The following is a 143,491-nucleotide window of genomic DNA, read 5'->3' as shown; positions in this document are numbered from 1 at the left end:
CTCCCCAGCAAGGGACACACACTGAACACCCCCAGAAAATCCTCCACCTGCAGCAAAATCAATGCAGTGGGCTATACCCTCTATCTAAGTGACTTGAGCAGGGTTTGGGAATTGGTTTGAAGGCTTCATGATTTCTTAATGTTAACACACACCTTGCATGTACTGCTGCCAGAAGGCTTTAAGTATACAAATTCCCCCAGAAAAACGATTCAACTTACTGCATAGATTAAACTAAATTGAAATGCTATATTACAGAGCAATGATTGAAGAAAAACAAAAAATCCAATAAATAACATTACTTTTTTCACTGGACCACAGTATATCCTATTGGCAGAAAATAGAAAGTACAATTGAAGTTAACTGACTTTAAGCCAAATATAAACCTGGATAAAATACAGACAAATGAATTGTCCAGACCAATGGAAACTACAGTGATTTCCGCCATGAGTATTGCAGGTTTGCAGGTTGGTCGGTATCGAAAAGGGCTGTTGAAAAAGTCAGGGGCCTTTTGCATCGCTGCTCCTGGAAACTTGATTTTCTGCACGTAGAGGACCTTTACAGTAAAGTAAAGAAACATCTTCCACAATAAAAAACCCACTGCCTGCAAAACTGGACGGGACTCTCTTCACATGTTTGGTAAAATCAATATTTTGACAGAGAAACAAACTAAGCAACAACATGGCTTTCATGTGAAAGCATTCTTTACTCCCTGAAAAAGTTTAGAGTTTCTGGAATAAGGAGATTACTGTCAGCCTGCCCCAGAAAGTTAAATCAAACAGCTCTTTTAGGGATCCGATTGTGGAGTCTAGTCTTGCTTATGTTCAAGTTCAAAGGAAAGATAAAACCAAAACACATCTTTAAACAGAGAGTGCCTCGCATTAACGTGCCGTGAGAAAACGACAAGCCGTTCAAAACAATGACTTACTGTTTTACAAAAATTACTTACTGGTCAGCTACTCTATCTCCACATCAACCCAACAACAGCTGCCGATACTGCCTTTCATTTCATCTTATCCGCCTCTCAATCAGAAAAAATCTCAAAGAGCAGAAGAATCTAAACAACGACAACCAAAACAACCGCACACTTGTAGAAGAGAGGAATTGACAGGAGTTGATTGACAGGACATAATTTGAACAATCAACAGAGATGATTGATAAGCAATCATGAGGGTGGGAATACAGCTGTTTCAGTGCCGTGCCGCCTGCTGTGGCTCACACTGTCCTGTGTGCCTGGGCACTCCTAATCTGAAGCAGGAAATGTCACTTTCTGCTGCATGAATAGGCCTTATACTTAATAATTTATAGGCGCTATGGGCTCAGCTAAGGCCCTACTTCTGGCCTGTCAGTTCACACACACATCCAATTGCTGTTTGTCATGGACAGTTGTAAAGTCATACTGATAGTAATGGTGGTAATGGCAAACATCTCCACCACATTTACAGCACTTATGGAGAGCTCAGTCTGTGCACCAGGACAGGGCCTCCGAGTTGTCTCAGCATCTCAGCTCGGTACCAAACACATGCACTCCACATTTCCCTTGGCTGCGCCTGAGGGAGCTCTTAATAGGACAGGGAGCCCTTATTCTCTACTGGAACAGCCTTGCTTCCAAACCAATTCTCACACACCCATTTATTTTTCTTCCTCAAACCGCCTTTCATTTACTGCTCACATTCCTAGCAGTCCCTGGAAGATGATTTCACTAAGATAAATAAGACATTTTGTTCTTTCATTCTCTTTTTTTTTTGGGGGGGGGGGATCAGTGGTACAGCTTTTGCTTTTTTTTAATGCAAGGTTTTGATAAAGAGTTGCCATAATCATGTTTACGAGCTACAACTTATGTTGGACAGTTACCAGACAAAGTGTTTTGGGAATATATACAATTGACCACAGGGAATATGGGTCTCTGGAATAACTTTGTTGGTGCCCATTTTACTGATTTTGAAATTACACGGCTTCTTGGAAGGCTTATTCAGTTTCAGATCCAAATGTATATGCTGTGTGTCAGATGGGAAATTCCTATGGGGCTAAAACAATCAAATGCATTTATTTAAACACTAAAAGTTATTAGTATGTGTTAGTCAGGAATCAGATAACATTTTCCCACTCCATAGATTACAGTCAGTGATCTATGGCATCGTTATTGTTTCTGTAAATTTGTAGCATCCTTTAGCAATCATAACACACATGCTTGTTTATGCTTAATTGGATATTGCATTTGAAGGAGACCTCCAAGAACAGAGGATGTTTGGCCCCCAGAGGTGTGAAGCTCTTGGGAAGTTCTCACGTCTTTGTGTTTGTTGAGGTTTCAGTTGGATTACTTTTCAGCCGTCTCTTTCCCACTCCCGTACCAAGCAGAGAGCTGCAGCTTTTCGGCTTTGCTCAGATCAAGCTCTCAAGTTCGCTATACCCGCTTGCAAGGAGAAGCACTTAAGTCGTATTGCTGGCTGCTGAACACCAGAGCAAGATGAGAAACACCTGCTGGTACCCATACAAAAATGCAAGATGGTACTCACATGTGTTTCAATTATGAGAGTAGGAGTAACATGGTACATTTTCAAAAGGGGAATTGTACAGGTTGCTTTTTGATCTTGTTACATTGCATAATAACAATGGCAGAAGTAGAAATACTCTCACAAAAATAACTTTCCTTTTTCTTTAAGTATATCCAAATAAATATTCATTGTTAAGCATGTATGTAAAGCAGTAAACGAATCCATGAGAAAACTCAGGCGCCAATTATAATTTTTTTCCATACTGGAATATCATTTCTGGGTTCTGGGTGTGACTCACATTTCGTTCCATGTCAACTCCAAACCGATGTACACCAGTTTATTCACAAAGGGGCTTTGCTGGTGTGTAACTGGATTGGGCAACACTGGAAAACCCTTTCAAATGATTGTTTGCTCTCATAGTGGACGTGTTACCCAAGGAGAACTTTTATTTTCTCCCAATTTCATGTGATGCCAAAAAACCAAGACTTTGTGACTCACTTTCCCTCATGCACATCTATTGTGTAAACCAATGTTTGCAGTTGAAATTACAGAGCATTACATTTGGAATAAGAAGTTAATGTGTTGACAGGCTCCTTTACACAAACACATGCCAAACGTGCTCTGGACCAACGCCCTCCCATATTAGTATGTACCCTGGGTTCAGGCAGTGTTTCTAAACATACTGTAGCTGATTATACTCATAAACAACATGGTTAAGTCACTATATGCAGAGAGTTGCCTGCTATAAAAACAAGACATGGTTCTCATATTTTACGTAAGAAAAATAGGCCTCAGAACTGAGTCAGGCTTGGGGAAAAATGCTAAAGATACGAAGACTGAAATCTGTGCATATATTTTATATTGATGCCATAAAATAATCTCTTGGGGATGTTTCCATTACAGAAGACAAAAAGTAACCAAATCAACCAGAGAAAAAGACAAAAGCAGACAAAAAAAACAAAAGTAAGAAAACACAAATTCTTAAATGTCTCATCCTTTGCAAAAGTTCTGAAAAATTCTTGCCTGAAGGCATACCATTTCAATTCTGTGACATATTTCAGTAGCCTTGTTCCCTACATGGAATTTGTTTCCAGCCTCCTCTTTTTGGAGCTTGGTTGAACTGCTACTGCTTTCAACACATAGCATACTTTGACCACATGACACCACAAGGCACGCTTTACAGCAATGAAGATGACCTGGTGTCAGGGAGTCACTTAGTTTACTATCATTACAGAACATGAAGGCAGATGTTTTTAATAGGATCCAGATGAGCCCCGTGCCTTGTGATAGCCTGCGTGGGTGTGTGTTGATGCGTTTCTCAGAAAGCCAAAGAATCTGCCTTAAATCCATTAGTCTGTTTATAGGAACACATTGAGAATGAGATCCTTGGTGACTCATTTTTGTTAGGGGCTGCTGACTTGGCCAGGTCACAGAATGACTTTCAATTCATTGACAAACTTTCCTATCCCAGATTTATATGAATAAACAAAGAAAGGGTAATTGTATGTATTTGGTTTAATACAGATAAGCACTAAGTGATCAACGTACACCGATGCAGCCATCTTCTATTACTAGAGATTATATTTATATTTATCTTGACAAAAGCCATTTTGCATTTCCAGGTTTATACCATTAATATGCAAATGACCATCCTGAGGAAAAGTCTTCTCCAACTGGTAAAAATCTTCCTAAAAAATCATAGTATAATCTTCCATCCAACAAAGAAGAGGTCTGTCCAAAAACAGCTCTTGTAGGACTTAGTGGAAAATATTGCTTATGTCAAAACTTGAACATTATTCCTTAAATTGAAAGGCAAAGACCAACATTTCAGTGATTTGCTACTTCTGTATCAGCGTAGTGGGACTATATCATTGAATGCAGATCTCAGCTGCTAGTGCAAACCCCCCTCAACCAGTAATGTATTCCCAAATTAAGCCACACAGCTCCAGTGCATGAAAACCTTATCCAGCATGTTCATGACCAATCCTCACTGCTATCGTTAGCTGTACATATTTATCTGTCACGAGCCTTTCATCCCAATCCAACAGCCCAATAAAGAAATAATCGTAAACATGAATGTGTCACACTTGTTTGCAGTGACATGATTGGAACTGCTCCTCCCGTCTGTGTCCTCCAAAAAAACTTCCAGAACCCACTCCGCTTCATCCGCTGCCAATGGCACTGCGTGTGCGGTTGGTCTATCTTATGCTGCAGATTTTTTCTAGCCAAAGCAGTAATAGATAGCATCTGCAGGACTCAATTCCATCTCACTGTTTGTTGTTTATTATTGAAACATGCTGGGAAGACGTTTCAATGAGTGCAACCCAAAAACAAAAAAGGTAAGAAATTACGGCTTTAAACCGTTGTTCACCTGTGCCGTGAACTCTTCTCCGAACTGAGCGACATCTGTAAAATATCTTAATTCTTTGTGATATTCTCTGAGGTCGAGAGATAGTTGAGAAAAGCTTTATTAACATGCTTCACAACCAAGTCTATATCAGATGACGTCTCTAAATTAGCTTCAATAGGATCAGGCATCAACTGAACATCAACAGGCATTCCCACTTTAGGTGTCACATAAAGCAAAAAAAGGGTCTGGAATAACAAGCTATTGCTAATATAATATAATATGAGAGAAAGTTAAGGTTCTCATGGCTGAATTATCCAGGTTATCTACATTGTCTCCCTCTCACAACAAGAAATTTGATTAAATGGACTATTTAGTCAATTACATCTGCCCAGAGAGCAACTAAATGGGAAACAGCCTGAATGACCAATTTCCTGCATTGTTTCTTAACCCCCTCCAGTGTGTAGTTTTGGAGAGGTTTGGCATGCCGGATTGTTTTATTGGTCTCCACTCTGGATGTCGGTCTGTTAGGGAACGGGTACTGGCTGTGCTGGAGTTCTTCTGTAGCAGTTACAGGATGGCCTGCTTACTATCCTGCCACACTGAGAGACAGATCTAAGCCCAACAGCCCCCAGGCCCCCACACAATGTAACACATTTTAGACCTCCCTCATTACAATAAGAGAAGCTTTCTAACTTTCTTGGGATCAAATACCCTTGGCCAGCCTTTATGAGAGACATTAAAAATATAATTAAAATATATTTGAATTTTTGGAAGGAGCAAAGAGGAGAATCTTGTCAAGCCAGTCTCTCTTTTTGTTTCCCAATAAGAACATACCTGCAAATTATGCAAATCTCCAAGTTCCCAATTAAACAGACCCACAAACACATTCCACACTCCACTGAGCCAGCAACTCCTATCTACTGTCCCAAAATTACCAGCCATTAATGACATTAAGGCTTCAGGGACATACAGTGGGGGAAAAAAGTATTTGATCCCCTGCTGATTTTGTATGTTTGCCCACTGACAAAGAAATGATCTGTCTATAATTTTAATGGTAGGTGTATTTTAGCAGTGCGAGACAGAATTACAAAAAAATCCAGAAAAACGCATTTCCAAAAAGTTATAAATTGATTTGCATGTTAATGAGGGAAATAAGTATTTGACCCCTTCGACTTAGTACTTGGTGGCAATACCCTTGTTGGCAATCACAGAAGTCAGACGTTTCTTGTAGTTGGCCAACAGGTTTGCACACATCTCAGGAGGGATTTTGTCCCACTCCTCTTTGCAGATCCTCTCCAAGTCATTAAGGTTTCGAGGCCGACGTTTGGCAACTCGAACCTTCAGCTCCCTCCACAGATTTTCTATGGGATTAAGGTCTGGAGACTGGCTAGGCCATTCCAGGACCTTAATGTGCTTCTTCTTGAGCCACTCCTTTGTTGCCTTGGCTGTGTGTTTTGGGTCATTGTCATGCTGGAATACCCATCCACAACCCATTTTCAATGCACTGGCTGAGGGAAGGAGGTTCTCGCCCAAGATTTGACGGTACATGGCCCTGTCCATCGTCCCTTTGATGCGGTGCAGTTGTCCTGTCCCCTTAGCAGAAAAACACCCCCAAAGCATAATGTTTCCACCTCCATGTTTGACGGTGGGGATGGTGTTCTTGGGGTCATTCCTCCTCCTCCAAACACGGCGAGTTGAGTTGATGCCAAAGAGCTTGATTTTGGTCTCATCTGACCACAACACTTTCACCCAGTTCTCCTCTGAACCATTCAGATGTTGGCAAACTTCAGACGGGCCCGTACATGTGCTTTCTTGAGCAGGGGGGCCTTGTGGGCGCTGCAGGATTTCAGTCCTTCATGGCATAGTGTGTTACCAATTGTTTTCTTGGTGACTATGGTCCCAGCTGCCTTGAGATCATTAACAAGATCCTCCCGTGTAGTTCTGGGCTGATTCCTCACAGTTCTCATGATCATTGAAACTCCACGAGGTGAGATCTTGCATGGAGCCCCAGACTGAGGGAGACTGACAGTTATTTTGTGTTTCTTCCATTTGCGAATAATCGCACCAACTGTTGTCACCTTCTCACCAAGCTGCTTGGCGATGGTCTTGTAGCCCATTCCAGCCTTGTGTAGGTCTACAATGTTGTCCCTGACATCCTTGGACAGCTCTTTGGTCTTGGCCATGGTGGAGAGTTTGGAATCTGATTGATTGATTGCTTCTGTGGACAGGTGTCTTTTATACAGGTCACGAGCTGAGATTAGGAGCACTCCCTTTAAGAGAGTGCTCCTAATCTCAGCTCGTTACCTGTATAAAAGACACCTGGGAGCCAGAAATCTTGCTGATTGATAGGGGATCAAATACTTATTTCCCTCATTAACATGCAAATCAATTTATAACTTTTTTGAAATGCGTTTTTCTGGATTTTTTTGCTGTTATTCTGTCTCTCACTGTTAAAATACTCCTACCATTAAAATTATAGACTGATCATTTCTTTGTCAGTGGGCAAACATACAAAATCAGCAGGGGATCAAATACTTTTTTCCCTCACTGTAACTACTGCAAACTGAAACATTTAATCCGAGCTCCCCTCCCCAGTTTGTTGGTTAGCATCCATGCCGATGAGGCTTGTGTGAACCTGTGCTGCAGTTATCTGCCGATTTCTAACATTTCTGGTTTTTAAGTGTAAATACATTAATCCTCAAGGCACTGTTTGCAAATAGTGGAATTTTTTAGTGCATGCCAAATAGAGGCCCACCTCGGAGCTGAAATGTTGTAACATACACATTCGATCACACCAAACAGATCACATGCACACCTTTGTTTTGATAAAACTGTGTAGTTTATGAATATAAGTATCTCACTGGAGTAAACATGTAATTGAAAATATGTATCGCTGTCTTTTCGACTGCTACATTTTATGTAAAGTGCAAACTAGCAAAATGCCTGGCTCTTCCAATGCTGCTTTCTTCATAGTATTTTATTACAATGGATATCAGGAAGAAAACTAAAAGACCACAGAACCAACATAATAATAATACATAATAAAGTTGATTTTAGGCATCATGCCACTGGAAAAATAGCATTGATTGATATGACTGTACAAAACTACTGTCTGCTTGGCCAGTCATATCATAGTCATAGTAAATAAAGCACTTTTTCTACAATCATTTTAGCACACCCTGAAATCAGGCTGCAGTTATTTGCTAGATGTGAACAATTAACAAGAGGACATTCCCTTTAAACTCTCTAAATGCACTCTTTGCCTCGTGAACAGAAATGCATGCAACATCAGGAAAACAATGATCAGACGATACATTAAGTTGGTGTTCAACTAATCAAAGTGGCGATTGATTCGATTCACAGTTCGGAATGTTTATTATCTTCATATGGAAGGGACTTGAACTTCATCTGAACTTGGTGTGAAAAGTGGAAGTGACTTGCAAAACTGGATTTTAAGGATGCATAAAACTGAATCAGATGCCCACACACCAGAGGATGCTTGTATATCAGTTTGGTTCAAATCATTGGCACAGCATATGAAAGAGCATTGCATTGAATCGACACTTCTAACCTGGCTAGCATGACCCCCCATTATTCACAGCCCTGACATGTTTCAACTTTCTTAAACATGTTAGATAAACAGGATGTTACTCAGATAATGCCTCCCAGGTAAAAAATTTAAAGGCAGGTCGGTGAGCCTTGAGTCGAGATTATGTTTTCAACTATGTTTTCAAAGCCCAGTGTTTTCAATATCAAAACTCTGCACCATCTGCCACTCTTCTTAAAGACATCTATACGTGCTCTAGTGAATGCATTCTGTCAGGAGTTCAAGCTACGCTACAAACTGCTTCCCAAATGGCATTAGTGGAAACTCCTCCATTAAATCAGTATAGAGAGACTTGTATTATGTAAACTATATTGCCTGATTGAAAGCTTGGACACCCCCACCCCCCGACACAACCACGTGTCTGGGTAAGCCTGTGATGACTAATACACCCACTCAGGCACCTTTCTCTACTGTGCAGTGTAGCTGTGAAAAGATCAAAGCGGTTTTGATGGGAAACCACTTCGACATCCTCTGGTATCGAGTTTGTTCCCCGTTCTCCATCAATCTCTTTCGCGCTCCACTGTTTATTTTCCCTCTTTATTTGATCTGCGTATGAGGTAAGAATTCCATCGCACTTAATATTAGATGTGTGACAGGATTTCAGAAGCCATTATAAGAACACTGGAGGGATATCTTCCATGTGGGTAGCTGAGACTTGTCACAGAACACAACGTCATCACGATTGTCCACACAAATCAATTCAAACAGAATAAGGAAACAGAAAACGCAGTGATTCAAAGTTTAGTGGAAAATGTTACCTTGAAGTACATGCTAGCCTGAGATCTCAACTGTAATATTATAAGAGTAAATGTGTTATTTTTCTCCTTCTATTAGGACAGTTCTAAAATTAAAACATAGAAATACATACATATGGTTTTACATCTATTATATACATACGGCTTAAATAAATATAATCACAAATCTATACACATGTATCACGTTTATTGCAAATTTCCTCATGTGGATTTACCTTGTCTGGGTTGTGATGTTGCCATCTAGTGTTTAAAAGCCATAGCTACAGGGAGTGTTATCCAGATACATTTATCAGTTATTCAGGCTAAGTGAATATATAATCTGCATTTCTTCACATTGAATGTCTAAGTAGCTTCTCTTATTATGATGCTGCTTTGGGATTTTATCTTTTGTTTGGTTTTGCTTCTGTATGCAAAGCCACTATGTCTGTGAAAATGTAATTTCTTGGGTCTGATTGAAATCAGCTTTGCACACTGAAAATAGCCTATTAGCACAGCAGTGTGCCCTGACAAGCCCCTCTACACACTGTCTGGTGAAGTTTTATTGAGGAGCTTTTTGATTAAAAAAAAAATGTATTCAGCACTGGTAAATAAGAACCTGAGCAGAAAACTAAAGAAAGTGTGTGAGTATATTGTGTGTAACTTGCATTTTTAAGTATGGGAACATTTGGATATACCAACCCAAAATGGACTGGTTGACTTTGATAGCTCTCGCCTTTTGGGAGTGGAGTTTCTTTCTGTGTCTTTCCTTTACACTACATCACAAGACCTTTTCTCCATTTGTCATCTGGACTTCGACTGCAATCTCAAACTCAGCAAGTTGCCAAGTTGTTGGCAAATGGGATGTAACCTGGCAAGACTACACTTCTGTACACCCAAAACTGGAGATCAACAAATCACAAGGAGAATATACAATGGCAATCGCTGACATCTGGAGCTTGCTTTTCCGCTCCTAGGGTAATATGTGCATGCTTGTTATATGTTGGTTAAATATCTTGTTATTGCTTAAATGTAATTTGCCGAGGTCATGCCTAGTTAAATTGAAAACAGCTGAGATTGAATGGAGATTGGGGGTGGAAAGGTGTCCCTTTTTTGCCCCATAGAAATGGGAGTGGCAGGTTAAGCAGGTTTTTAAAAATGTAACACCAGAATATAGTAATTTTCCCAAATAACACAAGCAGAAGGGTAAAAACTCAACCAGCTAGTTGCTAGTTGCAAATCAAAAATGAATAAATACATGTTATACACCGATCAGCCATAACATTATGACCACCTGCCTAATATTGTGTAGGTCCCCCTTTTGCCACCAAAACAGCCCTGACTCGTCGAGGCATGGACTCCACTAGACCTCTGAAGGTGTACTGTGGTATCTGGCACCAAGACGATAGCAGCAGATCCTTTAAGTCCTGTAAGTTGTGAGGTGGGGCCTCCATGGATCGGACTTGTTTGTCCTGCACATCCCACAGATGCTTGATTGGATTGAGATCTGGGGAATTTGGAGGCCAAGTCAACACCTTGAACTCGTGATCATCAGACCAGGCCACCTTCCTCCATTGCTCCGTGGTCCAGTTCTGATGCTCACATGCCCATTGTAGGTGCTTTCGGCAGTGGATAGGGCTCATCTGTTGGATCAGACCACACGGGCCAGCCTTCGCTCCCCATGTACATCAATGAGCCTTGGCCACCCATGACCCTGTTGCCGGTTCACCACTTTTCCTTCCTTGGACCACTTTTGATAGGTATTGACCACTGCAGACCGGGAACACCCCACAAGAGCTGCAGGAGATGCTCTGACCCAGTCGTCTAGCCATCACAATTTGGCCCTTGTCAAAGTTGCTCAGATCCTTACACTTGCCCATTTTTTTCTGCTTTTAACACATCAACTTTGAAGACAAAATGTTCACTTGCTGCCTAATATATCCCACCCACTGACAGGTGCCATGATAACGAGATTATCAATGTTATTCACTTCACCTGTCAGTGTTCATAATGTCATGGCTGATCGGTGTACATTGGCATATCCTTCCATAGGTGATCCACATGAAATGAGAAATTCCTTCAACCCACTCATGCTTCAGTTCCCTGGAGAGAAAGAAGTTCAGTTAGCGTTAGTGGGGATTTGGTCAGTAAGAGACAAATTAAGAGCTCTCTGTGGGTCAATGGTCAGGAGGGCACATGTTATTCGGAAGGAATGAAAGCTTCAGTCAGGACTCTTGAACTCTCTTGCACAATGGAGCTGGTAAACTCAATTTTCTTTGTTTAACGGTTGTCTAGTGATGCATTACAAAAAGTAGTGTTGTGGTCTGTGCTCACACAATCACACAGAAGACTTCACTTGTACCATGGAAGGCATGGAACTCATTAAAGTCTGTCGACAATGAGAGAGACTCGTAAAAGACTCGTGGTGCCAAAACGAAAAATCTGCTCATTCTAATTCAATTTTTTTCCCCCACTTTTTTTCAAAAAGGTTTGAAAGCTCATGTATTTAGTCTCGTGGTTTAAAGGCCTGCAAGAAAAAAGAAAAAAAAGAAACCCTGCTTTGTGAAATCTTATTAACTTCTCGCTGTGCGGTCTTTATTAGGAATACTAGGGGGGCTATTTCAAATGAAAACTGAATTGGTTATTTCTGTAACAGACACCTGCAGATGATTGTTTGTACCATTTGGAAAAGATAAAACACAGGACATGACTGACATTTACTGCCACATTTGCCCCCCGTTAATTTAAGAGTGAAGTGAGAGATGAAAGAAGATGATGATAAAGACAACAACAAGGACAAACAGAAATGGCAACAACACAAAAATATCTAGACATTAAAACGCTTCTGTTGTGGTGGCAGGTGGAAGCAGGCACGTTTTCAAAGAAAGTAGCACAGCAGCATTACTCAGAAAAAAAAAAAAAAAACATGAACATGTGACGAAGGATTTTTGCTTCCACGGGTCTCTTCCACAACTTTCCAGCCTTTTACACTTCTTGTAACATTTATGTATTGGGTTACAAGAAGCAGATTGAAAAAACTGCAGAGAGTGGCAGAGACGAGTGAAAGCCACCACAGTGGAAAACTCGCAGCCACCAGCGTCGCAGGAGGCCGTGCCCACAACCAGACAGACGACGACTGCCCGGACGCTTGGCCTAAACACTACAATCCGCAAGAGTAGACCCACATATGTGATAATTGCATGCTATATGCTGTGGCAATATTGCATACAGCGGAGTGTTTATGATGTTGGATCCACCAAATAAAGACCCTGGCTGGCCTCCATGCTTACTAAAGCTTTAAGTGACACTTCTAAGGAGCTAGCCAGACAATGAGAATGATAAATGTAGCAGAATGAAACCTCTAGACAGGAAAGAGCAGACTGACAGCCACACCAGCAAGACTGAAAAACAAATGTATTTTATTCCAGAGTAAAAGCCACTTGTTGACATAAAAAGTCAACAGATAAAAAATGTATATGAAAACCACTTAATAAAATTAAGCCTGTTTGTATTTCATTTAGGTTTCTCTAAAAAAAGCTTCTAAAAGTAACACTTGGGAATATAATATTTGGAAGACAATATTCTGATTCCAGAAAAACGATGTGATTGTGAGTTGGGAGGATCTGCAATTAAAAAAGAAAAAATGTGTAATAGATTTATTTTGTCATAAATGACAGCCAAATCAACCAATTAGAGCAATTAGTAAATGCATTGTTTTACACACCTAAAGTGAAAGGACTGCAGGCAACTCAGGTGTACATCAGTATTTTTATAGTATACTAGACAAATATAATTGACGTACTGTACTTATAATTTTAATATGACAAATGAAAAGATTTTCCATACAAAAATCTATTAAAAGCCCTGTTTTGTACACACACTTGAGCAGAACATTGTAGAGCATAAGATTTCCCATTGCTTCTTTAAGTGAAGCATGCATGTCAATACCTGTAGTTCTTTAAGAGCTCCCATTTTACACACAGGCACCAAACAAACACTTATGCGCTGCAGATTTCGGCTATTTTTTTCTGCTAAGGAAATCAGGTAATTGTATTGCATAAAAAAAGACTCCTGCTTTTCATTACAGTAATTACTCCAATTAGGAATATACACACTAAACAATTTGTACAAGTTACTACATAAAACAAGACCCTGTTCTGAAATAAATCCTCAGCAGGGCATGCATTTGTAAAATGAGGATGCATTACTGAAATTATTGTGTCTTGTATACTGGGATCAGATAACTCTGCAGGTCTGCTGAAAAGCCATGTGCTGAATCAGAGACGATCATGTTTGGAGGTTAGGTAGGGAGAAAGCACTTTATTTCAGTGCTTATCTCTTAGTAAATGGGTGCATTTTCTAGTCCTTCAATTAAATTGCCCAAATGTAACTCCTGTACAGGGCAGCATGTAGACTTGCAATCTCATGCCTATGAAGACCAGATTTGGTTCAAATTTAGTTTAATTCTATAATAATACTGACCTCATGAAAAAAGAGTCTTTTAGAATTTAATGGATTGAACTCATATACTCTTTTTTTTCCTCCTCCTTTCGACAGAGTAGACCTGCAGTTTGGCGACAGCGAATGGAAAGACCAAGGGGTTCAGTATTCATTATTTCATCTTTTAAAGAATGCAAAGCGACTGATCTCAACTCCTTTTTATAGGAGAGGGCTGTTAATATACTATACCGCATCATAGCTGCGCAGAAACAACAGCTGCGCAGCAATCATTGTGCTCCTTTATTGTTGTAAAGTAAAAAAAAAGTATTTATATAGCCCAAGAGGCCACCAAAAGTCTAGAACACTTTGTGAGCTGTGTTTAAAAGTATGCCCAATATGAAAGAGGGGACTTTGTGAGTCACTTAATTACCCTAATTTGTCCCATATCTCTCAGGACACACTTCAGCACCTGATACAACATCCTGACAAAGTGTAATAGATCCCAGCAGCCCCTGCCCAAGTCATGACATCACGAATGCCAACTATCGATACGGTATAACAATATAGATAAAGTGTTTCAAAGCATTAAGATTATTGTCAAGTACGTTTAGTCAAAATATAACATCCTGAGCACGGTGCAATACTACCACTAACTACAATGTAGCCTTGAAATAGCACAAATGATCAAAATAGATACAACTCACAAGATACATCCTTACAAGATTTTGTTGACTAATTCGGCAAACTGTTGCAAAAAAAGGGATAGAATTCCCAGTAAACCTAGATTTATACTGTGTAATTTATATTACTTTTGAATTCCACTAAAATCCAGATTGGAAATTAACTTATAACTTTCTTTTCACTATATTGATAGGGCAAATTATACATGAATCTGTGCAGTACAGTTATCAAATGTCAAAAAATAAAAATTATAATTCAGTATTCAATAGAGATTTTATTGTATACTGTGCCGCCATCTCCGCCCAAGACTAAGGTGGACTGCAAACAAAAATGGTTTCGTAATCTGTACGTCTCAAAGCGAAGTCTGTATAGGAAACCGCTGGAGTCCCCAAAATGCTGGGCATCCCTCACGCACAGGGATTTGGTTTCGGGAATTCACTTGGCATTTCTCTTCCCCGAGCCAAAGGCTTATTTATTTATTTTTTTAATTTGATTTTAGACTTAAAATGTTCAGCTAGAAGATCAGATATCAAAATGTAAAAACATTATTGTTTATTACCAGACAGCTGTTCTTACTTAACAGTTTTCCTGGTAAGAGAAACATCGCAGAAGAAAAATAATAATAATATGAAAAAAAAAGTTAAAATTACCCGACTTGAAGCAACTAACTGCTTAAGCGAGATAAATAAGATTTTGAGCTGCAATTATATGCTGTAGTTTTTGATTTAGTAACATTTATGGCTGCCTTATTTAATAAACTTTGAATAGTTTGCTCAGATTTTCCCTTTGGAACAGGAAACTAAGATTGAACTCTAAAATGATTGTGACAATGATGAAAAAAATAAATTAAGATTATTTTGAAAAACAATTTACCACGGTCAGATATATTTCACATGTGTAATAAATAATATATTTGTTTAAATGATTGGGAGGGAAAATGTTGACAATTTCAAAATTTGGTAACTGGTATTGAGCAAGTTATCCTGATTTTAGAGAAAGATGGGAGAAAATTTTTAAGAAAAATATTTATTTCATTGTAATCAATGAAAATTAAATGAAAATCAAGTAGCTCAGAAATGGTTTCAATTTATGAATGAAATACAATGTAAAAAAACTAAATTTGTTTCCATAGAACATGCCAGTTCTTTTTATTGGTATGGTTTGCAAATGTTATGTTTAACATCGATCCCTTGTATATATAAGACCAGAGTTTAGGAAGGAACAAAGTATATATAAAAAGATAATGTGGAGTATTTGCTATTAACAAGCAGAACTTTCACTAGTATAATACAATACAGCACAGTTATACAGGGCGAGGACAGATAATCAGACTGCAAACACCTTTGTTCTTCAAATCCAGTACAGCTAAATTGCTGTATCTTGTACAATATTTGTAAAAAATAGCAGGAGGAGAAATTTGTTTGTTTGGTCCCAGGACTCTTTGGAAGTTGCCCATCAAAAGTCACCAGCATTCCTTCCACAGTCAACTGGGCATCTGCCAAGCAAATAATTTCAAGTCAAGACCACCAGAAACGTGCTCCACTTCATGTCTATATTTGTTTTGACTGCGACTTTAATACGCAAACAAATGTGAAAAACACCACACAATTACTAAATCAAATAAACATGAAAACAGACAGACAAAAAACACTGCAGAATGAATGTTCTCATTATTGTAGGTAAACAACAACAAAAAGAAACAAAAGAATGACATATGTTTAGACTAAATAGCTTGGCCTGGTGCTAAATTATTTAAATAGGGCTTATCGTCAAGGTCAGTTTAACATAATACTCATACTAACGAGAAAATAATTCAGACTCAGATCCAGCACTGAAAGTCTCTCATACAGTGAGGGAAAAAAGTATTTGATCCCCTGCTGATTTTGTACGTTTGCCCACTGACAAAGAAATGATCAGTCTATAATTTTAATGGTAGGTGTATTTTAACAGTGAGAGACAGAATAACAGCAAAAAAATCCAGAAAAACGCATTTCAAAAAAGTTATAAATTGATTTGCATGTTAATGAGGGAAATAAGTATTTGATCCCCTATCAATCAGCAAGATTTCTGGCTCCCAGGTGTCTTTTATACAACTAACGAGCTGAGATTAGGAGCACTCTCTTAAAGGGACTGCTCCTAATCTCAGCTCGTGACCTGTATAAAAGACACCTGTCCACAGAAGCAATCAATCAATCAGATTCCAAACTCTCCACCATGGCCAAGACCAAAGAGCTGTCCAAGGATGTCAGGGACAAGATTGTAGACCTACACAAGGCTGGAATGGGCTACAAGACCATCGCCAAGCAGCTTGGTGAGAAGGTGACAACAGTTGGTGCGATTATTCGCAAATGGAAGAAACACAAAATAACTGTCAGTCTCCCTCGGTCTGGGGCTCCATGCAAGATCTCACCTCGTGGAGTTTCAATGATCATGAGAACAGTGAGGAATCAGCCCAGAACTACACGGGAGGATCTTGTTAATGATCTCAAGGCAGCTGGGACCATAGTCACCAAGAAAACAATTGGTAACACACTACGCCGTGAAGGACTGAAATCCTGCAGCGCCCGCAAGGTTCCCCTGCTCAAGAAAGCACATGTACAGGCCCGTCTGAAGTTTGCCAACATCTGAATGATTCAGAGGAGAACTGGGTGAAAGTGTTGTGGTCAGATGAGACCAAAATCGAGCTCTTTGGCATCAACTCAAGTCGCCGTGTTTGGAGGAGGAGGAATGACCCCAAGAACACCATCCCCACCGTCAAACATGGAGGTGGAAACATTATGCTTTGGGGGTGTTTTTCTGCTAAGGGGACAGGACAACTGCACCGCATCAAAGGGACGATGGACGGGGCCATGTACCGTCAAATCTTGGGTGAGAACCTCCTTCCCTCAGCCAGGGCATTGAAAATGGGTCGTAGATGGGTATTCCAGCATGACAATGACCCAAAACACACAGCCAAGGCAACAAAGGAGTGGCTCAAGAAGAAGCACATTAAGGTCCTGGAGTGGCCTAGCCAGTCTCCAGACCTTAATCCCATAGAAAATCTGTGGAGGGAGCTGAAGGTTCAAGTTGTCAAACGTCAGCCTCGAAACCTTAATGACTTGGAGAGGATCTGCAAAGAGGAGTGGGACAAAATCCCTCCTGAGATGTGTGCAAACCTGGTGGTCAACTACAAGAAACATCTGACCTCTTTGATTGCCAGCAAGGGTTTTGCCACCAAGTACTAAGTCGAAGGGGTCAAATACTTATTTCCCTCATTAACATGCAAATCAATTTATAACTTTTTGGAAATGCATTTTTCTGGATTTTTTTGTTGTTATTCTGTCTCTCACTGTTAAAATACACCTACCATTAAAATTATATACTGATCATTTCTTTGTCAGTGGGCAAACGTACAAAATCAGCAGGGGATCAAATACTTTTTTCCCCCACTGTATGGGCAACTCTAGCTGTGCATGTCGACTATGGAAAAGATTAATCCACGTGGAACTGCTTGGACTGCCATTCGTCTCATTCCCTCCACTTCAGATGTGTCTGAAGAACAGCCAGGCTTTATTATTTAAAATTGAAAGAAAAGAAAATAAAAAATCCTACAGAAATTTACAGTTACGCAGACAAGAAAAATGTGGCGTATTTATGTCTGGGGAGAAACGAGGGGGCGAATGTTTACACTGAACCCAACACTGTTCTGTGTCAACACATTGACAGTAGACACATCTTCTAAATACAGCAAACGGCCACTTGAAATAACTGAAGTCAGAAGTTAAACGATGCACTTCTCACTTGCTGATGCCGAGACACATGGGCGAGAGTGTAGGACCTCAAGTATCCTGGAGCCCTGCCAGGACGGAGAAGATGGTACAGCTTTTCAGAGCTCTGCTGCACAGTGGCCTACTACTCTTATGACACTTTAACTTTCTCTAGTTACCATGGAAATGGTTGCACTTTAGCATGGATTTACTGAGCTTTTACCACACTTCTGCAGTGCTTACCTAAAGGCCTAGCATGCCTTCACTGTGCTTTCTTACAACGAACCGTGTATAAATAAATTAATAAGATAAATGTTTATTTCACGTTATTCCCATAGGCCAGTGCAGTATGCAGAGATGCTATGTTGCTGTGGGGAAGTACACTAAAACCATAGTACAACCACAGAAAAAGTGGAAGAATCCTATGGTAAATTTACCAAGGTAAACTTGTATAAGGGTAGGGAACAATGGAAATCCATGCAGCTTAATTGAAAGCAGCAGGTGGACTTCCAATGTGGTGTTGCTGTTTACGCATCTGCCTATCTTTTTTAGTGGATGAGCTGTAGCTGCAGAAACAGTTTAAAAAGCCATCTCGAGGGTAACTCATGGTTCAATTAAAATCAGTAGACGAGAAGTCAGAGGCTGTGGCTGCGGCTGCATCTGCACTGAAACAATGAAAGGCAGATGCACAAACAGCAACACAACAAGTCACCAAACAAGACGTCTACCTGCTGCTTTCAATTAGTAAGGCACTAAATTGAAACGCAGCTGTGCAATCACAAAAGGAAGATTGACATTCACTTGATCCAAACATGGGTGCAAGGTCATGATTAATTTATGAAGGCTGGATTTTTTCATACAGCAATGAATCCTGACACTTATTTATTATACAAAGGGACCAGTACTTTAAGCTAGAACCTTATGCTTTACGATTTGCATGTACAACTCTGAAAGGTTTTGGATGCACTCTCAGCCTGTTGTTTTCACTGATTTACAACAAGACACACCTTAAAATGTTTAGTTTTGCATGCTGCATGTTTTCTGTCAGAACCAAAGCCAAAAGGCAAGGACAGACAGGTCATCTGGAAATATGCGGTCTTGACTGCATCTCAAAATAAGTTAAATGACATGATGACTTGTGTCCTTTCTCACAAGTTCAGGTTATGTTAAGGTTAAGGTGATTCAGGAAAGGTCTTTGACAGTCTTTCACATGCCTAAACAGTGACATGCCAACTGCATCATAAATGTAGTCATTAAAACAGCATTGAATGACATTCACCTCTGTTTCGCTGCCAGCACTTGATTGACAATTCAGGAATTGCAAATACCGTGATTCCATTCTACTGGAAATTACACAGATAAAGTTACCAAAAATGGGTGAATCCAGATTACTCTCATTGTTGTGAAAGAAACTCAGTCTTCAATCAGGCTGGAACGTTCCTTGCAATGCCTTTATTACACACAGCGTGGAGAGGAACAGTGAATCAAGAAGATTCCAGAGTTGCTCTGACTCCATACTAAAAGTCAGAGCCTTTTATACAAACACAAGTCAAAGATCTGGTTATAATTAACAAGTAATTACTATGTTATCTTAAAAGCTAGCTAAGCAGAAGATATATCATTATAGGTAACAGTTCACAGGTCAATACATGGATTAGGGAGCAGACACTTAAATCACACTGTTTGGCATTGTCTCCAACATGCTCATCGTAAATATAAACAGAGGTCAAACGAACTTCTGGCCTGATCCTTGGCTTTAACTTATCTTTCTTAAGTATACACATAGTAAGCCTTGTGAGAAAGGAATTTCTAGCTTTACTTCCACACTGTCAATTTCACACTTTCATTTATTTTACGGAACAAAAAAAGAGAAATAGACTTTCAGAAAGCAATCGTAATTGTAATGCCACAGACAACCATTCAGACCTTCCTATGGTATGGTAAGAGCTAAGAAATAAGCACCCCAACACACACACACACACACACATACACACGCACGTCCATAGTTGTGCACGAATGCAATTTCTGTACAAACATACTAACACAACATGGGACACTACAGTGTGAGGCGAAGAGAACACTGAGTCATTCTGTCCTACAAAATATGCTTTCAATTTACCGACATAGGGATTAGGTTAGAGTTTGAGTTAAAGACATTATAGTTTCATAGCATGTCCTTGATTCAACATTTGGTAGTGTTTAGTAGCAGCATTCTGTGTGACGGACGCTATTGCTATACACATGTAACTGAAGCAACATTAATGTAGAACGTCACTGGGAGATGGTTTGAGTTTCTTTGTTAAACCGCTAATTACTGGTACAACAATCCACATGAAAAAGCTCTTGCATCGTGTTTCCGGCTAACATGGTACCAGTGGTTAATGTAAGTGAGAAAAACGTATGGGTGTAATTGAATCGTGAATCAACAACAGGTCCATACAGGCGACGGCATTTGACTTTAGTTGTGGGTTCAAAAATATTGAGAGGTGTCTTTGGTCTGTTTTGAATCAGATTCTAGTTTAATGAAAGTCACTTTTGGCTGCCACAATGCCAGAAGAGAGCTGCATTTAATCAGAAAATAGTTGGCTGATATTGGATTTCTTTCAGCTAGATCAGCACTGGGATTTCAAATTCTGTTTTTCAGTTTCCCCAAGGTGTTCTGCACAAAATGTTTAATGTATTTTTTTAAACTGGGGAAATATCAAGAATTTGGCCACATTTCAGTGTGTGGCCACTCCATATTTCTCCATGTGTACTTTGTTTGATGTAGTCACAAGTCTTGAAGGACAACTGAAGAAAGATCTAACCTGCTTCCTATCAGTTGAGATCACGTCTTTCATCCAAGATTCCGGGAAGCAAGCGTGACTGAAAGAAATCGCTCTGTTTTATGCCACACTTAAAGTTACTGCAGAATCTTATATATCAGAACAGTGCAAAAAATATGTCTGTTACCTTCTTTGTTTATTAAGATAAACAATTTGAAATCAGATCACTGGTCTGTCCCCAGCCATCTGAGCTCAGTGAGAGGGGTCAGCAGTAGCCCGTGACCTGCAATGAACCGGACCCACCTCACACCACTTCCGATTTAACCCAGCCATGTTCCTTAAGTGTACAGCTGAGAACACATCTTTTCTCTGCTGGAACTTGTCTATTTGTAATATAAAAAAGAAAATGTTTTGAGCTTTGCAGCCAGGTCCCATAAAATCCCCCAAACTTCTGAATGAACTGTTAATCTCTGGTGAGCTGCACTTGAAACAACAGGAACCTTATATTATTCTCCTGTGGGTCATTCCTGGTTTTATTTCATGACAACCTTGTGCAACATCAACAAGCCCTTCAGCGTCACTTTATCAGGAGTGTGTGTGCGTGTCCCTGCCCGAGGACTGTCCCCACACTGACCCCACAACACAACACCCCCAATGAAACCTACACAGATTATTTTGTTTTCATGTCACACTGTACATTTAAATAATTCGTCCTCTCTGATCATTTTTGGTACATCTTGGTTTTCTACATATAGTGTCTAATAAAAAATAGAAATCTCCTAAATAATACCACAAAGCATTCCACAGAATATAAAACTGGCTCCAATAGTCATTTCTACTCTGGATTAGATCATTACAATTTAGAAAATCCGATCCTAGTAATAGTTCTGGATCTTGTACAACATGCTACATCAAAGCAAAGTTTTTTTCCCCTATCCATGTGTTGTATTTTATTCATTCAATCTGCATGACGTTTAGAGGGCTATATTTGCAGTGACCTTGTGTTAAAAAATACTAGATTCAAGAAGAACTGTAGTTACTAAAAGAAAAAAGAAAAGAAAAAACATGTAGCCTATCCTTTATCCTTTGCCAATACCAGTACAATACCAAACTCATTTAAAACGTATAATAATAATAATCATAAATTAAGATTAAGTAAAGATAATAATATATGGCCTTATTTCAATGACTATTTTTAACTTTTAGTACTTATTTTGATCACAGCCAGTGACTATATAGATAGTTTAGTGATACTGCCTTTTTTCTACAGCAACACATCTCTTGCATTTATAAAACAAACTGATTCAACTAAACAAATCACTCCCTTGTGTAATAAAGTTCACCATCTACTTCTATGCTGTCAATTGTTGTATATGATAGTTTAACTTTTGGGGATTTAGTGCTCCAATCATTCACCAAATAAACCAGTACAGGAGCAAAGCAGCAGATGTCCTGAACTAACATCTGTTTTTAGTAAACGTAGTAAAGTGTAATAAACAAAGCTAAGTACATACAAAGCGTTTTTATCTGTCGTAGGACTGATTGCCTGATGATGCAAAAATATAAATCTCCAAGATTTCTCTCTTGACTTCAGACAGTACAATATCAACCAGAAATTCCATACTTTAAATAAATACTAATTTTTAATATTGAATATCTGTTAAGAATATATATTTAAACACTGCCTGGTCCTGCAATTCAAAAATCAGAATTCAATATACTCCTTTTTCCACATACAACCAGACCAAAGAGCCAACATGTCTGCCTTGCTCAAACTCAGCTCTGAAAACCTTAAAACTTATTTCCAGATCATCAATACTTGTCATTCACCATTTTCTTGCAGAGGGCCTGTCTGTGTTTCTGTGAATTGATGAGGGACATTATGACCAAAGGCCAAGTCCAAGTGCTTAAGGTTATCTGTTAACAAGTAGCCAATAACCAATATCAAGATTTTGTCTTGATATCTATAATTGGTTAATATGGTTTCATGCACTGATGTATTTGGGCTTCCTGCCTAAACCAAGGCTTTGCTTAATTTCACAAACGATGTGCACAAACAAAGCCACAACACCACCCTGTCAGTCTCTGCATCGTTTCCAGAATGCCGGAAAAGAACACGCCTCTCTGAGAATTGAACTTTTACATATCGTTTCATCAACTGCTTATTGTTGACAAAAGGTAAGATTGAAATAATTAGGTTGTGTAGCAAAAAGACCTTGGAGATCTCAGCATGGGGACTGCATTCCAACACCGTCCATCAAAGGGATATTTCCCCGCTGTAAGAGCCGAGCCAGATCTGACTGCTGGCTGCAGTTTGCATTTACTCAGCTCGCAAATAATCACTTGACACCAAATCGGTTCAATATGACCGAACTCATAAAAATCACATACATATTTTTTATTAGTCTGCTAGTACGATCCTAGTGTTTCGAAACCTGTTCCGCATTGTTGCCTTTCTTTAATACAGGTCAGGCAGCTGTGTTGCTGGGGAAAGACAAAGGGACTGCTCCTGGCCTTTACTTTTTCATCACAGCTTGGACAATAAGCACACTCTTAAAGAACCATGCCCAATTTCTCTTAACAGGTCACTTTTACATACACCTAGAAACAGCCAGCTCATTACTGAGTTACAATACATATATTTATTTATTTTAGGGTATGACAAATTGTTTGCCTAATGAAAGGACATCCCAAAACCAAAGCCACTGACTTCCTCCACTTCAGAACAGCTCTCCGGATGAGTGGGGAAAACCTGCTTCTTGTCTGAGAGGCGGAGGGCTGACTGTCCAGCTCACTGAGATCACCAAGCTCAGCTCACCCAAAACCTAGGAACCTTTCACTGGCTGCAGATACACAGCAGGAACTAAAATCAGTGAGTTCATGTCTCAATGTCATCAACTAAAACCCAAGCAAAGTTTCCCCAGTTACAGCCAAGGTAACCTGGCTTCACGACTCCCCTCTATCAGCATTCAGCAATGTACAATGCTGTTTGTAGAATATGGCATAGCCTCTTTTTACGAAGGAACTCCTTTCAGAATTAATGTACATACTATTTACAAAGTCAATTTTATCTTCACTGATTTCTACAGAGGTGAGTTTTGTGTCGTTCTCATACTTGGAGTATAAACATAACCAGTTGAACAGTGGTGGTGTTACAGGGGGCAAGCTACTTTATCCTGCAGGGAGTCTGGGATTTCTCAACATGTTTTTTTCCTCTTTCTTTTTTCCAGTGGCTCGGAGTACTTTTCATTCACTTCTGGTTGGTGGCTGCTCAGATAACTACTTCCTGAAAAAACAGTACTTCTTATTGTTATCATAGACATTTTTTACTAATTAAAAAGTTCAAAGCCAGTTATAATAAATGGCCAGTTGTTTCTCAGGAAAAAAAATGGCAGACATCTGAAAGACAAAGTGCCAATAGTTCTTTACTAGACAAGCAAGTTAAATTATATTAAAGCTGTATTTAATTATGTTCTATTCTCAGGAAGGCTGTGCATGTTATTGGATGGAGACCAAGTGGGCTACACTGAACATATTACATGCGGACTTAAAGAAAATGTACTGACATTTTGGGTACATTATCCATTAATACTTCACAGCCGACTCGCATCTGTTCAACTGCCTTGCACGCTCGGTAAAGCCAAAAGGATTTAAGAACAATATAACAGGCACAGACAGCTAAGTTGACAAACAGTTACTTAGTACTTAGCTATTTGACTTCAACAATTGGGTTATGTGTTCGTTTTGTATTTGTGTTGCTGCAGAGGAATTACGTATTTGATTATAAGATGAGAAAAGCAATCTTTTTTCGTGTTAGATTCATTTAGACAGAAAAACACAGACTTGTTGGTAAAGCAGTCCAGTGACCATCACATTACTGACCAGTCACAGGCTTGCAAATTGCATGGCCTCTTCTTACAGGGATAGACTGTTGCTCTCTGGCAATCTGGACACCATTCAGCCTTCTGCCCCATCATGTAATTTTAATGTGTTTCTTTTATTAGCATCATTAACCTCTCCTGCCCAATGGGAGCTGCCCCCTGCCCTCCTTTTATATCTGCCTGGATTGAATAAACCCCAGAGGAAGCGCTAATCCCTGTTGATTCTTAGCATTCCCAAGGTTAAGATGATAAAAATTAATACGTGGTCTCTCAGGCACTGCCAAGAATGGAAAATAAACACATTTTCCCGTTCTGAAATCAGCCCAGACTTCATTTGTTTTTTGGTATCAGTTTTTTAAATTAATTTAGGAAAGAGAAAAATGTAACTATTAAAATGGAAGGAAGAAATTCCGCTTGATTCAGTTGAATTGTTTTTCTTAGAAGTTTTCATTTCAGGAGCGTCGCATTTGGGCAGTGACGTCTTTTATAATGCTACCCTATCCTTCTACAAGTCTCAATATGGATTTATTTTTCCATTTAATGTACACTATCTAGATTTCCCACTTTGGCATCTCTGCCTAATTGATCTCATTAGTTTTGGCACCATATATGCACATGTGAGAGCGTCTGGATTTAGCGTGGTTCTCATGCTAATCCCCTTTAATGAGTTGTGGAAAGCACGTTATGGGGAATTGTCGGAATAATTAAAAACAAATTCTGGAATCCATACATTTCACAAAGTATTTGCAAAGATTTAAAAGCTTGTGAATTCTCAGTGTGTTTTCAGAAAACACATCTTAACTGTCACCAGATCATTACAAATCCTGCATCATGGCATGACAATCCCTTCACTTGATCTTGTTTTAAAGTGATGATTTTTCTCATCCTTTCTAACCATGGGAGAAATACATCCAAGCCTTTCATTATGTTTAATGAAAACATAATCTTGTTAATGATAGAGATTAAACAAAGATTCAAACCAAATTTTAAGTTTTAGAAGATTACATTTTAAATTTGTGGAAACATATATTTTATAGAGAAAATCCAGTTACACATCCGAACAGGATGTGTGCAAACAACAAACTATAATAAATTCACAAACCCAGAAATAATATTAAAATGTAATCTTTGACAGATTTTTCTAACTCTATATGTGAATAATATTAAATTCAATCACTCCGTGTCACAGTGGCTTTGACAACTCTGTGCTCACACTCTAATACTATAAATAAACGGGGGCAATATTTAGGCCTAAAGATCAACTAGGTAATACGAAGAGGCACAGGTTGGGCTTTCACTTTCAACCACACAACTAAATAAAGAGGCTCTGCACTGAGACTGGAAGGTATTCTGCAGGTGGTTGCAGTTACGATGCCTAGTTACTGTAAACAGGGCGAGGAAGAGGAGACCTCTGCTGATTGAACCAGACGCCCCCTCTCACTTCATGCACCGCTCTTCCAGTAAACCGCAGCTCAGGTGGGTGGCACCGGTCTCAGCGGGAGTGTAAACTGAGCCCGAGACCCAGTGTGCCGGGGTGTACTATCAAATTAGTTAATTTCCTGTGTTTAATGTTCAAACTGCTGAACAATATGCTCCTGCCAGCGATTCTGTCATAGTTCCCGTCCTGGGAATGCTGGTGCAATAATCCGGGAAAATCTACCGAGAGCCCCTGTTTAGCCGAGGCCACACCACGGTTCCTGAGTTTGTGGGACCTTCATGAGCTAAGTTCCAAGTGCCAAGCGAGAAACATGGCCATGTGGGATCTCCTAAAACACCTCAGGTCTGAGCTTTGGCTCCACAAGCGAGGAATGAGTTTTAAGGTCCAAAGCAAGCTAAGAATTCTTTTTTTTTTTAATTAACATTATTAGACACAAGAGGGTGTCTTATCATTCTCACAACCACTTTTTTGTTTTTGAAATGCCTAATGAATAATTGCAATCAAATACAAATGTGTAATCTATTGTTGGCAATACTAAGCATTAGTTCAGTACTTTTTCTTTAAGATTATAAACAAACTCTTTAGACTTACACTTGGGACATGCTTTGAGTGTTGAAAAGGACATCAGACATGAGAAGGGCAGGTGTGCGCAGCAGGAGGAACACACACACACACACACACACACACACACACACACACACACACTATGCAGAGGCGCTGAGCAGCAGCAGAGAGCGAGCGCCAGGCAGTGAAATCCCTCTCACCAATAATGAGGATTAAGATGTCACCGACACCAATCGATCATTTCAGCGCATCAGTCACTTGCTCTGCATGTTGAAACGCACTTGCAGGTGTGACCAATTACCTCCATTTATTTTAACCAAGCTGCCTCACGTTGCTTACCTAATCAATCAAACCCATTACAAAGCGTGCTCAGCGATTCCAGTCTGACTCGGGAATTAGCCCCTTTATTTACCCTGCCAAGCTAGGCCAAGGTTGAAAGCTTATTCTCAGCCTGTGTAAACCCCATCATCCCGATCGCTGTGTCCTAATACACATTAGATCACACAGAGCTCCTCGCACCCATTTCCTTCGATGAAGCCCCTCCATCCATCATCTGGGAGCAGACTGCTAATCAGGAGAAGAAACCAGGTTTGACATCACCAAGCTTGCAGACTTGGCCAGAAAAGGGAAGGCGAGGGGATTATGAAATCACCCTTGATTATTTGCGTTCGAGCATTAATAATAAAAACACTCGAAAATAATTTATTTTTGTTCTGACGCACTTGCACGAAGACCAGACACAAACCGCCACCTCCCACATATCTAGCAGCAAGAACAACAGTTTGAAAACAGCCAAGGGTGGGGATTCCTGTTTGATCGATTTTCAGGCACAGGTGTTGCAAATATATAACACTGAAAAGCTGGTCTGTAAATGCAGCCAAGAAGTAATAACGCAAAAGCCTCCTGTGGTGTTTGGGATATTTTACTCCTATCTGTTCTCAGACTTTAGCGTTGGACGCCAAGCGAAAATTCACAAGGCCTTTGTGTGTAAAATAATAAGCAAAACCCTTTTAATTGGTTGTTGGACAACTCAATTTATTTTCCGCCAACACCATAAACATTTAGCTCCTTTTTTCCCTTCTCAAATGTGAACCTTTGGGGTTGCAGCGATGCATAAAACAAAGCATAACTCTTAAAACAAAGGATGCGCAGAGGTTTTCTTCATCACGAGCTGCACCCTTGAAACCAATAAGAATAAAGCTGGTGGAAGTCTTCAGACACAAATGCACCCAAAATCGCATGTTAAAAATCTGCAAAACAAATTGTGGACGTAGAGACTGCCCACATCCCTCCTTGACATCAGAAGGAACAGGATCTTGGAGTTATGAGGTCACCCAATCACAGGAAGGAATTAGGCATTGACGGTGTTTATTTCCTCTTGTCACTTCCAAAAATAAACCAAAACAATTGACCCGTATGGTTATTTGGACTGAGTCACTATCATGAAAGTGGAGGGGGTGAAAAAAGATATGCACACTTATTAGCAAACAGTTTCTGGGTGTTTATGTGGATTTGAGATAAAGGGTAAATTGAGACTCACTGTCTCTTCCTGTGTGATGGAGGTCCTGTCTCTCAGTTGCTTGGTGCCATCGGGGCGAATCGAGTTTCACACACTCCGTATCGGGGAAATCAGGGAGGGTTCTGAGGTTGGTAAAGACCTTGGCCTTCGGGTCTGAGGCTGTTCAATTCGAAGGCAAGACAAAGGAAGCTGTGGGTTATGTGTTGAACTCTGCGCAGGACAATTTGTTATCATTTCTTAGGGTTTGTTAAGCTTTAAAGGTCAAGCATGAACACTGAATCATAAGTTCCTTTCTCCAATGCATGATTTATAAGCCCAGTTTTTTTGGAGAGTGGCAAAAATATCAAACTGCATAAGGCAACACACGTGCATTTGAAAATAGTGGCCTTGCATTGTCATTTTGAAAGAAACAAGTGTTTGAAGGAAGCATTCAAAATAAAATAAAAAGCAGGCCTTTATACTGGAATTTGAAGTGCATAAGGGTGTAACCAATACACCATTGAATATTAAATCTAAAACTGGCACGTTCTAGAGGCTATGTTGCTGATTGTGGGTGTATTTACATTTCTGTTTAAGCATTTGTTTATGGCTTTCTTCTGGATGCTTTGATTCATTTTGTTATTCTTCTGCCTAATGTTCATCAAGAACAATTCAGCCAGACAAAGAAGCAGATGTCGTGCTTTTTGATTTGAACCAAATGGCAAAATAAAGACCCCCAGAGACACTTCCTTCTGGTGAGAATGAACACAGAGATAAATGTGTGACATGCTAGATCCAGGTGGCTTCTTCAACTTTGCCGTCAGCTGGTTGTGTATAAAAATCTGAAATGACAGCTGTTGAAAGCTTTGTGACCAACCCACAGCATTTTTTACTTTATTTTATTAACTATTTTTGATTTACAACATTGTAAAAGTAAACCATGTTAGCCTTTAAAAACGATTTTAATATTATCATTACATATTTGGCATATATAATGATATGTGCTCAATAATGCACTGGATTTAGTGAGCTACATTCCCACAAACAATATCAACAAAAAAACATGAATGCAAATGTAATAGTTTTCTAGTGGCGTTTCATGGGATATCCTACACGGTTTCAAATAGAAAAAAACTAATATAAACTTAAAAAGAAAAAAACGTTATATTACAAGAGTCTGTTCTAGACGTTGTGGACTTCTTAAGCCCTTTAATATGTGTGACTCAGAAAAACAACTCCGTCAGAAGAAATTATAAGATTGCGTCATGCTTTCGTTAAACGAAGGCTACGTTTTAAATTGAAGAAGTGTGTTCATTGGGGCCTCAATTTGCACAAAATGACCTATTAATACAAACAGAAAAGAATGAATACAAATATCTCATTGCCTTTTCTACCCCAGGGTAACTTGCTGAAAGTTAATTATTAAAACGAGCAACAACTAAAAAACCACACACCACAAACGACATCTTACCACAGCATACCACGACGTCAAGAGGTTAGGAACACGTCGATACATGCCGTTACAAAAATAAAAATATATAGCCTATATATTTAAATAGAATAATGATTACAAAAATGTTTGCAAACATGCCTTTCTTTTAAAGTAAATTATATCGAGCGTCTGCAACAAACTTACGAAGTTTCACATTCGTGCCCTCAGAGGTCGCGTTCTTGTTGCGCAGATGTCCGCAGTTCTGCGCAGATCTGCAGAACCCCGCCGATCCCATTGGTGGAGCCGCGCAGCCCCGGGCAGAACTGTGGAAATCTGGGCTACAGTTGTTTCCGAAGTGGTGGGCAGAGAAGAGACGCGCTGATTGGCTGCGCGGCCCCACGGGGTCAGTGTTGTCAAAGCAACGAAAGTGCACAAGCTCTGGGGCTCAGCAGGTGCAGCTCACCTATAACACTGAACACAGCACTGAACACAGCAGCACGAAACGGTAAGAGTTTAATGAAACACTAGTTTACTTATATATACATACACTCTTTACATGCATAATACAATAATTCCCACGATTAAACTAGTTAAACTTGTTTCAGTGTCCGAAAATGCTTGTAACTAGTACTGTATGTGTGCATTGAATTAGAAATATATAGGCGCCTGCATATGCAATGGTGTACAACTCTAAGACTATTTAAACCATGCAAGGCTTTCATCTGTAGTAATAATGGTTTAATTTCTGGTTTAGATCCACCCCTTGTTATTGTTACCCGCCTTAAAATGATTTATATTGTATGTCGTCTTTGATTGTTAAATAATCAATCCCTTAAACGCTGATTATGAAGATGCTTCATGCAGTTTTCTACAGGACCAATGCTAGCCTGTTAAAAGATTGTGGTTGCTTTACAGATGAAATCAGTAAATTGTGTTTTGTGTTTTAGAAACAAGAGTCGTTTTTATGTTTGGAGTCAACTTAGTTGCTATGTACAAACGGCATCACCTCTATTTAGGCAGCTGCTTGTGCAAACAGTGCTGCTTTCTTTATTGCAGCTATTGAGATTATAGATCTTTATTGATTCATTAAATTAAAAAAGGAAATACAACTCCTTCTACATATTTAAAACAATGAAATAGAATGGAAATAAATCAGGAATTCATATCTAACCTTTGACCTCAAATATCATTAATAAGACTGACAACTCTTATTACAATAACCATTATATTATGAAGACATAGTTGATTATGGCTTTATTTACCATGACGTCACCAAGAGATCTGTTCAGTGTGATTATTGTGCAGTTGTCACTTGGCCAAAGGCAACTGTAGACTCTGTTCTCCTGAGCCGTGCCACATGTTTCAAATAAAACGACGGTGAAATCGAACGTCTGTGTGACCTAGGACATCATGAATGGATGTTTTGTGTGTTGACTGATTAATAAATCAGACTATTCCTTGCTCCGTGGATTCCCCTCTCTCAGGTAGGAATGGCAGGCACAGTTCGACATGACACAGAGATGATCCAGAAAGCCAAGCAGCAGCTGACCACGTGCACAGACCCCATCGAGAAGCTCCGGCTGCAGTGTCTGACCAGGGGCTCTGCTGGGATCAAGAGCTTGGCCAGGCAAGTCAAGCTGTGCCATGAAGTCATAGCTTAAAAAAACAACCACAGCGCGAGGTGGTGGGTGTGGGTGGGGGCGGGGACAGGGCTGCTACCCGTGGAGATAGAATCAAAATGTTGACCTACAAGTTCCCAACCTCCACACGTCTGATAGAGGCTGTGGCATTGCGTTCACTTCTGTCAAGTGTCACATTCGGGATTTGTGATTGGCGGGCGGGTCAAATGTGTCATTCCACAGAAACAAAGTTCAGAGTTGAGTGCCCATGGTGGGGGGAGCGCTGAGGTAGACCGTGAGGAGAAACCCAGGGTTTGCTGTGTCTTAGAGATGTCAATGCACTTTGCCTCCAGCATCAACATCCCTGGGCAGGCTGGGATCTGAAAAGACTTTGTGGGTGATCTGAGGGTTAAAAAGCAGATGTGGTGTCGTTACCAAGGTCAATAATGGACTATAAAATGCTCCACCCCTTCTTTTTTTTATTATTGGCCTCGTTGCAGGACTTTCCGCATCATGGATGATGACAACAGCGGGACACTGGACGTGAAGGAGTTTCTGAAAGGGCTGGGGGACTACGGGGTGGTGGTGGACAAGAACGAGGCCTTACAGATCTTCAGACTTCTGGATAAGGACGGCGGGGGCACCATCGACTTTGACGAGTTTCTACAGGCGCTGAGGGTGAGGGAGGGAGGGAGGGGATGTTTAGGGACAGTTTCCAGTCATCACCAAGGGAAGGAACTCATTTTATTTGTATTTATTCGTATTCACCATCTCAGGATACATGGGTGAGAATATGATCACGACAACTGATACCTTGACAATTCTGCTGCAGTAAACATAATTAGACATTAAAGGTTCGAGCCCCAAAATTCATATAATTGTACGGTAATAACTTACAATTGTCAAAGTAATTGCACCTGGATAACCTTGAAGCACCCCAGAGATTGATAAGTACATAATAACTTGCTGTGGTTATGTTATAACGTCGAATAACCGATTAGGTTCCGCAAATTGCTTCCAGAGATTCTCACATACTAAGCTATTGTTCTGAAAGAAGTTTGATTGCGGTAATATGGGACGACCAGTGCAACTTTAAATGATTATAGGTTGGAAGCAGGACTATGGGTCTCCAGGACCTGGCTTTTAAGTTTCTTAGGGTAGATTTTCATACTACCTGAGCTCTCAACTACCTTATTCCACTAATAATTGACATAAGTGGACCAATTTAACGTTTCATCCAATTTGGAATGTAGTGGCAATTTACAGAGACCTATTTAACCTCCGCTATTGGATTTATGCATCCCTAAATTAGGAGCTGGATAACCTCATGATCCACAAGCTCATTTGTTTGGCGTTTCCAAAGTTCCTGATTGTAACGTGTGTAAAACAACTCCCACAGCCTCCTATGTCCAACGTAAGGAAGCAGGTGATTACCGACGCATTTCGGAAACTGGACAAAACCGGAGACGGGGTTGTGACCATAGAAGACCTCCAGAACGTGTACAATGCCAAACACCATCCCAAGTACAAGAATGGGGAGTGGACCGAAGAGCAAGTATTCCGATCGTTCCTCGACAGATTTGATTCCCCATATGAAAAAGACGGCAAGGTATGAAACAGTGGGTGGGGATGGGTCGGCTCTTTCATGTCAGTTCTTCAGGAATGTCATTTTCCACAAAATGTTATTTAATTCCCCTAGCTATGCCAGTTCCCAGATGTCAGTCTCACACGCTGACAGATGTGTGAGAAGATGAGTCCTCAGGTGTTTTCTACAGGTCTAAACACATTTGTTTGGGTCTTGCCGTGGTGTTGTGCAGGAAATGTCAGCTCGGCCGTCAGGCGGTTCAAAGACGAAGCCGTGTGTGATTCTGCAAGGGGTGTTAACTTTTTTTGGTGTCAGTAGTTCCTGCTGATAAGAGATCGACCCTCTTCGTCCACTGGGTGCTGGTGCTCAGTTTCTGGCCTAGGACTGACAACTAAGGAGACTCCCCAGAAAACCTTGTCTTTCTCCTTTCTCCTTTCATTCAATTTCCCGTTTGTTTCCCATCCTAGCGTCTGCAATGCTGTGCTCAGATCGCCGTTTATAATATTTTCCAGAAATGAATTGCTGCAAGATTAGCCGTCTGGCAGAGCCTCCTCAATTCCACACCACCCTTCCCCACTTTTCTCTGAGAAGCCCTTCCATGAACCCGTTGTGCTCCTCTGCTGTCCCAGTTTGCCCTGGTGTGCCTTGATGATCACTCATACTATGCAGCCATTGACCAAAATTTTACCCTCTTCCTGCAATTCCAAAATCAGATAAATGTAATTGGAAGTGTTTATAATGGGAATGGGAAACTGGTTTGCCTTTAGTTTTTCATGGATACCTGAATTGCACGAGTGTGTAATTTCCCCTCCATTTTCCTTTCACCTATTGATATTTTCTTTCCCATTTTTAGCTTCAGGTGTTTGCTCACCCTGTTATCTCGGGATGTGACTTCTTTATTTGAGCCGGTCTCCCCCTGCAGGTCACCATGGAGGAGTTTGTGAATTACTACAGCGGAGTGAGCGCCTCCATCGACAGTGACAGCTACTTTGTAGAGATGATGAAAAATGCCTGGAAGCTGTAGGCCGCTCCCTCTGAACCGGAACGGTAATTACAGCTTTGGATTATAGATTATACATCTTTGTAGGAGTGGTGGTGTGGGGGGTGCTTTGTATTGAATGTCTGAGTTTTTCATTCATTAGTCCAAATGCTAACCACCCCCCTCAAAGTATAAAATCTAATTTCACCACCATACAAGCCGAGCAACTTCTGCACCTAGAGCTTGCAGGCAACTGCTCTCCGTGCGTGTGGCTTTGCTTTGCATGTATGTGCTTGCGACTTGCCAAAAAACGATCTGAACTAGTTGTCCCACTTTAGAATAATTTGCATGGTGGTGACCCATGAGTCATGACTGTACTGCTACACTAACACGCGCCCCCGGTGTTGTGTGAGAACATGACAACGAGGCTTCTGTGATCGTCTGTATCGGCAGCCACACAGCAATTGCAAAAAAACAGACTTAGATTTGATTAAAATGGTATCCAGCCTTAACAAACAGGAAATCAACAGAAGAGACACGTTTGTGCTGAATGGGTTCTTGGAGTGCCAGGAGTGGCAGACGCCCAACACTGCCACCTTCCTTTCAGAACCTCTCTGTGCAGGACATCAGTCTTCCCACTTCAGTTACTGCCGGGACACACAGTGGGACGGTACTCTTTACACAGTGTTGTCTTGTGTGTTTTCCAGGTGTCAAAGGCGGAGTTCTTAAACTACTATGCCGGAGTCAGTGCTTCCATCGACAGTGATGCCTATTTTATGTTGTGTATGAAGTACAGCTGGGGACTATGACTTTTTTTGGGGGGGAGGGTTAAACACAAAGGATAATCAGTGTGCACTTGATCATGTAGCTGTGTTCATCTTAGCGTTGCAATGAAGTGCCTAAGGTTATTTGTAATATGCACCTTTTTTAGTTTTGGTAATAAAATATAACTATGCCAGATATCAGTGTATTCATCACAGTTTGACTGCATTATGGGAACTGAGCCTATAAGTGAAGCCTGTTGAGAGAAACTACAATGTGCGGTGTTCGATCGCTGAATTTTTCTTGTGTACGTAGGTTTTCTGTAAAATAAATCTTCTCTTTACTGCTAATTTCTAAAATTATTAGAAACCCTTTAATTAGAACATTTCTAACATATAATGTTGTCATGGAAATTCCTAACAACTTTTTGTTTGTCCTATTCAAGAAACCTCAAAATTGTTCAGTGGAGCCACCTACTGAACCAGAAAAATACTACCTTTCCTTTTTAACTCTTAGCTTTACAACCCATTTCTTAACTTCTCTTTACAATTGATGTTTTTTCTAGGCAGGGAAACAAAAAAGGCAGGTTTAGATTTTCAATTCCACTCAATTTATTTTTTAAATCCCAAATTATTTGAAATCCAATCAAGAGCTAAATCAGCAGGAACATGTATTTTGCAGAGTACAAATTGTGACATTTGAAAATATCCCTTTAATGTATATGTTCTATTTAATTTAAATGTTGTATTGCATCTTCATGTCCAAACCATTATTAATTTGAATCTAATTCTGTGTATTTTGAGTACCAGGTAACTCCCTTAATATTACATTGATTTCTGTTATGCCAAAAAATGTAATGCAATTTCCTGAAGCACAGACACACACAAGCAGTAACTGACACTAACATCACTGGATATTGGTTTATTAAAAAAAAAAAAAAAAATACCAGTTCTGCTTTCTGTTAAAAGTTTTAATGTAATTCTCAAATACATTTGATATGACAATTTTACATAAACCTTTTCAAAACACGAGTGAGACTTTTTTCAGTATGATTTTTTTTCCTTTTTTCTTTTTTTTTTTTTTTTTACTAAAGCTCAAAGCAGAAGGTAACGTGTTTTAGTTGTTTTCTGGGCTTTGACCTGGCATGAGAGAGGGCTCAAAAATGAATAATAAAAATGGCAAATTATGGAATTTCCCCTTAACAAAAAAGCACCCCAACGCTATTTGTCCTTTAATGAATCCATGAACGTTTTATATAATACACATTGTTCAAAATTGTTTTGTTGAATATTATAGGGAATATAACACTGCAAAGTTGGCTAGCTCCGCTTTTGCACAGGGTTCAATGAAATGCTACAATTGTTTAAATGTAAAGAACATGCTCAATTCCTGCCTACAAACTGACAACAACTTCTCCATCTTGGTCCCTCACAAGCACAACCACCACCACTGCCTCCTTAGTGGGTTACCCAAGAGACAAACTCCATTCAAACATTTTCTGGTTGGTTTTCCTTTTTTCCATCCTTTAAGAAAGAGAACAAACATCCAATGAACTCGTAATTCAACTTAAAATATACATCTTCACTGTTACAACAAAAACTCAAATGCTGTGCTTGTACATTTCTATTCTCCCTATTTCCCCACAGTCCGACTCCATTTATACGAGTTCTATAAAGTAAGGCCGATTTCAAAAACAATCCTTCCTGGAAACATTTTGATTTGTACCCCAGCGATCTGTTTATTCATAAGTGCCACGGCAATGATTGAGCTGCTGCAGTCTCAAAAATGAAAGAGCTCAACTGTCAGCTGCCTGGCCTACTGACTGAACAATCAAATCAAGAGAACTTGCAAAGAATGAAGAAAAGATTCCAGAATTTTATGTGTTATGGTAGTTAATAGGCATTTATAAATTGGAAAGAAAACAGTACATTGTGAGAGTAAATTAAGCCAGAAAAGGAATAGATTTTAAACAGATGATCAGTCAGAGGCATAAAGGAGAATCCAGATCAGTTGGTGAAAAAAAATGATTAAATCATCCATGTTGATTTTTGTAGCCTCCATTCCAAACTTTTCGCGTCCAGTTTACATCGTTATTGTCGGTATTCAAGCACAATTTCCACGTAGTCCTCTTAAATACGACTCGGTAATCCTCACTGAGTTTCGGAAATATTCCCCCTAAATACATAACTATGAACACCACCACCCAAAAACAAAAAGGAAACTAGCACCAGGTTGTGCAAAATTGTGATTGGATCACACAGAGGGGAGGGAAAACAAAAATTGGAGATTGCAGGCCAGTATCAGAAACTGGTGAGGTCAAGCAGTGACCAGTGCCCCCCCACCCAAAAAAAACAGAACTAACAGTTGTTTCTACTCACAGTATTGGTAATGGTCCTACAATAGTGGTTTGATCGTGGTCAACACTTAGTTTGGTTTCACATTTTGGTTTCAAATTCGTATTTTAGGAGGAAATCTGGGGGGGTGGGGGGTTGAAAGTGCTGAAGGACCCAGCCCAGATCAAGACGAGAAATGCCGTACATTCATTTGTGAGCCCCCAGCACCAGCTGCATTGTCCTATGCGTCTCGCTACCTAGCAGTATGGAAAAATAAACCACTAACACTCCCAGCAACAACTCTCTACGGACTGCAGTGATCGTACAAAATAAAGGGAAGAGAGTATCCTCAGGCTAGAAGGCTACTTGTTCAAGAATATACATATTAAGAGGGCTTTTTACATTTGTTTCACCACAGTTCTACTTGTTTTTCCTCCCTATTGTTTTTCTTTTTTAGTTAAAAATACATCCGTCCACATCCAAGGGTTGCTGCAGTTCAAGAGGAGCACACTTCAGTATACAACAGTATATAGTTTACAGATCCAACTGGATAAAAGAAAAGGGGCAGCTACACTTAACGGTTAATAAAGCCTTTTATTTATTATTAAAGTTTCAAATCTGCACTCCCAGCTGTGGGGAGAAATACACAAACCTGTGTCAGCCAATCAGGACAGCTGCTCTTCCCATCCTATCTGCACAGTGCATTCTGGGAAATAGACTAATTATATGTGAAGAAAGTTCCCAGACACTTTTATTCCAAGCTTCTGTCTGGCATTAACGGTCTCGTATCCATTGAAATGATTGATCAGTTTGGTTGCTTGCTTTCCTGGCTACACAAGAAAATCCTGCTAGGCAGTAAAGAAAATAAAGTGAATTTGTATTTGACAGAAAGCCATGACCTCTGTAGTGGCCTAAACCTACAGTTCAGGGAAGAGGGAATCGAGCTGACATGCTGTGAATGTCCACACTTCCGTTGATGTAGTAAAACCTCAGGAGTTAATTAACACCTCACTCTAATCACATCATCACAGTTTGTTAAAATCAATCCATCAGACAGTGTTAAATGGTACATGGGGGTCCAAAGGCTACAGATTAAATAAACAGGTGGTGGATCTTACACACATAGCCCCGCCATTCAGAGAAATAACACAATTCAAGGTTACAAAAGTCTTTAATTATTGAATTATCAATTAGCCTGTAGGCCAGATTAGAGTGTGCAGTGAACTAAATGTATTAAAAACGATATACTGTGGGAAATAAACGAACTGATCTTGACTAACCTGAAGTGCTGAAGGTTAATAACGCGCTTGAACTCACTAATTCAGTGCAATTGCAGAACAATGGCAAAGGCTTTATTTACTATTTTGTTTAACAGAATATGCATCAAAACATAGGAACTTCTCTGGTTTTAAAAATCTATACATCTGTTTATCCAACTATAGGAATCTTTTCAATAAAACTAAACAGCGGTTAATCCCGTGAAGGTACAGTCACAAAATGGAGTCAAAATCTCAACTTAAGTGGGGGAAAATAGACGCTTTGGACCTGGAGAATCAATACAGGTTCTGTTTTGTGCTGCTTATTAGTGTCATGGCTGTATATCCTTTGCCTATTCAAATATATTCCAACTCAAAAAAGGCAGTGCATGATTTGAAGGGATCGGATATAATCACCAGGTCAACGTTTCATAGCAGTGCAGCAGAGATCTCCAGCGCGGTTCATAATAAATAGTCCCCTAACGTTTCTAATCAAGCGATGGGAAGAACAGCACAGGTCCACGGTCTTGACCAAATGTCCACAACGGATCATTTCATAAAGTCTGGCTGCCCCCAGCTTTTATCACTTTTTTTTTTTTTTTTAAGGGTTTTTTGGAAAGAACGAAATCTGGCTTACAATGAAAGAGTATAAAAAAACAGAACAAAACAAAACCCTCTTTCCAACTCGGAGCGCACCAGAGTTCATTCATGATACCAATGGGAAGGAGAAAAAAAAAGTTAATATCATATAATTAATAAAAAAATAAGTTTCAGCGCAATACAACCCAATCCCCAACCCTCCCCACCCCTCCAAAAAAAAAGACTGGAAATAAAACCATTGGTTGTAGAATGTCTATTAGTTTCTAGAGTTCACTTCTTACAAAAAAATAAAATTAAAATAAAAGCTCAGCTAAAGGACACAACATACCTGAGCTTTTGGTTTGTGGAGATTTCCATATACAGGTATATTTTATTTTTCATTATTTTCGAACCCTCTGTGCATAGACCCACCAGAGCAGGGCACACTTTCATTTTGGATGAACACGGTACAGATAAAAGGGCACGGGGTTACTTACAAACATGTTGGACTAAGAATCGGAATAAGTGTGCGCGAGTGACTGTAGGAACATCCCCCCCAAAAAGAACATCTTCTTTTCACTGAGAAACAAAGGTAAACAAGGAAAATAAAAAGTTAAAATGGATGCCAGTTGTGTGTACACGCTATCTGGAGACAAACGTAAAGCCCTGCTGGAAATCGGAGTCCCAGAGGCATGTTAGGTTCTGAAGCAAATAGAAGGTCCCATCGTTAAACTGTAGAGTCTTAAAATGTGCCACGTCTACTGGAGGTGAGAAAAACTCTCGTCTCTGTCGCACCCTCGCGCTCATCAATATGATGAGCATCCAAGTCCCAAACCAAAGGTGAAGAGTCTTCGCAGTCGAAAAAAAAAAAATACAAAACGGAAAAGAGAAAAAAAAAAAAGTCGCTACTCCAGATTGATTTTGAATGCGGAGAATTGAGCTGCACAGACTTGAGTGAGAGACATCTGCGCGGGGTCCTTCCTGCAGCTAGACCTCGAATTACCCAAAATAAAAATGCTGGTCTGGGGTGTCCACAGAGGTGCCTGCATAACGCCAAGAGGAGCATCCTTGCAAGCAGACCAGGACAGGAGGCGCTATGTGCTCCCTGCCGTCTGGGGCTCCCCGGCATCCATGGTACCTGGGGCAAGAGAAACAGGGCAAGGAGGTCAGGTACGGGACACGGGTCTGCGTTTTAAATGTTAACCCTTTGCAGTCCAATTATTTTGCAGCTGTCAGGCTGCTCAGGTCCAATTTAATTTTGTGAAGACAATAACAATTCAGACCAAGTTGAAAGAACTTCACTTTTTGCAAAAAACTATGCACAATGTGGAATTATTCCAAAGGACACCCTCAAATTTGAAAGTAGTGCAAACATTTTGAAAAAAAGCCTGTTATTAGTAATTTTTGTACTATTATTCCAGGTGCAAATGAATTAAAAAAAGTGCAAAATGGCAATAAATTAACTTTAGAACTCTGTAGAAAAGCTACAAAACTTTTTACAGCACTACACTTACCTCTAAGAAAGGTAACCATAAAAAAAAAAAAAAATTACATCAATATTTACAACTATTTACATTTGGCGAGGTTTGAAAACGAGATATGTAAGATGCACAAAAATATGAAATTAACAACCACCTAAAATCTATATATAACTATGTAATTGTGTTGCAATGCTCAATGGTCTGTGTTTTGCCATGTATGATGCATCTTGAAGCGTTCACCTGGGTGTAAGACAGGCTCCGCTGCAGGTTTTGCATAAGTATATAGTCTCATTTCTGCCCCCATCTAAACTATTTACTTCACTGTCTGCTTATTCTAACATCTGTAACAGTTGTGCAGATGTGCACGTTGTTTTCTGACTGCGTGATGCTGATGCAGCCGTGTTTAGCCTGCAGTGAGAGCCGCATCTCTCTCTCACTTCCCGACTCCAGACTCTCGCAGGGGGGCTTAGCCCATAAGTTTCAAGTGTTTTCCAACTTATCGCAATGTTTCAAAGGCTGCTGAAGCCTGTGCTCAGCTTTTTCCAGAATAGAATCGGCTTTACCCATGTAAAATACGCGACTATGTCAGACATCAGACCGCAAAGGGTTAAACATTTTCAGATTTCTATGACACACAGATTAAATGTGCCAGTGTAGGTTGGCCACTAGAGGTCGCTGCCTGCCACTGGAGCCTGTAGCGGGGCAGCAGTAGATTACCACTGGCCGGAGTGTTGCCGCCGGTGGGGGTGAGGACGTCGTCCTCGTCGCTGTCCTCCTCGTTGGACTGGGCCACCTCGGGCTCGGGCAGCGTGGGCTTGGTCTCCGTCTCCTGCTCGGCTCGGCTCCTCAGGGCCAGGATGCGGTGATGCAGTGCAGCGTACAGCTGGCCGGTGTCCTTCGAGCTTGCCTGGGGGCCACACACACAAACACACACACACACACACACACACACACACGTTTATCCCAATCCAAATGCATCTGGGTGCTTTTTTCAATCCCGGGATTAAAAGAGCTCCCCAGCTAACACACATACATTATTTCATTGCTGGGTCAATTTAAATTGTAGTAGTAATTATAATACAACCAATAGCAACAATGAAAACAACTAATAAACTCATTGGGATCCCCGGATTGGATTCCCTAGGTGAAACGTGTCAGCTGGGTTCAACGCAGACGTACCGATATGAGAAAGACCTTGACGCCCTGGTCTTCAGTGTCCATGGCGGTGATGCGGATGCTCTTCTCACTGGCTTTATCGATCTGCATCTGGGCCCACAGCTTGGTGTTCAAGATCAGCCTCAGGCTTCCCTGGGTTCGCATCACTGCAGCAGAGCAGCAGAGTTAGGAAACCACTGATAGGCCTACAAACCCTTCTTGAAGCCACGGTGATGCCTAAGGTACTATCCGAGTCTAAGAACATCTTCAGTACAGCTGTCAATGCCAAAACGACCACATAATAATCATACCAGGTACATACAGTTGAGAATAAACACTTCTCAGATCCTCCCCATTCAGGTTGAACACCTCCCCCCCCGCCCCCCCCACCATAATTAAAATCCATTGCTTATTTCAGCAGAAACAGTCAAATCACTCCCCCATCTGGACATCTGAGTCACAAACCAGAAATATTTACCCAATCGCGATTGTAAAGTCCCATCCTCCGTGGATGCCATGTCATTTAATCTCAGGAGTCCTCTGCCTCTTTCTACCCAGGACTGGGAGGTCTTGTCAAAAACAAATAGTTTGCATTGAATCTAAAACGGAGGGAAAGAAAAGTTGAGAAGAACTCAATCTGATTCTATTTTGTGTAGTATGGCAGCATGTATGTAGCACTGTAACAACACACAGTAGATCTATTTACAAAGATTTTAAACTCCCTAGAAGTGCTGAGCTGGTCAATTTGACCGATTTGGTTATTAAAATTTGAATTACTCTGTGTTCCTAAATACACTACGCATACCTGTTTGTGACTGTTCCTAAATATATATATTAAACATGCCTACAGTGTTTTAGCTGCATACACACAAGAATAAATAAGTTATAAACACATTTACATAGAACAGCCAAAATCAGGTTATTTTGACCAGTCATTTAAATACATAATAAATCAAATAACGCATAATCCTGCCTTCCCTTTACAATACAGTCAGTCTAGTGCTCCAATGGGCGATTTATACCCATCTACAGTCTTTCTTGTGTTTGAAAAACACACGCGTTGTACAGCATTACAGATGTTTCTTACAACTGTAGTCAGATTGAGTGGATACAGTGATTATCCACAAATAAATATGGATTGGAAACAGAGATTGAAGAGAGCTTATTTTGGACATGCCATGTATATGAACATGACTGATTCAGGGGCATCAGTGATACTAGGAATGACACCAGGTCCAAATGGCACCAAGTGCTTTTACTCTACTGATCAATACGCGATTGCTACTGCACATAGTACAGAGCAATGAATCATGGACATTATCAGTGGAGGAGCACTTATTGCAATGCTATAGATTTTTGGAGCAAAAGTGTTCACCTGGAGAGGCTGTCAAAATGCAGTGTGAGGGACGAGCTCATGCAGGGAAAGTGCAGAAACGTGTTCTGTGTGGACTGTACGAGCTGTCTGGTATGCAGGCTAAACATACAGTAAATAGTTTATTGAAATACAAAGCAACAGTGAATACACTCACTATGTTGAAGACAACGTTTACACGGTGTTGAAAGTTTACTTTAGTGTACAATTATGTTTTGATAAATGCAAGTTATTTTTGAACTATAAAATATTGCTTTTGAGCTTTATTGCAATATTTACGTTTACACTTGTTTCATTGCCTTATTGTATGCCTGTTTTTTTAGCTTTTTGCTTATTGTAGGCTATATAGTTATTTGTTTTAACTGCAGTGTGGGCGTTTAGAAAAAAATAAAAAGGGCTTTGATGTTATTTATAGCAATATTATTAATGTTTTATGATCATATTTCAATTTAAATACTCCATTTGTGCTATGTAAATGTTGGATTTGATGTTAATGAATAAAACTTCTGACTTTTATACGATGGTTTGCCTTTGATTATCATATCACAACTGTTAAAGAGCTATCGCTTACAATGACCGGCTTTGGCGCTTGTAGGTATTTTGAAATATCAGCGCTTCTAGTGTTAACACATCTTTACTGTTTTTGCTGACAAAGCAGGACAAGGATTTTTTTTTCCTGAGTAGTCAGGTTTCATTTTTTTTTTATTTAACATTTGTATTAAGGTTATCATACAGAGAAAATAGTTTTCTCTAATTTGCTGACATTGTATGAGATTTCAACATCCAATGGCTCTTATTTATATCATGTTAATAATCATCAGTAACCGATCAAACAATCTGATCTTGAAATAAATCCATAATAAAAGGGGGAATTCCTGCAGCAGACGAGGCTTAGAGGAGAGACGTTTCCTCACCTGTAGTACATTGCTCTCCGACTCCTCCCCAGTTATGACCTCAACTTTCTCTAACAAACACTTCTTGGCCGTGGCTTTGGTGTAAGCCGCCGCGGACTCCTCTAAAGACTCGGCCACATTGTTAGCTGCAACGACATGCACCAAACCAGTCAGCATTGCTGGGTCAGCACTGGATTCTCCTGGGGATGGAAAAGGGAGGTCAGAGATCAGGAATTCAACTTCTAATACACACACAACACACACATCTAGGTGATACAAAAGCAGATGTTTGGGCGCCCACTTCTACACAGATCATTATTTTATTAGGATTGTGTTACTTCTTTGCGACAGTGTTTGGGCCATATGGGTCAAGGTCCTGAACTCCTCCCTGTGCCCCAGTGACTCTATACAACAGTTTGAGAGCCGGGAAGCCGGGCACACCTACCCTTCTCGGGCGTGGCTTCCTGTGAGGAAGGCTCAGAGGCCGGCGCCACCGGGCTCTCCTTGCTGCTCTCCGCAGCCGTTTCACTGCACTTTGGGGGACTCTGTGAGAGATGAGAAACACTTATAACTATTGACGGACAGCAAACTCATACGAGTTTTCTCCACAAACAAAGGGCAAAGAGTGAAGACAGAATGCACTTGTTCTAGCGTTCACTTCAATTAACGTAGCCATAACAAATATCCATTTCAACCAACACTCACCAGAACCCTCTCATACATATTCTGCCCAAAAACAAACTTTGCTCCTGTGTCTGCATTGTTTACAGCCCCCTGTGCACTGAAAGAGGAAACAAACAAAAACAAAAAAACAAGGCATGAAGGACAGGGGTGAGTTTTAAGAAGCATCCCCTCTCCACTCCCCTATCTGATTGCAGAAGAATCGAGGAGGAAAAAACGATTTTCTCTGCGATACCTGGGGGTGCTGATGTACTGTAAAAAGTAATTTGTTCCTCCAGGTTGTGCGTCTGTTGGCAGAGAACTTCCCTCCTTAATATCCGAGGGTTCGCTGCCTTCTTCCACCTGGAGAGAAGAATAGATTCAGAACGGATACTCTTTACATGAGTAATAAACCGATTTTGGCAAAAGCCCTGACAGCTCCCTTCCCTCTTCCTTCCTCAAGTACAACGGTTACTTCAATACACATAAACACACAATTTTATTACAATGTCTGATGTATTTGCTGGAAAGTATCACTTGGTTTCTTAGGGACTGGATTTAAAGCCTAGTTCAGTATGCAAGTCAATATTTATAAGCTCTTCAGCTTGGTTGAAGGCAGAAAGGAGACGTTGACCCATTCACACTGCCTTTGCAAGTGAGACTTACTCGTGTAATTTAGATTTTTAATGAAAAGCACAGGGATTATAAAATCATGGTTTTGGAGAGAAAAAAAAAAAAGTTTAAATTAAAAAAAGCAGAACTGCAATGGCTGGAACACAGGCCCTAACTTTGGAATGAGGAATTTTGGAAACTGATAAAATGCAGGGAGGGAAAGCCAAGACTCCAGTCTATTTAAACAAGTCTTTCATCTCTAGTGAAAATGAATTCCATGCAGAGCAGGCATAGGCAAACAGCAGCCCATCAGATCTCTTCATGTGCGGGGATTTGGCTAAATCAGCCTGTTAATGTTTTTATTTTTCAACCATTCATTTATAATGGAAGTAGAACCAAAACTTGGATTGCAAGGTTCAGTATTTGACCCTGCCTTACAGGCGAGCAGAGAATGCATGGTGGAAACGTATTTTGGATGTTTCCAGGTTCCCTCCTGTGCACACACATTTGATATCGAAAGTCAGATTGCTGGTACCTTCACTCTGTCCTTCACATTCTGCCCAAAGACGAACGACGCCTCTGCAGGAGTGTCTTTCTTCTCGGTCTTCTCTTTAGGGCTGTCGACTCCCCCCTCCTGTTTCTCATTCTCCTGGGAGAGAAAGTGGTTACAGCACCCCAGATATTACAGCCTGGTTGTAACAACTCAAGGTTTTGAAAGACGCTATATTGTCCTCTATGCTTTGTGACACGCAATTGTTTTTAGCCTCTACTAGGGAGAGGCACCCTCTCTCGCGTTTCAATACATTATGTGCTGCTGACTAGACATCACCCATTTCTCTTCAATGACAAGGAAAGCCTTCATGACACAAATCTTAATATAGAGATCCAGGGATTTGGACACCAACAATGCTTTCAGAAGTCTTATACAATTCACCCCACATGGTGTTCTACAACTGTTTATTACAGTCTGGAATGACATCGATTTCAAAAGTTTCTAGTAAAGAGCACTGTGTCCTACAGGGTCCCTGTCCTACGACTATGATGACGGTGTTTATTCCCGGTGCTCACCGTTGCCCCGGCTGCCTCCTCTGTAGCACTCTCGTAATTTTCTGTGTTATTCTGGGTGGCAGACTGTCCCTCTGGGTTCGAGTCTGAGGGCCGATTAACACCGTTTGTCCCGCTGCTGGAAACTGAAAGATCAAAACGAGAGAAATTTGAAAAAGTGATCTGTATTCCTTCGACGCAAATCCTTTACAACACACTTTTAATGAAAACAGAAACCGTGGCTATGCAAGACGGTCATCCTAAACCTGTGAATATCCGGGGAAGGAAAACAACAGCTATGACGGTGTCCAGCTGCACAGGAATAATGAATAAATCCAAAACGCACAGAAAGTTAGCGGTCGTCAAACACTAGACCTACAAAATTCACATTCCAACTTCCCATACGCAGTGTACGTCTGAAACTGCTCTATTGCAATTCCCACTGAAACAGCAAGGCCAGTATTTAGCACAGCCGTTAGAAATCCAAGAACGGTTGTTTGAACTAATTACTTTAAGGGAGGACATGTGGCCAGAAAGAGAATTATGGAATTTAGCAGACAATCATCTAAGTCTTCTACAAAAAAACATGTTGTAGACCCCCACTTCAATTCCCCCCTGTGAATAGAACAACAACAACAACTCCTTGTTAAGCACCACCAGTGCCTGGACCGGTTGACAGTGTCAATGATGCCTCATGTTTTGTCATCTCTGCCCAAATACAAACACCGGGTGGGGATGAACTGAAAGTCGGAGCAGGAGGTCAGGAGAGCGGGGGGGTTGGGGTGTGAAGTTTTAAACTTCAGCAGAGGGACCTGCAGGCCGCGAAGGATGTGCTCTTGCTTTTCCAACTAGCAACTGGCAGAGTTCTTGTTTTTTTCTTCACATTTAGTTTTTTTAGATCCTCCCTGTTTATTAAATTAGTGGTAACCAACTCAATAAACAGTGAAGCAGTGTTACTTACTAGACTGCGAGAAAGCCTTGGGCTGAGGGGCCTGGAGGACCGCAGGGCGAAGCACACTGCGCTGCTGTTCCTTAGGCTTCTGGCTTGGGACACCTGGAAGATAACCTGCTAATAGCTTGGATCTGAAACAACGAGTCTAACCAATGCCATTTGCAATGCTAAAAGAACGAAGGGCTTCATCTCTCAAACTACAGCACAGGAGTTACAGAGAAGAGGCCTTTCTTTTTGAGATACCAGGTGCCCATTAAGAAAGATAACTACCCTATAACATGAGCAGACCGTGCTGACATTTTGTGAATAGTCCATGCTCTATGATAGCAAACTGTCATTTAAAAAAATATATTTTTATGGAACAATTCCGTCTCTGAAAAGGAGCACAAGCTTTAGATATCGTTTTACAATGAGATTGAGGTTTGCACCACCTGCACACAGTGCTACACCACCACTCGGCATTATGTACTGCAAGCATAAAAACACAGAGCAGCACATGATTTTAAACGTTATTAATAATGCATTCAATACCTAAAATGTGTCTGGATTACTGTTTACAACTTACAGCTGTGCACAAGTAAATACCCACCTGCACTAGGCGCCTGTCCATGGATCAGGGTTGGTGGTTTCATACGGAATCCAACAGTCTTCTCCTCTGTAAACAGTCAAAGTAGTACAAGTTATTTTCCTCTCTTCTCCTTGGTCATAAACCTACAACATGTGCCCTGGACACTCTCCCCACATGCCTCCTCCAAGCAACTGCTCCTGATCTACTCCCCTTCATCTCCTCCCTCCTCAACTCCTCACTCCTCTCTGGCTGTTTCCCCTCTGCATTTAAACAAGCTGCTGTCATCCCACTCCTCAAGAAACCTACCCTTGACCCCACCTCTCCTCAGAACTACCGCCCTGTCTCCCTACTCCCCGTCCACTCAAAGACCCTCGAGCATGCGGTCCACCACCAGCTCTCTGCATTTCTTTCCCACCACTCTCTCCAGGATCCTCTGCAATCTAGCTTCCGCACAGCTCACACCGAGACTGCTCTCCTGGCAAGGCTCCGTCCCAGGTCCCCTCCTGTGTTCTCTCTCTCTCTCCACATCCCATGGTTTCTCCTACCACTTCTACACAGATGATGCCCAGATCTTCCTGTCCTTTCCCTCTTCTGACCCTCTCATCCCCTCTCACATCTCTTCCTGTTTGTCTGCTATCTCCGCCGATATTCTCTCTGCCTCCACTGGCTCCAAATACTGGCACGCATTCAGTTCAAGACATTGAACCTCACCTACCGCTGTCTCGACCACACTGCACCAAGCAACCTTCAGACCCTGGTCTCCCCATACATCCCCTCCAGACCACCGCGCTCTTCCGGTGCCAAAAGACTAACTCTACCTCCTCTGCACTCTCTTTCCTCCAGAGCCACTCCTTCTCATCCCTGGCCCCTAAGTGGTGGAACGGCCTTCCCACTGAAGTCAAGAAAGCAGAGTCCTTGACCTCCTTCTGGCGCTTACTCAAACACATCTTTTCAGACAGTACTTGTAATTTAGTCATTTACTCTCCTGTAAAATAGCACTTTTCATACTACTTGCCTTGCATTTCTAGTACTTGTATTGTTTATTTTGATCTCCCCTATGCTCCCTTCCCCTGGCCCTTGACTGTGACCTAACATCTTGTCTGCACTTACCAGCTTTTACACCCCAGGATGTAAGACCTCATATACTGTGTAATTTGGAATTTGTAAAATGTATTATGCTTTGAATTGCACTGTATTATGTGAATTGGAATTTGTAATATGCCTTGTACTGAACTGTATTTTTGCACTTTGTATTGCGCTTATATTTTGTAAGTCGCCCTGGAAAAGGGAGTCTGCTAATAAGTAAATAATAAAAGTTCACGATGTGTTTAAAGCTCCATTTATTTTATTTTAGTTTGATTTAAAAAAAAAACTTTAGTCCACTCTAAATTTTAAAGAAAAAAAGACAGAACACAGGCTTCTCAAGTTACAATAAACCAGGAGACAAAATCTGCAAGGAGTAGGACAGACCACAACAGAAACTAGCTTGATTAACCTCATTAGATGAATGGTCTGAAAAGCTCAGGCGTAAGACAACTTAAGTGCCAGATTCAAGCCTGAAGGCGTCCCAAACCTCAAATGACCGAATCACTCCAATCTGAAATGGCCCATTTCCCCTTCGCTTGCAGATCTTCAGCCTAGTTTTCCTTTCCGAAAGTGGCAATCGACATTGACTTTAGCTCTGCGTGAATGGATTGTCAAGTCTAACTAACCTGTGCCATGGAAAAGTCTGGCTAATGATGAAAAACTACGAGACTGTGCTCAGCAAGACAAAAAAAAAAAAAAAAAAGTGCATTGCAATACAGCACTACAGAAGTGAAGTGGATATCTTTAAAAAGCAACAATATAACTGTAATCACACAACCTCATAACATCGTGGTCTATCGTTAATCTTTTTGGGTACTCTGATTTAAAATAACAGACCCACACAGAGAAACGGAGTGTACTCACCGGGTTCGGAGTCTGAATTTCCAGTTGGGGACTGACAGAAGCTGGGGGGCATAAACACATTGTTCTTGGAGACTGCAGAAGAAAAAAAAAAAATTCTGGAATGAACCACAAACAAGATTGGCCCAGGGAACTGGAGAGGTGATTCAGCGAGGGCAGGGAAGAAAACATGCTTTGTGATTTTTAACACAACCTCAGCAGCCTTATCGAAATAAAGCCGAACTACAGCATAATCAGAGCTGTTTCCACTGTACTAAACAGTGTAACAGGCCAGTAGTAGTTTTGATTCTTCTTTCTCCAACTTCTGTTCAATGGCCTACTTTTACTATCATTTTCCATAACAGGGGCATTTTAATAGACTGTTTTCCCATTATTGCAGCCGTGATATGGAAATGATTTGCCATTTTAAGCACTGAGATCACACTAGGGAGTAGACCAGCTATCTGACAAGTCCATTCTTGCCAAATTATTAGTCCTAAATATTCAAACCTCAAGTTTTCACTTTGTATTCAGTGTGCACAGTTAACAAGGCAGAATTTTAATGGGAAAATTCTATGCACAGAATGCTAATAAACTGTGCAGGCTGTGTGTCTGGTGCAGACCCAAAAAAAGGATTCTGCTATAATGAATCTACCTACAAAACAATGGCCTCCTTTACTAGAAAATGAGGGAGTTTGAGAGAAAGACAAGAGAAAGGGAGGAAAAAAAGCATACCAGAATGTGAAGGTGGAAACTGTGTTGTAGATGAGCTTCTGTCACGTTTTGTTGGGGGAATATAGGTATCCTCTTTGTCTGAATCTGAAACATTTAAGCACAATTTGCATTATGAATACTGTCAATACCACAATGTAAGAAATACAACTAGAATCATTCTCCTACACATCAAATTACCTTCTCCATCTTCTGCACTGGATCCATCCGCTGACCTCTGGAAGAAAGTCAGTCAACAAAACAGGTTATTTTACTGACACACATATTTCTGAAGCATGTAACACCAGTTTTCCAATACCAGCAACCTCACTTTGATCTTTTTCCACATTTATTCACTTTGAAGAAATGGGTTCACTTACCTTCTGGGCTTTATCTTTCTGGAACACAAAAACAGGTGGAGCCAAGGCAGGTTTGTCTACAAGATAAAGTTTACAGTTAATTGCAGGTTCTAATTCAGCTTCAAAAGAAGAGAAAAATACAAGGTAGCTTTAACACAGTTCTAAAATGCAACGTTTGGCCCAATCAAAACCAGATTGGACTGAAGCCAGAGGAAGATTTTGCACTCGAAAAACAGTCCCCCTTAGTTATTTATTTTACAAAAAATAGCTTGATGTGTTATTTGTCCTGGGCTAGGTTTTAAAATCCTGAATCTATACCCTTATGTACAGAAGACTGCTGATGAAACTTAATGGCACAAAAATAAGAAGTGGTTCTACTGCTGTTAATCAGTGCATTTCATTTGATAACATTAAAAAAAAAAAAAAAGTGTTTTTTAACCCACAATAACACAAAAATACAACAGGTGAAATTGCATACCCAGAGACAGAGTAAATATTGCTTTAAAACAAACACTGTGAAATCCATAAATCTAGCTCGAGGCTATTATTGGCTACAAGTCATGAGACTAAATACAATCTCTGTGCAACAAATAGGCTGCTGCAAATCATATTTTTGCTCTACTTAAAGACTACCCATCAAAGCTGCACAGGGGTGGCTTAAGGACAGAAAGACCCTTTAACAGATGGCCACGGAGAAGATCTAAACTTCCAACAGAAACACAGCTGCTATAATATCCACTCACACCTATTTATAGTCAAAGTCTTGAGCATTCTCAACTTACTTACACAAGACTTATTTCTTACTGTCCACCTGCTGAGTTTATGTTCCAGTGACTAAAATTCTGATCTTGGATCTCATTAATGCCTGCCAGAGACCCAGGAGCCTAAAAAACTAAATCGTATATTTCTCAAATGTGCACTCCGAAATCCGTTTGCAACTTAAGAAAGATTCCAGATGTCAGCATCTTTAATTAGTTGTTTTACACTTGTGTTAAAGCCATCATGGGTACCTGACCATGAAAAAAGAAGGATCTCTTTCTGCCCATAAATGCATGTACCATTTCTAGCAGACACTAAACACACACTTTCCTTGAATCCATAGTGAGTTTGGTGAAAGAGGAAAATAAAACTAGAACCAAATAAGAGTTCCCCAGGAGCCCCAGTGTAACAAACCTGGTGTGAGATTAAGGGCAAGTGTCAAGATAGCGGTCGCACATTGTATTTTAAGGACAACAATACAGCCAGCTGTTTTTCATACATTATGTGAAAGCTGACATCCTACAACTGTTGAAATGAGTCACGAGACCTTCTCACAGAGAAGCCCTCCGCCCAAGTGTGAATTGCACAATAACTGCCCGAGGTGCTGGCACAGGGACATCGCTGGCACAGATTTACAGTTAACACACACTGCTACAAAACAAGGGAACGGATTGATGTGAATTTCGTAATAAAGGGCTGGGCGATATATCGAGTTTTTGCGATATATTCAAATATAGTATTTTGGGCGAAATACAAAACACTTGTATCGTGAACAATCGAGTGTTTGGAGTGTGGCAGGAGTAAGTGTCAATGTTTTTATTAAAGAAAGACTTGTTTAATTATAATGTCTTCTGTCTTATTTTGTAGCTTGTTTGGAGAAAAACAAGAAATATCCAGATATATATCGTGCATTGCCCAAACGTTCTAATTTTTAGGTCATATCGCCCAGCCCTACATAGAAATACAAATTAACTTCTTTTTTTAAAACAGGGTTGGAGTCAATTCCACTTTTTCAATTCCAATTCTTTCTGCCATTGACATAAAGGGGTCTACTTGAATTGGAACTGAATTAAAAAAGGAATTGGAATGGAACAATCTGACATGTTTTTGGCATGATAACTACATTTCTTAAGACCACTTTTGCATCTATAACCACAGACCAGCAGCTTCTCAGGTAAAACATTTTTTTTTTGGTTTTCTTATTATGAATGCTTAGCATCCCCTGCAGTGGTACAGCCAAATGCCACAATCCAGACACACTTAATACAAATCCTGTTTCTTGTACAAATGAATTATGGATGCCAATCAAAACGGAGATGAATCTCTCTTTCAAAAAAACAATTTTCTAATAAAACCTTCAAAACAATTACACTACTTTAAAATATTATTATTATTAACAAAGTACAAATCAAGTCCAATTCATATGAATAATGCATCAAGTAGGCTTAGGTTTAAAGATGTAGCACAAACCTGAAAACCTAAAATGCATTTACAGGCTGACACAGAAAGAGGGCACTAGGTCTGTAATGCAAACCTCCGACTGTTGATAAACAATCGGCCAAGATCCCGTGTATTTTTAGAAGCCCTGCAAAAACAGAAACACACACAGACTTACAAATGTAGTCTATTTCTGTGCACTGCTTCAGGGAAACTGGCATGTCATTTATTTAACACTTGCATATAAATATAATACACATAATATTATCCATCCGAGTCATTGTAGTAGCCACTGTGCCAAGTTGTGCTGTGTTTGCATTGGCTCTCATCTTTCAGCCTATACATGGCTGAGAACTAACTTTTTTACTACTATACCTGAACACATGAAGAACAAAAACAGATACTGATAAACAGGTTTCCATACTTCACAGTACAAGCAAAGGCAAGCAATGCCCCATGCTGTCAAAAAGGGAAAGATAATCCTGCAATTTAAAATGTTGTTTTAAGTGTTTGGGGTCGAGGGAGTCTGGTTCTTAAAATAAAAAATCAATCTAATTCTGTTTATATTTCAAAAAGGATTGAGATACTGATGCTTGCATTCATTAAATCAATAAATTATACAAATAAACAAATCTCTCAATTATGTTATAATATGCAAAATTGGGGAGATTTAGAGAAAGCGTAAACAAACCATCTAGTACGCACTGTAAACTGAAATGTTACCAGGCACCGACCAAATTCAAGAATGCATGAATGACTTTGAATCATGCAGCATGACTAAAAGCATCTCCAAGACTCTTGATATTGTGCCACACACTTAACCTTTACATGTATCTGTCATTCAATCTCTGTTAATGCCTCTATACCCCACTCACCCTTCTGAGCCCTAGCTCTGGCTTCTATCACATACAAATGGAAAAGTTTAAACATGTACCTGCTGAAACATTAAGACAGGAGTTAATCTTCCTACTACGTAAAACGAAAAGCGGTTTGGAGAGAGTAACACTGTCATTTCAGGTTGAAATCGATGGAAAATACTTGTGCTAAAAGTATATTTTAATCTCTACATTCTCCCAATTATAACAGCTAAAGGACTGCACCTTAATTCACCAGCTGTGATCCACAGACATAAAACAGCGGAGGTGCAATGATCAAAATGGCACGGAGAGCAGAAATAATTAGTATCAGTGATCCGACGCAGGAGCAGCGTCTTCGGTTTGAAATGCTCCAGTAACCCCAGGCACTGGTGATATTATGTGCCGAAGCGCCTTTAATCACATTAGCTTCTATTCTCACATTGTCTAAGCTTCTTACAAAGTCTAGGAAATACACCCACATGCGATGTACAGTACACAGCATGTCCATATTGTAAATACGGAGCACAACTAATATATCACAGCTGCTGCCAACATCGTGTGCAGTGTGTCCTGTCAGGTTAAACAGCTCCATTAAAAAAATCCATCAGGACATGAGGATGCCATAATCAGCCAGGAACAGCATCCCTTTGCATCCCAAATCACCCTATCTCTGAACTTCTGTAGCTGTTCTGAGAGACTTTCACTTCTAGCAGGAGACTCCTCCTCATGTGATTAAATTGGGCAATGCATGTTAATTACACCTTTTTTAGTGCCCCACAAAATAAAGATATGGACTTTAGTAGAGTTAATATGCATGTTTCTTTTTTTTTCACTTCTCAAATCCCAAATACTTAATTATTTCCTGGTGCCTTGTGTGGCGATTTCCTTTGGATTTAAAAAACACTTCATGCTGAACTTTCCTGTGAAATTTCAAAGAGATATGCGGTTTGATACACATTAGTGCCTTGTTGGATACATGGAAAATTATCAATGTTTTCAAGAATCTCTGTAAATTACAGATCACAATAGATTAAAACCTAAGGCATGCATCCTAGAAATACTCAGATCTGAAAATCTGTTTGGAAAGATTGCTCTACTGCCATCTAGCTCCCAAAGCATGACACAACAGTCATCATACAACTATATAAACACCTACTAAATAAAAACAAGACAAAAAAGACATTTTTATGGGGACACATACTAATTTGGATTCTAAGAAACTATTTATGCAAGGGACAGACAAGGCAAATTCATAGAAATCAATTTATTTTCAAACTATTGTGCTATTGGGATAAGTAATACAGTCTATTACAATTAAGTCTGCCAGATTTTTTGCAATGCTTACAGATAGATCTGAAAAGCAATGTAAATCATATAACATTTATATGCATGGGGTACTAAAACATGCATTCAGAATGGGTTTGTTAAACATCTTGAAAACAAAGCATTGATGTTTTAAAACATCAGAAATTATTTTATATAACATAGCAACAGCTACCACCTGCACAAAACTGCTGTTGATTCCAGACCTTATCTTGAAACTCAACCTTTAAAAAAAAAAAAAAAAAAAAAAAAGGATTGGTGTATCAGGAAATAAACTTATGAATGACTTAAGACAACACATGAAAAATTAACAATCCAGGCTTTCACAGTCTATTGTTTGGGGGGGGTTATGATGCAAGACGTTTGTCTTGCCAGTACCACTAAAGGCCTGGCTGCAAAAGGTAGAAGCTAAATAAAGCTCCCTCAAAGGGTTATTATTAAACAATTAGGTTAGAACCCAAGGGACAGTTTATTCTAGTTTTGAAGACTGCATTCCCGCTGAGGTTATTACGATAGTTATAGTTAGGATCAGATCAAAACCATGTGCTGGACGACAAGTTGCTGTTGACATCCCACAAAAGCATCCGAGTCATGCGTCCAAAACTGTACTCCACCAGACTGGAATGTTCCCTCGGTGCCATCAACTGAAGTGTGTACTCGCCACATGCTAAACGTGAATTCAGTCTGCAGAACCTTGCCCATGTAGTAGCCTGTGTGTGTCCATTAATTAATATAAAATGGCTTTAAAAACTTTAAAAGGAAAGAAATAGTCTCAGCTTGAGCAGCGAAGAATGACGACCGTGTGGTTGAGAAGCATGTCAATGTGAAGTAGTTTCAATAAGGATTCGCAAGTGAGAGGCTACAGTCAGATGCCATCCAACATCTCCTGAAGATTAATCTTTTCAGACTGCACCTGCAGACTCTTAACTCAGTCTACTCCACGTAAACTTGCATTACCAGAACGATGCTATGGATACAGTCAACTACGGAAGATCATACTACATGCAACTTTTAATTTATAGTTCATTTATAGTTTAACATTATGGCTCACATTGTGATAGCTTTAAATTAAAGCTATCTGAACAGGCTATCACAATGTGAGCCTTTTCCACATTGCTCTACCTTTAGGTGTATTTGTTTTTTCAGCTCCTTGCTTAATGCAAATCCCAGTGGTCAATGGTAGCAACCAATTCAATGATGATTATTCATTCTGAGCAGCTGCTTGGTCTTTCATTCAGCCTAGTATTATTTTCAAGAATCCTGTGAATTCCCCTTCTTCCTCAAGGAAACAAAATCCTATTCAAACAGTAACCATTTCATCTTATAAGACTGCTTGGCACTACATCCAAACTGTATTATATGTACTGTGCATTTAAAAAAAAATACAGGAGAAATACATTCCATTTTAGAATGCATGTTAAGGACACTGACATTTAAAGTGGCTTGAAATTGGACTCCCACCCCTTCTGATAATCTGAAATGCATTTATTTTACATTATAACAAGAGACAAGGGGACAGAGCATCGATTGCATTTGCATGGCTCGCATTAACAACTTTTACATGCTTGCAGTGGGCGGTTCGTAAAGTTAGTAACTATGGAGATCTTGCAGCATACAAGTGTTAATTGCTCCAGCCACCTCTTTGTTCAGGCACTGGGTCCACACCTGTCACCTCAGCTCACAGGGGGAAGCCGAAATACAGGGGGCAAGCGATCCGCCCCTCAGCTACGTCGGTCTATTTTAAACAGTGCGCCCAAAGATCAAAGGACTACAGAAAAGCCCGGCACTATCGCGCCGGTAGACTGACGAGATCCCCGGTCTGGGGGAGAGTATGGCAGGACAATGCGATCGCGTCTCGGCGTGGAAATGTGTGCGGGAGGCCGATCTTTCTGGCTCAAGATGGGCAATAAAGATGTGCCCCGGTTGTGCAGCGTGGGGTGCCGGGGACGCACTTGTCAGACACTATGACACATCGCCCCGTATTGTAAATCAGAGCTGGTCTGCACTGGGCGGTTTACGCACCCCGCTGCCTGAGGCCGGTATACAATTAAATTAAGCCCACCCTTACCGGTATATATAGATTATAGGTGGGATAACGCAACGGTTTGGTGCAGTATTGTAATGTGCGAGACCCCCAGCTGTGCCACTCGCACTCAGACTTGGCCTGTCCTACCCCTCCTCCCTCCCGTGCTAGAGATGATAAAGGCCGGGAACCCTAGGTACGCTGTCCTGCTTTTCTCTCCTTACTGCCCGCCCCGACTCCCAACGAGCCTGGGACTCTCACCCTAGCTGCCCGGTCCTCCATTCTCCTGCTCCCTGTCACTCGCGGCTTTCTTTTCACATTTTTCATACCCATTCATTGGCTTTGTTTTCCTCTCCCCCTCCGCAGCTCCTTACCTTCGTTTGCCAGGTCCGCCATTTTACTTCGTCACTCAAACCCACAACCCCCCGCGCCAGACATGCGCGTTATTTCTAGGGCAAGGAGGGGGGCCAGTCTGGCCGCAGGGGGCGCATGCGTAGTTACATTAGGTTTTAAATGTGTTAAAAAAAACAACGGTGTTTTCTGGACAGTATTTTAGTGTCGTAAATGAACAGTAGTTTTCCAAGGAAGTGGCTTTAAAAAGAAGAACTGTGAAAATCAGAGTTAATTTCTGTTTTGTTTCCATTAGATCTATAATACCCAATGCTGCTTGAGGAAGTAACAGAAATAACATAACTCGCCCTGTTTTAGTCACTTGACCTCTCTACTAGTGACAAAAAACAGTTTACCTAATTTCTATAACTTTAGTGAGGAAACATTAACTATAAACGTTTTCTGCTATTATTACTTACTAGTATTTGATATGTATTTGCTGTATGTTGTTTACTAAGTGAATCAACAGAAATGTAAATAATAAAAAAAAAATGAAATTAGCAGTACAGAACATGTATTTTTCAATTTTTCAACTGAGCTGGGGTGTACATTTGGACAGGGCATTAAAACACCAGTTGAATATTAAGGTACTGTGGCCATTTTTAAAATATTATAAACTTTTTAAGAATCTTACCATACAGATTACTATTCAAATATTAAACTTTTTTGGATTGGTTACGTTATTTTTGAAAATAGTTCATACTTCCTGAAAATGTCCCTTTATGCTGAAATCTCAAATTCTGTAGACAGTAGTGCAGCTACAGTTGGGTTTGAGTTTAAAATATTTGTAAAACTTTTTCTCTCAATGGCCTCTCCTTACTTCCAATGTCTTTTCCAACTTCTTGCAGAAAATATCTTTACCTGAAGTTCCTATTGTACCACAAGGTGGGGGTATTATACAATTCATCATATATCTCAAAAGTATATGTTGCTGTTTACAGTTCTCAGCAGTAGGTTTTATTCAAATTAGTGTGTTAAAATAATCAGACAAAACTAACATTTTAACTTAAACTTGAATGCTAAAGTTCCTCGAGAAACTTTGTCTTCATATGACAGTAGTTTTGAGTACAGTAAGCAGTGTGTTTCAGTGTACATGTAGTACTGTAGTAAGGATAAGATACTACAGTATACAACAGTGTACTATGGTATATCACAAGTTTCTATATACTATAGTATACAAGTTGTATATAGTATACAATTGTAATATGCTATAAAATAGTGTACTATAATTGTTGTACTGTAGTAAGCACATCACAAGGTATTAAAGTATACTATAGTATACTAGTATGTACTAGTATGTAGAACTGTACTATACATTACAAGGTACTACAGTATACAACAGTGTACTATATTATATCACATGTTACTACAGTATACTATAGTGTAAAAGTGTATTATGGTATAATACAGTAGACTGTAGTATTTGTTGTACTACTGTAGTAAGTACTATAGTACATCACAAGGTACTACAGTTTACTATAGAAAATGTTATATTATAGGGAATTAACTACGGTATGTAGGAGTGAATAATATGGAATAATAATACAAATAATCGGTACTAAAGCCCCATATATACAAATTTATTCTTGTAATATTATTTGTAGTAGAAGAAGTTGAATAAGTATTAGTATATAATACAGTATTAAACAAATGTATTATACTATAATTATTATTAGTAGTAGAAGAGCAATAATAATTAGTATATACCTAACATTTTAACATATTACAATCAAAAAGTATTTCAATTGTAGGTAGCACCTAATAGAAATGCACTCATCAACCACAAGGTGGCGGGTTTTACAAAAGTGTATTGATTTCAAAGGTTAACAAAATTCACCTCAACTGTTATACTAACTATTATTAATATATACATTCATATATAAATAACTATTGTCAGCATCTGGTTTAAAATGACTGCATTCTCCCTTTCTTTTTTGTTGTTTGTTTAACAGAAGTTTAATTTCAGACAGAATTGTGTACTAATATTGAGTAATACACTGATAGGAATACTAACACGTAAAAATATTATATATCTTAGTTCACCCAGAGGGACATACTTTTTCACTCTGAAAGTGAGGGATAGCTGCCCAATCTTTCACCTGTCCCCTTCCCTCAGCCTTAACACACACATTCACCTACATACTGACTTGCCTAACTCCCTACTACATCTCCATACATCTCCATACATGCAGTAAATCCAGCTGATATATACATTGACATGTATGGTGATAGGTTAGTTTCACTGAAAAAAGAAAAACACCTGGCAATTTCATCACTTCAACAAAATGAAGAAGACCTTGACACTATTTCACTGCCAAATCAGTTCCCCATTCTCTCCCCACCCCCCACCCCTGCCCTTTTCATAGGTTTTCCCATCATTTTTTAATTAGGATGCTTCTGTGTTATTTCCTTCAGTTCCTGAATCTCTAGATTCTTCATCTCTAATTTAGAGCACCATACTCTCTGAATTCAAACAGCATGCACCTGCTTATAATGCATGCAGTGTTAGCTTGTCCATAAGTGTACACACCTAATACATTTGGTCAGCTGTCCTGGAAAGGATGTTTTTAAATCACAGAATTGCTCTGCATATATTTTTAGTTTTTATTTATTGTTGTTGTAAATTTGAGGATTTTTCTTTTTAAGCAACATGCTTTTCTTACTCTTCACACTCTAGCACTAAATGTAAGAATGCTATTTATGGCAGGCACTGCCTGTGAGAGCAGGTGCTGTTCTCAGATTGTCTTCTGCTAATTGAATTCGAAGGAATGACTAAGTGTGAATGTTTCACCCAAATGTTCAGTTAATTTCACCGAAGGTCGATTGTGTGGAAGAGTTATTAAATTTCTGTGACTGTGAAGGAAAACCATTCAACATCATCAGCACAATAATAATAATAATAATAATAATAATAATAATAATAATAATAATAATAATAATAATAATAACAAAATTGTAAAGTCCTCTCCTGAATCAGTACAGTTAAAGTTAAATATACTGATATATCTTTAACATAATTTAAATAATATGTTTAAATTCAGTTTAAATAATAATTCTATTCAACTCTATGACTATTATACTTTCTAAAAGAGTCTGAAACTCCTAAAACACACATACACACCCACACAAAAACACAGTGACACACACACACACACACACACACACACACACACACACACACACACACACACACACAACATGTAGCATTGCTGCTGATTTGGCAGCTGCCTTGTTGGTTATTTACATTTCTGCTCCATGTGGGCATCTTTAAAGTAATCAGGTCAGATTTCAAAGCCCTGGGAATCCATTAAGTGACCTTTTTGTGGAGTTGTCATGGATTTTCATATGGAGAAATCTTGGCTTTCATCTCGTGACATTGCTGGGGTCTCAAAACAAACAGTCTCCTTTTATGTCAAGTGCGAAGACACACCAGGAGAGAACACCTGAAACACCCCAGTGAGATTGTCTCAAATCGAAGAGGGAGCTCCCGCTGGCAAATCCAGGCAATTCCCCAGATTGAACCCAGTTTACCGAAATATAAAACAGTGCAGCACAACTCATTACAAAGGACATTATAGATTTTTGATATATTTTTTTAAATAATTGTCTGCTTTCCTCACCCACAAACAAGGAACATGACTCAGTACACTAATTGATGTTTAATTCTATTATATTTGTTTTGACATTAACCACTTGTAATACGTGACAGCTCTGACAATACTATTTGTTTGTCATGCCAATTAAGCAGCTTTGAATTGAAGCCAACACTGACACAAGTTTTAATCCGGTGAGAGATCACTTTTGGAGCACTTTTTAAACCACACAGAATAACTACAGCCCAAAGCCAAATTCATAATAACTGCTGAACTCGTACTGCAAAAGAAAGCTATTAAAAATAAAAGGTTTGTTTCTGTAGAAAGCTGTGTGTGTGAACCATTGTTGTTGGAACTGGTAGAAAATAACTGATTAGATGTGATACAAAATCTGCCTTGACTGCAGCGACTCCAGCATTCAAAATTCAGTGAATTAAATAAGTTGATGGGACTTTGATGGGACTGGGTTTACGCTGGTCCCATAACACTGATCCAACATGTGTTTGTCAATCATGCCTTTAAGTCCTCAGCAGAATCTGTGAATGTGAACGTATCACATGGACAGTTCAGACTGCTCCCTTGCAAGATCAAGCAAACGTAAAAATAAACACAACAGTGCCCAAACACAACCCACGCAAAGTCTCTCTGAGTCGATATTTTTGTGCTGTTCCAGAAGCACTGATAATATAGCACACCTGGACAAAGCAACTATACACATAAACAAAATAAATAATGGAAACCAGACCGACCTTTCGTCCAATTGGGTGGTGTGTTATTTTTTGACCAGACCGAGTGAATTCCCTTTGAAGGGAGTGGGCACAGGTAGAGAGGGGAGCCAGGGACTGCAGACAACATCAAACAGAGTTTAAAGAGAGAAAGGTCAGCAGTGTGTCAGGTTTGTTTTCAGGGCTGATTAGCCACCACAAAGCCAGTTGTCTGTTCATTAGTTATGAGTTAAAGCACCATCTATATTTCTTAGACCAAAAAAGGACCTCCCCAATCCCAAAACAACCGCTTAACTGAGCAGAAGGAAATGTTTTCATGGGTGATCTATAAAACCAACTGAATTGAAGCTCCCCAGGAACCAGCTTAGGACATCAGCAAAAAGCTAGACACTACATTTCGGGGGAACGGTGATTGTAGTTTTTTTCTGTACTCCCCATTCCAATGAGAACCAGTTTGCTAGAGGGAACTTTCACCATTTCACACAGATATGTTTCTTTTGACACTTTGACATTGTCTGGATGGAAAACGGACCTGTCACCATGTGCAGCTGAGAGAAAGACTCGCCCGGACCTGGTAATGTGACTAGAGACAGAAGCATGAGATTATAGTGATTACTGTGTCAAGACGACAGCAGCCCAGAGTACAAGAGACGGAGGAAAGAGCTTCAGTTTGAGGCGGCCGTGCATTTTCATTAGCGGAGAACGCCTCCTTCATCTTTGTGGGCTTTTTGTGGAAATTGAACCTTCAATCCACTTTAATAAGTCTCCTAAGGGGCTAAACTGCACAACCCAACAAACCACTCCAGCCTGTGTAAAGTCAGGAGACACTTTTCATTTAAGCAGCATCTTTCCTCTTCTCCCAAGAGCTGCAACTCCCCTGCTTTAACTGAATCCCTTTCAGGTTCTTCACGTCTTCTTAATTACAGCAATTAAAAGGAAGAAGAATATTAAAAGAGAGAGAAACAGAAGATACAGGCTATCCACTGCAGAGTCCCTGAGAGAACTAGTCGCTCTCTGAATTAGATGTAGATTCAGATTTGGATTTTGACTACGGCTTGGGTTTAGGTCATTCTTAAGGCTAATAATTGGGTGTATACCCTACCCTGCCAATCCCTAATCCAGCAGCATATGGCCTGGTTTGGTTTAGGGCTAAGGTATTTTCTAGACATAAAAAGGGATTTAGGTAATGATTATGTTGAATTAGAGATTAGGCTTACTAGGCTGACATAGGTCTGTGTAGTTTCAGATTGGTTCAGATCTTACTGTAGCATTTTAACTATTTTGCTATGGATTTCACCAATGAGAAACACAACAAATAGTAGGAGAGGTAATTGAAAGTGCAACAGTTCTGGCTATTTGGGCTGGTTTAGGATTAGGGTTACATTTCACAGTATTTTTAAAAATACACTAGGGTTTGGAATTGTGATTATATTTGTTTAACTTAAAAGGCTGGCATGATGGAGTGGGCCTAACCAATTTTTATGTTGGTTAATGTTAGATTTCAGATTGCTAGTCCTTATTGTCATTGTGTCCAATGATAAAGTCCCTCAGACTACATTCCACTACAGTGAACAACTATAGAGCCCATACTACCAGCTACAGTTAAAGGTATCAAAGTGGACAGTGATGGTGGGTATCTAAGTCTAGCAGGTGAGACTAATCTCAGTGCTTTGCATTAGTATGTAATTGCTGCATTGCATAAAGGTGCAGAAATGAGGCGTTGTCACAGAGGCCGACAGACACAGACAAGTGCTTTGCAAGCACCTCCTGAGGCCACTGTGCTGGAAGGCAAGCTGGTTGCATTGCATTTTGCGTTTAAACATAAAAAAACAAAAACAAAAGAAAGGAATGGTGGGCTGTGGGTTTTAATTGACCTTTAAGGCTTCATGATATATTACAACTCACCCGAGGGAAATGTTTTTATTGGCTTTATGATAATCACATTCATGCTTTATGAAAGGTATGCAATTGACAGCATGTCTTACTTATTGTGTATCTCTACCTTAGCCGGCATGCGCTCACATGAGGATTAGCAGGGTTTATTTAATGCATGCACACTTGATTCCCCTTTAATCACTGTGTAAAGTTTATTTCTATATTTTCAAGTTGTTTAAATTACACTTAATATTTAATCTTCACCTTTCTGCAAGTTTTGATTGTTTGTCTCCAGTCCACTTAATGGTAATGCAGAAAGCTTCCTTCCCCTAATGTCATGCTCTCTGTATTGTTGTGGGTCTGTTGTGCACTGTTCAGTACTGTACATCGTGCTGCAACCCTAACTTTATAAAACACTTCTATTCATGGCTTTTCAGCTCCAACAATGATGTGAAAACCACATGGGAAAGATCAGGAAAAAACATATCCGACACTAATTTGAACAACTGTCATATGACTGATGTCAGTGTCATTGTTCTCGCGCATGTAAACCACCTTCCTGGGATTTTCCTGCAAAACAGCATGTGAACTGTACAATGAGATAATTTGCATATCAATTCACCCCTTTGCCTTAATTTGCTTGACGTTGGGTTAACAACTGCTCATCTCAAGTGCAATCAACTAAAACCATGTAAATCCTGAAAGCAGGGTCCGAGGGTCATTTCATCACTTGAGCATATCGTATTGAGAATGTAAACTCTTCTCCTGCACCAATTAAATGGTGGTGTAGATGAGTATATCCCATAATAGGCACTACATCAGTGGTTCCCAACCCTGCTCCTGGAGGATCCCTACCTGGCTGTTTTTTTGTTTCAGCTGAGCTCTCAATTACTTAATTGAACCCTTAATTGAATTAATAATTTCCTAAATCAGAGACTTTAAATTATTTAAAACATTAGGGGTTTTAAGTTAAGTAGAGAATTGTATAAAGAACTAACTATTTTATTACACAATTTCTATTTCTATGCAGATTGTTACTTCAATTAAGTAATTGAGAGTTGAAACAAAACAGCAGGGTAGGGGTCCTCCAGGACCAGTGTTGGGAACCACTGCTACTTAAATCTTAACACTACATTCAAAAGGGTTTGGGTCAAGAATGGAAGGTTATCCCAAATAATGTAAACACAACTGTATTCTGAATTAGCTAAATCTCCATACATTCTTGATTAATCCAATCTCTGTTAGAGAGTCATAGGTTCATCATTTTGTTGATATGTTTTAAATTTGGCGTCACACTGTGTTGCCATTACACAACCTGTTTCTCTGAGAAAGAATGAGAAATATGTTTCAGTGATGTGATCATTGGAAAGTTCAACGGTCCAGGATTTTTTTTTTTTTTTTTTTTTTTTAATAAGGTCTCGAAGAAAGGAAAAACAAGGTTTCGGCATTAAGATGTGATGGTCAACTGCAATAATAAAGTTGTTTTAATCAGATATCAGTACGCACATCAATAACAGAATGCGCCAGATGCAGCGTTATAAAACCATGAAAAGAAGACATATATAACGTTCAGACTGGTTTGTTTTAAAAATGTAGCTATATAAAAAAAAGTATTACATTAATAAGTAGGCTATACCGAGTAATATACCTTGAAAGTACAATTTATTAAGGACTTTCTTCCGGTAGCGCGCTTAAACGACCTTTTCATGGGCAAGAGCCAACTCGAGTTCCTCTTTCAGTTTCCCAGTCAATAACTGTGCTGGTTTGCAAAGGGTTAACCGCGCATAATGCATCTTCATAACCATCACATTGCTACACATATGCATCTATTCCCATAAGGCTGTGGACGGAGGCACATTTCTCCTTGCTTGGCCGGGACACCGCTTTGCACAGTAAGTACAGTACTCGCCCTGCGCATTTGCCATTGCATCCAAGGCATATTTCAATCGATGACAAGTTAGTAAAGACTTTAAAGTGACTTTAACGCAGGGGAGAGTGCGCCTCTCCAACAGTGAGGCAGAGGGACGTGAGCAGTTTCGGGACAAACAGCACATGTGCGCCGGCGCCAAGTTCATGCGTGCAACGTGGAGCTCCAGCACATTTACAACCGCTGGAAGAGTTGGAAAAAGCACTTTATTAAAGATAATAATAATGATCCTACTACTACAAGTGCTGATGCTGCTACTACCACTTATATTACTTATAAAGATTTGTTAGGAACTGCCCATAATCTAGTCTTATATATGTATGCTATAATTGCGCTATTAGTGGGCTGTAACACAATCATGTTTCTTATGAATGCACTGCATTTTTGATGGGCAGTTTTTCAAGTGAGCATGATTTCACGTTCAAAGGGGTTGAAGTTATATTGTGTGTGGATGTGTTATAAAATACAAAATCCTGGGGGGGGGAAGTCAGTGCAGACTTAGCGGTTGTCCTTGTTTCTTGGGTATAAGAGCACACTAAGGGGCCATGATCCTTAAGTAACTGCATTTGCTTTTATCATTGAAACATATACTCTGTTCTACTCCAGCTGTGAGAAGAATGGGTGCAAGTATTGCAATATTGCTCTGCAAACCAAAAACATATACATGCTAATGCTAGTCCAAATTTGTATTTCTGAAACTGCTTCATGTGTGGGAGAGAAGCTCTCAAGAATTCATTTAGAAACCACTATTAACTTTTCAATTGCGAAGGCCAGTCAGCGAGGTGAAAGAAAGCCACACAGATTGACAGGGAACTTCATATATGTTTAATGGAAGGAGGAGGGAGAAAAGGCCAAAGGAACACTTTGTATCATTTTATCCTGAACTATAAATTGGTTGTTGCTAGGAAACGGTTTCCTTTCATAAAACAGAGTTGGCAGTAAACAGGTGTTAGGTATCAGACTATACTTCCACTCCAGTAGCTATTAAGTCAGTTTTGTTGCAACATGTTTTCTTGCATTTCCACATAGCAAAGGTTAAACATAGAGGTATAAGTGGTTACAGTGTAGGGTCTTGATTCAATATTCCCTGCACTTGGGCCCAGATTCAATCAAAAATTAATTCCATTTGCAAATGCATAACACAAAAGTTGACAGCAACTTTATATTATACATGCACACATTTAAAATGTGTACTGAACAAGTGTAGACTAAACAGTGTAAGACAGGCAGGATATTAAAATACAGAATCAAGTGCTGATGCACACCTGGTTGGCTCAGGTATGTCAATGCACAGGCTTGAAAGCCAGTGGTAAAAAACAGTGCATCATATTTTATTTCATTTTTTTATATATTCAGTAGACCAGCTTGTGTATCTTTATTTAAGCAAGTCCTAAACTTGGGAAGAAAACGGATTGTGTGTGGTTTTCTCACACGTGGGTTTGGGCTTCGAAAACGCCATTCAATTCTGGATCTCGCAAACCATGCCAGTGCCAAGATAAGAGTTTATTGGGATGATGGATCTACTCCTCATTATGCTCATCAGAAAGGATGCAAATGGAAGTGGTAATAAACATACATCAGGCATGCAACATACAGTTCGCCACAAGGCAGCTGCATAATTATCTGTCTAAATGTGGATCATACATGGCTTTTGCCTCCTACGCAGTGGCAGGGTAATTGTGTTTCCATAGCAATGTAATCTGCTCCCATTCTCCAGAAGGGTCTCACATGGTATTGTGAAGTGTGTGGGTGGGAAATGGGCTACAATTTTTAAAAAGTAGTAATTAAATCTTCCCTTGAATGGAGCTCCTCTTTTACCTCATGGTGTAATGTGGAGATGAAAATTAGAAAAGGAGTACCATGGCTACATTCAGTGGTTTGCGGCATGAACCACCCAAAGAGCCACCATGAGTTGGAAGACCACATGAATCTGAGGAATTTCAGGAGTGATGCAATATGTGGGAAAACAGCAACGACCCGCTTGAAAATGGGGGAGTTGACAGATACATTGTTCACATAGTGTTTTAACACCGGGATGTAAACGCCTAGGAAACTTAATAAAGAAATAGCAATCTATGTGATAATGATATGCTGTCAAATGCAGTTTTGAGGGAAAATAATAATTTCTTGAGATTCATGTTTTCTTTTTTGTAATTCTGTAGAAACTGCGACTAAATGGAATAGAAACTGATTTTTTGAAACCAGATTAGGAAGCCCCAATGAAGAAAGAAGTCTTCCTCTCAGTGAAGGCTTTCTATTAAACAGTTTGACTCTTTATCTTAATGGATCATTAGCAGTGATCCAGACCTGAGGTCCACCTGCTTCAACATGCTTTCACTTGACTTTGATTGTGCTTGGCAAAAAAACAATGTATGCCATCAAACAAGTTTGCCAGTGAAGCAGGTGGTTAAAACAGGGGCTGTGCATATACTGTGAAAAGCATTCGTTTTTTTGTCCTGTAGTGGCAAAGGAAACGGTGGCAAGGTGACTTTTGATAAGAACTGGAGCCAGGCTGATAACCACACAGACCTGCCACTCCCAGTCTTCAACCGACAGCGGATTGTGAATATGACAAAATAATAAAACAAAACTTAGGAGTGGTTTTATCTCATGTTTGGGGCCCTGTGTTTTGCACGACTGAAATACAGTTGAAAAAGGCAAGTCATGCAAGACTTCAGGTCATGCTCATATGAGTTCCTTTGACTGACACATTTATCCCTCATGGCCAACAGTTTTGGAATGGATTTGCAGGATTGGAATGTTATGAAGCTCAAATAACAGGGTAATCTGCTACGTGTAAGCCTTATGCATACAAACCAAAATTCAGCAACAGACCGCTTGGGTAATCAAGGTTGAAAGAGTACTATACACTTGAACAGCAAGCATGAAGTGGAACAAAGAGTGGTGAACTTATCTTCACATTGGTCAGTGCTGGTGACAAGTAATAGGCGGCAAAGGCGTAAAGAGAATGAAACACCTCCTGGTGCTGTGTGCATGTTTGAGGGGGATCCATGTGTTGTTGTCAAGGTACAGAGATGTGCAAACCTGTAAGGGGTGTCTGCTAAGAAATATTTTTTTAATTCCCTTAATAATATACTTAATATATGCAGAATATATTTTTCAAAATATGTTATTGGAAAAAAATATATATTTTAATATATCTGTTTCAATACACTGTCATATATTCCTGGAAAACATATTACAATATATTGTAATATACTGAAATTAATTTTAAAATATGTAAATTATTGCCGTTTTTGTATATTGTGATATATTTTTCAAAATATATGAATATATTTTAAATATATTATGAAAACATCAAAATATATTGTAACATATGTTACAATTTATTGTCCTATCATCCTGGAACATATAATAGCTTATAATATACTACAGTATATTTTAATATATATATATATATATATTAAAATATACTGTAGTATATTATAAGCTATTATATGTTCCAGGATGATAGGACAATAAATATATTAAATATAATAAATAAATATATAAATATATAAATTTGTATATTGAGATATATTTTACAAAACGTATCAAATTCAAGTTAGAATTAGCTTTATTGGCATGACCAGAGTCCTCAACAATACAACCGAGTAATACAATAACATCACAATATAAACAGGGATGTGAAAATACAAACACGGAATTAAACAATATATAAGAAATACATCAAAATATAGTTTAATATATATTACAATATATTGTCTTTTCTGGAAAATATATTATAGTATCTTACAATATACTTTAAAATATGTAAATTGCAGATTTTGTATATTGTGAAATACACTAAGATATTTTTAAAACATAAAAATGTGAATTATGGCCACTTTTATATATTGAAATACATAACTTTATACAATATATTTCTAAATATATTGTTAACATACTTTTAAATATAAAACACACTGCGATTGTCCTCTTAACCACCATGATATGATAGTTTTAACACCTGACATTGCTTTACAAATGTAAATATGTGATGGATGAAAAAAACAAAAAAGGGTTTTTCATTAACCCTTCATGCCCCCATGTACATGTCCATGTTCAAGAAAGAAAAACACTTTTTGTTAGAAAAAATTAAAAAATGCAAATGCGATATACATAACTTTTTAGTTTACAATAGTATACTTTATGTAGTGGGAAAATTTACTCGTATGTTCTGTATATTATTTATATATTATTCATTGTTTCAGTTTCATCTATGAAGCAATATTTTGTTGTATTTACCCCTTCGTGGGAACTACTTTAATTATTCGTTTTCAAGCAAGAGTGCTACAGCAACCTACCAAAGTAATTTCAGGGTTAATGGTTTCTTGGACTATATACAAAACAATTATGTCCAAGTGACTCTGCCTCTACCTCAAGGCTCACTGTTTCTTGAATATACAGGCCTACAGCTATTTTTGAATACCTGATCAACAACTGTCAGTGTGCATGGGGTAAATTGAAGTCATACAGCTGGATTGAGCTGAATTTGTTGTAACCTGTTGTCTGTCAAAGATACAAAGGGGCTTCTTCCAGCTCACATCTCTAGTTAATTTTCCTCACTTCATGTGAGAGGAGAGCTCCAGGTTAACCTGTATTTATTATTTTGTATAATAAACTTGTTACTTCTTCATCGGTGGTTCCTGAGATATACAAAATAATGTATGTGACACAAGTCAAAACTATGCTTTTTACCTGGATTTGGTTCACAGAAAAATCACTAGGGAGGAAAAAAAAGAAAATAATGTTTGATAGACATGCTATCTTCATCAGAATATATCGGTTTTTGAACGACTGATCACCTGTACAACTTCCATATCATTAGAATAACTGTAAGCGTGAAACAATATCAGTCCAGAGTTACACACACATAGGAAACACTGGATTTCATGTCTCACACCTGTCTTAGTCTCCATCGGCATCTTGCTCTGGTTTCAGTGGAAACTCTGGTCCTGATCGCATTGGTTTAAACCAGTGGTTCCCAAACCTGTCCTGGGGAACCCCCTACCCTGCTGGTTTTTGTTCCAACCAAGCTCTCAATTACTTAATTGAACCCTTAATTGAACTAATAATTTCCTAAATCAGAGACTTTTAATTATTTTAAACAGTAGAGGTTTTAAGTTAAGTATAGAATTATATTAAAAAACTTATTGAAGAAACAACTATTTTCTAACACAATTTAAAAGTAAAATTAAGTAATTAAATTAAGTAAAATCTAAGCAGATTTACTTCAATTAAGGTTCAATTAAGTAATTGAGAGCTCGGTTGGAACAAAAACCAGCAGGGTAGGGGGTCCCCCAGGACCGGTTTGGCAACCACTGGTTTAAACTCAACAAAACAACCCAAAAAACACACGTCAGCAACAAGTCTTTAATCCTTGTCCGTCTGAAATCTCTTAATTTAGTTCTTAACGCTCAGGAAAACATTTTACATAACTAACATAAAGTAAAACAGTCCGTTATTTGCAACATTGATCCAAATCTCCATCTTCCCCGCTCGACTCATTCAAACTCACTCTCTCTCTCTCTCTCTCTCTCTCTCTCTCTCTCTCTCTCTCTCTCTCTCTCTCCAATCAGCTCTGAGTATCAAGGGTTTCAAACAGCAGAGCATACACTTCAGCTCGGAGCCTATACAGCTCAAACTCATTATATACACTCACCTAAAGGATTATTATTACTGAATGTCTGAATGGGAAAGAAAGGTGATTTAAGCACTGTGCAGGCTGGTGGTGGTGGGGATGTTTTCTTGGCACACTTTAGGCCCCTTAGTGCCAATTGGGCATCGTTTAAATGCCACGGCCTACCTGAGCATTGTTTCTGACCATGTCCATCCCTTTATGACCACCATGTACCCATCCTCTGATGGCTACTTCCAGCAGGATAATGCACCATGTCACAAAGGTCGAATCATTTCAAATTGGTTTCTTGAACATGACAATGAGTTCACTGTACTAAACTGGCCCCCACAGTCACCAGATCTCAACCCAATAGAGCATCTTTGGGATGTGGTGGAACGGGAGCTTCGTGCCCTGGATGTGCATCCCACAAATCTCCATCAACTGCAAGATGCTATCCTATCAATATGGGCCAACATTTCTAAAGAATGCTTTCAGCACCTTGTTGAATCAATGCCACGTAGAATTAAGGCAGTTCTGAAGGCGAAAGGGGGTCAAACACAGTATTAGTTTTGACACCCTTCATTTTTAAAAGCCTTATTCACTAATTTAGTTGAATATGTATTTCAAATTGAGCCGCAGTGAAGATTCCAGCTGATTGGACTGAGTTAAGACAGATACAGTTCTGTAGAGTTGCAGATATTGGCAACCGCTGTCTAAAGCCCAAGTCCAGCTGAGCCCACCTAAAGCCCAGCTGAGCCCAGCCTAACCATCTACTACCCACTTGGGGCCCAACTTTGTCCTGTCAAATGAGACAATGGCTAGTAGACAATACATACCTCCAATAACTTGAGTTTGAGACTAGGGCATTTCACTGCAATGCAATGTTAAATATGTTTTGAAATTGAAATTGGAAATAATATATTTTGTGAAATATATTTTGTAAAAATTACAAATACATTTGGTGAAATATATTAATATAAATATATTCTTAAATGCATTTTAGATATAATTTAGGACAATGTATTTTGAACTAAATATATTTTACATTATATTGCATGATATGTCCACATATTTTCATAATATACTGCAATATATTTCCTTTCTGTATGGGTTGTCTGTTTCAGTTCTGACTCACTTCAATAGAACTCTCACCAGAAGTGCAATTTATGACCCCTGTTTATTAATTTTACATTTCTACGTTTGTTGGACCAGCCTGTACATGTTTTAAGTAGCTTGATTCATTTCTACGTTTGACCAAATTTATTTGTGATATTTGAAAGTGCATATTTAAAAAAAATATTAGTATTTGTTTCTCTGTTTTTATTACCATGTGCTGAAAGAGTTCTTGAACCTTCCAGGAACATTCCTGCACCTGCCAGTGAGGAGTATTGTTACTATGCACAGTGAAGGCCGAAGTCAAACCTGTAGGTGGATGGTGTGGGCTGAAGGAATTGGAAGCTTGTTGATATCTTTTCCCCAGAGTTGCATCCTACTAATAGTTTAGATCCCACATTCACTTTTTCCAAGACCTTGGACTATTGTGGTGAAGCAAATTGTCATGGCAATGGAAAAATAATATGCATCCTTTTCACCTTTTAGTCTCGGGTTCAGTCTTTGTTCAACCCAGATGCGTTACCAGTTTGTAGTTATGCATTCATTGAACAGTGAAGAAACGACCCCCACTACAGTCTAAAAACACATTAAAAACATGTGTGATTAAGGACAACACTTTTTTAATACACTAACTGTGTTAAAATAATAGGAGAAACACGAAAATGTGTCCCCCAACAAAAACGTGATTCAAAATAAAAATAAAAATATTTTAGCGTCCTGTCACTACCTGTATTTATACCTTTGTACCCCGTGACCGGCTCCCCCAATCACCGTGCGCCCATTGACTCCAGAACCCCCGCTAATTAACCAATTAACCAATAGCAAACATCCAAAAATAACTACCCCACCCCCTAACACGCAATCGACAGATAAACACACAGTGCCCCGAATGGCTACAATATGACTTTTTAATAGTAGTGCTACCGTTTTGTTATTATGTATCCAGTTATAGCGCCGTTTCTTGGCAATCCAAATACAACTCTTGCACTTGCAAACACTAGAGGTAAATGAAATGTGAAGTGAATCCTCCATCCCTATAGTGGAAGCGGTGGTTCTAAAGCCAGAGCCCAATTACACATGCAGCTGGCGCAGAGCCGCTGCCACCACTTTGCCATGTTTTCCGCCTACAAAAAAAAAAAAAAAAACACACACACACACCTCCTCCTCCTCCAAGAATAGGCTGCCGAAGACGCATCTCACTCCGGCGCCGAGTTCAGATCCACAGCCAGGCAGAGACGCAGCAGGTGTCTGCCTTCCCCACCCGCCCGAGCTGCTGAAGATGCCTTAACCTCTCCTTCCCACTCACAATCACCACAATCCAGCATTTTCCAACGGGAGGAAAGCTCTTACACTACACACACTAGGGCCACACAAGGGGAACTGTCTGTGGTTTCTTGACTGCCAAAAAAAAAGACAAAGAAAACAAAAAATACAGAGAAAAGATAAGTCGGTTCCGTTTTGTACCCGGGTTTGTGTTTTCCACCCAGCTTCTCTGGCTGTCTCCTCCTGTAGTAACACCAGGACTTCTTACCTTGTGAAAGACTGCGTGGGAAACTTCCATAAGAGAGAAGGTATGGGTGCTCAAAAGGTATATATATATATACTACTACGTGTTGATTTATGCAATATTTGTTTATTTGTATAAGCAGCAGCAGCAGCAGCAGCCAAGTAGCATGTGTTAGTATAAATGAAACTAATCTAGGAAATCAAGCGTGGCTGTATAGTGAAATCACTTAAAACATAATATGAGCACAGTGCTTTAGACCACATCTTCATTTTAAAATCGTTTGCAATGGAAGAAACTAGGCATTTGCAAAGCTTTTGATAACCATGAGTAAATGGTGTTGGGTGATTTCCTCCTTTGCTTTTACCCATTTTCCTGCAGTCCTGTTTTGGCAGAAGTTTGCATTGTTTAGTTTGGGAATATCACTGAGTTTAGGTCTGGAGGTGTCAAGAACACTGTGGTGTAGGTAAGCCTCAGTTTGTCATGGGTTTTGAAAGAATGGTTCCTTGGTCTGTATGTCTTCAGCACAAAAGTTAATTACATTCCTGATTAAGTCTGAAATTACAGTTTGGATCATGTAGACTGAACAATTATGCCTGATAGTATAGTATGCCTGATTAACGAAGGGGAAGAGCACTGAAAGATGTATTGGAATTTAAGTTTCTGCGAAGACTAGATGAAAATGATATTGATGTGATATTGGCACCTCAATCTTTATGCCTGTCACACTGCCAAGCCTCAATCATCTCACTCTACAGTAAAATGCAGTGGCTAGTGGGTGTGTTGTCTAAAAGCAAAATTATGGCTTCTTCTGGTTATAACACAATAGGATACAATAGTTTGTTCTTTTTGATTTGTGGGTAGGTTTTTAGATTTGGTCTACCATCTTCTCAGTTTTTTCCAATTTATTAAAAAAGTGTGGATGGGGAAACTGATCAGATTCCGATTTCCTGATTATTCTTGTTTCACATGGGCTGGACTGCCATCTACCCTGGACTTTTATTGAAAGAGCTAATGAGAGGGGATAATCTTTTCAAGTGCCTTTTTCAAATCACAGTTGAAAATAAAATCGCAATGCTCGCATGTGCCAACCTATTTTGTAGATCACTGAATGAATGAATGAATGAATGAATGAATAAGAAACATCTATTGTGTAAGATTTATATTTTGTGTACAGTGATTGTTTTTTTTTTCAGTCACTATGGGAAATTAAGAAATTTCAGTTTGTGGTGTTCCCCTCTGTACCATTTCCTATATACAAGTCAGCAAGAAAACCCAAAAGCTCTCTGTTACTATATAAGCGCTGGTCACTGGTCTGTCTTAATGTTATTGTGTTTCGTTCTTGAAGTCCTTATTTTTCCTTACTTATGATGCCATACCTACTAGTATTTGAAAAATACTGAAAGGGCGTGTATATATGTGTATGTGTATGTGTATGTGTATGTGTATGTGTATATATATATATATATATATATATATTTGTGTGTACAAAATGAAGGTTTGGCATATGGTGCATCTTCTGGGTTTTTTTGTTTTTTTGTTTGGACTTTAGCCCAAAAGTTAAAAATGTTCCAGCCTCATTATTGAACAAGCAAATCTTAACAGTAAAGCCAGACTGATTCATTGAGTGTCTATTGTCCATCTATGGGAAGAGCAGAGACCATAAGAACCATGAGAATCACAGCTGGTGAGATATAGAGGTGGGATTTCCGCATCTGCAGTCATTTAAAAGCAATGTACTATTGTGGTCTGTGAAAATGGGCTGTTGGGTGGGGGTGGAGGGGGGGTATCTGAATGCCATTCCCACTGTTGCTCCAGTGATCTGTTTTCATCTCATTTTCAGGAGCTCATACCTCCAGTAAAAGCCCAACCGGCAACAGAACAGTTATGCAGACCTGCAGATGAAGCAAGACTTTTCCTTGGTTCATTTAAATTTTATGAAGTATTACAGATAAAGCTCTCCATTGATAGCAGTGCTATTGTGTGGCCTTTGCTCTACTGTGGAGTAGTCACAGCATTCATTAAATACCATTTTAATGATGTACTCTAGTATTTCTGGAAATGTGGTATTGTACTGAAATGACAGTGTAGCTTGAAATGCACAAAAAGGAACACATCATGGAATATAGAATATAGAAAAGGGGCAATGAGATTTTTTTTAAGATTTATTAATCCTGGTTCACACTTTATTTCTCTTTCCCACCCTTTCCCTTTCTCACTGCCTTACTCTCTGTTACTTTGCACCCTGTCCGTTTCAGTGAGATTTATTTCCCACTCTGTTAATACAGGAGTCTTTCTGCATGGGCTTTAATAATGCACAGAGACTCAAATTACATGAACACAAATCAAGGGACCATTTCCCATAGCTGCTCAAAGAGGCACTTGGCATCATATTAACTAACAGAACCAGTGAAATGTAAAGAGAAATGATCAGCAGGGGACTGAGAACAACTACACCCGGTGCAGTTAGGAAATGCACTCGGATTTAAAGAGTGACATGGGAGGGTATTTTTGATTGTACCCATAAACAGCATCGTCAGCCAGGTGCGTTCTGGGGAAAGTGCGGTTTGTTTCTGCCGTGTCTTGAGGAGCAAAGCTGTTCTGCCCACAGTCAATTGCTGCAAGTATGGTGTGTGTGTGTGTGTGTGCCTTTGTTGTGCTATGCCCAGCGTGAGCTCTCTGGGTGGAATTAGTAGGTGCTGAAGGTCAGGGCAGGCGGGGTGATGGGGCTTTCATGTGTGCTGGGCTAAGAGTACTGTACAGAGGTGCACTGGCACACTTTGGCTCAAGTCCCTGTGGCTGACAGCAACCTCTCTGGGGGTAGGATTTTGCAGGAAGCAGGGATTCTAGGAAACTGCAAGGATGAGTGGTGAGTGATGTAGTCTCGAACTGTCGTCTTTGGTTGGTTGTGTGTGCCTCTGTGTGCAAGGGTTTACATAGTAAAAAAGCTTCAAATTCAATGCACCCTTATTTGCTCTTTAATCTATAAGTTGCCAGCTGTTGGCACAGCTATTTTGACTTTTTTTTTCACAAAAATTAAGTAAGGTTTGCTTATCATGCCATTAATCGTAAATCTAGATCTATACGTTTATTTACATATGTATGTATTGGAGGGGCAATAAATGTGAATAAATGTGAATCGTCCACAGCATCCTGAGGGACAGACCTAGTCCAACACAATGCCTCTAGTGCAGCTCCCCCCCCCCCCAGCCGCTTCTTGCAATCCGAAGTTGAACTTTTGCTGTGTGGTGATGCTCCAGGCTGTGGAAGGGGGGGTTACCAATGCTGCGTCTTGCCTGTGTGCTTTATACAGCGGGATCCTTTTTAACAGGGATGTTTGAAGTTTGCCCGAGCCCCCTGTCTGCAGTCAGATGCGAAATACCAAGCCTGAGCAAATTAAGGTCATGCCTGCGTGCGGTTAGTGGAGGGCTGCCGTACCTTTCTTTGCAGTCACAAGCTGTCTGGGAGGTTTAATTGCCTTGCTCAGTTTGTGGCTTTAGCCTGGATCCAAACCATTTATTATGTGAATAATTACACCATTAACAGAATTTCTAAGTAGGGATATATGTTGCACATTTTGTCATATCCTTTTGTGTCCCCCGTTGATTTGAAAGAAAAGAAACCCACATTGGTTCAATTTCACACTGGACAGCTCTAATATTGCATTATTTGTTTTAATTTCCCAGCACTGGTTGGGAACAAAATTTGTTTTTCTGAAATTCTTGTGCTTTGAGGCGGAGAGTTCAGATAACAGTCTTGCAATAGACAGAGAAATTCACTTAAAGGTGATCTCGAGTTTGTTAGGACAAACGTTTTCAAAGCTGCCCTTGGGAAAGCTATTCTGATAACATGGGCATCTATACTACCAAAAACACAGAACAGAGAACACAAAACATTCAGTAAGGGAGGGTCCTCCATTGGGTGGTCAGACAGCTGGTTGATTACTTTTCTAGAAAAGCATTTGCGGACAGAAATATTGCTGACATGGCTATGGGCAGGGGTTCAAGCTTTGCTGATGCTTTGAGTGCAGCTCAGAAACCCAAAATTGTGTACGTACATTAAACAGCATTGAACTTCATTCTCTTGCCACATACAAAACGGAGGGCACTGCAACTTCCTGTAGGTTTAGAGAGAAGTTTATATTTGATAGTTGATCTATTTGGTCAATGCAAATGTAGAAGGCTTGGTGACCCAGGGGTTATCAAAATGGCTCCTAACAAGAGCCCCTGCCTCACTGTTTGTTACCCTTAGCAGGATATTGGACTGCCTTGCACTCTTGTCTTTGCAAGAGATGTGAAACTGATCTGTTGTTCATACCAGGTTCACCCTGTACATGCTGTCAGTGTGTCTGGGATAGCCGTGTCATTATAAAATGTGCCATATCCAATCTAGCTTGAGACAATTGATTCTTTGTGCAGATCTGGAAGATATCCAATGCGAGTTCCAGCCACATGTAGAGGAATACCCTTACAGGAATCTGTCGCCACATTCCTTTCCACTCTATCTCGCGTCCGTTGTGCGTGGAAGCATTCATATTGTTTCTTGTTGTTGGGGAGCAAAACAAAAACTAGAAACGTACCTTCCCAGAATCCTCTGGTGTTATGTAATGGACTCTGTAGTGCTTGTCCCATCCTTAAGGTTATTTCCCATTGGAAAGACTCTCATTGATCCACTGCCTCAGCTGAACCGCCACCAAGGTGTGCTCGTGCATTTTTAATATCCTCCGTGGACGCATGAAACAGAATTGCCAATGGCTGTCACAGTGCTGCCTCTCCTGAATAGGCACAGCCTGTACCTTAGAGAACCTTTAATTGGACCCCCCACAAAGCCACCAGAACAAGTAGAGGTCTTGGGTAATTGCTGGGCTAAGTGCAATGGCTTTTGAGCCCCCAACAGAAACTGCTATAGTAAGGTTTCTTCAAGTCTTTAGTTTTGGTTAATCTAAAATTCCTAGTAGAGCATCATTGTGAATTAAGAGATGAAGTTCTGCCTTTACCCTTAATTAATGTGGATTTGTAAACCGGGCCCAAGTAACAGTGACACAATCCTGCTGACTTCAGTACAGGGTATGCATGTTTGGCATACGGGTGTAACTGCGTGCTGCGGAGCGCTGTGCCTGTGATGGTGATGTGTGAATCCAAACAAGGGCTACGGCCTGCACACACTACAGACTGATACATTTTCCTTTAAATAAATACAATTATCCCTGTGGTATGTTATCTGAAAACTGTTTTGCTTGGGAATTGTTTTGCAATGGATATTTCCCCGCAAGTTTGTTCAGATTTGTAATGGTTCTATAACGAGTGACACAGCATTATAATGGCTGTGTTGTTTTTTGCTTTTGGATGCAATTCATGTCTTGTATAGACACAGTAAAATACATAGTTTGTTACTTGTTTGAAAAATAGGCTTTATAAAAAAAAAAAAAAAATACATTCAGAAAAACAAAATCTTCACACTGTGCCTTTCCAATTCCATTCAGGTGTTATAGTAACCTCAAGGCTACAATCCACTGATTTAATTTCACACTTTTTATAGAACACACAACCCTCAACAATCCATTATACACATTAAACTTAGTCCAGTAGATGTCTGCTCTGCTTTTCAATGGTCAGTTCTCTCAGGCATTGGCTGGTGGTATTATGTCCAATTAGTAAAAGGGTAAAAGCAAGTGTTGCACTTTTTTAATACATCCAGGGTTTTACAAGCAGCAGATTGCTTTCGAGCACTTTAAACTATTATAGTATTTACAAAAATCACAACTTTGCCAGTGAATGAAAAATAGAATTATATATGTATGTGTGTGTGTCAAGACTGATTTTACTATTTAGTAAAAATCATGTTCCAAGTTATATTGTAAGATTTTTCACAGCACTTTTCCACCCTTTCCTGTGACTGCTACACCTCTATCTACATCTTACATGCGTAGGAGCTAATAATGTAGAACATAAGAAAGATTACCACAGAGAGGAGGCTATTCGACTCATCATGCTCGTGATCCAAGGATCCTATCCAGTCTATTTTAAAATGTTCCCAAATTTTCAGCTTCAACCACATCGCTGGGGAATTTATTCCAACTCTCTGTGTGAAGAAGTGTCTGCCGTTATCTGTCTTGAATGCCTTAAGCCCAATTTTCATTTGTGTCTCCGGGTCCGTGTGTCCCTGCTGATCTGGAAAAGCTCCTCTGGTTTGATGTGGTCGATGCCTTTCATGATTTTGAAGACTTGGATCAAGTCCCCACGTAGTCTCCTCTGTTCCAGGGTGAAAAGGTTCAGTTCCTGAGTCTCTCAGTAGGACATTCCCTTCAGACCTGGAATAAGTCTGGTTGCTCTCCTCTGAACTGCCTCTAGAGCAGCGATATCTTTCTTGAAGTGTGGAGCCCAGAACTGTCCACAGTATCCAGATGAGGTCTAACTAGTGCATCGTACAGTCTGAACATCACTGCCCTTGTTCTCAATTCTACACTTTTGACAATATACCCTAACATTCTGTTTGCCTTTTTTATTGCTTCCCCTCATTGTTTGGATGGAGAAAGTGAGGAGTTCACATAGACTCCTAGGTCTTTCTCATGCATTACTTCATCCACTTCTATTCCTCCCATAGTGTAATTATAGTGGACATTTTTGTTACCTGCATGTAATACCTTGCACTTGTCCACATTGAATTTCATCTGCCAGGTGTCGGCCCACAACTGAATATTATCTAAGTCCCTTTGAATAACCTGTGCTGCCGAGATTGTATCTGCTGAGCCACCTATTTTAGTATCATCTGCAAATTTGACAAGTTTGCTAACTATCCCAGAGTCCAGATCATTAATATAGATTAGAAAAAGCAAAGGCCTTAATACTGATCCCTGTGGAAATCCACTAACAACCTCACTCCAGTTAGAAGTGACTCCTCTAATCGACACCCTCTGTTTCCTATACATCAACCAGTTCATAATCCATCTACTTACATTACCCTGAATACCTACAGCTTCAATCAGTCTTTGGTGTGGAACCTTACCAAAAGCTTTCTGAAAATCTAAGTATATCATATCCTATCATATGCTTTCACATGATCTGCAGCTGCAGTTTCAGGTTAAAAAAATTCTAATAAATTAGTAAGACATGATCTGCCTCGTCTAAACCCATGTTGACTATCTCCAAGAATATGGTTTTCATTAAGATGCTCCTCTATTTTCTGTCTAATCATTTTTTCCAACATTTTACAGGTGATGCAGGTGAGACTGATTGATAGGACTGTAATTATCTGGCTCAGTTTGTCCCCTTTCTTGTGGATTGGTATGACATTTGTCATCTTCCAGTCAGTTGGCACATCCCCTGTTCTAAGTGTCATTTGGAATATTTGAGATATTGGCCTATAAATAATTTCCCTCATTTCTTTAAGTACTGTTGGAAATATACCATCTGGCCCAGGTGATTTGTTTGGATCCCTTTAGTAGCTCCTCCTCATTTATTCTGATCTCTCTTAGGGTTTGACTAGTCTGATTGTAAACCTGTGGCATGTTATCTGTTTTTTCTTTTGTAAAAACCTCTGTGAAATACTCATTTAGAACATTTGCCACATCTTATTCATTTTCCAAGATACTTCCATTTTTGCCATTTATCTGTTTCACTTCCTCCTTTATTGACCTCTTGCTGTTGTAGTGTTGAAAAAAACACATTGCATTAGTTTTAGCTCCAAGAGCTATGTTTCTTTCTATTTTCCTATTTGCTTTCCTGATCCCTTTCTTAAGATCTCTTTGCAGATCAACAGTTAAATATTCTTTGTGTTTTGTTTAATCTCTATCCCTTTTGTATGCGCTATACAGCATTTTCTTTCTCTTGATATTTTTTTTGCATACTTCTATTAAACCATTTTGGCCAATGTTTTTTGGTCCTCAAGGTGCTAAGTTTTGGTACAAATTTCTCCTGAGCCCCTCAAGTAGCATATTCTTAAAATATACCCATCCATTTCAACTGAATCTGTATCCAGTGTGCTCCAGTCTACCTCTTCTAAGTGCCACCTCATACCTTCAAGGTTTGCTTTTCTAAATTGTAGATCATTGTTTAGAACCTGGTCCTTGTTTTTTGGAAGTATGCCTCAAAGCTAACCATATTGTGATCACAGTTTGCCAGTGGTTCTCTAACTATTGTCCCTCTGACTATCTTGGTCATTTGAAAAGATCAAATCAATGCATGCACGCTCTCTGGTTGGTTCCGTGACAAATTGAAATCCCCCATTATAACAACCACATCCTTGCTACATGCAGTCCTGATTCCACTGTACAATGCAACATATTTCTGAATATCTGAGTTGGGTGGTCTGTAACACTCCTACCACTAATCCTCAGGATCTTTTATTCAAAAGTTTAACCCACAAAGATTGTTTCATTACTAGGATCTAATTTGCGTTCTTCTGCCTCAATGTCATTTCTGACATATATATATGTAGGAAGTAATATTTGCAAAATAGTCAAAGAAGTTGAGGAGAGCTCACAACAGCTTCTGGTTGTGCAACTCCTTCTTTGTTTCCTGTCATGTTACTTCCTGTTCCATACTTGTACTTTCCTATTTTTGCAGTTATTTAGATTTGCGTCTGACTTACTGCCAGCAGCTAAGAAATTAGACTCATGAAGCCTTGTGGAGGCTTTTTTGGGTGATGCTGGCATTCACAGCATGTTAGCCCTCAGTCATGAAACAAGTCAGGACTAAGATGTCAGTAGATCACAGAAAATATGTTTCTTCTTACCCTTCAGTAATGGTGAGCAACTCTGATGCTGAAGGGCCAGGGTGGGTAGATCTCCTTGTAAATCCCCACCTGTTTACAACCTGGTATCAATGCAAAAATTGTTCAATTTAACAAATAAGTGGAGCGATTAAGACCTACTTTGAAGAATGCTAAAAAGTGTTTTTTCCTCATGTTCCATCTTGTTAAAATAAATATTTCTCTCTTCTCTGTCTGCCCCCCCCCCCTCCCTGTGTCAATCTGCAGTTTCTCACGAGACCTATTTGCTAGACCAGGTGCTGGAGCTGATTATGAATGAGAGGCCTACCAACGCCAACAGCTTGTTTCTGAACGAAGACTCCGACAAGCACTTGCACCCTGACCGTGGCTTCCAGAGGCTGCGCAAGGCCATGCAGAAGAAGGCATCTCGAGCTCAGGAGAAAATGACCTCCATCACCAGGGATAGCATCAAGAACTTCCTGCGGAGGAACGCCTTTGTGCTGTTCACCGTGGCCGCTGTAATAGTAGGAATCATGATGGGCTTTGGTTTGCGACCTTATGACATGTCTCTAAGGCAGATCAAGTACTTTTCGTTCCCTGGTGAACTGCTCATGAGGATGTTACAAATGCTGGTCCTGCCACTTATTGTGTCAAGTCTTGTGACGGGTAAATGCAATGTCCACCATTTTACACTTTAACCTCAAGTATTTTTTTTTTGATCCTTTAAGGCTACTTGGTTTCCTGTTAGGTTTCCTGTTATGTTCATGTTATGTTATGTTTGTTTATACCCATCGACTGCTTTATTAAATAGAGAATTCTGGTGTTGGGGGGTTGCAGGGTCCTTTTTGAACCAGTTATTGACCTAAGCTAAACTACTCCCGTTTCCAGATCTGTAATGGTTGAGGTGTATAGGTTAACATTTTAGACCTGTGGTCACCTGGAAACAGGGCCAAATACTAATGTTGTTATGTAGCACACCTCACAGACATTTTCTGGACCTCCTCTGCTAACACCTCTGTTGTTGTGTTCCAAGGCCTCTCCTCTCTGGACAGCAAAGCCTCAGGGAAGATGGGTATACGAGCCGTAGTGTACTACATGGTCACCACAGTGATCGCCGTGTTCATTGGCATCGTCATGGTGATGATCATCCGGCCTGGCAAAGGACACAGGGACAGTCCGACGCCCACCAGCAGCAGCATAGAGCAGGTCCAGGCCACGGATGCATTCTTGGATCTCATCAGGTGAGCAGCTTGTCTTTTACCAAAACGACTGGCAGAGCATTGTCTTTATAGTTGGTAGAATGGTTTTGGAGGCTAATAGATCCAGTGAGTTTGGCTGTGCAATGGATCACACTCTCCGGGGTGAACTCCAGGTAGTTCTGGGTTTAACCCATGTATTTTTCCAATGGAGGTTTCTTTAAACATCCTTGGAAATTCTTTCCCCACTAAAAGTGTGGGAATGTTCCTTTAATTTGGTTTGACATAAGAATCATCCTTTTTTGACATAATAAGGATGTAGATCCCTCTTTTAAAAAATCTACTGCAATGTTGCTTGGGCAATGGTTGGGATTTATTCCACTTTTCATGTGGGTGGTAGATTCAATTCAACCTAAATATGATCCTTCATATGACTGAAACACTATATATACTGGTGTGTTAGTATTGTGAATAAATAAATCAACTTGTAAAGTAATCATTCAGATAGGAGATGCCATTTGGCTCTATGTCCAATCCAGAAACCATTTAGTGATCCATGTTTGTTTCCTTTTCTTCCAGGAACATGTTCCCTCCCAACCTGGTAGAAGCATGTTTCAAACAGGTATGCCTATGACAATATGGTTCAGCCCGGCTAAACACTGTGCTAATTTAAAAACTGATAAGTAGTGTTTTTCAGAGCGGGGGCTTTAATGTTATATCCAAGAAACTAATAAGATATTGAGGGCAAACAACAATAGAACAGGTTCTATATAGTATCTCAAACACAGTCCCAAGTTATGTTTCTTTAATTGGTGGTGTGACAAGTGAGGAGCCACAGGTATTATAAGGGGACAGATAGACCATCACTTTGTCTTTAAATCTCTGCATAGGTGAACTGCAGTGCTTTGCTGCTTCTATAAAGTCAATATGAATAAAAAATAGATCATTCCTATTGACTCTAGCAGTTGTCTGTCTTCTGAGAGGACTTCTATTATATATGGTGCAAGGCAGCAGTGTGGATTAGGGGTTAGACCTCTGGACTCCTGAGTGGAGGGTCATGGGTTCAATCCCAGGTGTGGGACACTGCTGTTGTGCCCTTGTGTACTGTACCTAGATTGCTCCAGTAAAATTCCAGCTGTATAAATGGGTAATTGTATGTAAAAAAATAACGTGATGAATTGTAACAACTCCAAGTCACTCTGGATAAGGGCATCTGCTAAGAAATAGAATAATAATAAAATATATATATTTTGTTGCTGCAAAGGGCTGAGCAACAGAGGAAATGTTTATGCCATCCAGATGTTTGGAGGACATTTCTAAATTAATATGCAGCAATGATTTAGGTCTATGGCGTGTGCATTTGTTCCAAAGTTTCTAAGAAGAAACTGTATGAACAGGAAACTGAAACTAGGGACGCAGTGTGATAACAATATTTGTCTTGCAATCCTCTTGGGAAAAGAAAAGAGCCTGCTTTTTTCCATTCGGATGTTCAAAAACTTAACAAGAAGTTTGAGAGCCTGGCCTGTCACGGAAATCTAACCCTATTGTGTCTGCACCAGTACAAAACCCTCTACACCAAGAGGGTGTACAAGAGGAACATCACGGCGGCAGTGAACCTCACCGACATTGCCAACGTCACAGAGTCCCCCATCTTGATCAACATCAGTGGGCTTCTCCAAGGGATGCAAGAGACCATCACTGTGGAGGAGATCATCCCTATCTCTGGCTCCTCCAATGGAGTCAACGCGCTGGGCCTGGTGGTCTTCTCCATGTGCTTTGGGCTGGTGATCGGGAGCATGAAGCAGCAGGGGCAGGCGCTGCGCGAGTTCTTCGACTGCCTCAATGAAGCCATCATGCGCCTGGTGGCCATCATCATCTGGTAAGCGCTCAGGGAGCTCCTCTACTCCATGAAACCTTAGTGAAGCTGCTGCTGCTGCATAAATCAAAGAAGGATCCACACACTTTCTATTAAGTAACTTATCTTTTAAAGCATATTTTGTTATTGGTATGGTTGTTCGTCCACCTCCCCTGCCTCCGCCGTGCAGCTTGCGTTGTTGACAGGGGAAGGTAGCATCAAGTGCCAACCTAGCATATCTGCTGGCATTGGCTCAAACTGTGCAAATATACTGACTAGTCATCTCATTCATGTAGGAGTGGCCTGGGCAAAGCAAAATCAGATGCAAACAGTAGACCGCTCAGCCTTATTTAAAGTGGCAGGTGTCTCCTTCCTGTATGTGGTTTTGTGTTCCCGGGGGGGGGTTCTTAAGGGTTGCCTTCCCTTGTCTCTCAGGTACGCTCCTGTCGGCATCCTGTTCCTCATCGCTGGGAAGATCCTGGAGATGAAGGACTTGGCTCAGGTTGGGGGCCAGCTGGGAATGTACACTGTCACGGTCATCGTGGGCTTGCTGGTCCACGGCCTCTTCGTTCTCCCGCTGCTCTACTTTGTCGTCACGCGCAAAAACCCCTTCACCTTCATTACCGGGCTACTGCAGGCCCTCATCACTGCCCTGGGGACCTCTTCCAGGTACGGATGACCACGCTGCATATCTCCACACACTCGTACAGCCGTGCTTCAGGCAGGATGGAAATCATTAGACTGTGGCATCTTCAGCTTTACTTTTAAGTCACATAGTTATCTCCACAGACACACACAGGAAACTCTAGTCCATTAACTTCTGTATTCTGCATAACTTGTAATTAACTTGTAATTATTTTTAACTGACAATGAAATGAACCCTCTGCCCCTAAAAACTGCATTGCTATCAATTAATATGGTTGGTGTTGGTTTTACCCCTAACCTAACGAAGTTGTGGGTAAGCTTGGAATATTGACTTTAGGCCTTCATTCCAAACTGGCCAATATGTGTCATTATGGAGTACCCACTGAGGCTGATGTGAACCGTGTCTGTGTGTTCCAGCTCCGCCACCCTCCCAATCACTTTCCGCTGCCTGGAGGAGAACAATGGCGTGGACAAGAGGGTGACCCGGTTTGTCCTCCCAGTGGGCGCCACCATCAACATGGATGGCACGGCCCTGTACGAGGCTGTGGCTGCCATCTTCATTGCCCAGGTCAACCACATGGACCTCAATTTCGGCCAGATCCTCACCATCAGGTAAAGGGTAGGGCAAGGACACAGAAAATCATTTTTTGAGATTGAAGACACTGTAATCCGTGGGCAAGGGCTTCTTTGGCTCCTTGACTTTCTAGGATGTTGAAAAAGCTTTGCTATGTGCAGGACAAGGAATAAGATCTTCAAATAATATAAGTGTGAACTAGGCCTTGCTACTTGCAAAAATAAATAAATCTCAGTCTGTGAATCATTTTTGTCTGCGGTTTGTTTTCTTGCACAGTATCACAGCCACCGCAGCCAGCATTGGAGCAGCTGGAATCCCTCAAGCTGGTCTGGTAACCATGGTGATTGTATTGACATCCGTGGGACTGCCTACTGAGGACATAACGCTGATCATTGCAGTGGATTGGTTCTTGTACGTTTCTTGAATGTCATCCTTGCTTACATCCTTGTTGATGGGGTGGGGGTGAGGTTCTTGAAGGTTAATGATGCAGATGTGATTCTGTTGATTTGACGTAGGTTACCAGCACTACACTGCAACCAGGTTTGCCCACCCAGCATCCCATTAAAATGACACACCATTATAAATATAATGAGCTTGTATAGTTTAAGATTCAAATGATCGATCAAACTCAGTGCTGTCAAACCCTTGAAGAACCCAAATCCATTGTGTTCTCTAATCTACTTTGAATGAACACTTTCTAAAGTTTCGGAAAACTCGTTAGTTATTGATAAGTAAATTGCTCGTTTGGTTAAGAAATCTTAAGCAGGTGAATTAAGGACGATCTTGTTCTTGAGGACTGATTCAAGTGTTTTTCGCAAATTATATGTAAATGGATTAATTGAGCAAAACACATGCTTGGCTGATTGGCAATAAAATTTGTCCAGGTCTATTTTAATAGAATGATTTAAAGGAGGTTGTCTAGCCCTAACTGATGCAGAAGTGTGGAGGAGTGCTGCACGTTTCTGATGACCCTGCTCTGTGTGCGTTTTTGTAGGGATCGCCTACGGACCACAACCAACGTGCTGGGAGACTCGCTGGGCACGGGCATCATCGAACACCTCTCCCGGCATGAGCTGCAGACACAGGACGCTGAGATCGGGAACTCCGTCATCGAGGAGAACGAGAAGCCGTACCAGCTCATCTGCCAGGAGAACGACGCACAGAAGCACCGCAACAGCGAGACCATCATGTGAGCGCCCACCGACCAATCAACTGCCTGGTCAGCCGACCAGCTGACCGGATCTGACCACTCTTTCAATAAAAAGGCACGGGGGACCATTAATGGGAAGAGGATGGTGTCAATACAGATTCACAGAAGGAAGACAGATGATGGTATTCCCCCAAAACACCACTTTCCCTTCCCGTCTTTGTGGCTCACTTCCCAAAAATCATCTCCCTCTTCCATTACGCTATTCTTGTTGTCCACGGCAAAAACATTTTTTAAATTTGTGTTTTTTTATTCCCACGTTTTATTCATGAAAAAATTGAACTCTTGATGTTCCAAGAACAAAATGGTATGATAAATTGTAAATCTGGTTTGTAGCAGATGGCTTTAAGTATGCATTGCTGCTTTTCATTCAGAAAATAGGTGTGAGGTGGCTATGATAATCCACTGATGAACATTGTTTTTTTTAATGACCAAATGACACAAATAACAGTATAGAAAACAACAATGCAAGTGCTGCAAATATTCTTGTTTGAAAATAGTCCTGTATCTTATGCTCATGTGCTCACCCCCATCTCAGTCTACATAAAGCATTCTGTAAAGACTCACATGATTAGTAAAGTAGTGATGCAGGGTTGAGTTATTACAATTATTTAAATTCTGATTTTCTTTCCAGGGACATACTCATGTTTTTTTGCATGAAGTATTTTACCCAGTCTGCTGCTGCTCACAGCTCTTTACATTTTCAGTCCTGATTTTCCAGTTTTGAATCACAACACTGTGATATACTGTGTGTATATATATATATATATATATATATATATATATATATAAGATTTCAGGACAGGAATCCATTATGTCAGTGTTTCCCAACCTTTTAATGCTGAAATCTCACCTACTTAACATAACATCAGATGCATTCTTCACACAACTTTAAAACAAATATTACGCTCTGTTAGAAACCTGAGCATGTTCTGTTGCACAGTTGTGTAGTTCTGCTCTGCATTGTTTATTTGTTTCATAGTTTATTATCCTCAAATCTGACATTCCAACACATGTACGTTCATGGTTGAAGGCACTAATGTAGCATGACACACTGGTTGGCAAACTCATATTGGGTAAATAGTTCTATCCATGTGGACCCACCTCTAATGCATTCATAGTTATCATTCCTGAAGCTGATTTATATTTTGATGATGTACTTATTGTCAAATTAGACCATTTTAATTGGCCATCACATTTCCACAACAATAAGCAGTGCTAACATAGAATAAATTATTGATTTAAATTCATTCCACTGAATATAATATTTTCTAGTGTTAAAATACTTTGTTCTAAACTCATTAGGAGAGCGGTTGTGTTTTTCTTAAGCTAAACTGCCACCTAGTGGGGCATTTCAAATCAATCCAGTTGAGCAGCAGACTGGTTCACTACATGCACTTATACAAAACTAGAAATGGTTTTGACAATCTTGAAGTACAATATTTAATTATATGAAAGTACTTTCCAATTTGTGTAACAGCTGAATCTATTTCATGTCATTTCGGTACCACAGCTGTATTATAATGAATTCAGTGATGTTTTAGTTTCAGCTAAGGAGCTACGGTTGTCCAACAAGAAGCTGAATGTTGCCTTATTATTGAAAGTGTTTAGTGACCTAGAGTGTAGTATACGCCTTACTGCCCTCAAAATGCCAAGGTACTGACTGTGGTTTTGCTGTGGGGAATGGATCACTCCACAATTTGAAAACCATGGTCCTTTTAATTGTTTGAATTTTCTTGCTGTTTTCTTTGGATGTTAACAGTATGGTGCAGTTCTGATGGAGCCTGTTGTTTTGATGTGAAATGCATGGACAGACAGTGACAGTTTTTATATTATTCTTTGTTTTTGTTCTACAGGCTGCCATTTTTGTGTACTTTTGCTATTAATTTTCAGATGAAAATGTGGGAGATTTTATGTTTATTTACACTATAATATTTGTAAATACGTATTGCATACTGTGTATAGAGTAGTTTGTACGACAATTGAAAGTAGATGCCCTGTTTTTGATTGATTTCCCCCAGTTTAATGTGAGATTGATACCAGTACTTCATACTGCCATTGAAACCTCAGATTCTCACTTTTAGTGGAGACTTTTATACTGCATTTACACTGCAAGGTATACACTTCTTATAACCTTTCTGTGTTGTGTTTACACTGCTGACGTTTTAGGGACCACCTGCACGCATACCTCCTAATTAGAATGCGTGCTGCGTCATGACATAATCACCGCCCATGCGCAATGAGTTTTCTCTTCCCCAAAGACGGAAGTAAACAAACATATCTGCCTTGTTAGCTTGCAGTTGTATGGTAGGGGTTAATGTGAGTATTCATTACAATTACTCGTGATCAAAGTAGAAATAAAGCAACCGAATGTCTGAATATAAAGAAATAAAGCAGCTGAATGTCATTTTTGGGTTATTGTGTAACATCACAAACGAAAGCGGAAAAGAAGGAGAAAAAGGAAAACAAACACTAACGAAGGTGTGCAATGTGCCATAAACTCCTCAATTACGTGATGTTTAATTAATACGAGAACAAGAAGCGGCCGCGCCCATACAGAAACACGTGGTTCAAGTTTGAAATTGAATCCACTTATTTATTACATTGTAACTTACTTATGCCTGGAGATCAAATACATTAACTTTATTTTTATTAAAGTCCAGTGGTGCTCAGCGAAACGTGATCAAGGACATATCCTTATGTCTTTGTTCAAGGCTATTTACAATAAATAAAGCAGTGCCATTAATCCTCACCAAATACAACAATGAATGGTTTGAGAAATGTAATAGATTAATTGCACGTTGTGCGTGAACCGTCCCCTTACTTACGTAGGCAGGACGTTTTTAAGCCTTCTCAGGACCACCTCTTCAGCAGGCCGTTTTTAATTGTGATTTTGAGATGCTTTGCACAGTATTTCCAAAATAAGGGTGCATTATTCGACAAGCTACTGTGTGAAATCATATTACTTCCACATCCATTCATATATAAATTTTGAATAACTGCTTTATCCTCTATATGGCCATAGTGAACAGGACCCTGACAGGTACACCCTGAATGGCAATATAATATAGTTTGGACTCCTATTTAAAAGCACACAGTATTTGATTTCACTTAGTCCTCATAGTTCCAATGAAATACACATGTTTATTGATCTATATATAGTTATCTGATATTTTCAGATTTTGCCCTTCATTTGAAATGTAGTAATTGAAAGAAATACTTTTTATAATGTTCAATGTATGTTTTTCCTAAAAATGTCTGACAGTTCTTATTGTTTGTGTTGTTTATTTGTTTTTATTCATTGCTAAAGCTAATAACATTTTGTAATTTAATTCTCAGTTGTTTATGGGGGCCAAATGGTGCTTTATTGTAGTTTTCAGTGCCAATATTTTGGATGTAAGTATGGAAGATTGTTTTAGCAAATAAATGGTTTGGGAGTTATGTAAATCACCAGAAAGTGTTTGTTTTTGTTTTCTCTCCCTTCCCCCATGCTAACAGACCATGCATTTCAAAATGTCAGGCATAACGTTGCCCAGGATTCATCAGAGTGGATAAGATGAGGCTGTGTTTGAAATTCAAAAGTAATCTTGGAAAAATAACAGGAAGTAAAGTATTTGGATTGAAATTACATCCACCTTTCCTAACACAGTATGTGAAGTGTCAGAATAAAGCTTGTAGACTCTTTATTCATGTTTCCCTCTGTTCCAGAATCACATAATCCTGGCCTGCGTTAAAGAAAGCCTGCACCCCAACAGCCAGGAACAAATTGCAATCATTTCACTTTGTGTGTCAGAAACCCCTAGCGTCTGACCGCTGGAAGTGTGCTATGAAGCACTGAGTCTGGAATGTGCAGTTGGCAGCTGAGATACATTTTTTATTTAATCTGCTTCTGAATGAATATGTAGAAATCAAGAGAAGTTTTGTGGCTGTTATTGTTTTTTTATTATTATAGTTTGCTTTGTTATAGAAGTATAAAGAAATCAGAAACGGTTGTGTTTTTTTTTAGTGAAACATGAGCAAAATCTGTAAAAGGGACTTGTTCATTTAATAAAAAAGAGGAACCACAAGACTTTCATAAACATCTGTTCAGAATATTATCACAGCTCACAGTCTGTGATGTACTTACTTAGCCAGAGCGGAGGATGTGTACCAAACAAGACAAAGAAGTAGCCTCAGTTTTGAATGCAAATTCTTTGACTTATTAATAGATCTTTCGGTATTAAAAACTTTAAATAAATCTTTTTTTTTTAATATATCTTTTGCATTAAGTAATAAAGGTGTTTCTCAGATCTAAAGGTTAAACATTTTCAGAAATGTGTGGTTATACGGGAGTCTGTAATTAAAATGTGAAAATGTAATAAAAGACTATTGAACCTCAAATCTATTTTCACACCCCAGTAAAGATTAAAGGACAATTCTAATTCATGGTATTAGATTTAATTTATTTTCATTTTCAAAAAGGCAAGTTGACATGAGAGTCAGTTTCAAGAATGAGAAGAATGGCTTTAATACAGAAAAGGAAGCAACAGAAATAACACCTGTAAGATATCAGCAAAAACTCCTAGTAGCATGAAACTAATGCAACAAAGCTAGTTAAGTGAGACAAATCAAACCATTTGATCTAGAGACAACACAATTTGGTTCTGCTTTGTTGTTGCCGCGGTTTAAAGTTTAGAGCTGATTCTATTCTGCAGTGCAGTTTGACTTTTTTACCTGCCGGGAGGCGGAGGCAGACCCTCCTTGAGAGACGGTGCAGCAGTAGCTGCGGTCGCTGTCCCAGTCCGCCGCGGACACGCTGAGGAAGCTGCTCAGGCTGAAGGTGCCGTCGTCCTGCACCGAGGCCGGACTGGTCACCACGCCGGTGGTCACTGGACTCCCATTGGTCGTCCAGCTGACTTCAGCAAACCCTTTGGATATCTGATTGGCCAGGCACACCACCATGGCTTTCCCATTGGCCAGCTCCTCCTTGGATGGGCGCAGGAGGGTCAGTGAGGGCACAGGTAACCCTTGGGCTGAAGCACAAATAATATATAACAAGTTGTAGGAGCAAAACCAATCACAGGCAGTGATGTTTATATTGGTAATAATAATGTTTTTGTATGAAAAAATCTAAAGGTTTCATCAAGATATTTATATCAAGATCTCTCAAAATTAGAACATTTTGGAACTGTAAGAAATCATGCATATAAAAACAAATACTTCAGTATTATTAGTTTATTAAATAATATATGTATTCATTTTACTATCCTGCCACATTTTTTATTTTAGTCTTTAGTGGAATTTTAATCAACTTACTGTATTTGTCATTATTATTAACCTCAATTCGGTTTAGTATTGGCAGTATGGATATGCTCCCTATATATTTTATCAGACTAATACATTAAAAAGCAAGCAAAATAAAAACAAAAAGGATTTTGTTTTAAGTTTAATCTGTCAATTGAGGATTATTTTTCTAAGGAAATATCTGATTCAAAAATTCTCCCCATTATCTATCTCAAACAAAAGTTGGGGATTCTTTTTTTTTTTCATTGACTGTGGCTGGATTCACACATTAATATATAATTGCCATTTGTAAAGCAAAAGGGATTCAGAAAAAGTACCCAGCTTCTGTTATTCAGTTAATACTTAAATTGAAAATATGTTTTTGTTTTCCTAATACAAGAGTGTAAGCAAGAGTCCTACCTGCAATGGTTAGCTTGGTGCCTTGCCCGAATACACACAGTATGGCATGTTACAGCAGCCTCTGTACAAAAACCTTCAAACACTGAAACCTAATAAAATACAAAATTAGAAAATAAGTAAATAAACAAAAGGTATAGAGCAGTCACAAAATAAAATCACACAATCACAAGATTTCTTATTTACATTGTAGGCCTGTATAAATTAAAAATAAAAATACATCTTTAAGGGATGGATATGATTGCCACTGGTCTTAGCTGATACAAATATCATTAGTTAATTTGTGTTCTCATGTAAATTAAATATATATACACATATAGGGTATATTATTCTTCATTTCAGTGTAAGGTTGTTGTTATTGTCATGTATAGGCCTTGGAACTTCATTTGTAAAATGTCTCATGTAACAGGAGGCCAGAAAGACCCCTACCTGTGGGTTTTTGTACTAGAGTGAATCACTGTGATACGAATCAATCTTCAGCGTTGACCCATTTCCCACAGTAATACACAGCCACGTCGCTCAGCTGTGCGTTGGTAATTACCAACTCGTATGTGGTTCCTGCACTGTCTTTAGTGGCGGTCTGAAGAAAAGTTTGGACCATAGCTAGGAGAGCTCCAGTGATGATAGTGTTTAAGAACATGCTGGGGGACTCCACCAACAGACTGCTTGTAAAACCCTACAGCTTTGTTATACTTCCCCTGCCCTATGTTGCAGCTAATTTTTGCTGTTTCTTTTGGCATCACAGACACCAGGTTTGGCTGGGTCAAGACAGTCTGACACAGCCTACCTGCAAGACAAGAACAGAACAAAACAATCGATACATCAGATGCCTTCCATTTCCCAACAGAGCGGTCACAGTCAGTCCTACTTATGTAAAAGATTAACCCTGCTGTGGTACCATGGGGTCTCTCTGACCCCACCCCAAATGGTACTGTCAACGTAACTTTTTTCATGGTACCAGAGCAGGATTAAATAAGTATAGTCAGACTACTACATAATAAGTGGCAGCATTTTTTTAAATAATCTTCGACAAGCTCCAGATGTGCGACCTCATTCAAATGGCAAGTAATGTGCGACGGTTACATAAAGCAGTTCTTCCTTAAGTTATAGTGCATAACTTACCAGAGATCTGAGCCATGAAGAAGCTCATGCACAGACAAAGCAGAGACATGGTCTGGTTTTGAAATTTGGATTTGTTCTTGAAGACAAACACCTGTTTCTGCTCCAGCAAGTTAACAAGCCAGAATAAGAGAACAGCAAAGGAGCAAAGCACACTTATACAGATGTGTTTTCCATGGCAACCAATGACAAGTCTTGAGATTTGCATTCTGTGTACCCTTTGAGCCTTACTTGGGCCTGTTTGCAAAACTTCAACTCAACTGTGTAACGGCTAGAGTTTTTGCAAATTGTGTTTTTATTACACTTCACCTTATTAATAATTATATTATTTATTATGATGACTCATTTCAAGATTTTATGTAAACAAATTACTACAACCCACAGTAATTTGCCTCAGTAAAGATGGAACACAATGGTAAAAAAAACCTGGACCAGAAGCTGAGATTACATATATAAAATAATAACTTTGGTTGGCTGATCAGGATGCAATCTCAGATGTGATGGAGCATACACTTGAGTTGCAGCCCCAATGAAGGGAATTTCCTCCCTTCTCTATGGGGAACGAAGCAGGTGATCAGCAGAGGAGAGGGTGAAGTTTATTAATAGCTTCTGACACCCGGCTAATGAAACATGCAAAGAATAGCTATTGCCGTCACACAATCAGGCTGCGCCGTAAAAATAATCTTCTGCAGAACTTAGCAGATGGCAGGCTTTCAGAACCAGAAGCGGATCAGGCCGAGGCTTCACAGCAGCTCGAGAGGAAACTCACCCTGTCCTCACTCTGTAAATCAGGACTTAAGCAAATAAGTTGCAGACCACAAATGGGGTGTCGTACCTTTACGGGAACTCAACAACAAAGTGTAAAAGAAAACTTCTGGCATGGACAAGAAAACAAACTAGCAAGCACTTACAATGATTTGATTTATTTTAATTTTTAGACATTCATTAACACTTTAATACGCAGGCATTCCATTTACAAATGTACACATTTACACGGATCAGTCGCAATCCTCTCATATATTAATATTTATAAGTATTTACATATCTTACAATTGCACCTTCACAGTTCCGTCACACCTTTTGGCTCTTCAGTTGCAGCTCTACTTTAGCTTGACCAAGTGGGAGAGATTTGAGCATCCCTACACACCTCAAATAAACATACTCAAATAAAAGGAAAAAGAAACCTGTTGGAATAAACTTTAGGCAAAATGACTACTCAACCATTCTGACTGGCCTTGGTCCTGGAAAGATGTATGATGGTTCTTGATAAAGTTCACTTTCTATGCTGCAGGAGGACTTTTTTTTCCACCCATCCCTCCCCCATCATACAGGAAGGGCCTGGCAGCGCTCATAGTTCTAGTTTTGCCCGCAGTCCCTAATGGCAGCCGCAGCTCCCGGCCACCATGTCATCGTACTGCTTGAGCACCACGTTCTCGTCGTCGTCGAAGTACAGCAGGTTGATGGAGAAGAGCTTGTCGGCCACGCAGCAGGGCGTCTCGATGCCCTTGGTGAGCTTCAGTGCGTTGATGATCGACTGCACAGTGGCGTGGTTCGTGGGCCGCATGTTCTGGCCCAGGGGGAAGGGACAGGAGCCCTTGCAGTGGTAAGCGTTGTAGCCCCGGGGGGAGACGATCCAACCTGACCAGCCGATCTCCTCGAAGTCCACATAGAGCGGCAGGCGCTGGCAGGGCAGCCTCTCATCCTCCGGGTCCAGTGAACGGGCAATGCGTCCAGCCCTGCCGCTGAGCTTCGGAGCCAGGGGCATGCTGGGAACATCCGAGTTCTTGTTCAGATCTGAAAGGGAAGGGGGTTCTATGAGTGGGAGAGCACACAGCCGAAACACATCATTACTTAAATGACTCCAGAGGCAAAATAAAGCGTGAAGCCTTGACACAGTGTCACGAAACTTCGAGAGAAGACCAAACACAAAGCAGACGCAAACACATCTGGGTGCTAGGCCTCATACATAGGCCAACAAAGTTCTTGTTGGAAGTTCCTTGCTTAGTTCCTTGTCTAAATATGTCTGGGATCAACATTTACAATAAAAACAACATATCACAGCTGTGGTAGTAGTAAAAATCATGCAGGACACGTGACTCTTGGCACAACAGACTGGGCACTGGGCACTCGTACCGTTCACAGTGTTCTCCAGGGAGGACGCCCGCCGCCCGTCGTCCGTGAACAGGACCAGCATGGGCTGCTTGCTCTGGTGGTGGTCCCGGCCTGAGGCGAAGCGCACCAGCTTGGAGTCCACGTCGCTGCCCCCCAGGGTGCGCACCGTCACCAGCAGCCCCATGTTACTGCCCTCGTCAGACATCCAGGAGCGCACCTTCAGTAAGGGGGAGAGAAGAGCTGTGTTGAGCTGCACGTCCCATCAACGTTTTTATATTATTATTATTATTATTATTATTATTATTATTAAAACACTCTTAGTTATAGAAGTGTTTCCCCATCAAGTGTTATGTGAGTGTGAATCGTGTCGGTACTGTTAAAGAAGGACTTACTGCATGTGTAATAGAGAAGACCTCCCAGCCAGCAGAGTGGACCGACAGCAGCCGAGAAGACAGCAGCTTCCTGTCTTGGGACGTGTTCGTTTTGCTGTTTTGAAGGAGATGGTAGACACTCACCTAGGAAACAAAGGGCCAGAGATTCGCTGTGTCAACATGCATTACTCACGCTGAATGCAAAGTGAGACCCCAGGAGAGGAGAAAATACACACTTCTCTCTCTGCAGGGGTACGCTTTGTGAATATTGCTAAAACAAACCTTATAGATTAAGGCATGGATTTGTGCAAATGGAATTAATTTGCTACGATTCTTAAGTAATTTGTTTCTTTAATTATTATAAAATGCAAATGAGATGTATACAATGTATTTATTATATATTATTATTAGTAGTAGTAGTACTTCTAGTAGTAGTATGTTCATATTCATTTTTTAAATATATGGAGGAAAAACAGCATACATAGCCTTTGCTTCCTTCATTTTGGAACTAACATGATGATGAGTTTTTCAATATTCTTTGGAATGTTTCTCTCTCTCTCTCTCTCTCTCTCTGTCTCTCTCTCTGTCTCTCTCTCTCAGGTTTGTTAGTCAAGCCGTACCTGGCAGAAGTGATGTCTGTTGAAATACACCGAAGCCTGTGGTCGCAGTTTGAACAGGTGAAGTTCTGCCGTCAAGACTTTCTCAGTCTTCGCTACAGTGGACAAGTTGAACAGGAACTGAATTTGTTCACTGTGAACTGTGGGTGGAAAACAAAGCAAAGTGCATTAAAATATGGCAAATAAATTAATAGAAAATTCTTACCACAAATCTATGAATCTGTATTGAAACTAGTCCCTATGGCAAAAGCAAAATACATTTAAACAACATTACAGACCCTGTCATTATACAATTTGAGTCCACTTCAGGTCAAGTGTTCATGACATTCATGATCTATTATGGCTCCAAAGATCTGAACCAGAAAGGTCTGTATTGTTAGGATGACAGCTGTTGCAATTACTATATCCTGCAAAGTGTATTGCTTATTTGATTACTATATAGCCTGCAATGTGCATTGATTATTTGATTACTATAGCCTGGCAATGTGCATTGATTATTTGATTACTATATACTGCAAAGTGTTTAAAAGAAGATATGAGGATGTGGGGATCTTACGTTTGTCGAAGAAACTGCGCACGGTGTTGCCTTCCAGGAGGTCGGGGTCCTTGGTCACGCCGTTCACATCCGCCACCGTGTTGTACAGGTCGAGCATGTATTGCGGTGCTTGCTTGTGCAGGCCTCGGGTATGAGGGGGGTCTTCCATGCCAAAGACCTCCAGGAGTCTCTTCAGGGCCTCTGATCGCACTTCCCCCGAGTCGTTTTCCACGCTGAAGGCATTTTCCAAGTGATTGATCGATGGTCGGGTGAAGCAGCCGCTGACCACAGCTGAAAGGACAATGATGACCGCTGGCAGCATGGTGGAGGACAGTTAGATGTTGGTCAATGTTGGGCGCAATGGGCAAGACGCACAGAAGCTGGTACTCCAAGGAGAGGGTGGACTGGACTGAGTGGAGACCCCCTGTGCCACACCGTTTTATATCAAGTCGCCAAGCCCTGCAAGAGTGTATATAAGCCCTGGGACAACAGCCATGAAAGATGACATTAAGGCGCAAATGTAAATCAACAATCAGCGAATGTAAAGAAAAGCTAATGGCAGTGTTAACAAGGTGCGAAACCTCATTGTAGAAGCTCAAATCTGCCCAATACGCAATTTCGGACCCCCGGCACATCGGGGTGGGTTAATTGCGTTGTTTTGATTCGACTTCCTTAAGTTGTTACAAAATAAACCAGTGTTATATATACCCATATTGGGTAGAAGCGGCGAGATGAAGTCCTCAATAGGGGAATGTGAAAAACGGCCTTTGTTGGAGACACAGCAAGGGAAGTTTGCCCTCCGTGGGAGGCTAACTTCCTCTAAATGGATCCATTAATTGGATACACAGAACAATCGTGTCTTACAGGAACGACAATTACCCTGATAAACAAATAAGGAAAAAGGACCTACGTTTAGAGATGTACATAATGCATTAATAAGAATCACTGGCCACTGTGGTCACCTGGGCAAACACAGCTGAGCAGAGCTGCATGAATACTGTATTCAAAGCGGGGTGGCATGCACCAAGAATAAGAGGACGGACGTGTCTTCAATTTGCATCTTCAGTTGCGAATGGTCAGTGCATATTTTTTTTAACTATTTTCATTTTTTTAATGAATCATAAGGCAAATGTGTTTAAACGTAAATACACAAATCACACATCCATGTGCTTCTGTCTGTAGTCTAACGCACTGGTCACATCCTGCGGGGAACTGACCAGTGTCATTTCAGAGAGAAACTGGAACTCGCATTGCACGTTCAATACGCATCGCGTTCACGTCTGTCCATTTATGAAGCTGCAACAATTAGCCTTTCATTGCTGTGATTGATTGCTAATGTGTGCAAAGTTAGATCTGTGTACTGTGGGTGATTTGGCAAAAAAATGGAAGTCTCCCACCTTAACCTTTCCCATCGGCAAAATGTAGAAGATGGGAAAAATGTAAAACACAATACTTCTTTGTTTGTTTGTTGTGTTTTGTACATCTTGTGGATAAAGTGGTTTGAACTATACTGTAGAGTTGCGTCCAAGGTTAGCTGTAGGCTGTGTTGTGTGTGTTCCGCAACAGATTGTGTAATTTTGTGTAATATCGATTCAAATATTGCGTTTTATCTGACATTCGAAGAAATATGTTTTATTTGTAATTTTCATTTTCATTTTCTACCAGCACAACAGCGCAACATATTCTATTAATGCATGACATATATGGTAATAGGCCAAGTGTGCGACAGACTGGATAACAAATATATATATATATATATATATATATATATATATATATATATATATATATATATATATATATATATATATAGTTCAAACCAGCAGCAGCCTTTGTCGATCCACTGCTGGATGGAGGACTCCCCAAGATGTTTCCACTTGCTGCGATGTACAGAATCTCTTTTCCACGTCACGCCTGCAAATTTTCTTATTCCATCTTCCCATCTTTTGTGTGGGCTTTTTGTCTCTGGGGATCCATTCTATAGATTATTTTGTGTCATCTTTGGTCTATTCTTCTTGTGCAGCCCATTGCCACCTCAACAATTATATATATATATATATATATATATATATATATATATATATATATATATATATATATATATATATATATATATATATTATACCTTAAAAATAACAAAACAAAACAAAACAAAACAACAAGACAAACATATAGGCCTACATATACAGCATTTTATAGTTTGTAACACATTACAATTGCTCAGCAAGATGGTCCAGTCGAGTTCAATGAAAGTAAAGGCTGGCAATATAAAGAGAATGTATTTGGCTCACTAGGTGATAGACAGCTGAGAGGGCAAAACAAGCACAAGTTGTTGCCATGGCCATTGTGTATTACTGTACACAGAATTCATACTGCCAATATTGAGATATGTTTACAATGATAATGTCTATCTATAAATGCCATTGAATACACCTACACAGATTTAACACACAGTTATGTAACTCTGTGCAGTAGGGGGGGGACACAAAATATTGGTGTTCTAAAAGTAATTGAAACCTTCTTTTGTTGCCAAACATAATACATAAAGTAGTATTTAATCCTTATTTTAAATGTTCAGAGAAATATCTTCAGGAAAAAAAAATGGAGGAGGCCTATATCTAACTCATTGATATATTTATGTGGCTCTTGTTCTGCTGTCTGGATTTGAGTGGACAAATACAGATCTGGCCCATCTTCCTTGATAGGTAACTCATTAGAGCCAGAATTGTATCAAGCCCTTGAAGGAACCCAAAGATTCAACTTACATGGATGGTTAGAGTCTTCCAGACCCACACAACTCTTTTGTAAATACGTAAATCCTCATTTTAGTGCTAAACTGACCAATTCCTAATTTCCCCACTTTAATCTTGAGTGTTCCTTTTATTGTTGAGTCTGCAGTTGTCCTTTGGATTCACTATGTCAATACCTTTAATGGTCCTTATCATAATCTCTACTGTCCGTGACTAAAGATTCAGTTTCTTTAACTTGTCTTTGTAAAACATCACTTTCTGAGCTGATAGCAAGAAAACATAGCACGTAAGAAGAGTCAATACAAAAAGCAATCTAATGCAAGTAGGAAACCTCAGTACCCATTGAGTACTCTATTTATTCTGGAGAAAAACTCTGGATGTGACTGTTAAATTGCAATGCAGTCAGTATCAGAATAAGCCCACTCTTATAAGGTGCTATACCAAAACCCTACTGCATTTGTCAGACTGCCCCAATCTCATCAGTTCCATTATCTGCTGTTAATTGGAGATACACACTCCACTGATTTAATCTAATGTGTGTCTTATCAACTTAATTAAAACCCAATTTGCTCTCTCACTTTGTAGGGTGTATTGCTAAGCACGCTAGCTCTGTGGGGGTACTTAAATAAGACTTCAGCCCTGAAATGCATACCCTGTGTTGAAGTTTAAGATTGAAATTGCAAATACTTCAATTATTTGATAATGGTGTGTGTGTGTCTTCAATGACTTTCTTACAATTGCTTAATTGATTCATGATGAAGCCAATTAAACACCACTATTAGCATACTGCTTTACAGAACATACATCCATATGCTATCTTGGCTCGCTCATTCGAAAGCTGAATTGTCTTTGAAAACAATTCTTGCCATAAGAAACCAGAAAGTCTGCTTACCCCAGTGGTTCCCGATCCTGGCCCTGGGGACCCAGTGTCCTGCAGGTTTTTGATCCACCTTCAATTAACAAAAACCTTAATTAAACTAATAATTAGCTTTGAATTTTTAAATGACTAAAAGTTGGAGAATCTGGGTACCTAATATACTCTTATATGCAACCTGATGTCTCCAATGCTTTAAAAATATTAATAAGCTCTGATTAGGCCTATTATTAGTTCAATTAAGGAATTTAAATACCAAAAACTAGCAGGACATTGGGTCCCCAGAACCAGGATTGGGCCACTGGCTTACCCATATGGGAACATTATTATTATTTCAAATTGCAAGTTTAACTTTTGAAGGCCTTGAAGCTACCAATTATATATTATGGGGAAAGGCAGTTAAGGACAATGTAATTCATACATCTTCACTCTAATCCATCAGGAATGTCTCCTCTTTAAACATTTACTACAGAAATGTATGGAGAAAGTTGCATCATAAATGTGCTTGCAGCTTTCTATCTAAAGTTCTCTGACATCTAATTTTAGGATTATTTCATATTACTCAAATAAAACCACATAACCCACTTTTTTCTCCATGGGATCCTACCCCATGAATTCCACTGACACATATATTTTTTCTTCAGATAAATTGTATTTACAAAACTCTTTTATACATATCTTACATATCTTATATCTTACAAATCTTATACAATAATATTTGTACTTGTGGAACAAAGCAGGACACAACAATGGGGTATTTCAGACATGTGCCACTCAAATCACACAAATGTGTGACCATCTTTAAAGAAGGATCTTAGCATATGATGCACTAGAATTCCCTTGCTAGAACTCACATTTCAAAAATAATTAATGTCCAGATTTAGACTGGCTACAAGCTTCACAAATCTCTGGTAACACTGATAACACAAAAGGTGGTTTCTTGTAGGGGGTTGTGGGAGATTCCTCTCATGGCTGGGCACATACACCTCAATCTTGTCCTGAAGCTCAGTCCTGGCACCCCTTAAGAAAGACTGTGATTAAGACTGCGTGTAAAGTCAAATCCTGATCTATTTTTATAGTGTTTGTGTAATCTGTGCTCTTGTGCTCTAAGGTTCCCATGTGGTGGATGCTCCTCGCCCTTACTGAGGCAAGTGTCAGGGTACTCTGCGGGGTTCCAGCAGGGGGCATAGTCTTCACGATTGGCACTGGCAGGAGGAGATGGACAGCACGGAGCGGATGTGCCCATGCCGGCTGCGGAATACGTGGCTCTCGTACTCCTGGGGCACACAGGAGCTGGCGGCACCCTCTGCCCACACCAGGCACTGCTCTTGGCGAGTGGAATCCCTGGAAAAGAGAAGAACAGATCAGTCACCGAGAATCTTCATGGACCTCCTCAATGTGGGGCAACAGATTCTTTGTAGTGAAGCAAAATGTGATGTTTTTTTTCTGTAACAGCACTGAGAAATAAAAGATAAAATAATCCAATTGATTCATTCACAAGGGGTGTTTAAATATGAATTGCACTGCATAACACTTTTTCTGTAGACATGAAGGTGATTTTTCAAACAGTTCAAACACTTCTACACTTTCAGTTTCTTTTCTTTTTTTCTTGTCCTTTTTAGTACTCTTTCTAGTAGAGGGCCAGGCTGTTGTGAACATCTGTTTACTGCTTTAATCTGTCAGTGATTGCTTTGCAAACACTTGTCACAACACTTTGCAATTCTTCACACCTGTATGACATGTTTAAGTTTAGGTTGTTTAAAAAAAAATCTACAGAAGGATCTAAAAACAGGAGAAAATAACACAAAGATTTTATTTCAATATGAGGTGGGTAGCTCTGAGAGGTTGGTAGAAAAAGCCCTATCTGTGAGGTTTATACATGAGCTTCTGGTGTTAAAGCAAACAGACCATTTGGAGGGGTGGCACTGGGGGAGGGGTAAGCAGAGAGAGGGGGTTGGGGGGCTCTTTGGGTGGGGGGTGGGGGGCACAGCTGTGCTTACCTGAGCAGGCAGCGATTTCCTGAGGGGCAGCCTCCCAAACATCTGCCCACGTCAATTTCCTGGGTAAAATCACCAACACAAAGAAACGGCAATCAGATCTCAGCAGGCTGTGAATATGCAAGAGTGCAAACCCCTGTCTCCAGCACTCTGAGTTTTAGAGGGCTGCTAGTTTGCATTTTAAGTGCTTTGATTTGGCTCCCGAGGAGACCATTTGTGTACACATTCCTTGTACCTTTTGTCCAGGGCATGACACGCATCAGGAATGAAAATACGTGCTGCGAAACTCTCTGAAAATCTACACTGTTCATTCTTATTTCATGCCACATAGATTCATATTACAAATAATGACACAAATGTACATGTTTCTCAATGTATATTATACACCATAAACACAATACTTCTTCTTCTTGTAGAAATGGATTTATAAATGTGAATTGGTAGCATGCATGTCTAGCAGATCGTGACTGACGCATTTAATCAAAGGTTAAATACACATTGTAGAGGCCAGCGAACTGCAGTTATGCATTGGAGAAACCAGAGTAAAATCATATTTAAGTATGTGTTTAACTGATGTGTTAGAAAGCCAAGACCAGTGAATATTGTTAGTGTTTTGATGTTTACTGTGTGCTAGGATAAAATGTGTTTCTTTTAAAAAAAAACAACTAAGTATTAGAAAAGCCAATTCTGTTTATTTTGTAGGGTATTATTATTTTCTTGATTTGGGATTTTGTTTGAGCCATGCCTGTAGTGTGGGCTACATTGTCTGTGGTTTAAACCAAAAATGGAAAGTTAATAATACAAAAAAAGTGCTTTATTAATTCTGTAATTCTAAATTCTAATAGAGGTAAATAATTATAATTATATATATATATATATATATATATATATATATATATATATATATATATATATATATATATATATATAATTTAAAAACTAGTCTATATCAGATTTGACACTACAGTAGCTGACATACTATATCATTGGCCATTTATAGTAATCTTCCAGTGTTTCTGTTTTGAAAAAGCACAGAGAGTAAAAACTCAAACAGAGGTGTGTTAACTCTGTGGATTGCAGCTGCAAATGGATGTTCTTGATGTTAAAAGAAGAAGGTTGTTTTATACCTGTTTGATCCATTCGAACATTCCTACATATAATTCAATAGTTTCTCAGTGGACCCCAGAGAGTCAATTTCACCTATAGGGCTAGATATATTGTCCTATGCCCTTACAGAGTTTGGTGTGAAAAAAACTAAAACAACCCCCCGATTGATTACCTATTTTTTATTACTCAACAGGATGAGCCAATGTTTGTCGTGATTTATTTTTTTTAAATATACAAAATAAAATAAAAAACTAATACAGACAACAATATAGTGCTGTAGGTCTCACAGTGCACAGTAACCCAGTCGAGGGGCTGTTCTCAGACTGGCTCTCACCTTTAGTTTATCTTCTTTGACTCCATTGGAGTTGTAGATGACCTCGTAGTAAAACTCCACGTAGGGCACCCTGTAGCACTTCTCCCTGAGCTCACAGGCAGAGGCCGTCTGCACCAGCTCCACCTTGTTGGGGGTCTCCACCAGCACAGAGTCGAACTTGGTAGGGACACACGAAAAGCCCTCTGGCAGAAGAAGGAGAAGGTAAATAATGATTGCGACATGTCCCTTGTGCTGTTTATCACATGATTAGAAAAATCACCATTATTCACCTCCAGACAGCTTGTGGAACTGTATTTTCCAAATAAATAAAAAAATACATTCCCTCATCAACAACCAATAAAATCACACCCTTCCCAGTGTTATTAATTAATTAATTAATTAATTAATTGAATAATTAATTGAATAACTATGGGGGGGGGGGGGGTCTTTTTATATTGCATTTGTATCTGGATGAAACAATCCAGTCGGTGGAGAAGCTGTAAATGTTACTTTAATGTATGTAATTATTATTATTATTATTATTATTATTATTATTATTATTATTATTATTATTATAACACTGCATTGCAGCTACCTGCGTGAATTAGGCTTTTAAAGAGGGGATTTTATTCTGCTTTTTTGTGGGAGATATTTTGTTTCTAAATATTCTCAAGTGTCCTATAGGCTATTGATACATTACACACGTGGATATAAAGTTGAAATAATGGCATACGACTACTACTACTACTACTAATAATAATAATACTAAGAAGAAGAAGAAGAAGAAGAAAACATCTGTTTGAATCCCTGTATGATGCACAAACCTGGAGATTCGGTGGGGTTGGAGCACTTGCCCACGTCCACGACCGTCTCAAACGGGCTTTCGAAGAAGTAGGTTTTGAGGGCCGGCATGCGGACGCACTGGGCCGGGCTGGGCTCGCAGTGGCACCCGTCAATCACCTCCACCTCCCGGAGCCCCTCGAACAGCAGGACCCGCTCCACCCGCACCCCGGCCGACTCGCACCCAGAGCCCGCAGCGCAGGACGACAACATCCCGGCCGTGACTGGGGCCTCAGGGGCGGGACGGTCGCGCAGCTGGGGTGAGAGAGAGCAGTAGGCCTCCGTTATTTGTATTAACAATGATAAACAGATTACTTTGAAATGAATATAATAATCATATTTCGGTTTCTGATGTTGAAAGTAAATATTTTTAAAAGTAGCCTATCTATAGCCTACAATTTTAAATAGACATACGACATATATTAAGAACAGCTATAATATTTTATATTACTAATATTAATTTGAAGATAATTGAATAGGCGAAGAATTAATTAACGAAGTGAAGCAAGTAGTAGGGTAACAGTGACCCCTGATGGTACAGACGACCATAACCAGAAGATAAACAAACATGTATCACTCATAGCCTTAGATTAATATATGATAAATACATGAATTCATAATGTGACTTAAAGTCGACCTTTATTGACGGTTTGAGGTAGATATCCACCCTCTTATAAAATGCTTTGCCCATTTAAGTTTCAATAAATAATCAAATTCAGCTATAAAACTGATTCATTTGGTAACTGTCATAAAGTGGATGCTTATCTTTATTGAATGTAAAACAGACCACAGATAAAGCAGCTTAAGTAATATATACAAAATATATATACAATGTTCATCCGAAGCATCTGTGTATAAATTCGGCCCAGTATATTTAATCATGGAGGCAAAAAAAGAGGCAAATCGGCTCCATCTACTGGCAGTTGCAATTCATTGAAGTGGAAGGATGTTTTACCTTTTTGCTCCTCAGGAAGTCCAGCATTGAGGCGTGTTTGGAGTAGCCCGGCCACCCCGATGCGTAGGAGCCCTGGGGTCCCCCGCAGTGAGTCCTGCACACCCCCACATCTACACTGACCGGGCTCCCCGAGATGTCTGAAAAGGTAATTCAGTAGAGCATATGCATTCAAAAACATCCCAAAATAATCTGTCACAGAGAAAAAAACAAACTGTACGCAACCTTTTTTTTGTGGTTTGTTTTGTTTTTATAGTAAAAGCTCAGCAGTCATATTGTGTCAGTATTTGAAAGCACATTCAATATGCTCTTCATAATGAACAATTACATTTTTAAAACTGGAAGTAATAATAATGAATAATCAATTCCTTTAAAAAGTATAAGAAACTAGTTTTAAACATCATAGATATATCATAAAATAGTATATTGTTTTATTTTTTATTTACATTCAGGTAGCAAGCACATACACTTTTAAATCTGGTCTTATTTTGATACTCTCTCCAATACACTTATTTGAAAATGGTTTTACACTAATATTTAATGGTTGAATGAAAATACAATTGTGGAAAAACATTGATAAACATTTGAAAGAAATGAGTACATCATTTTCAGTAGAACAAATTAAATATGACACTGATTGGAATTAACTCAACTATAAATGATGTAGAGCTGATGCCTAAGACAATAAATATATATAACATTCCTTAATAGGGCTAAAGGAGTGAACAATTCATTCTGTGAGATATGAATTTCAACCTTTTCCTACTGCTGTACAGGATATTTTTTCCATCCCACATGAACCACTGAGCAACTTCAATGCTTATGATGTTAACAACTTGCGACGGATCATCACAAAGCACTCAAGGTTATTACCTTGTCCGACATAAATGAAATGACTCTGTCTTTTACAGCAGCCCCTGTCTTTGAACAGGTTTCTCTGGCCTGCATGCCTGCTCACCACTGCAGCAACTGAAACACACACAAAATTGCAAATTACAGCACTTTCTGTTGAGTAAAGGTCTTCGATTCATCTGGACAGCCTCAGGTTCTAGGGCTTTGTAATGCTTTCTTCAGAAGTTGTACATTTTATCATATTAATTTCAGTGAAAGCTTAACCCAATGTGGCCTTCTTCGAAAGATACTAGTGCATTAATAAACTGTGCAAGTTATTTGTTTACTACAAAGTTATAGTGCAAGAAATATACATAAATACAACAGCAAAATAGGTGAAGATTACATTGCAATAGGTTTGAAAATGGAGGAAAGCTGTAAGACTAAAATGTAAACAAAAGTTGTACGTGATCCTTTACTTTATGTGGAATCATCAGACACAAGCAGCTAAAAAGGGATCAATCTGGTTAGAACATGATCTTCTTTATAATTTAAAATCTATATGAAATGAAAACTAGTCTTACAGAACAAATTATGCCTACAAAAGTTAGACTGATTGATGCACATTAATCAAAATGCAACTTCTTACTATGACCTCATCTTATAGAATCTCAAATAAAAAACTAAATGTAGTGGGGGTGTTCATATCACTTTGTTTTCACATCAAATCCTCATGTGCATGTCAGTAATTTCACTCTATTCTACACCAGATATTAGTTTAGATCTAAATTGTTATATTGACAGCCCTACCCATCGCATAATCAACTGCATATACACGTACTGAAGACCTTAGACAGGAGAAACTGTAAACATAACCCCGAAAGCACATGGTACTTACAGGCAAGATGATAGTAGCACACAAGAAGAAACAGGCACGGGAACAGCATATCCATTGTGAGACTTCTGATGTTAAACTGACGCTGGGCCTCTGTCAAGATCCTGAATGCCTTCAACCTGGGGACACCTGGGATATTTATATCCAGCCCCACTTGGGCTTGTATATTGATTACAAATGTCACTGGAGCAAAGTGTTGCAGAGTAAAAGCACTAATCAAATCTCCCCAAACCGAATGCCTGGGGGACTGTATTTAGGGCCACATCAAAGGGTGTTCCTCAGGTCTCAGGTTTTCACCTCGGATGGCGTTTCTCTTGTTGTTGTTTGGAGAGATCTCTGGAGATGTGTGTTGACCAGGCCCACCTCAGCTTAATTAACTGCTTAAGCAGCTTTGAGGTCCTAAGCAGTGCTGATTTGAAGGGGCCAGAAGGCATTAATAATCTTTTATCTTGGGAGAAGGTGTTTAGCACCTTGACTTGAAACAAAACTCGCAGGCCAAATAAACAACAGCAGCATGAGGCCTGAGCTAAAGCAAACCACCCCCCTTGTGTTGATTCAACACGGTACCAAATGGCCATTCCTCCCAGGCTGTGAGCACGTTCCTCTTAACAGTTAATGAATACGGCTTGACTGCAATATTTGTCTTCAAGGTTGAGATCTGTTTAGATAGGAGGCTAGAAAAATACATTTTAATGGGGCAATCTTGTTGTGTTTTGTTTTAATTTAAAATAAAAGTTATATATAGATTCTGTTTTGGGTGATTTATGTATTTAACAGGTACATCTTGCTGTATTCCATTGGTCTCATCAGCAAAGAAATCATACCAAATTTACAAAATACAAATTGCAATTATTATGGAGAGAATCTGGTTGTACTAAAATGAGAGGTTGATTTTCTTGTAGTTTCTGATTCATGGTGCCATAGCTCCATTTTATTCCCTTACAAAAAATTGCTTTTTAACACGGCTTTAAAAAATGTCACTGATTGATTACTGTATTCAAATTATCAGAACTGCAGGGCTATTAGTGACTGCAAAGACTTGTATAATCCCTTGATGTCTAATGATTTTGTAATTTGCAGTTAGGTGAAAGTTTTGATTTAATCCAGATCAAGTTACATATTTCCATATTTAATTCCATATATTTCCATATTTGTTTATGAATTGTAGAGAAGTTGTTTTATTCTTTAGGGGTTTTATTTATCTTTTAATTGAGATGCAAAACTGATGATGTAGGGAACCAAAAGGACAATTCTTTATAAACAGTATAACTTGATGAAATATATAAAACCAAAGTAAAGCAGTGTATACATCTTTAATTTACATTTAAGGTCCGAAAACTCAGATTTAACTCCTTCTTAAACTCTCCAAAGTTGTAGTGGGACTTGTTCAGATCAGGATTCTTAGATGCTTTCAATTTTGGTAATCTGCATTGCAAGAACTCCTAATAAATTGTAATTTATCAAAGGAGTCTTTACACCTTAGCTTGTGATCCTAGCGGTAGACTTCATAATAGATTGCTGTGTAGCCTTTGAAGCCTTTGTCTCAGTCCACACCCATTTTCACATTTCTTGGAACTGGCCAGATCAAGGGTGTTACACCTTGGCATTCAGACATTAACACCCTTGCATTATAATGACAGAGCTCTTCAGCTAGCTCTCAGAACCACATTCCCTGCGTTTTGTCGGCTTTGAGTGGCTTTACCCAATTTGCCTTCTCTTTATATTACATTTATGGCAACCACCGAAGCCTTGTGTCTCAGAAGAAGCTTGCACATCAAAGTGCAGTGCAGAAATAAACCTGAAAATCAAATTGGAGGGTGAAAACTAAAGGTTGGAGAATGTTAAAGTGAAAACCCAACTTCTAAAAGGAGATGCCAGGAACGCTTATGCCCCCCAAGGCCTAACCAAACTAGCCAGGGCTGAGGGGGCATCTGAACACAAGACACTGGATGTTTGAGCCAGTAGGAGGCCTGCAACTCATGTTTTGAGCAGGGCCATGTCAAATGATTCTGCCTCCATACCTTTAACACACTGCCAAAAAAATAAAACAGCCCTGAGATTTGTAACTTCTGCTTGAAATCAATGGGGTTTCATTTTTATATTTTTAAGACTACAAATATACATGGGTAGATACAGTGGCCTTAGGTACATTCCTTTCTTTTATTATTTATACATTTAACCAGCTCTGGATAATATGTTATTTTCTTGTGGCTTTAACATAATCCTTCCAAAGATTTCCAGACTCACTTTAACTTAACTTGCCTTTTAACCCCTTAAGTGTCTCTTTAGTGTATCTTTGTGAATATGTTATATATGTTTGGTTATGTCTGCATATTCAAGGTACATCACACATCACATTGAAGTTCAAAGTTTTCTTGCAACAGGAGACAATGTGTTCAAGCATAGCAGCCATGGTTTTATTCAGCTGGAATTGTATTACCCAGTAGTTTTTCAAAATTATTTTTATGTCTGTGCCCTGCTAAATAAATACAAGTAATATTAACAGCTAAACCAAAATAAAATAGCTTGTTATCTGAATTGAATCTGTGCGAGAGCTAGTTTGTGCCTGACCAAAACGTTAGTATTTGTTTGTTTTAGTTCTGGAATAACCGAAGCATCAGACACAATTATTTTTCCTGACATTTTCCAGGCAGATACCAGACTTAAAAGACTGTGATGAATTCCACAAATGATTTATTTGCCCTGCATTTTTCTTGCTTCATTTGATTCAGAGGTTCCTTGAATGAGGAAGTAAGTACAACATATCATATCTCTTACGAAGGAGGTTTAATAGCAGACAAGAAAAGCTGTTTAGTTTTCCTAGTTCAACGCCTGGAGGCTGTGACACGACAGCAAGAGAGAGTTCACTGATGTCACTATATATCAACAACAACTAGCACATATTAGCTATCAAAACTTACAACGAGGTTCATTAGTTCCTTTCATTATAAAAAGCACACACAGGCACAATGCATTATGTCTGTTTCCAAGAATGTCAGTGCTTAATTGCTAGCCCAGCAAAATGAAAACAGCCATTTGCTGAATTGCTAAACAAGTCAAAGAACAAACAAAGAAATGGCCAATGCCCCACAGCCTTGTGGAATGACCTGGTTGAGTCAAATTGTGAAGACCGCTTCGAGAGTCCACTGCGAGAAACAACAGCATTTTCAAACACGAAAGGAATGTGAAAGAGCTATATGTTAAAGAATGTTGTCTTCTGGAGAGTGATATATGCAGGGAAATTGATCTACGCTGCACATAAATGCTAAAATGTAATCATAGCCTGACAGACATAACTACACATTCTTATGTTGGTGACATCATTACAGAATACGCCTCGTTGCTGGAATCCACTGCATTGTGAAACGGATTCTTGTCAGTGTTGATAGGCTTTATCTGGCCTTTCAAACCAATCTATCTACCAACCTCCAAAATGAGAAACCAAGGATAGGCCTATAGGACTTGCAGTGACACAATTTCTCCACCTGGAGTCACTGTATGTTGGAAAAAAACAACGAAATGAGTGTATTCAATTCAAGTTAAAAATCAAGCCATTACAAAATTCATCAAAGTCTGTGGGATTTAAAAAAACTCATGTTTATTAAAAAACAAAAACAAAAAAAAAACATAACGTGTAAAAAATATAAAGAATGGGTTAATATGTCCCCCCCCCGTTGTGTTTATTTTATCCCCAGTTTATCTGCACTGCAATGAAGACCACTGGAAATCCTAGGCTATAGAGGCTAAGCATTTGACACGTATAGTTAATAAAATAGTTTCTTCACAATTAAATACAGCATCACCAGCAATACTTTGGTATAGTCAGCAACAGCGATAACTTAATATGTTCATATAACAGGGACGTTGCTACATATGGAACAAAGGATGAGATAGACTGCGTTTGGTATTTGTACACAGAGTTAGGCCCAAACTGAAGGAGAGAAGGAAGTAAACCAGGGAGACACCAGACTTTGCTTATTTGTGTTATTTTGTTGACGGTGTTGTGGGACTCTCCTCCGATGTGTGTTTATATTGCCTGAAAGAACAAAGAAAATGTAAACGTTAAAATAAAAGCTCATTAAGTTAACAGGTTACCTGTTCCCCTTGGCGGAATATTGTGATCGCACTGAGGCTTTTTGTTGCATTATTGCTGTGGTGTTATTGCTCTATATCTGGGCAGAAAGATTGAAAACCAGCAGGTGTTGAAATCGTCGCTATAAGCAGAATAGAATTGGCTGCTTCTGAAGCAGGTGTGTCATTATGACAGTTCTGTGATTAATGAGCTCGGTTTGCAAGATTGATTATGTATAATAAACAACACTTGCATGGAACGGATAACTGTGGAGTTTCAACGTGAAATGTGAATATTAAGGAGAAAAAAAAAGGCTCAATTACACAAACTGGGCATTATTATACCGTTTCAAATGCAAACCATAGAATCTCTGCACACATCTTGATCAAATCCAACTCTCAATCTATTTTGAAAAGCTTTATTTTTCAGGGGGACCCAGCTGCTTAAAATGGGTTCAGTACATTCATGGTGATGGTGCTGATGATGTCTTATTTTCTCTCTGTTAGGCGTTACCTCAGCGGTGATGGGCAGATATCCCTGTGACTGGGGCCACATTGTCCGGTGTGCCTTGCTCCCCTGTCTCTGCGTCAGCTTCCTCAGTAACCGCTTGACCTTTTGGTCCCTGGGATTAGCACACTTGACCGCACGCTTGGTGTACAATCTGCAGTGACATAGGTAGGACATTACGCTAGGTAACCAGCTGGGGAATATGTTGTAACTGTTGCAGTCCCTTCCTTTATGTATGTATGTATGTATGTCCCTTACAGTTACTGACTTGAAAACTTTCTTCAAATCATTCTATAAAGAAACAAAGGGTACATATCATATATATAACTTAAACAAGAGCATGGTACAAAGTATATATTCTTATACTGAGGTAGTTCAGAAGTAGTATTTGCAGAAATATACCATAGAGCAGTGGTTCCTGACCCTGCTCCTGGAGGACCCCCTACCTGCTGGTTTTTGTTCCAACCGAGCTCTAAATTACTTAATTGAACCCTTAATTTGACTAATAATTTCCTAAATCAGAGCCTTTTAATTATTTTAAACAGTAGGGGGTTTAAGTTAAGTATAGAATTGTATAAAGAACTTAAAGAAACAGATCTTGTATTATACAATCTAAAAAGTCAAATCTCAGCAGATTGTTTCTTCAATAAAGGATCAATTAAGTAATTGAGAGCTTGGTTAGAACAAAAACCAGCAGGGTAGGGGGTCCTACAGGAGCAGGGTTGGGAACCCCTGGCATATAGCATATAGTATATAGCATAATATAGTTCAAGTGACCACATTTGAGTGTCTTGGCAATAGAGTGGTGCTACCTCACTGCACTCGATCGCCATTCTTGACATTTTTTATCACCACAGTATATCTCTTTATTTCAGTGAGTTTCATATTCAATACTGCTGATTCTTGAATTTGCTTCTTCATCATTAACCATGTTGGAATCTAAAAACAGGTAATATTGACCTAGTTTCGGTCTCTCTGCTCGCTTAGCAACACAAGGAAATACTTGCATGATAGCCTGTATGCTGCAGTCGGGCCCTTCTGTCTGCACCTCGAATCTCACCACGTCTTTCGCACGGATCTTCCCACTGGAGTACTGCATACAGCACTGGATGTCCCTCTGCATCTGAACACCTTTAGCTGTGGAAACAAAAACAGGAACCACGATCCAACAAGTGCGGAGGCAAGAACTCCTACAGGTGGAATCGCTGTGATTGAAATGCAGCACTGGGGATGGGTTTGGTCCAAAGAATTGGCGGCAGAACAGCTAGGGAAATAAAGAGAAAGGATGCTCTGTATTCACAAATGTTTCCAAGCTGCCGTAAATAAATAGTTTTACATTTTTTTTCACTTGACTTTGTGAATTCAATATCCATTACACTATCCATCACAATATCCAGACACAAAGTTGTCTTTAATAAGAAATACTTGTATTTTTGCAGTCGCCATTTGTGGCTGTCCTATACCCAGTGGTGTCCAATAAGTACTTAGTCTTCATTTATAGTGATGGACACACTATTATGTGCCCATTAACCTCCTGCAAACAGAGATGAACACAAGAAGTAGTCTGTGGTCATAAGGTCTCTGTCGGCTTTCTGTTGTGAAAACTGTTCATTTTCCTGACTGATATATGCCATTTATGGTGGATTCTAAACAAGTGTGCAAATGATGAGTGTAAATCAATGAAAATGGTTTGATTTTCTTGCTCTGCAATATTAATCCAATTTATGTTGTCTTGCTGTAGCCCGTATGTGGGGGATTTGAACTGCTTCAGTGTTGCAAAGCAACTGACTTTGTTCTACATGTCTATGATGTTATCCAGATGTTAAATGATAGCTGACAAATCGCCCCGTTTGATGACAGAATGTGTTATTCCCTCTCGCCAATGTAAAGGCACACCCACTGCACACACACTATTCAAAGACGTTGTTGGCAGGCGCCACATGAGATAACGTATTATTTCTTCACTTTCCAGTCTGTGAAGTGTGAACAGTATTGAGTACCACTAGACTGACAGTCCTCTAGTTACTCAGAGAAATGCAAACTCAGAAAGACAAACAAAGTGACCTCCCTCCCCTTGCCAAAGTATTTTAAATTAATTTGATATTCTTCTCAGCAAAACTATTAAGTTGTCACCCTAGCCCTCATCAATAGCCACAGATACAGTATCAAAATGTATCATTAGTTGTTCATTTTGCTGTTCCTGTGCTGTGTATGTCTTACATCACTATTGCACACTTTTAACATGATTTTTTTCAGCCCGTTAGTCAACCTCAGCTTCCCTATTCAAATGCCTTCTTCATGGCTATATTTGCTGCCTCCCAAACCCCTTCCCTCTCCTCCTGCACCCCTGCTTGCACCCCCTGTTCTGCTACTTGCGTCTTTCTTTCTACCTGCCTGCCATCTGCTTCCCTTCCCTTCCCTCAGCTCAGATCCAAATCCTGCCTGCAATCGACACAGCGCCCTTTTCACTGGCAGGAAAAACTCGCAAGAGACAGGAGTGTAAGGTCTGCAGAGATTCATCTTACCTTCCAGATCTTGGAGAAGGAAGGCAGTGAGCAACATCATTGCTATCGTCTGTAGAAACATGGTGAACCCTCCTGGATTAATCCACTGTGATCTCTCTCTCACTCTCTCTCTCTCTCTCTTCTTGAGTCTGCCTCCTTCCCAGCTTCCCCCTGTAGGCTCTCCTGTCTCTCCTCCCCACTCAAAAGTGCTTCTTATAGCAGTCGAGTTAATGAGTCACCTTTATGGCAGCCCACGGGAAGCGACGGGGAGTTCAGGAACCAGCGAGGTGTGTCCTGCTATTAAGACTGCCTCGGAGATCGCGCAGGGGAGAAAACTCGCCTGTCAGACACGCAGCATCTGTTGAGGTGCTTCTGCACTGCGCGGGGCTGTCATCCGGTGCCGTAACGAGGCGTGTCTGTAACTCGGCGCATTCCTCCATCCGCGGTCGAGAGGTAGAAGACAGTACCTGTTTGGAATGTGGGTTTCCAGCGCCCTGCTTTGCATGTAAACCTTGCACTTTCTGTGACACTTTTAGTGTGGCTGATTTCCTTTTTTCACCCTGGTTTAAAGAACATGATGACACAAGGCAGGTCTCCAGGGATTTATATGGCTACCTTTTATGTATTTTATATGTACATAAATTCATCTGTGGTAGGTGCCAGTTTATTTTAAAGAGCCATTGGAATGTCAGCAATTTATGTTTTCATTTCAAGGCAATGCCAATTCATCAAGGTTTCCATGCAGAGCAATACTGAAGCCGCCCCCAAAAAAGGCCTGTGCTCTGCTTCCAGCATCTGACATTAATTTCCATTAAAGTCAAACTGCAACTACTCCAGTCACAGAAGAAGGGCCAGTTAATGGGCTAATTTACATCACCAGGTTTCATTTCTTTCCCCTCTATTCTTCTTATTAGTATGTTATTTAATTTTCCCTTTGTTCTTATTTCAAATATCCCGCCGTGTTGCTGCTGAGACATTCTTGGCCTCGTTGTTTCTTCCTCGATTTTTGCTGTCCTTAATAGTCTCAAGTGGCTCCCTCTGCCTACTCAGAAGAGGTATTTCCGTGTCACTCTACATAACACAAGTGCATGGTAATTATGGTCCTAGGTGCTTTGAAGAGGACAACAATCCTCTAGTACTCGAGTGCGGAGGCTATTTTGCACTACACAGCAGATGAGGTGGAGAAGTGAGGTAATTAAACTAGAAGGGGAAATGTAGGTTGGCCAGACTGAGACTGAACTGGAGTTTAGATTCAGGTTCTTCAAGGGTCGCCACTCCTATTCTTCTACTGGTTTCTGGAGCAGTCAGTGTTGGATAGCCAGAGCCCTGCCACGTTGACACCAGCAGCCTTGAGTTAGCGATCACAGGTGTGCAACGCAATACCAGGCACTAAATGGATCAGGCACAAACCCAGCAGTGTCTAGTAGCTTTGTCCAGGATGCAGGGCCTATGGGATATTTTACCACAGTTGCAGAAGGTTTACCTATCTAAGAGGAGATATTGTGAGCAGGTACTGCTGTATGTTTTCATTTCAAATGGATATTGATTGTCCGCTGCCTGGTCCAATTGTCTCAGCTGGCACTCCAAAAACACAGAAATCAGAAAAGCTTCAGTGTGTCCACTTTGTTTTGTTTATGTGAGATAGACAAGCATGGCAACCGCTTACAAGTCGTTTAATTAAGTGGCGATGAAGCTGGTTCTGATTTGATTTACATGCTCTTTGTTGCAGGACTGAAAGCCGACCAAGGTTACCATTCAGAGCGCAGTCGACAACAAAACGGAACAGACCACTCCACAGACATTGGAGCTGCTATGAAGAGTATGCTCTGGGAAGAGGAGGGGGATGGGGTGTCATTAAAATTCATTTGAAGCTATCTTTGCTTTGGAGGCTACCCTTTGAGCAGTCTAACGATTAAAGGATTATGTTTTTCCTTGTCGAATCACGTCAGGACCTCATCAAAAAGCCTGCACTGGAAGAAATCCAAAATCTTCAAAAGTTCTTAAATAGCAACACAAATCCCTTGTAGCTCACTCAAATGGTATTTCATGTACTGCAATTACTTTCCTAGTGTCCTGGTAACCTTTCTGCATTATTTAGTAGGCCTCTCAATATAAAATCTCCCAATTTAAAAGAAATCTGACATTGTAAAAAACCTACCCCATGTGACTCTAGTCTGCATAGCCCCTGCCCTAGAGTAACATCACTTCTTGTTCAGCTTTAGATCCGAATATAATTAAATGATAAATTATGGATAGACAGATTTATCAAAATAAGTAATATAAGCCTCCAACTATATTTTAGACACTGGAGATGTACTTGTGCACTACAGGAACAAAATGTGAATCTGTTTGCAAACGTTTGAATGCTTTTAAGTCTTTGAAACTCTCCTGCTGTCAGACAACAATACAGATGTACAGACCGCATGTATCTTTCCCCCCTCCTCTGGCTGGTGTTGGTGGAAATGTAGACATATGGGTTTAGACACTGTCACACGCTACCTGATGTTGAACAGAGACGTTCTGGAAAGATGCACTGATCCCGCTGATGTTTTGATATTAAAAACAAACATTCAGTGTACCTCCTCAGGCAGAGTGTGGCACCCCTTCACGCAGCTTTCCTGTACCTGCCAGCCACGACGGCTGTGCATCCTCTTCCTGGCTCCCCACTTACACCTGAGACCGTCCAGAACAGCCTCAAACCACAAGCAGGTGCGGGGAGAAAGCATGCAAGAATCCACCAGAGCAGAAATCAGCTCGCAACATGGCAGCTGCGAAAACATACCTCTGCCATGACTTAAAGTGGTCCAAAAGCCGGACGACATTTCCTGCACATCTTTTGGGGTTATTAAGAGATCAGTGTAAACCTTACACTGAACAACTGGAAAAGATCAAAATTGGGTGAGGTAATCACGACATACAACCACTGTGTTGAAGTCCAGTGACCTGCTAGGTGGTAAAAGTAAAAGTGTTCCCTTTGGTACAGACAATCTAATAATAATAATTTGATAAACTTCCTGGGAGAGCCACACAGGAGGCAGAGACCTCTTCACAACTCACTATCCAAAACTTAAAGCATGCCCTGCAAGGCTATCTAGGACATGTTTGAGATCTAAACTTCAATTTCCAGGAGGTATATGAATGTAATATATAAATACAGTATGGAATGACTAAACCCATAGTCGTCTTTCAAGTAATAAAATAACTCCAGGAAAGTTTTTGGTTGTCCTGTTGAAATTCTGTAATGAAGCAGATTCTAATCCCGATGTAGAGTTTACACAAGGTCTGGGAACTCTTACTGTAAACACCATCACAGAAATGAATATCTGTGCTTTATATAAATCCCCATCCAGCTGGCTTGATCTCATGCCACACTCTCGAAATGTACAAAGCGTGTGATCTCGCAGACGCAGGGCACTCCTGTATTGTATTATTTTCTTTGTCCAGGTTTTACTGTGCCTGGAATTCTTTCACCAGGATGGATTACCAGCCCTGTGTTTTATTTTTAACGAATGGAAAAAGAAGACCAGATCCTCTCCTTACGGCTTTTCTTCACATGAAGGTTCACTGGTCCAAGTTTCAAAGCACATCGTTCTGATTGAAGGGGAATGTTTTAGGGAGGCTTCAAACAATCATGCAGTGCTAAACATGGCAGGCACTCAAGACATGGGACTATAACTCATGGTTTTGGGTTACTGATGCAGTTGGGCCAGTTTTCCTCCCGAGTAACTTTGCTTCAAAGGAGGGCACCAGGGCTTAAATCATGGCACCTTATCAGAGACTTTAAAGGAACCAGAACTGACCTTGCTTTTTGAAAATGCTTCACATCTATGCCAAAGCTGCTTCCAAATGGAGTGAAACAAAAGCATAAAGGACAAGCCAGGCCATTTTTGAAATAGCTGAATTATTTAGTTTTGTTGGTTTATAAGGTGATGCTGACAGTTCCAGTGTATGGGATGGGAAAACAAGCCTTTTATGGGCCGCAGTTTCCATTCTTGTTGCCTCATATTTAAACTTCAGCTCATACAACATTTCGATAACCTTAATTTAGTTGTGTGCTTTGCAAGGAGCACGGGGTAATGGATTGGGAACTTTGAATATATGCAGCTTATTCATTTTAGTTGGCACGAAACAGACTCCCATTCTAAAAGGAAATGGGGAAAAAGTTATATTGTGCAAAATAAGCATCATAAAATGTATATCAAAGTACATATGCATATTCCCTTCTCTGCACCCTGGTCCTGCCGGGTTGAGCTTGTTATTGGTGGTTATGGGTTATGGACAGATGGATGGATGTAGACTGGTAAAATCTTCCAGGAGAGTTGAAAACGTTTGTGTTATTTTTTTTGAAAATGCAGATGTCTTTCTGCAGCATGAGTTCTGAAGTATTTGTAATGCAATGCTCTGGGACCACCTGGGCCCCTGCAGCAGCCTGGCAGGTGAGAAGGCCATTATGCGAGTCTTGCTGGGATTCTGATGAGAACATATTACACTCCATTATTAAGTACTTCCAACCCTGGAGTCTGGCTGTGTTTCTTAGTGACAGAGGACTGTGTGAGCAGAAAAACAAAACCATAGCAAGGACTGTAATAAAATATGTGGAAGAATGGGGGTCCTGAGACAATATTACAGACATCTGAAAAGAAAACAAGAGGAAATTATACAAGTCTGTATCATTAGTGTGCCACAGACAGACTCGTCTGAGCCACAGACAGTATAAGTAAGTGTGTCAGCTTGCAGGGGTTTACGTAAAGCAATAACAATATCGGCATGCTTGGAATTCTTCAGTGTGCAGTTCTTTTGAAATCATAATAATAAAAAATGACATCAGGAGTGTTTTGGGATGGCACTGCATGCTTTTATCAGTGTGTGCGAATAATCACCAAATCTAGAGTTAGTATCCTTTTTACAAGTTCTGGCCTCTTGTTTTTCCCAAGACACTGAAAGGTGTACCCACTCAAGGTCACAATCAACAACAGGAACCTCAATCTCTTGTTATGATCTCCAATATTTGTGCCTAGGAAAGATGAATACTGGAGCTGAGGTTCTTTTTAAAGTGAAATAAACAAATAGCTTATTCTCCCTGATAAATTCCCTGACTTATTTAACTAGCCATCTGTATCTCATAACCTTCTGCTAGAGTTTGGCAGATATTGCTTATCTGGGGTATTGACTTCTGATTTACGTGCTATCGAATGCCAATGGGGAAATCGTTTCACATGTTATTTTGTTAACTGGCAGATTGACTGATGCTGATTGGTGACATCTGCATGAACCTAATGAGCGAAGGCAGAAAGCTTGTATACCTCAGAGCTGGGTGAGATGCTGCAATAGAAAATTGATAACTTAAAGCAGATCAAGAGCATTAAAAATGGTGAGGTGTGTGTGTGTGTGTGTGTGTGTGTGTGTGTGTGTGTGTGTGTGTGTGTGTGTGTGTGTGGTGGGTTTGTTGGAGGGGAGGGGAGGGGGAGCATGAACGCTGCTTCTAAGCAGATTGTACTCCCAACACATCTCCCTGCTGTCAGACTCAGGTAGGCTTTTTTCAAAACTGTCTGGCTATTTAAGCTTTCATATTGTGTTTTAATTCCCTTTTTCAAAAGCCATGGTCAGTTTCTTTGTTTGTTTGTTGTTGAACACCCTCTTTTCCATGCCTTACAGTGTAGCACACCTGCGTTTTCATCTCTAGCATCAGCATTACCTTTGATTCTGTGTCGGTGCTCTGTCAGTTTATGCAAGCTGCACACATTTGTTGTATACTGTTTTACCGGGGATTGCCACAGTTGAGAGGGGTGTATATGGTTTGAGAGTCAATGTGATGTGGATACCTGTGTAGGTGTAGAAACTAAGGTATTGAAGTTGATCTTTGATGTTGATGGCACTATGCATTCAACACGGTGAAAATTAACTGTCTGAGCTGCAGCTGTTCTAGTGTAAAGAAATATTTATGGAAAATCCAGTTCTCTTGATGTCTTTCAAACAAGGCATCATTAACTCATTTGCTGTTGTCCGCCATGGCACATTTTGCAGATGTGTGAAGACTTGGCCACCTGGCTCTCTTGTGAGATTAAATTACTGTATTGTGTGTGTATGTGTCTCTGTGTGGATGTGTGTGTGTGTGTTTTTAATGGAATTTGATTTGTTTTACAACCAATGGCAAGCTCATTGAGGGAATGAGGTCGGTTGTTGTCTTCGTTGCCACCACAGTTACACTGGCTTTGCTGGTCTCTTCGGACTCTGGTATGTATGAAATAGGGCTGTCTGCTGTGGAGAATGGATGATCACATTGCTCCAGTATAAGCTGTAGAAACAAAGAAGTGAGGTTGAGAACATTTAAACCAATTTCTATGTTCCATATGTATACAAGAAAAAAAAGGGTAAGGGTAAGGGTAGATGGTCACCTTTGACCTCAGTGTCTGGTCATCCAGGTCATGATGGAAGACCATTCTTCATTGGCTGTAGATCACCTGAACAGGAGACGTTCAGCTGCTGGTGGGACCCTGGCCTCTATGGTAATGTGTCTGGAACTCCAGCCTTTAAAGTGCTCTATTCCCAATCGTAAGTATTCTTTAAGTCCTACAGCACTGTCATGGAAACTTCACTAACAACATTTATGGTCAGCTAATTATGTTCTCCTTCCCCTCAGAGGGTGTCAGGAGCTCAAAGAATGCCCGGACTATGTCACATCTGGGGAGAACAGCTGCTACTTTAACCAATTGTACACATCTGTCTGGACGGGCTACTGCCTTCTGATTGAGGTCAAAACCGAGTGGGGATCTGTCACCTCAGAGCCATACTCCATCGACATCCTCAATATCCGTAAGGATTGTGCATAGAGATAGTTTGTAACAGAGGGCTGGGAGGTGGGTGGGAGAGCTAGTCTGCATGTCGAGTCTCTTCTATTCTAAAGATCGGCCATCCAAATCCCAGATGAGTCGTGGAGGAAATTAGCTTGGATTTCTCAGAGTGGTCTCAGCAGACACTGTATCCAGATTGCATAGCCATCTTAGATTCAGGCATTACACTTAAATTGCCTTCAAAAAATGTTTATTCTGATCTGTAGTTTTTTTCCTAGCGGCAATACTTATACTAATCACACGAGTCTTTCACCGTCTGGGTTACAATGAAACTACATGATACAAATGGACTGAAGGATTTGGAAGTCATTCTCCAGATTACCAAGGATTTGTAGGATCTGGGGGTTTGTCTAAGGTATATATAGTACAACATAACTGGGCAGTTTTTAGAATTGGAAATCTTTAATAAGGCTGTGAGGAAAAGAACTGGGGCTGGTGATTTTCCATTAAAAAAGCAGGACTAAATCCTTATTGTTCTTACAAACTTTACTTAACCCATCAGGTGTTTCAGGTAAGATGCTTTCAAGATGTTTTCCTTGAGTCCTGTTTCAAATCCAAACCTTGCCCTCGCTGTAAATTATAAACCCCATCCTCAATGGCAGGGTTCACTTTGGAGGAAGTAAGAAATTCCTAGCAAGCAAAAAGTACTTGTTCTGTAATTTGTGACCAATCACAGTTTTCCTTTACTGTGGGTTTCGGTGTAATTGATATTAGGAGCTCATCCGCTCACATCCATTGTCTGTGTGCTTCACAGTGCAGCCGGATCCTCCGGTTCTCTTAAACTGGGCCCGTCTCAATGCCACTGACTCCACCCACTATGCGGATGTCATAATAAAATGGGCTCCGCCCCCCTCTGCTGATGTGAGCTCTGGTTGGATATCCCTGCAGTACCAGCTCCGCTTCAGATCGACGTCAAACCAGAAGTGGAAAATGGTGAGTCCGCACAATGACTGCTGTCAATCGGACTGATTGTTATAGAGTTCTAACTGTACTCGGTTCATGTACTAATGATGTTCAGTAAATTCAAGTTAAACAGTTGCTTTAGATGACTTTTATTGAAAGCAACATGAGCAACTTGTCATTTATTTTTCAGTTTAGTAATGATTTGAAGACTTCTGTTTCTACTTGCACAATAATATATGTTGACATCAACGTGCAGTGTGTTACTGATTCTTTGCATTTGTGTATTGACTAGACGTGGAGTTTTTTTTATTTTTTAATACGTCTAAGCTTATATTTACTTGGACAACTCCATCCCATTGATCTATAGTGAGTTATCCATATTACAACCATCATGATAATTGTGTAATTAATGATTCTATATAGCACAGTCTTCAATTTTGGGACGAAGTTGAAAACGAGGAGGCAATTAATAAGAGAAGTACATTCGGGAAGTTGTAATGACACATGATAAGACTGAGATATCAAAGTGTCTAAACATCTATAGGCTACAGAGTTTATTATGGGAAAAATCAAGAGAGATGCATCTTAATATATTCTTAGCTTGCCCAAATGCCTGGCATTTTTAAAAACCTCCTGAAAGGCACTGTTCACTTTTGTATGAATTCAGGAGTGAGATGGTAAACCAGCACTTAATGCACCAGTAGCTGCTATTTGCAAAGCAATTACTAGCATGCCAATTAAGTCTGCTGAACATCATGTTGCTTAGCAATGAAGTACAGATATTCTATATTGCGGTCTTAACCGAAATTACATCTCGCAGCCCTTTCTCTCCAAACTCTGCAATTTATAAATGGAATAATACTTCAGGCAATTAACCTAATAATGTGAATATATCAACACACACACACAGACAGCCTTCAAAAGAGCAGTCAAGCTGACATTATTTGCTTATCATTTGTCCCTCTGCGTAGCAAAATAATGGCTTTGGGATGGCTTTAGTTGTCGGTCCGTGCTTATGAAGCTTAATAGTGCTGGTTGTGTTTTTCCTTTGACATTTTGTTTTCTAATAGGCAATACATATGTGCATCAAAGGCACTGAAGACGTTTACAGTACAATTACATCAAAGAGACATCAACATACTAGTACCTTTTGATGTGTGTATGTAAGGCATACATGTGTCATTGATCGGTAAATGCTAAGAAAGCTACAGAAATATATGGCACCAATAACACCTGGGCTATGTAGCCTGATCACTATTGAGTCCAGTCTGTCCTGACTTCAATCCTGGGGGACCAGTAAAAGTTTTGTGTTTAAATAAAGCTAAAGCAGTCTGTAACCTTGGCTCCTGTACAGGGCCCTGTGATTTTGCAACGTTCCTCTGCACTGTACGCCCTGGAAATAGGACAGGAGTACGAGGTACAGGTACGCTGCAAACCCCAATCTGAGGGCAACTTCAGCACCTTCAGTGACTCGCTGTGCTTCTCTCTCAGCCCTCAGAGGAGACCACTGTCCGTACTTCCAGGTGAGGCCTCAAGGGGGCGCCAAAGCAAATGCTAGACCCAGTAATATTTTTTTCAAAGCTGGTGTGAATGCTAGAGGAATTGTAGACTCTAAATTAGGATGATGTTCAGATTTGGATTGAAATAAGAATGAAAAGTTGACGTTTTGTTTTGGTTTGAGTTGTATCACAATCAATCATATAGATTACATTTGGAGGTTTTTGTACAGAGGAATTGATTTTCCTTGACTTTATTACTGGTTATATTTGGATACATTTCTTTGAAAAGTCAAAATAAAGTACTGAAAAGGCACATGAAAAGGCAGGGGGGTACACTACAGAAATGTAATTATAACTATTAGTTTGAAAGCTAGATTTGATTTTTCTCAAGACAATTTTGTGAGTGTCTCATGCTGAAGTGGAAGCACATCTGTACCTCTTAGACAGCAGCTCTCCTACATAAATGTGTGAGGATGTTAAAGACTCCTGTTGATTTCTTTTCAGGGTTTATTTCCTTGGCCTCCACAGTGCTGCCTCCTCTGGCTGTTTTCTTGTCTCTGTTTGTGTTGTACGTGCTATGCAGTGGGACTCGGTAAGTCTCTGCAAATGATTCGGCTCTGAATTAGACATTGCACAAACTAACTCGACTGTCCAGGGGCTTACTAACTAAAGAACTGGCTGGCTACCACTGTCCACTTGTCGTATAAACTTCTTTAGCTGTTTGTTAAGTGCTGAAAGCCACATCTATATTAAGGTGTTTGGTGTAGACATGGACAACTGTCATTAATGTACCAGTAACTTGAAAAAATATTTTTTTTGTGATATACAATTATTTGCTATCTGGCTTTTCAGAATTAAACACGTGCTCCTGCCCCCAATCCCTGTGCCGAAAATTACTGGGATTAACATGGAACTGTTGTGGGTACGGTACTTATACAGGATGCTTCTAGTGTGTCATGACTGCCTACGCATTGTCTTAACCATAATATGCATATACCTCATACATGAAGTATTTTGTCTTGTGCACAAATTAACTAATTTAATGTTTGTCAAAACTGGAGTAGATTGAAATTCTGGCCCAACCATATTATTATTATTATTAATTTCTTGGTAGATGCACTTTTCCAGGACGAAGTGCAATACAAAGTGCAAAAATACAGTTCAGTACAAGGCATCAAACATTCAAACTAATTCAGATTTACATAATACAATGAAATTCAAAGCATAATACATTATACAAATTCCAGTGTACACAAGTGAATACAATAAATTAGGTCTTACATCCTGGATTGTAAAAGCTAAGTGCGGACAAGATGTTAGGTCACAGTCAAGGGCCACGGGAAAGGGAGCAAAGGGGAAATCAAAATAATACGAGTACTAGAAATGCAAGAAGTATGATAAAACATTGTAAAGTGCTATCTTACAGGAGAGTAAAGGACTAATATTACATGTACTGTCTCACCATATAAATAGGTTTGGACAATGATTGATTACAAAGGGTCATACTCTTCAGTGCAGCAAAACTTTATGCAAGTCCCTCCTTTTTTCTAAACCCCCAACAGGGTGGCCAGCCCAGTGACTTGGGCATCACCTACAACAGCATAAAATGCTCTCCAGAGATGAGCGAGGAGAACTGGGAGGAGTTCCCAGAGACAGACTTCCAAGATGACACAACTTCCCATATGCTGGAGAGCGGGAAGGGGCCTCAAGCCGGCAACTGCGCAGACGGGAGCGACTCCGGCTGCGAGAGCATGGACAGCAGTGACATAGACTATTCACGAGACAGCCTCCCTGTCAGCTACAACTCCCTGGAGACCATTTCCAGCGAGATGGCGCCCTCCCCTGGCCTTGATGAAGATGGCAATATAAGGAGCTTTGCAAAACCCCAACGTGACCCCTTAAAACTCCTGGCTGCCTTTTGTACCTTTGCAGAAGGCCAGGAAGACGACCGCATGCCACAGTACAGAAAAGCCCAGGTGGGTCAAGTCCTCTTCAAGTATAATGATAGTGGGGGCTTTTATAGCCACGTGAAACCTTTGGCGTCAGAAAGCGGTGTCATCGCTCAGGCTGATGGTGGAATCGTGCCGCCCACTGCCACCACAGTCAATCAGGGTCATTGGCAAATGCTCAGCAAGCATCTGAGAGGCACCGCTCCTGAAAGTGCATCATCACCTGAGCACACAGACGCCAACTACTATGTTATTCTGTAGCCCCAAATTAACAACTGCTTTGACTGTGGGTTTGGTACATTGCTTTTTCTCCTGCCACTCACAGAAAAATGGGTTTGCAATGCTTTGGTTGTTGCCAAGTTGTGTGGATGTGCACTGAATAAAAGCCTCTAGTCATAGATGTGAAATAAGCTTAAAAGAGTAAAGACTGATTCTTAAATGTAGGCCATGTTTCAATCTAGACAATTATTTTCTGACATTATGGACATTTTCTGTGTTGACCAGTGGCATAAACTCCTGATTAAATCCATTCTGATTTCATGTTGTAACAATGATATGTGGAAAAGTCCAAGGGGGTTCAATACTTTTGAGAGCCACTGTACATGATAATCTATCACTCAAGAACCAACGGGCTTTCAAAACTTTAACACCAATGCTGCATGGACACGGATTTACACGGTGGGAGGTCATGCAAAGCACAGTTACAATAATACAAAAAAAATATTTATTAAGAGCTTAAAATGTACATAATTGTTCAAAATATATACAGCACAATGTACACTTTGCAAAATAATATATAGTATAAATGAATCAACTCAGATTACGTCTGTTAAACACTGAAGAAGACAAATCACTTCTTTAAAATGGATATACATGGATGCAAAACCTTCAACAGATCGTAACCTACGCGTCTTCAATCTATTGTCCAGCACCAAACTCTTAATATAATAGTTTTTACTTTGCGAATCAAATGCCAGACTTGTTTCTTAATGATCTTTACATAATAAAACAATCTGGTTGTATTAATTTCACATACAACTCAAGACTGTACACAAAATGGCAGGGACTGTTGTGCATGGGTCTTCAAAAGCAGACGTTTTAGTCTGTGAAGTGAAGTTTATTTTGCTTGAAATGATGACAGAGGTCACTTAAGTGGGCGCTTCATTCCAGAGTACCTGAAAAACATCACAAGAATCAAAATGATTAAATAAACACTATATATCTGCAGGGGGAGAAACACTCTCCCTTATGTGAATGGATATTACAAATTCAATTGTCTTAAATATTACGAAGAAAGGTTTATTGCAGTAGGATTCACCAGGATTTTGGTTCCATGAACATCTAAATTGTTCTTTGGTTTAAAGCCCACATTCTGAACAAATTCAAAAAGAGAAGCTAGTCTGGAATACGTCTACATTGTAAACTTCTGAAATACGACAATAAGGATATTCACTACATACCTTCAAGAAAAGCAAACTCATCAATGGCTTCAATTGCATTGTCTGGCGATTAAAAACAAAACCGGTTTAGTTTGACAAAATGTAGTCTGATAAATATGCACAAAGTAGTTTTGGGCTCTGTATCACATGCATACATTTATATGCAGTCTAATTGTGTGCTAGAATTTTACCCAGATCTTTTCTTTGAAGGGTTTTTCGTTTCCCTTGCTGGGCATACACAAGTGCGTCTTTGGCTATCATTTCAACAAACAGCTCCTGTGAGGGAGAGAATATCCATCCATTAATAACACAAAAAAAAAAGAAAATATTAATCTCCGAATTAAGTTTGGCTACATTTCATAACATGATGTCTCAATGTTTATTTAAGTATAATGCAAAACAAGTGTTAAGTAACATTGATAATATGAAGATTGCAAGTTAAGCCTTTTTTCTATGCACATACCATTCCATTTATTGCTTCATATAATTTATAATACTATGTCTTAATGCAATTTATGGAATATTTCGTGTACACGACCTAACAGCCAAAATAATGTTTCCTGAAAGTACTGATGATTACACAATCGATTTGTATGATGATGATGATTATTAATAATAATTACGATGTCGTTATCATTTGATACAGTTAAACACACATGTTTTAAACAGTTGGTTAATGAATGCAAGTCGATTGTGAGTGACGTTGTTACGTTCTGACGCATACGTCAATAAAAGCTAACAAACTGTCAAGTAGGATTATCATAGACTGACATATTAGCCATACACTTTACATTTATCATTAGACAAAAACAGAGAGTTTCGTGATCAACGTACTGTAGCTTTAGCGATAATAAACACGGACTCCTGGCTGGCCAGCGTGACGTCTGGGTCAGCTTTCATCAGGGTCTTGATCCGGGAGAGAGGCAGCTTGGCCAGCCGGGTCTGCGAGGTGGCGCTCGCCGGCCCAGCTTGCGGACTACACTCCTCCTCCGTGACATTTTCCCTCATCTCTTCTTCCGTGCCACTTCGGTCCAGTTCAGACTCGACAGAAACTGCAGAAACTGCAGGAACTGCCGTCGCCGCCGCCATCTTCACAGCAAACTTAAACTACGTAGCGTCCTAGCCACCCCCATAGCCTTATGTGGACGATCGATTACGAATATGACGTATTGTCCCTTCGTGAATCAGGATTGTGATTACTATTCTCCCGCCATTACAGGCCCCGCCTCCGCAGTGTCTAATATGTTGATATTTGGTGGCGTTCGTGTGGCGCAGATGTCCGCAGTTCTGCGCGGCTCCACCAATGGGAACGGTGGGATTCTGCATATCTGCGCAGAACTGCGGAAATGTGCGCTACAAGAACACGACCTTTGTATTCACCTTTGCGCTTTCTCTTAAACTTCCAGTTAGACCAGTGCAATCCTAGTCCTGGAGAACCCTTTACCCAGCTGTTTTTTGTTCTCTCAATTTGTTAATTGAACATTTAATTTATTCATAATTTCCTAAACCATGGCCTTTTCATAATTTTAAACAGTAGGGGTTTTAAGTTAAGTATAAAATGGAAGGAACTCATTATCTTATTAATGAACCAACTTTCTATCAGTGCCCCAATAAAAAAGTTAAATTAAGTAAATTATTAATTAAATTAATGGTTGGAGCTTGGTTGGAACCACTGAGTTAGTCTAATGTAATCAGGTATCTTCTGATCTTATGTGATCTTAAAAAGGCACCGTATATACTTAACACTTTAACATTATTACATTCATTTAATTAGAAGCTTCAGAATAACTGCATTTTTGTAATGTTTGCTATGCAGAAAAACAGAATCAAGCTTTCCACACCGAACTAGTGCCAGGGTTTCCCTTTTTGCTCATTATTTTTGGAGCCCACGCCAACCCTCAATGTGTTACTGCTAAAATTAAATCTGAATTATTGTTTAATTCCAATTGTTGTACTCCCTCTTAGTTTTGAATGACCTGCATCTCTTAAAGGGCCGGTGCATTACATATATTTAAATGGATTGTAGCTGAAATACATGACCTCTGAGCATGTCTGATCTCCCCATGATCCACACTGTCACAGAGGAGATAATGCAGAAGATGCACCTTTTTAAGAACTATCTCATCCTATACAATACGGCATAATATTTTAAGATCAAATTAATTTCTCTATCCCCGGAGAGAAAACAAAACAACTTGCCATGTTTATAAAGCTTTAAAATGTTCATACTTATAGGCTGTCTGACTGTGTGCAGTATTAGCAGGCTATATGGCTAAGAGGTATTAATACTTACAAGCTGTTAATAGGATTCCACAGAGGTATGATATGTGCACGTGCTTAGGGTTACTCTTTATAGTGTGTGTAAACACGTGCAGTTCTTTGTCAGTGCGGCAAACGTGGTCCTGAGATCTCATCTAACAGGTAAGAAATCTCTTTGAATTTGTATGTACTTGTGTTTTTTCAACTCCCTTTGAACTTCCAATGATATAATTGAAGTAATATTTGTCGTAAGCAGTTTACATTAACCTTTTTACAGGTCTTTAGAAATTTAAAGTAGATATAAAATGTGCATAAACTGTGGCCCTCAACTGTAGTGAATATTATAACTGGCAAATTGTGATAAATGTGTGTGAGTGCATATAGCACAAGGAAACTGGGAGCGTAGCTGTGGGTGACATACAGATCCGTATCTGTTTTTCTTTTACTCACATGGTTTAACATATTTAATATAGACTGGTGATTTTGTTTTATTAAAAAAACTTTAGTGTTATTTGCTTAGTGGGCATGAGTCAGGCTACAGCTTAGTGTCTAATCCTTGATATTGTGATGGGGCCCACATTAATTCCTCCTTTAATTAGTTTTTCCACTTTAATTAATTTGACCATTGGCAGCACTTTTCAATTCATAGGTTTATATGGGTAACACTTGCTGTTCCCTGACACTGGTATTTATAGCCTAATAACCAGAGATAACCTTGATTTGAATGTCTAATTACAGGCCTATAATCCTAACGTGCAATGACATCATTTGCCAGTGGAAAGTAATGTCTCTTCATCCAGTAGAGTGAAAGGACAGGGCATTACCAGCCTTTCTGTAATGATGCGAGAAGAGATAAAAATTATCTGGGGCATGGTAAAATATATATTTGCACCTATTCCAGTACACAAGAGTGAGTCCTTATTAATGTTGAATAGCAGTTAACACGTCAACAACTCCCATCAAGCCACACAATAAAAGGCATGTAAACAAACCAACAGAACAATGATAAAACGTGCACGTTTAGACTTGATTAGATTAACTTTATTATCCCAAAGGATAAATTGTTTTTGACAACAACAATGACATGGTACAAAGGGAGATAGGACTATTACATCAATTAATATCTAGATAACAATTATATATATATATATATATATATATATATATATATATATATATATATATATATATATATAGACACACATACAGTCAATCACTAGCAAAATATAAATATAATCCAATTTTATTTCACATTTAAATATCTAGATAATAAATAGACAAATACATAAATAATATATAAATATGGCATGTTTTTGGATCATAATTTATGTTTGTTTGTTAAACAGAGTAACAGTAGAGTCAAGTTTCTTGACCTATTGCTCTTAGTGTGAGGTGCCCAGAGGCGACGTCCTGTAAGTCGTTAAAGAGGGGGTGTTGTGGGTTTGACAACAGTTTGTCGACCTTAGCCAGGGCCCGGATGTTATAGAGGCACTTGTTTGGCACCCAGAATTTTACTGAGAATTATTCAGCATGCATCTCTGAGAAACATTTAAGTTGCCAAACCAACAGAGCATACACAATGTAAAAAAGCTTTCAATGAAGGCTATGTAAAAAAGTTTTGAAATAGTTCAATCTGCATTAAAAGATGATAGTTTATAAAAATAAGACCATGGCATGGCATTTAGATCTATCCAGGTGTTTGTAGAGCAGATTAAGGAGGGTTTGATAGCAAAAAATTATAATTACCAATAATCTGACATAGAACAAATCTGGGATCTGTATTTCCGTGTGTTTCCAATGCTTGTACCTATTGTATTATGTCATCCCTCCATGACTAAATGGTTTCTTCATCCCATTGCCCTCTATAGCAGTGCTAATGGCTTTATTGATTTTCCAAGCGCCTGTGTTTCCTAATTCCATTACTGACTGAACTGTTGGCAGATCTAGTGTAGATGCTGCAGTGGGATAAGGAATACGAATCACTGGGGCTCATCTGATAGGATCTTAGTCACATCAGATTGTGCTGGAGAATGTCTATCTTACAGTATTATGGAGAAATGGATGGTCTACATTTTCATTTATTTGCATTTCCTGCTTCACAATAATACATTCGATGTCCCTCGATTGATATATAACCCCTACTGAAATTAACCTGTGACTGGGATGATGTACCCATTTATTCATGATTACTGGAGGGGTCATATGCTCTAAATCAATTTTAAGGGAAATCATTAAAAGCATGATTGGATTTTAATAGTACATCCATCTGCCCTTCTACTTTACCCCGTCCCTTATAGCTTGTCAATCGTGTGCATCAGATATTTATTTGATTACAGTTCAGCACAGTGGCATACAGCTATGGACAGTCTACTTACTTAACCGGACAATGCTTAGTCTCTTTAGTACCAACCCGCTTGCGCAGGTCAGTGTCAGACCACACGCCCGGCCAAAGAAGATGTACTTTGGGCAGAGTTTTGGCACGGGGCCATTTTGTAATTAAGACTGGGGTTTGGGGTCTGTCTGTCTCTCAACCGCCGACCTCGGGAAGGTCGTTTGTGTAAATTCTCACCGGGCCATCTCTGGTAATCCCGGCCCGGAGTGTTGAGTCTGCTGAAAGGGAAAGCCTGCTAATCGCGGGGAGATCTGCCATCTGACCGCCCATATGAAAGGTCCAGTAGTGATGCTTAGAGTGGTCAGATTTGGAGAGATGTTTTAATACAAGGAACTATGTTGGGACACTTTAACATTGTACTTAATATTATTCACTTTAATATTGTCTCTTTATAACATGGTTTTATGTGGAGGAGAGGTGGCTTCTGTGGTCACACTTTTTGTTCAAACCAGACTGTCATTTTCTGATATCGATTTATTCATACTAGCTGCATCTAATCACTTTATGGAGGAATATAATCATCATTTGAGTTATTTCTTCTGCTGCATGCACACAGTTCAGGTATATGACATGCTGTACATTTTGGCCATGATTGCTCAAACTGTAGTTTTGCTTTACTTGGCATGAGCAAACCACATACCCTTTTTCAAAATTACCTGTGAGTTTATACAACTGAAAGAATAATACTAACTGCAAGTCCTTGAATAAATAATTGTTATAGTGCTACCAATTCATCGACGTCAACTGCTAGCTACTAATTCGGATTATTTTAATGCTGAAGTTCCAATTTTCACCATTCTTTTAATTATTCATATTTTTCTAGTCTCTGAACATGTTTTTGATTGGATTTTTAGTTCACTATAATGCATACATGTTCAATATCAATTTCATTACTTTAAATGCTCATTAAAATGAGCAAGATTTGTATATGATAATGTACTTTTTAAAAATATAGGTGATTAAAACCTGGGATTAACTAAGATTACATTTTTTAATCGCAAGATTAGATGGGATTACTTGACTAAATCATTTGGCAGCCTTTTATATCACATAACCTTTTTGTTTTTATCAACTTCGTGTTCTGTAAAGAAGTTAGTGCGAACATCATTGTGAGGAGTCATCTGTGTCATTGGCATTTCTCTGGTATTTGTTGCTTCAGGTGTTTCTTAAAATATGTGTGCCGTGAATCTGTTACACATCTAAAGTGATATTCGCAAAGATAATTGAGTATATTAACAACATTGACAGAATTTTTGAGTCACAGTATATCTGTATTTAAATCTTGCAAATCTGTGAAATATGCAACACTCACATTTGGACCCAAGGTATTTAAGGCGTTCTTGTTTACATGCCCCACTTTCTGCCAAATTATGCGTAAGGCTTTCCCTCCAGACAGCTCTCATTCCCAACCCCACAGAGGGCTCAGGGTGGTTGTGTAAAGCAGGGCACCAGGCTAATCTCATTGCTCTACCTGTGATTTTGACAGAGGTTGCAGTCTGATGAATAAAACTGCCACCTCTTTAGATCTCAATCTGTCTGAATGCAGTCTACCAGCAGGATTAGATGGATTGAAGTCCAAGGATCCCAGGCGCTTAGTGATAACTTCATAAGGGGGACTGGAACACAACAAGCTGTAAAACCCAGGTCAGCTGTGGAGAGGCTGTTCTAAGACATCGCTCTGCAGGGACAGTGGGACTGTAGCTGAGAAGTCTTCCTTCTGTTGTGAACCCAAAGCCCTTCATCAGAAGTATTCCTGCTGTCACGAGACACATCGCTCACGGCTATCGTCTATCCAAGGAAGATTGTGGCGGTGTGAGGGGTCTCTGAGAACTAAGTGACTGGGCTGATCCTTTTTTGAAGAGGTTTAAGAACTGAAGATCTGGCTGTGTCTGCAGATGCGCAATGCAACACTCTGAAGAGCAGAGCTTTTTGCCTTTTTCGCAGAGCCAGAGAGGGCAAGGAGATCTTACAATGTTCCACAGCCATCCCAACATGACCAGGAGGAAGAGTGTGAGGACTGGCAAGGGAAAGGTTCTCTGTGAGTAGAGGACAGCCTGCTTTGTGTCTTCAGTGGATTCTGGGATGCTGGGCAGGCATTCTTCAAATGTAAATCTGCGGGGGTTTATAATGACCATTTTAATATTCTGTACGATTATTTTAGGCAGTGCAAGTATTACTTTGACATGACCAATGAAGTGGCCAATGAGAACATGCCTGCTCTTTGAGAGTTTCCCTGGCTTCCTGGTTTAACTCACACAACGTTAATGTAGGGTGAGTTTGTTGAATTTTAGTCCTAGTCTCAGGCAAGTTGATTGAATTTATGTAGTTTGAAGATGTTAAAAGAAACATAAATCAAAACAAACACCTGCCAACATTTTTGTAAATGTTAATGAGACTATGTCCAAAATCCAGCAAAGGTAGACTCAATTAACAAATAACTGTAACATCCTCTACTCCAAAATATGGCGGAGATGATACGACCATCTGAATAAAAACAATAAAACAAAATCCCATACACTCTGCCTTTCAGGTGGGTGTGGTTCCAGGAGCAGGTTTTGGAAACCCTGTCAATAATTAAAAACTAAGGGAAGGATCTGACTTTCAATTTGCAACTTTCTCTCCAACCTCTGTTTCCCACCACTTTGTTACAGGGGCTAAAGCTCGCGAGGGGATGCATCCACGGTACAGAGACGTCTCTCCACGGATCAGGCGTGTGGAGGATCGCCGGGCGAAGGAGAGGAAGGACGAGAGGGACACCATTAAAGAGGCACTGTGCCTGAAGCCAATCCTGCTACCCCAGCAGCAGCAGAAAGACCAGCCAGAGGAACGTCCGGTGTTGCACACAGCCTTCGAGAAGGTCGTCTATGACATGACCCACAATGAACGTGTGATCAATGAGATGACCCTCGGGCGACGGATTGGCTTTTACGAGCTGCGAGGGGAGATTGGCACTGGTAACTTCTCCCATGTCAAACTGGGAATCCATGCGCTGACCAAAGGTAAGACCCTTGCTGTTTTTGGACATGTTGATAGGTATTGCCTCATGATGCAGATGAATACATCACATTTTTGAACTGATGTATTCTTCTGTATCATTTATTTATCAGGCAGTTTTGAACCCATTTACTGAGTTCCCAACTTCAACTGTGTTCAATGTATAAGCTGGATATTCTCATACATTCTTAGTGATTAAATCATCCATAGGACCATATAGGCTAACAAAATCTTTGGCTTTTCCAAGGGCTCCCCTGTGACTTAAGTACTTAATAAGAGCCTGTAATAAGCTTAGTTCATTGAATTGGACAATTCCTGAAGAAACTGCTGCAGCAGAAAGATCCTAGACTTCTGCCGATCCAGCCCAGAATTTTCCTTTTGCTACCTTAAATCTGTCTGAACTTTGTAACCTTGAGTAAAGCGTTTTTGGCTGCTTTGCTACTGTGCTATGCTTGGGCTTGACAAGAACGCATGCTTCCAAATCTCTTCACGGCCCATGTTAGACATCAAAGGCACACCTCAGTTCCCTTGAAAAGACATTAACCAGGTGTTTTACACAGCTATATGCTCACCGTTTACATGAATATAGGCAGAGGGGGAAAAAATTGCTCAACCTTAAATAAAACCAGCTGACACTTCTACTCAGTCTCAATCTGAAATCACATGCTGACAGTATGTGCAACTGTGCTGATGTTGAGTTATTGGTGTCAAGTCCTTTCCTTCTTCTTTATTCTTTATGGCTAATTAGTTTAGTTTGAAATTTCAGTCAGGCTTTGCCGGTGTTGTGGGGGTGTAAGTGGACAATGGCCTGCTGTTGACACCTGTGAACTGGTAAGGTGGTGCAGAGATCAAGGCAAAAGTGTTTGTTACTGGTTCAAGACCCAGCTCATTCTCATTGTGTAGTGGGACATATATTTTGGCAATGGGTCTTTTTAGACTAAAATCATCAAGGGCTACAAAAAGAAGGAAAGCCAGTAAGGCAAACAGTAAGGGCAACTATTTTGCATTTTGTAGGATAAGCGAGAAGATGTGGGCCACGACAAAAACCTGTTTGCTGACTGCCTTTCCTCTCTTGCTTGTGTCCCCCAGAAAGGGTTGCTATCAAAATCCTGGACAAAACCCGCCTGGATAAGAAATCGCAGAGTCTGTTTGCATCCGAGATCTCCTGCATGGAGAGACTGTCGCACCCGAACATTGTCCGTCTGTATGAGGTGCTGGAGACACTGAAGAGGCTGCACCTGGTGATGGAGTACGCCAGCGGAGGGGAGCTCTTCTCCCGGATCACCACCAAGGGGCGACTGTCAGACCTGGAGAGCAGGCTCATCTTTGCTCAGGTCATCTCGGCAGTCAAGCACATGGTGAGAAAAGTGTTTTTCTTCTACCTCTTCTGTAACTCAAAGCAAGGATTTATCCAGAGGGACTTGGAAGTTCAAATTATTTCTGCATCAATGCCACTCGTGTTAGTTTGCCCAAATGCTCTAATACAGGGGTGGCTAACCCTCGTCCTGGGGAGCCGCAATCCTGCAGGATTTCCAGGTCTCTCTTAATTACCAATCAATGGATATCTTGAACACAGGGACATTTTGCCTAATTAAGACCCATAATTGGTTCAATTAAGCAGTTAACGATCTGGATAAAACAAAAACCTGCAGACCCTGTGGCTCTCCAGGACCAGGGTTAGCCACCCCTGCTCTAATAATTTGACCTACGTCTGCATGTTTCAAAAGACCCAACTTGCATTTCTTGATAGTGTAAGGAAGTTCTACTCAGTTTGCTCAGTACTGTGCAAAGTAATGATTCCCGTTTTCGTTTTCCGATTGTTTTTACAGCACGACAACAATATTGTACACAGGGATCTGAAAGCTGAGAATATTTTCTACACGACCAGCTACTGCATCAAGATCGGCGATTTCGGCTTCAGCACAGTCTGCAGCCCCACCGAAGTCCTTTACACATGTTGCGGCTCTCCGCCGTACGCCGCCCCCGAGCTCCTTAAGGAGAAGGGCTATGTCGGGCGCTATGTGGACATCTGGGCCCTGGGAGTCCTGCTGTACTTCATGGTCACAGCCACCATGCCCTTCAATGCTGACAACCTGGGCCGGCTCAAGCGATGCATCCTGCAGGGCTCGTACGCCATCCCAGCCTACGTCTCGGAGGCCTGCCAGCAGGTTATCAAGGGCATGCTGAGAGCTGTCCCTGCCGACCGGACTTCCCTTTCCCAGATCATGAGTTGCACCTGGTTGAATGGCGTTGAATTCCCCCAGCCTTACCCCTCTTTCCACCTCACCCCCACCTACCTGACCCAGCCCCTACCCCTTGGGCAGGAGGAGCAGGAGGTGAAGAGTGCCCTGACGTACCTGGGGATCACAGAGGCCCACCTCCAGAACAACAATTGTGGAGACTCCCGCAGCCCCATCACGGGAGCGTACCGCATCCTTCTGCACCGCATCCTGAAGCGCAGGTCCGTGGAGGCCGTGGGCTACTTCGCCATGTGTCCCAACGAGTGCGTGTCCGGGAGGCGTTGTAGGCGCAACACGGCCATAGAGAAGCACAACCCATCGGCCGTGTGCCTCCTCCTTTAGAGCAATGACCCTTCCAGACGTGGCTCAAGGACAAAACCATGTTGGGTTGGTTGGGATGGTGGTTGGGTTGGTGACACAGCAAACTAACACCTATCTAAGTGGAGGACTTTTACTGGCGATAGTCAAAATAAAGTCAAACACATTGTGTTGGACTGCTAAATGAAGCGGTCTGCCTCTTGTCGGGAAATCATGTGGCCGATGTGTGTGACTGGAAAGCATAAAGCTCCCACATGCCGCGTTGCGCAGAGAACGGACGATCGACCGCAAGGTGTCCATACTAATGCACTGAAATGAAATGCTTGTATAGTGAAAGCCAACATGTAACTGTTTGTACTTTTATACCTGAAGCAGAATCTATTTTATTTATTATATATGCAATCACTAATTTAATGTTCTGCCCCCATCAAATAAATACAACAAATCTAATGAACAACAAAACATAAACCCAACTACCCTATTCTCAGGTGGGATCTGAGTGAAGATCTCTTAGTTGGACTGTAAGAGGAATTACCTTCTGAAGAGCTTGCTCTCCGCTTAACAGAAGTGACACAGCACCCCCTTGTGCTAACATCAGACACTTTATTCGACAGAAATGAAAGAATAAAGCCTTTGACTGTTTTCAACAAATGGACCCGTTTACACAATAACCCCACACAATACAACTGACTTGGCATATAGCAAGGCATTATAGTAGAGTATTATAGGTGACTGATGACAATAGTAGCGATCAAGAGTGACACCAGATTCAAAGCCAAATTCCCAACATAGATCAAAATGGTTCTAGAGTTTCAGTGCTTCTTTAACACATAAAGGCTTTCATTTTCTTCTGGATTATTGTCTATTTACTATAAGGTTTTTGTATTCTGATAAACTGTCACTGGTAATAGGCTTTACACAGAGTGCGTTTGTGTTCAGATTATCCAAACGTCTGTCAGCAGGTTTTCAATCTGGTCTGTTTCTATGAACCACTATATGTTGTGTATAAACAGTGTGCTGTAAATGTGGTGAAAATGTTTATTTTAAATAAGACCATGTTTGCTTGTTCATTGAAAGGATTTTAAAAGCTATTAACCACCATTACAACTATTTTGTAATGGAATAAAGGATTTCTACTTAAGACTTTAATGTGTTTTTTTTGTTTTGTTTGTTTGTGTAAGCAAAGTATCTGTATACTCCATGTACAGCTGTCTTTCAGTGGTGTGATCTGAACTAACATCCTTATTATTCATGACCTGACTTCATTGCCCAAGACTCACAAATACAATCCCAGTATAATCTTACCTGGAACTATGAAACGTTATTCATCTCTCTCTCTCTATGTACACTACTGGTCAAAAGTTTTCGAACACCCCCATTTTATTGAAATTTAAGTCCAGTGAATAACCTGAAATGGTACAAAGGTAAGCGTTAAACTGCCGGTTAAAAAAAAAGTTTAGGTTACCAAAAACTTGAAAAATAATGTACATTTCAGAGTTATATACTGTGTAACTACACCCTCTTAAGCATTATTTGGCAGTGTTACCCTCAGCTCCTGTGCATAGAAGTTACACTGTATTCCTACAATGCGCACATCGTTTGAAAGCTTATTCTCTTGGCTACCAGCAAATTTCATTCTCAAACACATCCAATTTACAGTTTCTGTGTCGCCCACCATCATTCACAGCCCAGGTGATAAACAGATGGTTTATATTCAGACGATCACAGATATTTGATGTCCTATTAAACACAAAGAAGTTCAGATCCAATTATGTAAAATCGTTGTGTATTAAAGTTTGCCATCTTGACATTTTGAGCTCTCTACGGGTGTGTGTTGCTTCTACCAAAATGTGGATGGTCTTGTGTTGATCAGTAGACTGTCTGGTTCCAGAATATGTCACGATTGTCAATATCTTCTGAGATTTTGTATTCCTACTCAAACCAAGTATCCTCCCACCCCCCATTTCAGAATGCGGAGGGGGAATAAAAAACAATCGTTAGAGTCTCAGCTTTCATGGGATATCAAACACTTAGCAAACACCACAAGAGTGAAGAGTACACATGGGATTAAATAGAAGCACACAAATGTTGTGCCATTTTAAGGGTACCAGAGGGGTTTGTCCACTTAAGGGGTTAAATTTAGTTAAACTCCAATTCTTTATTTGTTCTATGCTTTAATTTCAGAGTACATTGAGATATTAAACTGCATACATTTCAATAAAAACTGTAAAAAAGTGTTCTAAAACTACCTATACATAACAATAAAAGGAGAAGTAGATCCTGGAATTCAACTAAAATAAGATATAGATGCTGTAGAATTATGAAACTATGTTGATACTGGAAATTATGAACACATTTCAGATTAAACAGCCATTTTGTTCTAGTCCAGTTACCTTAAAAACCAAGTAGCAAGTCTCAAGGAGGGGAAATTCAATAGATATTTACAAAGGAAAATAGACAGAAATGTAAACTGTGGTGTCAATGTGATTTTTGGATCTTTTTGGAAGGCACTGGAATCTTTGCATTGTAAATATCCAGGTTCTTGTGGACAGACTGTAAGGGTTGTGCTCACACAAATGCCATTGCATATCATGTGGCCTAGCTGTGTGTATATTAATAAACATATCACCTGTCACCACCAGAGCCCGCTGTAGCACAACAGCTGACTTATGAAATCACACGAGTTTCTTACAGATGTCTCAGATAGTCGAGGAACTAATATGAATGCATGACGCATTAAATACATTTTGCAGGACATTTTTTTTAAATAATGGGAAATTAATGGGGCTGTATTTCAATAACTGTTTTTGCTCTCATTGACTGATTTACCAGAACATGAAGCACACTGGAATGTCAGACCTGAGTAAACATATTCCTGTGCCGAGTTTCTAGTTGACTACTAAGACTGACTGCATTCAGAGTGGTTCCAGATTGGAAGGTTTAAAGGTTTAAAGCAAATCCATAGGAGAATCTCAAGTTTTTAATTAAGTTATTTATAACTATATTTATATTTAATAGCATTCTATTCAAGGAAACAAGGACTGTGCTGAAGTGCATTTGCATGGATAATTACAGTAAACCAAATGAACACTTTTGTAATCATTTTTAAAACTTTCTAGGCAGGAATGACTGGGTTTTAAAGTTCAGGGTCAGTTTTTATTACTGTTGTTGAAACCCGAGTTGTTATTAAAACCTGTTTCTTTATGGCTGTTACAAAAATTTGTCGGACACTATCTCTGAGTTGATTCCCACATCATGTTCAATGATTGAAAAATGCTGGTAGAGGCCTATGGTTCTGTTAGCTATAGGGCACAATTACGCTCATCTCTTTCAGGTTTTTTTTTTTCCAATCTCTTTGTAATTCTTGGCTCTCTCTCCACTGCTCTTTCTAAATCATTAAAAAATGTACTTTCTGTTGTTGTGTGCGAGTTGACTCATGCATTTTTTTGTTTTATAGTTTATTGTAAATTGTATAGATTCTGCTCCTCTGTGTGCTTTTCCCCCCCCCCTCCAGTCAAAACTTGCTTGCAGGAGCTCAGTGATGGGTACTGTATTGATAGATTTTAGGAATCCATGCCAGTGAACAGTACAGACTTGAAATCTGCCTCTTTGGAAAAGTATCTGCCGTCAGAGCTGACAAGGGAGAATTTGCTGGAAGGAAAGTGAACTTTTTTTGTGTGTGTTTTGGGTTTTGTGAACTGAAAAGGGGAGATTTAAAACCAAAATGTTGTTGGGAAGGAGTCTAACAGAAAGTCACAGCAACATCTCCCCCTAAATCAGTTGTTCCCAAAGGGTGGTTCCTGGACCAGTTTGAGAAGTTTGAGAAACAACTGCCCTAAATTATTAGAGATTGGGAACACATTATAGGTCTATTAAGCCAATTACTTGCTCAATTATAGGATCTCTGATCCTTGTGGAGTGAAAGGCATTTAGGTGTTAGTCCCAGATGCTATCTAAATTGCTCAGTTTATCAGATTGGTGGATGGGGAAGTCATGTGACCTGTACTTCCTGTACCTTCTGGTTTAAACAGGAAGAGGAAGCCAGACTCATGCAGAGTGGAGTCACAAGAGAGAAGACCATGACAGAGGTGGAAATGCCCTACCAGGTATTCCCAATGAAAGGTCCAAACCGAACAAAATACATTTAGAAAATCAGCCACTGAACATTGTTACCCAAACGTTGTTGGCAATGAGAGCATCTAAGCTTGGCCTTTTGTTTTGTTTCTCTGCAGACAAAGTGTCTACACATGTTAAGTGCAGGTTCTTTGCAAAACCTGCAGTAGAATCTACCTTGGTTCTGGTATCATGCGTTTTCCATTTAAAGTCATTGTTCATAGTGTTCCTCTCTGTGATTCTCAATGCATATAACTCCTATCAATACATTGTTATGATGTACTGGTGCCCCTTTCTGTATCCGTCAGCATAAAGCCGATAGGGAAGTGTGTGGGTGAAATTTAAGTGGAATTTAAGCAGGATTATTGCCCTTTATGTGTATTTATCATAGTTGGACATGTCCATCCTTTAGTGGCCTCTAAGATGCTTGCTGTATTGGCACTAGAGGAGGTTTACGATACAGTGAATTCCTAGAGATTGTTTTCGTATCGTTTGAAAAGATCAGTAATACCCTTTCATGAGTCACATTAGCTTTTTTGATGTTGGTTGAGCAGTAACAAGCTTCTGCATGTGTGACAAATAGTTACCTAGTTTACAAGATAAACTAGTTTAAACAGAACAAACTAATCACAATATAAGACCATACAATATAA

The 143,491-nt window shown here is 39.8% G+C and overlaps 10 protein-coding genes and 1 long non-coding RNA gene across 15 annotated transcripts; 5 read left to right on the top strand and 6 right to left on the bottom strand.

Moving 5' to 3' along the window:
- Positions 1-30,028: 30,028 nt before the first annotated feature.
- Positions 30,029-34,920, top strand: LOC136718423 (calcyphosin-like protein). 2 transcript variants are annotated; one of them, XM_066696154.1, is made up of 6 exons: positions 30,029-30,130; positions 31,110-31,252; positions 31,745-31,922; positions 32,644-32,853; positions 33,752-33,876; positions 34,516-34,920. In XM_066696154.1, exons 2-5 carry the CDS (start codon positions 31,116-31,118, stop codon positions 33,851-33,853), a joined length of 627 nt encoding a protein of 208 aa, XP_066552251.1. In that variant the 5' UTR covers positions 30,029-30,130; positions 31,110-31,115; the 3' UTR covers positions 33,854-33,876; positions 34,516-34,920. The 2 variants fall into 2 exon arrangements, with proteins under 2 accessions (XP_066552251.1, XP_066552252.1); XM_066696155.1 differs by having other exon boundaries at positions 30,056-30,130; positions 31,114-31,252.
- A 605-nt stretch (positions 34,921-35,525) lies between these two features.
- LOC136718421 (ran-binding protein 3) lies at positions 35,526-57,294 on the bottom strand. 3 transcript variants are annotated; one of them, XM_066696151.1, is made up of 17 exons: positions 57,245-57,294; positions 50,493-50,548; positions 50,314-50,350; positions 50,137-50,220; positions 49,426-49,497; positions 47,497-47,562; positions 46,917-47,021; positions 45,980-46,101; positions 45,447-45,560; positions 44,556-44,662; positions 44,345-44,420; positions 44,085-44,184; positions 43,661-43,839; positions 41,853-41,973; positions 41,399-41,541; positions 40,937-41,126; positions 35,526-39,876 (listed from the first exon to the last, which is right to left on the bottom strand). In XM_066696151.1, exons 1-17 carry the CDS (start codon positions 57,264-57,266, stop codon positions 39,833-39,835), a joined length of 1,638 nt encoding a protein of 545 aa, XP_066552248.1. In that variant the 5' UTR covers positions 57,267-57,294; the 3' UTR covers positions 35,526-39,832. The 3 variants fall into 3 exon arrangements, with proteins under 3 accessions (XP_066552248.1, XP_066552249.1, XP_066552250.1); XM_066696152.1 differs by having other exon boundaries at positions 46,917-47,009; XM_066696153.1 differs by lacking the exon at positions 46,917-47,021.
- Positions 57,295-65,257: 7,963 nt separating this feature from the next.
- On the top strand, positions 65,258-92,227 carry slc1a6 (solute carrier family 1 member 6). Of its 2 annotated transcripts, none has more exons than XM_066695550.1 (9): positions 65,258-65,345; positions 82,597-82,995; positions 83,363-83,570; positions 84,105-84,147; positions 85,085-85,404; positions 85,816-86,049; positions 86,443-86,637; positions 86,876-87,010; positions 87,594-92,227. In XM_066695550.1, the coding sequence occupies exons 2-9, from the start codon at positions 82,641-82,643 to the stop codon at positions 87,790-87,792; spliced, it is 1,689 nt and encodes a 562-aa protein (XP_066551647.1). In that variant the 5' UTR covers positions 65,258-65,345; positions 82,597-82,640; the 3' UTR covers positions 87,793-92,227. The 2 variants fall into 2 exon arrangements, with proteins under 2 accessions (XP_066551647.1, XP_066551648.1); XM_066695551.1 differs by lacking the exon at positions 65,258-65,345 and adding an exon at positions 73,579-73,687.
- LOC136718551 (immunoglobulin lambda-like polypeptide 1) lies at positions 92,228-94,707 on the bottom strand. Its single transcript, XM_066696299.1, has 4 exons — positions 94,608-94,707; positions 94,063-94,272; positions 93,489-93,539; positions 92,228-92,818 (listed from the first exon to the last, which is right to left on the bottom strand). Exons 1-4 carry the CDS (start codon positions 94,654-94,656, stop codon positions 92,490-92,492), a joined length of 639 nt encoding a protein of 212 aa, XP_066552396.1. The 5' UTR covers positions 94,657-94,707; the 3' UTR covers positions 92,228-92,489.
- An 865-nt stretch (positions 94,708-95,572) lies between these two features.
- admp (anti-dorsalizing morphogenic protein) lies at positions 95,573-99,490 on the bottom strand. Its single transcript, XM_066695537.1, has 5 exons — positions 98,261-99,490; positions 97,708-97,844; positions 97,109-97,231; positions 96,745-96,933; positions 95,573-96,387 (listed from the first exon to the last, which is right to left on the bottom strand). Exons 1-5 carry the CDS (start codon positions 98,559-98,561, stop codon positions 95,980-95,982), a joined length of 1,158 nt encoding a protein of 385 aa, XP_066551634.1. The 5' UTR covers positions 98,562-99,490; the 3' UTR covers positions 95,573-95,979.
- Positions 99,491-102,146: 2,656 nt separating this feature from the next.
- On the bottom strand, positions 102,147-109,068 carry pnhd (pinhead). Its single transcript, XM_066696006.1, has 7 exons — positions 108,802-109,068; positions 107,946-108,041; positions 107,076-107,212; positions 106,105-106,375; positions 105,302-105,483; positions 103,864-103,922; positions 102,147-103,207 (listed from the first exon to the last, which is right to left on the bottom strand). The coding sequence occupies exons 1-7, from the start codon at positions 108,854-108,856 to the stop codon at positions 103,057-103,059; spliced, it is 951 nt and encodes a 316-aa protein (XP_066552103.1). The 5' UTR covers positions 108,857-109,068; the 3' UTR covers positions 102,147-103,056.
- On the top strand, positions 106,265-114,449 carry LOC136718319 (uncharacterized). Its single transcript, XR_010805274.1, has 4 exons — positions 106,265-106,380; positions 107,091-107,220; positions 113,377-113,545; positions 114,365-114,449. It is a non-coding gene; the product is annotated as an uncharacterized LOC136718319 (long non-coding RNA).
- Positions 112,375-116,231, bottom strand: ccl44 (chemokine (C-C motif) ligand 44). The gene is made up of 4 exons (XM_066696007.1): positions 115,903-116,231; positions 114,385-114,514; positions 113,384-113,531; positions 112,375-112,834 (listed from the first exon to the last, which is right to left on the bottom strand). Exons 1-4 carry the CDS (start codon positions 115,961-115,963, stop codon positions 112,826-112,828), a joined length of 348 nt encoding a protein of 115 aa, XP_066552104.1. The 5' UTR covers positions 115,964-116,231; the 3' UTR covers positions 112,375-112,825.
- Positions 116,232-122,048: 5,817 nt separating this feature from the next.
- Positions 122,049-127,623, top strand: LOC136718550 (growth hormone receptor). The gene is made up of 8 exons (XM_066696298.1): positions 122,049-122,115; positions 122,304-122,433; positions 122,522-122,694; positions 123,487-123,665; positions 124,990-125,158; positions 125,639-125,726; positions 125,987-126,056; positions 126,697-127,623. The coding sequence occupies exons 1-8, from the start codon at positions 122,049-122,051 to the stop codon at positions 127,342-127,344; spliced, it is 1,524 nt and encodes a 507-aa protein (XP_066552395.1). The 3' UTR covers positions 127,345-127,623.
- Positions 127,624-127,793: 170 nt separating this feature from the next.
- On the bottom strand, positions 127,794-129,665 carry pole4 (polymerase (DNA-directed), epsilon 4, accessory subunit). Its single transcript, XM_066695978.1, has 4 exons — positions 129,357-129,665; positions 128,714-128,798; positions 128,544-128,585; positions 127,794-128,258 (listed from the first exon to the last, which is right to left on the bottom strand). Exons 1-4 carry the CDS (start codon positions 129,609-129,611, stop codon positions 128,245-128,247), a joined length of 396 nt encoding a protein of 131 aa, XP_066552075.1. The 5' UTR covers positions 129,612-129,665; the 3' UTR covers positions 127,794-128,244.
- Positions 129,666-134,789: 5,124 nt separating this feature from the next.
- On the top strand, positions 134,790-139,874 carry LOC136718332 (serine/threonine-protein kinase NIM1). Its single transcript, XM_066696029.1, has 4 exons — positions 134,790-135,211; positions 135,825-136,172; positions 137,257-137,525; positions 137,997-139,874. Exons 1-4 carry the CDS (start codon positions 135,076-135,078, stop codon positions 138,747-138,749), a joined length of 1,506 nt encoding a protein of 501 aa, XP_066552126.1. The 5' UTR covers positions 134,790-135,075; the 3' UTR covers positions 138,750-139,874.
- Positions 139,875-143,491: the final 3,617 nt, after the last annotated feature.

The sequence above is a fragment of the Amia ocellicauda genome, chromosome 22 (genome assembly GCF_036373705.1).
Source record: "Amia ocellicauda isolate fAmiCal2 chromosome 22, fAmiCal2.hap1, whole genome shotgun sequence".
NCBI lineage: Eukaryota > Metazoa > Chordata > Actinopteri > Amiiformes > Amiidae > Amia > Amia ocellicauda.
This window is presented reverse-complemented; position numbering and strand designations above follow the sequence as displayed.

Coding starts and splice junctions, on each gene's coding strand:
- LOC136718423 (XM_066696154.1), top strand. CDS start 31,116: ATGGCAGGCACAGTTCGACATGACACAGAGATGATCCAGAAAGCCAAG. Junction 31,253..31,744: donor GGGATCAAGAGCTTGGCCAG/GCAAGTCAAGCT, acceptor GCCTCGTTGCAG/GACTTTCCGCATCATGGATG. Junction 32,854..33,751: donor CATATGAAAAAGACGGCAAG/GTATGAAACAGT, acceptor CTCCCCCTGCAG/GTCACCATGGAGGAGTTTGT.
- LOC136718421 (XM_066696151.1), bottom strand. CDS start 57,266: ATGGCGGACCTGGCAAACGAAG. Junction 44,185..44,344: donor ATATGTATGAGAGGGTTCTG/GTGAGTGTTGGT, acceptor CATCTCTCACAG/AGTCCCCCAAAGTGCAGTGA. Junction 41,127..41,398: donor TCAAGGTCTTTCTCATATCG/GTACGTCTGCGT, acceptor TGTGGCCCCCAG/GCAAGCTCGAAGGACACCGG.
- slc1a6 (XM_066695550.1), top strand. CDS start 82,641: ATGAATGAGAGGCCTACCAACGCCAACAGCTTGTTTCTGAACGAAGAC. Junction 83,571..84,104: donor GCATTCTTGGATCTCATCAG/GTGAGCAGCTTG, acceptor CTTTTCTTCCAG/GAACATGTTCCCTCCCAACC. Junction 86,638..86,875: donor GGCCAGATCCTCACCATCAG/GTAAAGGGTAGG, acceptor TTTCTTGCACAG/TATCACAGCCACCGCAGCCA.
- LOC136718551 (XM_066696299.1), bottom strand. CDS start 94,656: ATGTCTCTGCTTTGTCTGTGCATGAGCTTCTTCATGGCTCAGATCTCT. Junction 93,540..94,062: donor TCCAAACTTTTCTTCAGACC/GCCACTAAAGAC, acceptor AGAGGCTGCTGT/AACATGCCATACTGTGTGTA. Junction 92,819..93,488: donor CACCAAGCTAACCATTGCAG/GTAGGACTCTTG, acceptor TTTGTGCTTCAG/CCCAAGGGTTACCTGTGCCC.
- admp (XM_066695537.1), bottom strand. CDS start 98,561: ATGCTGCCAGCGGTCATCATTGTCCTTTCAGCTGTGGTCAGCGGCTGC. Junction 97,232..97,707: donor ACAGACATCACTTCTGCCAG/GTACGGCTTGAC, acceptor TTTGTTTCCTAG/GTGAGTGTCTACCATCTCCT. Junction 96,934..97,108: donor TCTTCTCTATTACACATGCA/GTAAGTCCTTCT, acceptor CCCTTACTGAAG/GTGCGCTCCTGGATGTCTGA.
- pnhd (XM_066696006.1), bottom strand. CDS start 108,856: ATGGATATGCTGTTCCCGTGCCTGTTTCTTCTTGTGTGCTACTATCAT. Junction 108,042..108,801: donor GTGCTACTATCATCTTGCCT/GTAAGTACCATG, acceptor TGTGTGTTTCAG/TTGCTGCAGTGGTGAGCAGG. Junction 106,376..107,075: donor ACTTCCTGAGGAGCAAAAAG/GTAAAACATCCT, acceptor CTCTCACCCCAG/CTGCGCGACCGTCCCGCCCC.
- ccl44 (XM_066696007.1), bottom strand. CDS start 115,963: ATGTTTCTACAGACGATAGCAATGATGTTGCTCACTGCCTTCCTTCTC. Junction 114,515..115,902: donor CCTTCTCCAAGATCTGGAAG/GTAAGATGAATC, acceptor TTGTTTCCACAG/CTAAAGGTGTTCAGATGCAG. Junction 113,532..114,384: donor TGCAGCATACAGGCTATCAT/GCAAGTATTTCC, acceptor ATGTCACTGCAG/ATTGTACACCAAGCGTGCGG.
- LOC136718550 (XM_066696298.1), top strand. CDS start 122,049: ATGAGGTCGGTTGTTGTCTTCGTTGCCACCACAGTTACACTGGCTTTG. Junction 122,116..122,303: donor GCTGGTCTCTTCGGACTCTG/GTATGTATGAAA, acceptor CTGGTCATCCAG/GTCATGATGGAAGACCATTC. Junction 126,057..126,696: donor TTAACATGGAACTGTTGTGG/GTACGGTACTTA, acceptor AACCCCCAACAG/GGTGGCCAGCCCAGTGACTT.
- pole4 (XM_066695978.1), bottom strand. CDS start 129,611: ATGGCGGCGGCGACGGCAGTTCCTGCAGTTTCTGCAGTTTCTGTCGAG. Junction 128,799..129,356: donor TTATTATCGCTAAAGCTACA/GTACGTTGATCA, acceptor TCTCCCTCACAG/GAGCTGTTTGTTGAAATGAT. Junction 128,586..128,713: donor CCTTCAAAGAAAAGATCTGG/GTAAAATTCTAG, acceptor TTTAATCGCCAG/ACAATGCAATTGAAGCCATT.
- LOC136718332 (XM_066696029.1), top strand. CDS start 135,076: ATGCAACACTCTGAAGAGCAGAGCTTTTTGCCTTTTTCGCAGAGCCAG. Junction 136,173..137,256: donor AATCCATGCGCTGACCAAAG/GTAAGACCCTTG, acceptor TGTGTCCCCCAG/AAAGGGTTGCTATCAAAATC. Junction 137,526..137,996: donor TCTCGGCAGTCAAGCACATG/GTGAGAAAAGTG, acceptor TTGTTTTTACAG/CACGACAACAATATTGTACA.